Here is a 127,043-nt window from a genome sequence, read left to right as displayed (position 1 = left end):
CACCATAGAGATATTATATATGTACTATAGAGATATGATATATGTACTATAGAGATATTATATATGTACGAGAGAGATATTATATATGTACCATAAAGATATTATATATGCACCATAGAGATATTATATATGTACGAGAGAGATATTATATATGTACCATAGAGATATTATATATGTACCAGAGATTATATATGTACTATAGATATTATATATGTACTATAGAGATATTATATATGTACCATAGAGATATTATATATGTACTATAGAGATATTATATATGTACCATAAAGATATTATATATGCACCATAGAGATATTATATATGTACGAGAGAGATATTATATATGTACCATAGAGATATTATATATGCACCATAGAGATATTATATATGTACTATAGAGATATTATATATGTACCATAAAGATATTATATATGTACGAGAGAGATATTATATATGTACGAGAGATATTATATATGTACCATAGAGATATTATATATGTACTATAGAGATATTATATATGTACCATAAAGATATTATATATGCACCATAGAGATATTATATATGTACCATAGAGATATTATATATGTACTATAGAGATATTATATATGTACCATAGAGATATTATATATGTACTATAGAGATATTATATATGTACCATAGAGATATTATATATGTACCATAAAGATATTATATATGTACCATAGAGATATTATATATGCACCATAGAGATATTATATATGTACGAGAGAGATATTATATATGTACCATAGAGATATTATATATGCACCATAGAGATATTATATATGTACTATAGAGATATTATATATGTACCATAGAGATATTATATATGTACGAGAGAGATATTATATATGTACCATAGAGATATTATATATGTACTATAGAGATATGATATATGTACCATAGAGATATTATATATGTACCATAGAGATATTATATATGTACCATAGAGATATTATATATGTACCATATATAATATCTCTATAGTACATATATAATATCTCTATGGTACATATATAATATCTCTATGGTACATATATAATATCTCTATGGTACATATATAATATCTCTATGGTACATATATCATATCTCTATAGTACATATATAATATCTCTATGGTACATATATAATATCTCTCTCGTACATATATAATATCTCTATGTACCATAGAGATATTATATATGTACTATAGAGATATTATATATGTACCATAGAGATATTATATATGCCCCATAGAGATATTATATATGTACCATAGAGATATTATATATGTACCATAGAGATATTATATATGTACCATAGAGATATTATATATGTACCATAGAGATATTATATATGTACTATAGAGATATTATATATGTACCATAGAGATATTATATATGTACTATAGAGATATTATATATGTACCATAGAGATATTATATATGCCCCATAGAGATATTATATATGCCCCATAGAGATATTATATATGTACCATAGAGATATTATATATGTACCATAGAGATATTATATATGCCCCATAGAGATATTATATATGTACCATAGAGATATTATATATGTACCATAGAGATATTATATACGATTACGATTTCCTAGAGATGAATTCCCCCTCATCGTGACATTTGAATAAAAGATAATAAATATTTAAAGATTTGTATATTTTTCATGAAGACGGACCAAGGTGTCTACACGGGGTCTGCGCCTCCATTTTTGTGTGGCCAACGTAAAGTCATTGTCAGGGTCACCGTACAGCATATATTACTCCCGGTGTTCACATATAATATTCTGCTGTATATTATTTTGATACAATTCTTCTCTGTCTGTGGATTTGGGTTTTTGTTGCAGTTTTCCCTCAGTAATGTCTACACGGATGACGCCTGCTGGTTGGGGGAACCATAGATGGGAGTTTTTGTTGATTTTGTTGTTTTAATAATTGTTGCAGCTGTGTTTATTATGGGGATGTTTCCCTACGTTCTGATCATTTTTTAGTATATTCCAATGTTTTTTACAATACTTTTTAAAATACACTGTAACTATTATATGTGGTGATCATTGGGATGTTGATATTCATCTCCTTCCTGTCCTGGTTGTTGTTTCTAGAGATGAGTGAACTTACAGTAAACTTGATTCGTCACAAACTTTTCGGCTCGGCAGTTGATGTCTTTTGCTGCGTAAATTAGTTCAGCCTTCAGGTGCTCTGGTGGACTGGAAAAGGTGGATACATTCCTAGGAAAGAGTCTGCTAGGACTGTATCCACCTTTTCCAGCCCACCGGAGCACCGGAAAGCTGAACTAATTTATGCAGGAAAATTCATCAACTGCCGAGCCGAGAAGTTCGTGATGAATCAAATTTACTGTAAGTTCGCTCATCTCTAGTTGTTTCTTATGTTCTATTAGTTTGTATTCCTGTTTTTCTTTTTTTATAGTTTTTGGATTGCTCACGATTTTCCTCCCCTTCGGTGCAGAAACCACTATAAACCTGGACGCAGCATCATTTACTTTTCATGTAGCAACACTGACATCTGGAGGCCAAATAGCAGAATTGCACCCTGCTGATAATGCTGGTGTCATTGGGTGAAATATTTTGCCCACTTTATGCTGTTACTGTTAAATCTAATGTGTGACACCACAAGTCCCAGCAGCACGTCAAAGCTGTAGATAGATATATAACAGATTTGTAAATTACTTCTATATAAAAATCAGCTGCTGTATGCTCCACAGAAGGTTCTTTTCTCTTTGAATTTCCTTTCTGTCTGACCACAGTGCTCTCTATCCATTTTAGGAACTGTGCAAAGCAGAAGAGGTTCGCTATGGGGATTTGCTCCTACTCTGGACAGTTCTTATAATGGACAGAGGTGTCAGCAGAGAGCACTGTGGTCAGACAAAGGAAATTCGGAAAGAAAACAACTCCCTGTGGAGCATCCAGAAGCATATAATTACTAGAAGGATTAAGATTTTTTAATAGAAGTAATTTACAAATCTGTTTAACTTTCTGGCACCAGTTCATTTAAAAAAATAAAATAAAAATGTTTTCCAGCAGAGTTCCCCTCTAACCCCTTCCCGACACAGGAGGTACGGGTACGTCCTGGATCCTATTCCTTCCCATAACCCGGGGCGTCATAGCGGGCTATTAGCCCCCGGCACTGATTGCGGTGCCGCGCACTATTAACCCTTTAGACGCAGCGTTCTAAGTTGATCGCCGCATCTAAAGTGAAAGCTAATCAGTGCCTGTTAGCTCAATGGGCTGTTCGGGGACCGCCGCAGCGAAATCACGGTGTCCCGAACAGGAGGAGGGACCCTACCTTCCTCCTGTGTGTCCAATCGCCGAATGACTGCTCTGTGCCTGAGATCCAGTCAAGCAGCAGAAACACTGATCAATGCTATGCTATGGCATAACACTGATCAGTGTGAGAGATCAGTGTGTGCAGTGTTATAGTCCCCTATGGGATAACAATGTGAGATTAGTGTGTGATCATTGTTATCCCATAGGAGACTATAACACTGCAATGTAAAAGATCAGTGTGTGCAGTGTTATAGTCTCCTATGGGATAACAATGATCAGTATAAGAGATCAGTGTGTGCAGTGTTATAGTCTCCTATGGGATAACAATGATCAGTGTAAAAGATCAGTGTGTGCAGTGTTATAGTCTCCTATGGGAGCTATAACATTCCCAAAAAAAAAGATCAAAAAGTAAATAAAGATCATTTAACCCCTTCCCTAACAAAATTTTGAATACCCTCCCCCCCCTTTCCCAGTTTGAAAAACTGTTTAACCCCTTAAGGACGCAGGACGTAAATGTACGTCCTGGTGCGGTGGTACTTAACTCACCAGGACGTACATTTACGTCCTGTGCATAACCGCGGACATCGTAGCGATGCCCGTGTCATGCGCGGCTGATCCCAGCTGCTGATCGCAGCCAGGGACCCGCTGGCAATGGCCGACGCCCGCGATCTCACAAGCGTCTGCCATTAACCCCTCAGATGCCGGGATCAATACAGATCCTGGCATCTGCGGCAGTAAGCGATTTCAATGAATGATCGGATCGCCCGCAGCGCTGCTGCGGGGATCCGATCATTCAGAACACCGCATGGAGGTCCCCTCACCTTCCGGCATCTCCTGCTCTGGTCTGAGATCGAGCAGACCAGAGCAGAAGATAACCGATAACACTGATCTGTTCTATGTCCTATACATAGAACAGATCAGTATTAGCAATCATGGTATTGCTATGAATAGTCCCCTATGGGGACTATTCAAGTGTAAAAAAAAAATGTAAAAGTGAAAAATCCCCTCCCCAATAAAAAAGTAAAACGTCCGTTTTTTCCTATTTTACCCCCAAAAAGCGTAAAAAATAAATTTAGACATATTTGGTATCGCCGCGTGCGTAAATGTCCGAATTATTAAAATAAAATGTTAATGATCCCGTACGGTGAACGGCGTGAACGAAAAAAAAAAAAAAAGTCCAAAATTGCTACTTTAATACATTTTATTAAAAAAAAATTATAAAAAATGTATTACGTTTTTTATATGCAAATGTGGTATAAAAAAAAGTACAGATCATAGCGCAAAAAATGAGCCCTCATACCGCCGCTTATACGGAAAAATAAAAAAGTTAGAGGTCATCAAAATAAAGGGATTATAAACGTACTAATTTGGTTAAAAAGTTTGTGATTTTTTTAAAGCGCAACAATAATAGAAAAGTATGTAATAATGGGTATCATTTTAATCGTATTGACCCTCAGAATAAAGAGCACACGTCATTTTTACCATATTGTACGGCGTGAAAACGAAACCTTCCAAAATTATCAAAATTGCGTTTTTCTTTTTAATTTCCCCACAAAAATAGTGTTTTTTGGTTGCGCCATACATTTTATAATATAATGAGTGATGTCATTACAAAGGACAACTGGTCATGCAAAAAAACAAGCCCTCATACTAGTCTGTGGATGAAAATATAAAAGAGTTATGATTTTTAGAAGGCGAGGAGGAAAAAACGAAAATGTAAAAATTAAATTGTCTGAGTCTTTAAGGCCAAAATGGGCTGAGTCCTTAAGGGGTTAAATAAAAATAAACATATGTGGTATCGCCGCGTGTGGAAATGTCCGAATTATAAAAATATATCATTAATTAAACCCCATGGTCAATGGCGTACGCGCAAAAAAATTCCAAAGTCCAAAATAGCGTATTTTTGGTCACTTTTTATATAATGAAAAAATGAATAGAAAGCGATCAAAAAGTCCGATCAATACAAAAATGGTACCGCTAAAAACTTCAGATCGCAGCGCAAAAAATGAGCCCTCATACCGCCCCATACACAGAAAAATAAAAAAGTTATAGGGGTCAGAAGATGAGAATTTTAAACATATACATTTTCCTGCATGTAGTTATGATTTTTCCCTGAAGTACGACAATATCAAATCTATATAAGTCGGGGATCATTTTAATCGTATGGACCTACAGAATAATAATAAGGTGTCATTTTTAATGAAAAATGTACTGTGTAGAAACGGAAGAATCCAAAATGACAAAATTTTATGTTTTTTCTTCAATTTTGTTGCACAATTTTGTTGGATTTTTAGGTGGAAAATTGAAAGAGTTTATAAAGGTGGTGAGGAAAAAACTAAAGTGCAAAAATGGAAAAACCCCGGGACATGAAGGGGTTAAAGATTATTAAAAAAAAGGAGACATTTCACTGTCATTAGATTTTATTGATAAATTAACAACAACTTTCAATAGTCTGGAAAGTGTCGGCCCTGAGATTGCTGGATCACCAGACGTTCACTGATACATTGTTACAGATGTTGTGAATATTTCCCCTATCACTGATACATTGTTAAAGATGTTGTCAATATCATCCCTATCACTGATACATTGTTACATTTCTGCAGATGTTGTGAATATTTCCCCTATCACTGATACATTGTTACATTTCTGCAGATGTTGTGAATATCATCTATCACTGATACATTGTTACAGATGTTGTCAATATCATCCCTATCACTGATACATTGTTACATTTCTGCAGATGTTGTCAATATCATCTATCATTGATACAGATGTTGTGAATATCATCCCTATCATTGATACATTGTTACATTTCTGCAGATGTTGACAATATTATTTCTATCCCTGATACATTGTTCCAGATGTTGTGAATATCATCCCTATCACTGATACATTGTTACATTTCTGCAGATGTTGTAAATTTCTATCCCTGATACATTGTTCCAGATGTTCTGAATATCGTCTGTATTCCTGATACATTGTTACATATGGTGTCCATATTAGGACATCATCAGGCGTCAGACAAACCTCCGTGACGCCTCAGATGTCAGCCGAACAGCCGTTGATGTAAAGTTTTCCTCGATTCATAGAAAACTGGGAGCGCATGCGCAGCACTCCACTGACAGCGTAGGGCTAAAGTAGGCAGCATTAGGAGCGTAGTCCTGCACATGCTCAGTTGTCCGTACCACTCAGAGCGCATTTTCTGCTTTCCTCCGCTACGCAGTTAGCGTAGGGAGGCTGGAAAACTTTAACGGCTGTCTGGCTGACGTCTGAGGCACGACTGAGGTTTGTCTGACGCCTGATCATGTCCTAATATGGACACCATACAATTCACTTAAATGGAACTGAGCTGCAATACCACACACAACCTGAGGCCAAGAGTGGCGCTGTTTCCAAATGAAAACAACTATGTTTTGTTTTTTAACCCTGCATAACCCCTTTATTGATAAATTCATTTCTATGTCACAATGTAGAAAGTTTGCTTTCGCACAAATGTTACCCCTTTTATCCCACATTTAAGGAATATTATGGGCCAGGATTGGACCAGTTGATCGGAACCTGAAAGAGGAGACCAGAAATCCTATTACTTCACAGTGATGTCCTTCAAAGGAAGACCAGACCTGAAGATTCCTCCCATTTATCCCCCCACATGTCCATAAGAGAAGATGGCGGCATTGGCACCAGAGTCAGATAGGAGAATGTCTGGACATGGACGTCCTCTTCTCGCTCTACGTGTAGGTGAAAGACATCACATTGCATTGATAAGTCGCCAACAGGAGGAACCCCAACCCTTCCGAGAGACCTGACAGATCTCTTCCATTGGCGGTCCTTCCAGATCCGGGCCAGGCGTGTGGTGGAGATCTGTTCCGGGTCTCCCTTCACTTATAGAGCGCCATCCTCTTACTCTGATACATGTACATGTAGGCGTCACAGAAGAGGCGTTTGGCCACACCTTTCATCTCACGGGGGTTCTGGTTCACGAGGTCGCTGAGCGGAGCCGCCAGGTAGGTGGCCACCTCCGGGCAGAGGGTAACTCGAGGGATGTTGTATCCGTTTTCACTCCCTGTGGAAACAATAAAGATTAAGATACACACTTAAAGGGGTACTCCACCCCTAGACATTTTATCCCCTATCCAAAGGAAAGGGGATAAGATGTCTGATTATGGGGGTAGCCACTGGGGACATCCGTGATCTTGGCTGCGGCACCCCAGACATCCGGTGCATGGAGCGAATTTCGCTCGGTGCCGGATGACAGGCGATGCGGGGCGGAGGCTTGTGACGTCACGGCAATGCCCCGCTCGTGATGTCATCACGAGCGGGGCATTGCCGTGACGTCACAAGCCTCCGTTGCTGAACCTGACACTCTAAAAGAACGCCGGGTGCAGCAGGGAGATTGCGGGGGTCCTGCCGTTGGATAGGGGATAAGATGTCCTTTAAGGGGGGGGGGTATATGTTCTGGAACCCAACAAAGCTTGATGCTCCACGGAAAGAACACTGGCCCTGCTGGTATCTCCATCATACAGGCTACAGGATGTTCCTGAGTGACCGAAACCTTAATGACTTTTAGTGGAGCTCCCCTTTAAATGTGGAACCTGTAGGATGGTAAACCTTAGACGCTCACCGAATCGGTCGGCCATGCTATCAAAGAACATCCAGCTGCCTTTCTCCGTCCCGTACTTCACGAAGGAGACGTAGTGACTGGTCTCGATGCACAGCACAGCAAACAGCTCCAGCTTCTCCCTCGGGATCTTGTTTGGCGCCTTCAGGAAGGCGTCAGGGATCTGTAGCAGGACGGGTTTGTGGTCTTTCCTCTTGTGATGTGAATGGACCTTCAGGGCAGATATAGAAGCCCAGTGTTATATAGGTAAGACCCCTCACCTTAGACAACCCAAATTTACAGTTTCCTCCCTTCCCATTGAGAGGAGTTATCCCGTTATTACCCAGTTCTTCCTCCATATTAGAACATCTCGCTACTGCAGGGGCAGCACTACCAAAGGGCGCCAAGTTAGACATAGACAGTAATGGCTCTATGGAGTAAGAGCCCACTTTGTTGGCTTATGGGGGAACCCAATGGACTATATAGGACTCCATCATATATGCGGCACCTTACCTGTGTGCTGCACACCGCACAGTACTGCTTGAGGCCGTAGTCGGAGAGGATGATGTCATTAAAGCACTCGGCACATTCATGAGTTGCCAGGTTCCCGCATACCACACATTCCCGAGGACCTGACAACACAAAGAGGGGTCACCCCAGCTTATAGTCACTGTCACCCCATAACAACCTCTCCATGATATGTGGAATTGTCCTGCAAAATGGATCCCAAAGGAGCGGGACGTACAACAGTAGATAATCATGATGGAGCTAAGAGGGGAGATGTATAACTATTATATACTGATCCTATAGAGATTGCAGCAGTATACAAATAGAGCGGGAGGGGGTATAACTATTGTATATACTGATCCTATAGAGATAGCAGCAGTATACATATAGGAGGACATGTATCATTATTTGTGTATGGTAGAAGCATTTTACCCCTTTTCCCGAATTCTAAATTATGCACAGAAGAGATAAATTTATCAATCAAGCGCAATGAGCTTCATAAATTGCGGGTAAATATAGTAATCTCCTCAATCCACTCTTTGGAAAATAGAATCGATGATTTATAGCATCTTGCTACGTTAAATCCAAGATGGCTTATATTTGCGCAAAAAAAACAGCTCTTGCGGCAACATTTTTGGTGTAAAGGAAAAGTACGCAGTTAATAAATCCATGTGTACTATATATGTCACTCCAAGGTGCCCTGATTCAGCCACATCTGGAGGACATGCACTACCAAAACGTGCGCCAAAAAATGCGCAAAAAAAAAGGGCTTGCGCAAAATTTTGCGCAAAAAAATACACACAAAACAGGGCTAAAATCTTTGATACATGTCCCCCATAGAGCTGAGAAGAGGGATATAAGTACTATAATCTATAAAAAAAAAAAAAAGATTTTATATCAAGACAGGAGGATTCACATTAAGCAATAAATCTCACTTTACTTGCTCGAGCAGCAAAATAGTTAATGTAATAAATGGAGAGAAAAAATTTGAACAACAGATATACAGTTAAATAGGTGCAATCAAACATGCTATGTGTCCTATAACAGCCAATCATAGCTCAGTTCAGGTAACATAAGGTGATGTAATAGGAAATTCCTCCTGTTTCTTTCTGCTCCGCAGTTAAGTCAAGTCCACAGGTTGTTTTCTCCTTATTGTTTATTCTCCTTTCTTTCTCCTCATAATGTTTCTATATTTTTTTTCCCGCTGTTATGTCTGCATATTATGCTCTCCTTAAGTAATATATAATTTTTTTTTTCCATTATTCTTATACATTTGTTCCCGTTTTTTTTTTTTTTACGTTTACTCAATCTTATTCATTATATATTCCGGTATTTACATCTTCTCATTCCTGTTTATTTTCTCGTCGCTTACTTCTTTTCTCAGGTCCCGTTGCTGGTGCTCTGTTGTGCGCGCACGCTCCGTTGCTGGCTTCTGTGACATAATTCTTTTACTGCTATCTTGCGAGACCTGCCGAATGGTGATCAGTATCGGCTTCCCGCCTCTCCCCTCAGACGCAGCACCCATTCAGTTACCTCAGCCACTCAACGCTGTTCTCCAAGCTCCCCTCAGTATTATCTTACAGTACTTATTAGTACTATATTGTGTATTTATCAGCCTCCTTATTAATTTTAATAATACATTTATAATTTTTATATTAAAGGGGTAGTCTAGACATCGTATCCCCTATCAAAAGAACAGAGGACAAGATGTCTGATCACAGGGGTCCTGATCTCTCTGCTGCACCCGGCATTCATTCGTTTAGAGCATCGGGTGCAGCTTACTGATCAGCCTGGAAACTTTGGGTTTATTGGTGCTCTGAAAGGAATCTGGATCCCATTCTTGCACCTATCCCACATATCCTAAATGATCTTGCCGCCTCTTTTGATTAAGGTAAGGTAAGGCGTACCGTACCAGCATAATTTCAAAAACTAACCGGTTGTTAGTATGCGTTTTGATCAAAAAGTACAAAGCCCACTCGCCACGTCTAGACCACCTATTTAGAGTGGGTCCCTAACGTCCCTAGCATAAAATGGCGTAGCACTGGGTGGTGACCACCACCTCCGCGACACCAGTGCCCACAGGGGGAACGACCCACTGGCAGAGCGGCCCCAGTGCCACCCAAACAAGTCTATGGGTCGCACATTCCCGCAGACACGGCGCCACGGCAGCAACGGACGCCGCACAGCACCACACCAGTGTGAACAGGATGCTACAGCTCACTTACCATGCTCTGCCAGTGGGCCGTTCCCCCTGTGGGCACTGGTGTCGCGGCGGTGGTGGTCGCCGCCCAGTGCTACACCATTTTATGCTAGGGACATTAGGGAGCCACTCTAAATAGGTGGCCTTGACGTGGCGAGTGGGCTTGTACTTTTTGATCAAAACTTATATACTAACAACCTGTTAGTTTTTGAAATTATGCTGAGAAGCAATTAGATCATTATACAAGATTGTAGATGTGCACCCTGTCTGTTTTCTACCTGAATTCAGATTTGTAAATTACTTCTATTTAAAAAAATCTTAATTAGCTTATTAGCTGCTGAATACTACAGAGGAAATTATTTTCTTTTTGGAACACAGAGCTCTCTGCTGACATCACAAGCACAGTGCTCTCTGCTGCCATAGCAGCATATGTTTCCTATGGGGATTTTCTCGTGCTCTGGACAGTTCCTAAAATGGACAGCAGAGGTCAGCAGAGAGCACTGTGGTCATGACATCAGAGGAAATGCATTTCTTTTTTGGATTTCTCTGTAGTATACAGCCCCTAAAAAGTACTGGAAGGATTAAGATTTTTTAATAGAAGTGATTTACAAATCTGTTTAACTTTCTGGCACCAGTTGATTTAAAAAAAAAAGTTTTCCACGGGAGTACCCCTTTAAACCCATAAAGAAAACTACACACCACTCTTAGTAAATCAAGGCCATTGTCTTTTAAGTTAACTTCTCTTTTATGCCTAATTTCCATCAAGAGAGTTTCAGATGTCCGAGTCCTGGACATTTCTCGTAGACAGTTTACTCCTCAAGGCGTCTTGTTTTCCATCTCTAGACGTTTTGGGACAAACTGTTCCGAACGCTGGAGCCGGGAGCTCATGACATCATAGCCCTGCCCCCTCATGAGGGGGCAGGGCTATGACTTCACCAACTCCCGGCGCTGGCTCCAGCGTTCGGAACAATTTGTTCCTAACGCTGAGCTGCAGAGTACCCCTTTAAAGCGGCCAATTGGTCCTCTGACTCTACCTTTAAAACCTTTTATTTCAGACCTGATTCTCATGTTTTTATGTCTCTAACTCTTATTGTTATTATACTGCATATTATATTGTTAATAATTTTATTATCTAAGCTTTAAACTTGCATAATGGAAGCCTCCTGTCTTGATATAAAATTGAAGATAGTCCTACCCTTGGTGCCGGAAAATATAGATTTTATGAAAGACAAGAGACGAGCAATATCCCTCCCATATGCTTACCCAACCCTATCATATTGTTAATCTTTTTTAGCTTACAGAATTCTCATGGCCTTCAGATGACCTTCATGCTGGATTCCTGCTTCCAGTTTTCGATTCCTGTTTCTACCTTGATGTCTTTATCTTCCAGTTTCGTGTTGAAGATTTTGTTCCTGTTCTACATTGTTGACTCCTATGCACCAAGAAAGAGGAGGAATTTCCTATCACTTTGTTACCTGAACTGAGCTATGATTGGCTGTTAAAGGACACATAGCATGTTTGATTGCCCCTATTTAACTGTATACCTGTTGTTCAAGTTTTTTTCTCTCCATTTATTACATTAACTATTTTGTTGCTGGAGCAAGTAAAGACAGATTTACTGCATAATGCGAATCCTCCTGTCTTTCATAAGATGTATATTTTCCATCACTAAGGGTAGGAAACTCTTCAATTATGGGACATTATGTGAGGCATAGATTAAGATGATATATACAATACTGTACAATCTGCAGGTATCATGTTATAGAGCAGGAGGAGCTGAACAGATAATATATGCAATATAGTACAATCTGCAGGAATCATGTTATAGAGCAGGAGGAGCTGAGCAGATGATATATACAATACAGTACAATCTGCAGGTATCATGTTATAGAGCAGGAGGAGCTGAACAGATAATATATGCAATATAGTACAATCTGCAGGAATCATGTTAGAGCAGGAGGAGCTGAGCAGATGATATATACAATACAGTACAATCTGCAGGTATCATGTTATAGAGCAGGAGGAGCTGAGCAGATGATATATGCAATACAGTACAATCTGCAGGTATCATGTTATAGAGCAGGAGGAGCTGAACAGATGATATATACAATACAGTACAATCTGCAGGTAACATGTTATAGAGCAGGAGGAGCTGAGCAGATGATATATACAATACAGTACAATCTGCAGGTAACATGTTATAGAGCAGGAGGAGCTGAGCAGATCATGTATATAATACAGTACAATCTGCAGGCATCATGTTATAGAGCAGGAGGAGCTGAGCAGATAATATATACAATACAGTACAATATGCTGGTAACATGTTATAGAGCAGGAGGAGCTGAGCAGATGATATATACAATACAGTACAATCTGCAGGTAACATGTTATAGAGCAGGAGGAGCTGAGCAGATGATATATACAATACAGTACAATCTGCAGGTAACATGTTATAGAGCAGGAGGAGCTGAGCAGATCATGTATATAATACAGTACAATCTGCAGGTATAATGTTATAGAGCAGGAGGAGCTGAGCTGATGATATATACAATACAGTACAATCTGCACGTATCATGTAATAGAGAAGGAGGAGCTGAGCAGATGATATATACAATACAGTATAATCTGCAGGTATCATGTTATAGAGCAGAAGGAGCTGAGCAGATGATATATAAAATACAGTACAATCTGCACGTATCATGTTATAGAGAAGGAGGAGCTGAGCAGATTTATACAATGCAGTACAATCTGCAGGTATCATGTTATAGAGCAGGAGGAGCTGAGCAGATGATATATACAATACAGTACAATCTGCACGTATCATTTTATAGAGAAGGAGGAGCTGAGCAGATTTATACAATGCAGTACAATCTGCAGGTATCATGTTATAGAGCAGGAGGAGCTGAGCAGATGATATATACAATACAGTACAATCTGCAAGTATCATGTTAGAGCAGGAGGAGCTGAGCAGATGATATATACAATACAGTACAATCTGCAGGTATGTTATAGAGCAGGAGGAGCTGAGCAGATGATATATATACAATACAGTACAATCTGCAGGTATCATGTTATAGAGCAGGAGGAGCTGAGCAGATGATATATACAATACAGTGCAATCTGCAGGTAACATGTTCTAGAGCAGGAGGAGCTGAGCAGATGATATATACAATACAGTACAATCTGCAGATAACATGATATCGAGCAGGAGGAGCGGAGCAGATGATATATACAATACAGTACAATCTGCAGGTATCATGTTATAGAGCTAGAGGAGCTGAGAAGATGATATATACAATACAGTACAATCTGCATGTAACATGTTATAGAGCAGGAGGAGCTGAGCAGATGATATATACAATACAGTACAATCTGCAGGTAACATGTTATAGAGCAGGAGGAGCTGAGCAGATCATGTATATAATACAGTACAATCTGCAGGCATCATGTTATAGAGCAGGAGGAGCTGAGCAGATAATATATACAATACAGTACAATATGCAGGTAACATGTTATAGAGCAGGAGGAGCTGAGCAGATGATATATACAATACAGTACAATCTGCAGGTATAATGTTATAGAGCAGGAGGAACTGAGCTGATGATATATACAATACAGTACAATCTGCAGGTATCATGTTATAGAGCAGGAGGAGCTGAGCAGATCATGTATATAATACAGTACAATCTGCAGGCATCCTGTTATAGAGCAGGAGGAGCTGAGCAGATGATATATACAATACAGTACAATCTGCACGTATCATGTTATAGAGAAGGAGGCGCTGAGCAGATTTATACAATGCAGTACAATCTGCAGGTATCATGTTATAGAGCAGGAGGAGCTGAGCAGATGATATAGACAATACAGTACAATCTGCAGGTATCATGTTATAGAGCAGGAGGAGCTGAGCAGATGATATATACAATACAGTACAATCTGCAAGTATCATGTTAGAGCAGGAGGAGCTGAGCAGATGATATATACAATACAGTACAATCTGCAGGTATGTTATAGAGCAGGAGGAGCTGAGCAGATGATATATATACAATACAGTACAATCTGCAGGTATCATGTTATAGAGCAGGAGGAGCTGAGCAGATGATATATACAATACAGTGCAATCTGCAGGTAACATGTTCTAGAGCAGGAGGAGCTGAGCAGATGATATATACAATACAGTACAATCTGCAGATAACATGATATTGAGCAGGAGGAGCAGAGCAGATGATATATACAATACAGTACAATCTGCAGGTATCATGTTATAGAGCTAGAGGAGCTGAGAAGATGATATATACAATACAGTACAGTACAATCTGCAGGTAACATGTTATAGAGCTAGAGGAGCTGAGCAGATGATATATACAATACAGTACAGTACAATCTGCAGGTAACATGTTATAGAGCAGGAGGAGCTGAGCAGATGATATATACAATAAAGTACAATCTGCAGGTATCATGTTATAGAGCAGGAGGAGCTGAGCAGATGATATATACAGTACAGTACAATCTGCAGGTATCATGTTATAGAGCAGGAGGAGCTGAGCAGATGATTTATACAATACAGTACAATCTGCAGGTATCATGTTGTAGAGCAGGAGAAGCTGAGCAGATGATATATACAATACAGTACAATCTGCAGGTATCATGTTATAGAGCAGGAGGAGCTGAGCAAATTATATATATAATACAGTACAATCTGCAGGTAACATGTTATAGAGCTAGAGGAGCTGAGCAGATGATACATACAATACAGTACAATCTGCAGGTATCATGTTATAGAGCAGGAGGAGCTGAGCAGATGATATATACAATACAGTACAATCTGCAGGTATCATGTTATAGAGCAGGAGGAGCTGAGCAGATGATATATACAATACAGTACAATCTGCAGGTATCATGTTATAGAGCAGGAGGAGCTGAGCAGATGATATATACAATACAGTACAATCTGCAGGTATGTTATAGAGCAGGAGGAGCTGAGCAGATGATATATACAGTACAGTACAATCTGCAGGTATCATGTTATAGAGCAGGAGGAGCTGAGCAGATGATATATACAATACAGTACAATCTGCACGTATCATTTTATAGAGAAGGAGGAGCTGAGCAGATTTATACAATGCAGTACAATCTGCAGGTATCATGTTATAGAGCAGGAGGAGCTGAGCAGATGATATATACAATACAGTACAATCTGCAGGTATCATGTTATAGAGCAGGAGGAGCTGAGCAGATGATATATACAATACAGTACAATCAGCAGGTATCATTTTATAGAGCAGGAGGAGCTGAGCAGATGATATATACAATACAGTACAATCTGCAGGTATCATGTTATAGAGCAGGAGGAGCTGAGCAGATGATATATACAATACAGTACAATCTGCAGGTATCATGTTATAGAGCAGGAGGAGCTGAGCAGATGATATATACAATACAGTACAATTAGACAGTAACAGACCCCATAATTATAGTAGAGACTATAGAGAGGGCTGTTCAGGATTGGAGATGAGGGCCTCCAGATATAAAGTAATAAGGACAGGCCCTACCACCCAGCAACCCCCCACCTTGGGACTGAGTGGCACGAATACCCCCCCCCCCTCCCCTCCCCCCACACTCACTATCTGAGAGGAGATCGGTGACGTCCAGCTCCAGAGATGGGACAATCTTACTGAACATCTTATATTCCTTCCCGAATCGCGGCATCTGGATAATGAAGCAGGACGGGACCTGGGGGGAAGAGGAGACGCATCACAGACCATCTAGCCCCTCCCCCGCGGCTGATAACAGAGAACAATAGACTGGTCCTCACCTCGGCCAGCTTCAGCCTGGAGTGGTGGAAGGATTGCTCCAGGAGCTGCTGGACATTGGGCACCGTCATCTCCTGCTGCTTCTCGATGAAGATCTGATAACAGTAGCTCTCCTGCACCCGCTGATCCTCACACCTGCCAGGAGGAACAACCAGAGTCACCCAGAAACCTCATGTAAATGATACTGGACTTTGTGGTTTCATTCCTCGCCAGATTAAAGGCGCCGGCTCGAAGCGTTCAGAACATTAAATTCCGAACGCTGAGCAGTGGAGTGCCCCTTTAAGATCACTATTTGCATCTAATAAACAGAAGCATCACTGTCCACAGGGACCGAACACCTAATGACCTAATATTTCTTACAGCTGAGGGTTTGTTACAGTAGAATCTAGTTCAAAGCTTAACACATCCGCAGCACAAATCTCTTCCTGTCCATTGTTGTTTGTTACAATGTATCAGTGCAGGTGAAATGTATCGGTCTGGAGTCCAGGCTCTTCTCCTTGAGCATTAAACTTAAAGGGGTATTCCGGGCAAAAACATTTTATCCCCTATGCAAAGGATAGGGGATAAGATGTCTGATTGCGGGGACTGCGTCTCTAGTTTCAGAAACCTCCGGATTTCCGGGACTGGGAATGTGACGGCACGCCACACCCCCTCCCTTCGGAGGTTTCCGAAACTAGAGACGTAGTCCCTGCATAGAGAGATCGGGGGGGGGGGGGGTTCCAGCAGCGGGCCCCCACGATCAGATGTCTTATCCCCTATCCTTTGGATAAGGGATAAAATGTTTTGCCCGGAATACCCCTTTAAGTGTGAACAGAAAATATCAATTGATAAACAAAGTATATGAAAAAATAGCATTTTTTTTTATACATTCATGACAATTTGGAAAATCCCTGCAATCTCAGAGTTTTCAGAGGTACCCATAGAGTCAAAATAGCCCCACTGCTCACACAGCCAGGGCCTCCTCCTGGGCATCAGTCACATTGTTACCATTCTGGTATTGCATGGGGAGGAGGCATAAGACTACCAGAACTCACCCCCTTTTCCACAGATGCCCTGATAGTTGGCTCTATAGCTGCAACTTACTGAAGCTTTAAGAGAGGATCCGACCCCAGGATTCGGTGCATAATGAGGTTGAGGAACTCTTCTGGATCTGAGAAGAAATGTAAAAACTATTATAAGAGTTATATACACCGAATATTGGACTTGTATTATCTGCTGTACAATAGACTGTCTCTCCATGCTGTACATTCCTGTATTATCTCCTGCACAGTAGACTGTCTCTCCATGCTGTACATTCCTGTATTATCTCCTGTACAGTAGACTGTCTCTCCATGCTGTACATTCCTGTATTATCTCCTGTACAGTAGACTGTCTCTCCATGCTGTACATTCCTGTATTATCTCCTGTACAGTAGACTGTCTCTCCATGCTGTACACTCCTGTATTATCTGCTGTACAGTAGACTGTCTCTCCATGCTGTACATTCCTGTATTATCTCCTGTACAGTAGACTGTCTCTCCATGCTGTACATTCCTGTATTATCTGCTGTACAGTAGACTGTCTCTCCATGCTGTACATTCCTGTATTATCTGCTGTACAGTAGACTGTCTCTCCATGCTGTACATTCCTGTATTATCTGCTGTACAGTAGACTGTCTCTCCATGCTGTACATTCCTATATTATCTCCTGTACAGTAGACTGTCTCTCCATGCTGTACATTCCTGTATTATCTGCTGTACAGTAGACTGTCTCTCCATGCTGTACATTCCTGTATTATCTGCTGTACAGTAGACTGTCTCTTCATGCTGTACATTCCTGTATTATCTCCTGTACAGTAGACTGTCTCTCCATGCTGTACATTCCTGTATTATCTCCTGTACAGTAGACTGTCTCTCCATGCTGTACATTCCTGTATTATCTCCTGTACAGTAGACTGTCTCTCCATGCTGTACATTCCTGTATTATCTGCTGTACAGTAGACTGTCTCTCCGTGCTGTACATTCCTGTATTATCTGCTGTACAGTAGACTGTCTCTCCGTGCTGTACATTCCTGTATAATCTCCTGTACAGTAGACTGCCTCTCCATGCTGTACATTCCTGTATTATCTGCTGTACAGTAGACTGTCTCTCCATGCTGTACATTCCTGTATTATCTCCTGTACAGTAGACTGTCTCTCCATGCTGTACATTCCTGTATTATCTGCTGTACAGTAGACTGTCTCTCCATGCTGTACATTCCTGTATTATCTGCTGTACAGTAGACTGTCTCTCCATGCTGTACATTCCTGTATAATCTCCTGTACAGTAGACTGTCTCTCCATGCCGTACATTCCTGTATTATCTGCTGTACAGTAGACTGTCTCTCCATGCCGTACATTCCTGTATTATCTGCTGTACAGTAGACTGTCTCTCCATGCCGTACATTCCTGTATTATCTCCTGTACAGTAGACTGTCTCTCCATGCTGTACATTCCTGTATTATCTCCTGTACAGTAGACTGTCTCTCCATGCTGTACATTCCTGTATTATCTCCTGTACAGTAGACTGTCTCTCCATGCTGTACATTCCTGTATTATCTGCTGTACAGTAGACTGTCTCTCCATGCTGCACATTCCTGTATTATCTCCTGTACAGTAGACTCTCTCTCCATGCTGTACATTCCTGTATTATCTCCTGTACAGTAGACTGTCTCTCCATGCTGTACATTCCTGTATTATCTGCTGTACAGTAGACTGTCTCTCCATGCTGTACACTCCTGTATTATCTGCTGTACAGTAGACTGTCTCTCCATGCTGTACATTCCTGTATTATCTGCTGTACAGTTGACTGTCTCTTCATGCTGTACATTCCTGTATTATCTCCTGTACAGTAGACTGTCTCTCCATGCTGTACATTCCTGTATTATCTGCCGTACAGTAGACTGTCTCTCCATGCTGTACAGTCCTGTATTATCTCCTGTACAGTAGACTGTCTCTCCATGCTGTACATTCCTGTATTATCTGCTGTACAGTAGACTGTCTCTCCATGCTGTACATTCCTGTATTATCTCCTGTACAGTAGACTGTCTCTCCATGCTGTACATTCCTGTATTATCTCCTGTACAGTAGACTGTCTCTCCATGCTGTACATCCCTGTATTATCTGCTGTACAGTAGACTGCCTCTCTATGCTGTACATCCCTGTATTATCTCCTGTACAGTAGACTGTCTCTCCATGCTGTACATTCCTGTATTATCTCCTGTACAGTAGACTGTCTCTCCATGCTGTACATTCCTGTATTATCTGCTGTACAGTAGACTGTCTCTCCATGCTGTACATCCCTGTATTATCTGCTGTACAGTAGACTGTCTCTCCATGCTGTACATTCCTGTATTATCTGCTGTACAGTAGACTGCCTCTCCATGCTGTACATTCCTATATTATCTGTTGTATAGTAGACTGTCTCTCCATGCTGTACATTCCTGTATTATCTGCTGTACAGTAGACTGTCTCTCCATGCTGTACATTCCTGTATTATCTGCTGTACAGTGGACTGTCTCTCCATGCTATACATTCCTGTATTATCTCCTGTACAGTAGACTGTCTCTCCATGCTGTACATCCCTGTATTATCTGCTGTACAGTAGACTGTCTCTCCATGCTGTACATTCCTGTATTATCTGCTGTACAGTAGACTGCCTCTCCATGCTGTACATTCCTATATTATCTGTTGTATAGTAGACTGTCTCTCCATGCTGCACAGACTTGTATTATCTGTTATGCTGTTGCTGGATCTGTACTCCATGGTGACACAGCCGGTACGGCCTCTTCATACCTTTCTCGGAGGTGGTGAAGCTGGGGCACTGACTTTCCTCCATTAGTTGGCAGCGCAGGGTCATCACACTGTCCGCGGACACAAAGCCGTTCCTGTGAAGAATTAAATTTAAAGTTTATTACTTGGCCTATCAACTTAGGGAAAAAAGAAAGAAAATGGAATTAAAGTGGTACTCCGCTGCTAGACATGTTATCTCCTATCCAAAGGACAGGGGAAAAAGAAGTCTGATCGCTGGGGTCCCACTGGTGGGGCCCTCCGTGATCTCCCGCAGCACCTGGCGTTCTAAACAAATGCCAGGTTCCTGCGGCAATGGGTGTGACGTTACGGCCACGCCTCCTCGTGATGTCAGGTCATATCCCCTCCATTCATGTCTATTGGAGGGGGCGTGTCGGCCGACACTCCCCCTCCCATAGACATGAATGGAGGGGGTGTGGCATGATGGTGCAAGAGGGCGTGGCCGAGATGTCACAACCATAGCCCCCGGCTGCTGGAGCCACCGAAGCTTAACTTCTTTCATCTTTCTATGAGCCCCATTTGTTGCCCCTTATTTTTACTTTTTATTTTAAAAACATTGGAATAAATTAATAGTGTTGAGCGGCATAGGCCATATTCGAATTCGCGAATATTCGCGAATATATGGACGAATATTCGTCATATATTCGCGAATATTCGCATATTCGTTATACTCTCGTTTTATTTTCGCATATGCGAACATTCGCGAATGCGAAAATTGACATATGTGAATATTAGCACATACAAAATTAGTATACGCGAAAATTCGCATATGCGAAGATTAACATATGCTAATTTTCGCATATGCGAATTTACGCACGCCAGTCTCACATAGTAGCATTAGAGCCTTCTTTACACCACACAAGCTGAAAGCAGAGAGGGATGATCACTGTGATGTGTACTGTGAAGAAAAGAAAAAAAAAAAAAACGAATATTCGTAATTATGAATATATAGCGCTATATTCGCGAAATTCGCGAATTCGCGAATATGCGATATTCGCGAATAATATTCGAATTGCGAATATTCGTGAGCAACACTATAAATTAATTCAACATCAAAATTCTCACTCACCTGCGCAGGGGGTTGACTATTTCTTCCCTCAGGGTTTGTTGGATTTTGCCATCGGGGAGCGATGAAGGTTTAAAGAGCAGAGAATCCAACACAGAGCTACAGGAGAAGAGACTGTACAAAAAAAATTATAAAAAACAACAACAACAACAAAAATTAAGAATATATATATATATAAATGGAACTATTATTATTATTAGAGGGGCCAACGTTACCTAAGACCTGAAACACTGTATCAAATCGTTTCATCAAAGAGACTAAATTATATTGCTAGAAACTGTTATTCCTGCACTGGAAAGCAAGAAAATGCTGTATTGTGTGGTCATGCCCCGCCCCTGAAGAACAATTCACTAACTAAAGACCTCCTCCAAGTTACCTGAGAAGAGCAATATCTACATAGAAAGACCTGCTAACATTGTCTTTAAAATAATCATTTAATAGGCCTAAAAAGAAACCTTCATGAAGTTGTCAACATTATCAATGAGGAGCCCCTGTCTTACCAAGCCCCACCCACGAGTTACCAAAAACAATCCACATAGTAATAATTGCAAAGTAATGTCCTTGAAATAATGGTTTGGAAATGAAATAAGGAAATCATAGTTTTAATTTCCCAGGAATCCTCTCAATACTTGTCTTGTAGAACAGCCCCGCCCACGAGGAGCCATAAACAAGTCTGTTGTGGTCAGAAATACCTAAAGAGTGCAGCATCCATGTAGCAGGAATTGCAATGACCTTGAATACCCCTCATATCTCCTTCTAAAGTATCCACAGCCGCAGCGCCCTGCAGAGGAGGAACCTTCCCCGACAGGGGGTGACTGTCCTCTCTACCTGAAACAAAGAGGATTCCTGTAACACACATGTGAGTTATATTCTGATACAGTTGAAACCAGTTGAAAGTTTACATACATTTCATTATCATTAGGTAGCATTGCCCTTAATGGGGTACTCCGCCCCTAGACATCTTATCCCCTATCCAAAGGATAAAATGTTTGATCGCAGGGGTCCTGCCGCTGGGGACCCCCGGGATCTTGGCTGCAGCACCCCTCTGTCATTACTGCACAGAGCTAATTCGCTCCATGCATAATGACGGACGATACAGGGGCCGGAGCCCCTCGTGACGTCCCGTCTCCGCCCCCTCGAGATGTCCCGTCTCCGCCCCCTCGTGACATCACAGCCTGCCCCCTGACAGAACTGGTTTAACTGAGCCATGTTTGTAGGTCGCCTTGCCCGCACCTGCCTTTTTAGCTTTGCCCATACATTTTCAAAAGGAATGAGATCAGAGCTTTGTGATGGCCACTCCAAAACATTGACTTTGTTATCCTTAAAGGGGTACTCTGATGGAAAACTTATTATTATTATTTTTTTTTTTTAATCAACTGGTGCCAGAAAGTTAAACAGATTTGTAAATTACTTCTATTAAAGAATCATAATCCTTCCAGTACTTTTTAGTGGCTGTATACTACAGAGGAAATGCTTTTCTTTTTGGATTTCTCTTCTTTCACGAGCACAGTGCTCTCTGCTGACCTCTGCTGTCCATTTTAGGAACTGTCCAGAGCAGGAGAAAATCCCCATAGCAAATATATGCTGCTCTGGCCAGTTCGTAAAATGGACAGCAGAGAGCACTGTGGTCGTGACAGAAGAGAAATCCAAAAAGAAAAGCATTTCCTCTGTAGTATACAGCCCCTAAAAAGTACTGGAAGGATTATGATTTTTTTTTAATAGAAGTAATTTACAATTCCGCCAATTACGGTCATCGAGGCGGGGGGTCGGCATCTATCTGCATCATAGCTCAACTCTAAAGATAGAAGTAAGTCTACCTGCTACAGTATTTACCAAATCGACACAATCCTATGACATAGATATAGTATCTGGAGTATTTACTTAAAAACCGTTCCTTTATTTATTTTTTCTGCCTAGTGAACGAAACCAACACCAGCTCACTCCTCAATATCTTCTTATTTCATCCAGATACTAATAAACCAACTGCATTAGTAAGTTTGTTCCCATATGTGTGTTCCTTTTATGTGCGCCGATACACAAATACAATTTATTCTTGAGCTTATTCCTTTTATTTGGGCCCCAGCCAGGACCCTTATTGTTGTATCTTGGCTGCCTAAAAGGGAACCATCTCTGCGCCAGTGATTATATACTACATATTATTTTTGTTTGTTCCTGGCTAATCACAAGGCTGCGGGATGGACCTATGGGAAGATAGGAGAGCCCGCATTAATAATATTCAAAACTTTTTTTCAGTTTCCTAAGAATCAAAGCATAAATGAGAATATACAAAATAGAGACAGTATAGAAAAAGCTATATATGATCTAAAACGTTTAGAAAGATTCTTGATTTCGGAAATGAGGGATCTTTGGGAGATAGCAACCCTGGAAAAATATTTAAATTGGGATATTATCCCTAAGGGTCTAAAAATATCAAAAAATTTAACCAGCGACTTAGGTGACCCTGGAACTCTGGAGGAGTGGAACGCAATGATGCATGAATTTTCTAAACAGACCGTACTATTCATCATAGAAAAGAGGAAACACAACCTACTAACAGCTAAAAGTGAAATTAAAAGGATTTTTGAAAAATTACAACCCTTCAGATACCATCAAGAAATTATCTATCTCTCCAACAGCATCAAACAAAGGATAAAAACTAAGGAAAAAGAAATAATAAAAAAGAAACAAAAGCAAATTTGTTAGAGATGAAGTACCAGAAGAGTCACAAATCTTCCCACCAGGTCCCACCACGCCAATTAATATGGCACAACTACACACTATAGATGAAACCAACTTGCACATAGAGGAAGAAATCAACTTGGGGATCATTTCTATATGTCAAACCCCACAAATGCAGTCACAGTCCCCATGCAGAACCGAATTATCAGAACCTGCCCCACAGGAATTAATATCTATTACCAACAGATTTTCTATATTGGAAGAAAGGGAGGGGGTTGAGTCAGAGAATGGGGAAATTGAAAATGGATCAGTTATTGAAAATGAACCAGTAGTAAAACCTAAAACTACGAACAGGGATAATAGTAGGAAACACACAGGAAAAAAGGTTGTAGAAACTAACACTAATAAGAACAAAAGTACCCCTTTACGTAACCACCAAACATATAGGAAGAAAACAGATACTCAAAATAATCCAAAAGGAACACCTAAGGAAGATTTTTTTCGGAAACGAGGAGGAAAAAAAAACTATAAGAAGAGGGGGGAAGCTCACCAAAAAGAAGAAATCTATATTAGAAAGGAAAAACACTAATGTAAATAACCAGGACACCTCACCCCCCCAGAAAATATATAACCTCAGTGAATATATATTGAATAAGGATGAATCTAGCCTATTACAAAAGGGCTTGAAATTTGCCCCCTCAAATTCGTTTAACAAATTTGAAGCCTTTATTGGCATCAAAAAATTTATGCGTAACTTATCTCTAAAAAAATATTTCATTAGGAACCCTGTTAGTATGAATAAAGAAGTAGAACCATCGAAATTCCAACATACTAGCTTAAGCAACAAATCCTTATTTCATCCCTATACTGAATATTCAGAGTCATTTAGAGTTTTTGAAAATATGGTCACTCGCGACATTCGGCGGTATAGGGATAAAGGAAATAAAATATATAAATCCAACTTAACAAAAAAAGAACAAACAGCCATTAGAGCGTTACAAGATAATCACGACATCATAGTCCGACCGGCGGACAAAGGCGGTAGTATAGTTGTACAAAACATCCAAGATTACCATTCTGAAGCACTCCGCCTATTGCAGGATGAAACAACATACAAAAAACTCCCCAGTGACCCCACTTTGGAATACAGCAAAAAATTTGTGGGACTGGTACAAAAAGGGAAAAATAGTGGGATTATAAATAAAAAAGAAGCAGATTTTATTATGATAAAACACCCCCGTATTGCAGCCTTTTATCATATTCCCAAAATACATAAATCTGCCACCAAGCCCCCGGGACGCCCTATTATATCAGGGATTGACTGTCTTACATCCAACCTGTCGAAGTATGTGGACCTTCAGCTACAAAAATATGTGGTCCAACTTCCAACATACCTGAAGGACACGACCCATATTCTCCAGATACTCGGAGAGATAACTTGGAAACCAGAATATATCTTAGGGACCCTGGACGTTACGTCCTTATATACTATAATAGAACATGAAAAAGGGCGCCAAGCAGCCGAGAACTTTATGCACAGGGACACCTCCTTGCCCCAAGAACAAACCAAGTTCATCTGGGAGTGCATTTCATTTATACTCCAACATAATTACTTTTTATACCATGATGACTTTTATCTCCAGACGTGGGGCACCACCATGGGGACCAGATTTGCACCGGGATATTCTAACCTCTATATGGGGTTGTGGGAGGAATCCAATATCCTCCCAGCATCCGGCCTGGCGTCAAATCTGGTCCTCTGGAGGCGTTTTATCGATGACATCATTTTTATATGGAATGTTCCGGAAAACCTTTTAAATTAATTTTTAACTAATTTAAATAAAAACGAATTTTATCTTACCTTCACGCCCACTATTAGTCGGACAGAAATTAATTTTTTGGACCTAACAGTTTTTATAGAAGATAACGAATTGAGGACAAAAACTTTAAAAAAAAAACTACTGATAGCAATAGCTATATAGACTTGAGTAGTTGTCACCTCCCCAGCTGTCTTAGAAATATACCGAGAAGCCAGTTTATCAGATTGCGGAGAAATTGTACGGATGTGGTCGAATACAAAAAGGAAGCTGAGAGTCTACAAAATGATTTTATACAGAAGGGATATGAAAAGGAAATGTTACTTACAGTTGCTGAACAAGTAGAAAAAATGGATCGAAGCACTTTATTAACTAAAAAACGGAAGGAAATATCAATAGAAACTACCGAAAATATCAAAGTACCAATTATTACTACTTACAATAATCAGAGTTATCTATTCAAGAAAATGGTAAAAAAACATTGGGAAATTTTGAAAGGCAACAGAATTGTGGGACAATTGCTACCAAAACACCCCACTTTTATTTTAAAAAAAACATCCAACATAGGGAATAGGGTGGCACCGACTATCAAAAATAAGCCTTGTAAAGACCAGGTTACGTTCTTCCAGGAAAACGGGTTTTTTCCATGTCGGTCATATAAATGTTGCAAAAAACTGAATTAAAAAGAACTCCATTGCGTGAAGTGGAAAGTTGGGATGGCTCTTTTTTAGAAGCACTATAAAGTCGCACATAAATTGCAAATCTAAAGATGTCATTTATGGCATTCAATGCCCATGTGGCAAAATGTATGTGGGACGGACAAAACGCATTTTGTCCACTCGAATTGGAGAACATATTTACAACATAGAGAGGAAATTTTTGGGCCATCCACTCTCTTGTGGAGAAGCACAATGCGTCTTTTGCACAATCCTCATTTTTTGGACTAGAAAAAGTAAAAAAACATTGGCGAGGTGGAAATCACGTGGCAAACATGTCAAGAACGGAGAGCCGCTGGATTTTTAATCTAAACACAATATCCCCATACGGTTTAAATATCGATCTGGAATTATTTGCCTTTTTATGATATATACCGTATAATTTTTTTTGATAAGTGTCCCATTTAAAAATCAAATACTTTTAAATATTATAAATTTTTTTTTTTTTAAACTTAATAAATTAAAAGTAATATCCCTTATGCTAGCCCGGTTATGTGTCAGAGTGGCAATATTGATATATAGGACATTTTTACCCCCCATTCTTAACCGATTAGTTTGTTGATTCAGCAACAAATTTTCTAGATAGGAACATGTTCACATTGTGCATTCTTTGCTTGCGTTTTTTATGCGTTTTGTATAGCCAAGGTCCGGAAGTATTGCGTATATGAATGTGCAAATACTAGATTTGGAGTCTGAGACATATATTGATTAACACACTATCCATAAAGATTAGATATGGTGCATACACCCCACTAGAAATTGGCAATCAGGAAAGTATGGTTGCCAGAGAGGCGAACATGAATACTGGGCCGGCCCGGACTAACATCTATAGTTTGCATAAATACCAGGAGCCAGTAGTGACTTTTCATCTCTGACGAAGGTCAGCGTACTGACCAAAACGCGTTAGATGATTCTTTGGCTCCTGCGCCTTGCTGTAGCTGCAATCGTGACGTCACGTTCAGTAATCAGATCTCCTTGCAAACTATCACAGCGTGGTCGCACCGGTGAGACGCTCACGGCCGGAGCAGATCTCCCGGCGCCTTCACCCGCTGTCTATCTGGACTGCCTGTCATACTGTCCCTCTGGGGGCTCCTGGAAGGACTGTGCTGCAGTACCCACAATATACCTTTGGACGAATAACGCCCCGTGGATTGTATCGTGCACACTGGTATCTTTCACCGCAACTCAGGACAAACAACGCTCCGTGGATCTATCTATGCAAACCAGCTTTCAGACCACAGGTACCTTCAACCACTCATAGTGCCTATTACATGGTACCATATATAGATTTACACTTTACTATTACTGTGTACATGTAAGCAGATTGTATTATACTCGAATCACTCAATCACGATTATCTTACAAATATATGTAGTGAGTGAGACAGAAGTTTTCCGCCAATTACGGTCATCGAGGTGGGGGGGTCGGCATCTATCTGCATCATAGCTCAACTCTAAAGATAGAAGTAAGTCTATCTGCTGCAGTATTTACCAAATCGACACAATCCTATGACATAGATATAGTATCTGGAGTATTTACTTAAAAACCGTTCCTTTATTTATTTTTTCTGCCTAGTGAACGAAACCAACACCAGCTCACTCCTCAATATCTTCTTATTTCATCCAGACACTAATAAACCAACTGCATTAGTAAGTTTGTTCCCATATGTGTGTTCCTTTTATGTGCGCCGATACACAAATACAATTTATTCTTAATTTCCAAATCTGTTGTAACCTTCTGGCGCCAGTTGATTTAAAAAAAAAAAAAATACGTTTTCCACCGGAGTACCCCTTTAAGGCACTTTGTAACAAGTTTGGCAGTATACTTCAGGTCCATTTGGAAGAGCCATTTCTTCCCAAGCTTTACCATTCCTGGCTGATGTCTTGAGATGTTGCTCCAGTGTTGCCACATAATCTTCTTTTCTCATGATGCCATCTATTTTGTGAAGTGCACCAGTCTCCCCCCACAACATCATCATACTGCCCCCGTGGGTCACAGTTGGGATGGTGTTTTGTGGCTTCCAAGATTCTCCCTTTTTCCTCCAAAAGTAACGATTTTAGACCACAGGACTTGTCTCCAAAAATGTAGGTCTCTGTTCCTGTGTGCATTTGCAAACATTAAAGGGGTACTCCGCTGCTCAGCGTTTGGAACCGACTGTTCCGAACACTAGAGCCGAAAGCTTGTGATGTCATAGCCCCGCCCACTCCTGACATCATGCCCTACCCCCTCAACGCAAGTCTATGGGAGGGGGCATGACAGCCGTCACGCCCCCTCCCATACACTTGCATTGATGGGGCGGGGTGTGATGTCATGAGGGGAGGGGTTATGACATCACGAGCTGCCGGCTCCAGCATTCGGAATAGTTTGTTCCAAATGCTGAGCAGCGGAGTACCCCAGAGTATCTGACTTTTATATGTTTCCTTTGGAGTAAAGGCTTCTTCCTGGCAGAGTGGCCTTTCAGCCCATGTTGATACAGGACTCGTTTCACTGTGGATAATGACACAATCTTACCAGCTTCCGCCAGCATCTTCCGCCAGCATCAAGGACTTTTGCTTTTGCTCTTGGGTTGATATGCACATGTCGGACCAAAGCACATTTATCTCTGAGACACAGAACCTGTCTCCTTCCTGAGCGATATGATGGCAGGACATTCCCATCTTGTTTGTACTTGCGCATAATTGTTTGTACAGATGAACCAGGCACCTGCAGGTATCTGGAAATTGCATTTAAAGGGGTACTCCGGTGGAATTTTTTTGTTTTTTGTAAATCAACTGGTGCCAGAAAGTTAAACAGATTTGTAAATTACTTCTATTAAAAAATCTTAATCCTTCCAGTACTTATCAGCTGCTGTTATGATCCAAAGGAAGTTCTTTTCTTTTTGAATTTCCTTTCAGTCTGACAACAGTGCTCTCTGCTGACACCTCTGTCCATTTTAGGAACTGTCCAGAGCAGGAGGTTTGCTATGGGGATTTGCTCCTACTCTGGACAGTTCCTGAAATGAACAGAGGTGTCAGCAGAGAGCACTGTGGTCAGGAGGAAAGGAAACTCAGAAAGAAAACAACTTCCTGTGAAGCATACAGCAGCTGATAAGTACTGGAAGGATTAAGATTTTTTTAATAGAAGTAATTTAAAAATCTGTTTAACTTTCTGGTAACAGTTGATTTAAAAAAAATAAAATAAAATAAATAAATAAAAATAAAATAAAAAATATTATATATATATACAGTATATATGTTTTCCAGTGGAGTACCCCTTTAAAATACATCCACAGGTGTGTCTCTAATTAACTCAGATGTTGCTAATGAACCTATCCGTAGCTTCCAAAGACATGACATCATCATATGGGCTGACCCAAAGTTTTTAAAGGCATAGTAATCCTAGTGTATGTAAACTTTTGACTTTGCAGTGGAAAACTTGTATTTTTTTTTTTAAATCAACTAATGCTTGAAAGTTAAACAGATTTGTAAATTACTTCTATTAAAATATCTTAATCCTTCCAGTACTTATTAGCAGCTGTATACTAATTCTTTTATTTTTGGATTTCTTTTCTGTCACGACCACAGTGCTCTCTCCATGTCCGGAACTGTCCAGAGCAGGAGAAAATCCCCATAGCAAACATATGCTGCTGTGGACAGTTCCTAAAATGGACAGAGGTGTCAGCAGAGAGCACTGCGGTCGTGACAGAAAAAAAAAATCCCCCCAAAAAAGAATTTCCTCTGTAGCATACAGCGGCTAATAAGTACTGGAAGGATTAAGAATTTTTAATAGAACTAATTTACAAATCTGTTTAACTTTCTGGCACCAGTTGATTTAAAAAAAAAAAAAAGTTTTCCACCGGAGTACCCCTCTAAAGAATTCTCTCTTTTTCTCATTATTCTGGCATTTGGCAAATAAATAATTTTGGGAATCCTAATTGACCTAAAATGGGTAAGGTTTATTCAGATTTTATGTCAGATAGTGAGAAAAACATCATATGTGTCTTTTTCTATAGTGTATGTAAACTTTTGGTTTCAACTGTATATACTCTACATCTGTCCTGATATTCCAGTCCTCGGGGGAGGGATACACTCACTGTGTTTCGGGCTCTCCAGGCTCTTTGGCGATCCATCTCTACTGGACAGGAAGCGGGTGTCCGGCTGACAAGCTTTTAACTTCACGAAAATTCCTCGTTTCGGGGGGCAGAAAAAATACCGTTGACCGCACCAGCTGCCGTCGGTGCAACCTTTATCTTCTTCCTGTTGGACCAAGAAAAACATTAGTATTTGGGAAAGGTTGTATGTGACAAGTGATGTGTAAGGTCCCCAGCAGCACAAAATATTTTAAGGGGTACTCTGCCCCAGATAATTTATCCCCTATCCAAAGGATAGGGGATAAGATGTCTGATCACGGGGTCCGGCCAGTGGGACCCCGCAATCTCCAGGCCGGCACCCCAGCATTCTGAACATTATATTCAGAATGCTAGCTTCCGAGTGGCCGTGGTCATGATGTCATGCCACACCCCCTCCATTCATGTCTATAGAGGGGGCGTGGCATGATGTGACATCACGACCTGAAGATCGCGGCAGGGGTCCCAGCAGCTGGACCCCCCCCCCCCCCAGCAATCAGACATCTTATCCCCTATCATTTGGATAGGGGATAAGAGGTCTAGGAGCGGAGTACCCCTTTAAAGAGAAGAGTTTAGAGATCACATGAGAAGAAGCAAGGGTCCTGCAGCACAGAATATTTCAGGAGAGGAGTGTGCAGATCATGTGGAGGTCACAGGGTGAGAGTTATATAGTGGAGGAGCAGGGTCCACAGCAGTACAGAATATTTCAGGAGAGGAGTGTGCAGATCATGTGGAGGTCACAGGGTGAGAGTTATATAGTGGAGGAGCAGGGTCCACAGCAGTACAGAGTATTTCAGGAGAGGAGTGTGCAGATCATGTGGAGGTCACAGGGTGAGCGTTATATAGTGGAGGAGCAGGGTCCACAGCAGTACAGAGTATTTCAGGAGAGGAGTTTGCTGATCATGTGGAGGTCACAGGGTGAGAGTTATATAGTAGAGGAGCAGGGTCCACAGCACTACAGAATATTTCAGGAGAGTAGTTTGCTGATCATGCGGAGGTCACAGGGTGAAAGTTATATAGTGGAAGAGCAGGGTCCACAGCACTACATAGTATTTCAGGAGAGGAGTTTGCTGATCATGTGGAGGTCACAGGGTGAGAGTTATATAGTAGAGGAGCAGGGTACATAGCAGTACAGAGTATTTAAGGAGAGGAGTGTGCAGATCATGTGGAGGTCACAGGGTGAGAGTTATATAGTGGAGGAGCAGGGTCCACAGCAGCACAGAGTATTTTTGGAGAGGTGTCTTGTGGGTGTCAGTGACCCATCCTGTATTGGTGAACTCACCAGCTCCACCCCGACCATGACGTCCTCCTTCTGCGGCAGATATCCCAACCATCGGATGATCCCGAAGGTCAGCTCCCCCTCCTTATACTGGATCTGCACCAGCGAGTCCACCTCCAGGTACCTCTCCTTGAAGAGGACTTTCTCCTGCTCCTCCCTACTGGCAGACTTCCCATCATGCCCCGGGCTCTGATCTACCAGCAAAAGAGGAAAGAAGCTGCCGATGTGCGATGTTAATGGAAAAAACCTCAATCATACCCACAAAATATTGTATTCTTATTACTTCTAAGACCTCTGCTTGCTGTCAGTGGATGGAGGTTGGAAGCTGAAACCTGTTCTGATCATGCCGGACACTGATACAGCTCTGATACATTGTAACAAACCATGCACCTCAAAGATATTTTTTATTCCCTGAGAGCAAGCAGAGCTCCTGTAAATAAACAAGGATTGCAGAAGAATATTACATTGTTGCAGAACATATAATTACACAAGTATAAAGAGGCTGTGTGGGTTAGAAAAACATAGCTGCTTCCTTTCAGAAACAGCGCCACAACTGTTCACAGGTTGAGTTTGGTATTGCAGGTCACTTCAATAGAGCTAAGCTGCAATACCATCCGTTTACAGGAGTGGCGTTCTGTTTAATATAAATCAGCCATGTTCTTTTTAAGCCTGTGGCACGCCGCCCCTAGACATTTTATCCACTATCACAAGGGTGTTCATTTAGAGCGTTGGGTGTGATGTCACGGCCACGCCCCCTCAATGCAAGTCTATAGGAGGGGGCGTGGCAGCCTTGAGGGGGTGTGGTTGTGACATCATGAGCCTCCGCCCCGCATCGCCAGTCATCCGGCACGGAGCGAAGTTGTCTGGGGTGCCACAGCCGAGATTGCGGGGGTCAACAGCGATGGGACTCCTGCGATCAGACATCTTATGCCCTATCCTTTGGGTTGGGGAAAAGATGTCTAGGGGCAGAGTACCCCTTTAAAGGTTGGCGTTTCCATTTAAACCAGTATGAAAAGTGGCATTAATATGACAGTACAGTCGGGCAGCTGCAGGGAATTCATCCTCCCCGTAGATTCCCTGTCGTCCTGTAAAGTCAGGACCTTCGGTGTGTGATGTACCTGGAGACGCGATGTCCTCTTTCACTATGGAGTCCAGGGGAACCTTCAACAACTCGCTCGATGGGATTCCCTCCTGCCAAGTAAGACACAGGGGGGCGCCATCACTTAAGGTGCAAAAACATCAGACCCTCCTACTCCCGAACTATTACCAGTCACATAGGGTAAAATGAAAAAGAGAACCACCACCTCCAGCAGGACAAGAGAACCACCACCTCCATCAGGACAAGAGAACCACCACCTCCAGCAGGACGAGAGAACCACCACCTCCATCTGGACAAGAGAACCACCACCTCCATCAGGACAAGAGAACCACCACCTCCATCAGGACAAGAGAACCACCACCTCCATCAGGACAAGAGAACCACCACCTCCATCAGGACAAGAGAACCACCACCTCCATCAGGACAAGAGAACCACCACCTCCAGCAGGACAAGAGAACCACCACCTCCAGCAGGACAAGAGAACCACCACCTCCATCAGGACAGGAGAACCATCACCTCCATCAGGACAAGAGAACCATCACCTCCATCAGGACAAGAGAACCACCACCTCCATCAGGACAAGAGAACCACCACCTCCATCAGGACAAGAGAACCACCACCTCCAGCAGGACAAGAGAACCACCACCTCCAGCAGGACAAGAGAACCACCACCTCCATCAGGACAAGAGAACCACCACCTCCATCAGGACAAGAGAACCACCACCTCCATCAGGACAAGAGAACCACCACCTCCATCAGGACAAGAGAACCACCACCTCCATCAGGACAAGAGAACCACCACCTCCATCAGGACAAGAGAACCACCACCTCCATCAGGACAAGAGAACCACCACCTCCATCAGGACAAGAGAACCACCACCTCCATCAGGACAAGAGAACCACCACCTCCATCAGGACAAGAGAACCACCACCTCCATCAGGACAAGAGAACCACCACCTCCATCAGGACAAGAGAACCACCACCTCCATCAGGAGAAGAGAACCACCACCTCCATCAGGACAAGAGAACCACCACCTCCATCAGGAGAAGAGAACCATCACCTCCATCAGGACAAGAGAACCACCACCTTCATCAGGACAAGAGAACCCCCACCTCCAGCAGAACAACAAGAGAACCACCACCTCCATCAGGACAAGAGAACCACCACCTCCAGTGGTATAATAAGCACCAATTTTAAGCCACATTTATACAGAACTTAAAACACAATACACCTGCCAAATAATGATAACACTGCACCTCAGCCTAAGTTCGTACCCATCCCCCAACGGTAGCCCTCAATGATGCAACACTTCTCCTTCCAGCACAAAACCAACCTCTCCAACCAAAGCCAACCCTAAACCTAACCATCCAAAGACAATCCCAAATCTACACCTCCCCAGCACAAAGCCAACCCTAATCCTAACCATGTAAAAGCCAACCCCAAAACTACACCTCCCCAGCACAAAGACAACCTCTCCAACCAAAGCCAACCCTAGCTCTACTCTTGCCCACCATAAAACCAACCCTAGCCCTTCTGTTGCCCACCACAATGCCAACCTTAACCTTATTCCCCCCCTGGTCCAAAGTCAATCTTAACCCTACTCCTTGCCAACCAAAAGCCAGCCATAACTCAATGGCCCCTGCGATAACTTTCTGGCAAACTGAAATTAGTGCTCACACTAACTTTTGGACAATTCTGTCTTCAATGGACATGGAAGTGTGGATGGGGCCTCTATTGTGTCCACAGATAAGTATTAATACACCGTAATCCTTGGACACCTTCATGACTTTCTTACCAGTACGACTTCTACGAAACCTGTGGCTGCCTGATTGCTGGAGAAAACAACGATTCCTCGCTTTAGAGAGTCCTCGACAAAGAAGGCAACCTTATCCCCGGCATTAACTGAACCAGTCTGTAGATATGATGATCCCGAATCATCTGATGGAGGGGCCCCGGAGAAGAGGACCTTATTGAAAGGTAAGAGGAGGCCGCTGTTCTTCTTACATTTGAAGAATGTCACCCCCTTATAAGATCCGTCCATGTTACCACGACCTTCACCTTCACCCTGTGGAAGAAATATATGGAAACAAAAACTTCAGGTTATTTTATGGAATAAAAAGTGTAAAAAAGTTTACATTACTAAAGTATAAGCTTTGCCTAGTTCTATTAGTCCACTAACAAAGTCCTAATCCTACGACTCAAGTCTAAAGTGAACCCTCGCCCTACCCATCCAAACCTAATGCCAACCCCAAATCTTCACCTCAATCTAAAGCCAAGCACAACTCTACACCTCAACCTAAAGTCAGCCCCAACTCTACTTCCTCAACCTAAAGCTAAACTCTACTTCTCAACCTAAAGCCAAGCCCAACTCTACTTCCCAACCTATAGCCAACCCCAACATTTCACCACAACCTTAAGTCAGCCCCAACTCTACTTCCTCAATCTAAAGCCAATCTCAACTCTACTCCCCAACCCAAAGCCAAGCCCTACTCTACTTCCCACCTAAGACCAACTCTTTTCTTCAACCTAAAGTCAACCCCAACTCTGCTCCCCAACCTAAAGCCAAGCCCAACTCTACTCCCCAACCTATAGCCAACCCCAACATTTCACAACCTAAAGTCAGCCCCAACTCTACTTCCTCAATCTAAAGCCAATCTCAACTCTACTACCCAAAGCCAAGCCCTACTCTACTCCCCACCTAAGACCAACTCTTTTCTTCAACCTAAAGTCAACCCCAACTCTGCTCCCCAACCTAAAGCCAAGCCCAACTCTACTCCCCAACCTAAAGCCAAGCCCAACTCTACTACCCAACCAAAAGCCAAGCCCAACTCTACTCCCCAACCAAAGCCCAACTCTACTCCCCAACCTAAAGCTAATACCAACTTTACTTCCCAACCTAAAGCCAAGCCCAACTCTACTCCCCAACCAAAAGCTAATACCAACTTTACTTCCCAACCTAAAGCCAAGCCCAACTCTACTCCCCAGCCAAAAGCCAAGCCCAACTCTACTCCCCAACCAAAAGCGAATACCAACTTTACTTCCCAACCTAAGGCCAGGCCCAACTCTACTCCCCAATCTAAAGTTAAGCTCAACTCTACTCCCCAACCTAAAGCCAAGCCAAACTCTACTCCCCAACCTAAAGCTAAGCCCAACTCTACTCCCCAACCTAAAGGCAAGCCCAACTCTACTCCCCAACCAAAAGCTAATACCAACTTTACTTCTCAACCTAAAGCCAAGCCCAACTCTACTCCCCAACCTAAAGCTAAGTCCAACTCTACTCCCCAACCTAAGACCAACTCTCTTCCTCAAGACAAAGTCATCCCCAACTCTACTTCCCATCCTAAGGTCAACACTAGCTTTACTCCCAAACCTAAAGCTAAGCCGAACTCTACTTCCCAACCTAAGGCTAAGCCCAACTTCATAGTAACTAATTCACATATTATGATAGAATCAATTATAGAAATCACAAGGTAATAATCCGTACCAATTACCCACCTCCAACTCCACTCCGAAGTACACGGGGGGCAGTAGGGTGCTGGAGTCCAGGGTGTTGCCCAAATGATGAATCAATGCAGGGAACAACTTCTGTTCATGCTCCACCAGGACCCTCTGCCCAACCTCGGCCTGGACAGCTTGCTCCAGAAGACCCCTCTCCAGGAAGCAGCTGAGCCGTTCGGTGGGGTTGTGGATGGCCAGGAGAAGGGCCGCTTGTCTCTGACTTAGTGGCTGCAGATTGTTGACGTCTACGTCTATCAGGACATTGTCCTCAATGACAGTGACGCTGAGGGACTGGGCCGGGGTCTGGTCCCCTGTCACACTCTGGATATAGGACTCCTCACTCATACAGCACAGTCTACCGGGCTCCACTGCCCGGGCGCCCACCGGGACCCTCTCCATCAAGATGAAGTACATGAGGAAGTCCTCTACCTCTCTGCTGACCTGGGCCATGGTGGAGGAGACCCGACTGCTCAGTCTTCACCTGCACAGAAAACGTTCATGTGTCACTAATAGATCTATGTCAGTAATTCCCATAATCCCAGCAATGCTGCCATAATCCCCAACCGGCTCCACGGTAATCTCCGGGGCCAGCGTCCATACAGGATGAGAAGATAAGACCTGTGTGACCCTATAGTGGGAGGGGCCCGAACCCACGTCACCTGATCAGTAACAGCTTCTTATGTGCCTCACTGTGTTATCTGTGGTGTTACATAGGACTGCAGGTCACATCTATACATTATCTGTACTCAGAGAGTTATCACTGTTATCTGTGGTGTTACATAGGACTGCAGGTCACATCTACTACATTATCTGTACTCAGAGAGTTATCACTGTTATCTGTGGTGTTACATAGGACTGCAGGTCACATCTACTACATTATCTGTACTCAGAGTTATCACTGTGTTATCTGTGGTGTTACATAGGACTGCAGGTCACATCCATACATTATCTGTACTCAGAGAGTTATCACTGTTATCTGTGGTGTTACATAGGACTGCAGGTCACATATATACATTATCTGTACTCAGAGAGTTATCACTGTTATCTGTGGTGTTACATAGGACTGCAGGTCACATCTACTACATTATCTGTACTCAGAGAGTTATCACTGTGTTATCTGTGGTGTTACATAGGACTGCAGGTCACATCTACTACATTGTCTGTACTCAGAGAGTTATCACTGTGTTATCTGTGGTGTTACATAGGACTGCAGGTCACATCTACTACATTATCTGTACTCAGAGAGTTATCACTGTGTTATCTGTAGTGTTACATAGGACTGCAGGTCACATCTATACATTATCTGTACTCAGAGAGTTATCACTGTGTTATCTGTGGTGTTACATAGGACTGCAGGTCACATCTATACATTATCTGTACTGAGAGAGTTATCACTGTTATCTGTGGTGTTACATAGGACTGCAGGTCACATCTACATTATCTGTACTCAGAGAGTTATCACTGTGTTATCTGTGGTGTTACATAGGACTGCAGGTCACATCTATACATTATCTGTACCCAGAGAGTTATCACTGTGTTATCTGTGGTGTTACATAGGACTGCAGGTCACATCTATACATTATCTGTACTCAGAGAGTTATCACTGTTATCTGTGGTGTTACATAGGACTGCAGGTCGCATCTATACATTATCTGTACTCAGAGAGTTATCACTGTGTTATCTGTGGTGTTACATAGGACTGCAGGTCACATCTATACATTATCTGTACTCATAGAGTTATCACTGTTATCTGTGGTGTTACATAGGACTGCAGGTCACATCTATACATTATCTGTACTCAGAGAGTTATCACTGTTATCTGTGGTGTTACATAGGACTGCAGGTCACATCTATACATTATATGTACTCAGAGAGTTATCACTGTGTTATCTGTGGTGTTACATAGGACTGCAGGTCCCATCTATACATTATCTGTACTCAGAGAGTTATCACTGTTATCTGTGGTGTTACATAGGACTGCAGGTCACATCTATACATTATCTGTACTCAGAGAGTTATCACTGTGTTATCTGTGGTGTTACATAGGACTGCAGGTCACATCTATACATTATCTGTACTCAGAGAGTTATCACTGTGTTATCTGTGGTGTTACATAGGACTGCAGGTCACATCTATACATTATCTGTACTCAGAGAGTTATCACTGTGTTATCTGTGGTGTTACATAGGACTGCAGGTCACATTTATACATTATCTGTACTCAGAGAGTTATCACTGTGTTATCTGTGGTGTTACATAGGACTGCAGGTCACATCTATACATTATCTGTACTCAGAGAGTTATCAGTGTGTTATCTGTGGTGTTACATAGGACTGCAGGTCACATCTATACATTATCTGTACTCAGAGAGTTAACACTGTTATCTGTGGTGTTACATAGGACTGCAGGTCCCATCTATACATTATCTGTACTCAGAGAGTTATCACTGTTATCTGTGGTGTTACATAGGACTGCAGGTCACATCTATACAGTATCTGTACTCAGAGAGTTATCACGGTGTTATCTGTGGTGTTACATAGGACTGCAGGTCACATCTATACATTATCTGTACTCAGAGAGTTATCACTGTGTTATCTGTGGTGTTACATAGGACTGCAGGTCACATCTATACATTATCTGTACTCAGAGAGTTATCACCGTGTTATCTGTGGTGTTACATAGGACTGCAGGTCACATCTATACATTATCTGTACTCAGAGAGTTATCACTGTGTTATCTGTGGTGTTACATAGGACTGCAGGTCACATCTATACATTATCTGTACTCAGAGAGTTATCACTGTTATCTGTGGTGTTACATAGGACTGCAGGTTACATCTATACATTATCTGTACTCAGAGAGTTATCACTGTTATCTGTGGTGTTACATAGGACTGCAGGTCACATCTATATATTATATGTACTCAGAGAGTTATCACTGTGTTATCTGTGGTGTTACATAGGACTGCAGGTCCCATCTATACATTATCTGTACTCAGAGAGTTATCACTGTTATCTGTGGTGTTACATAGGACTGCAGGTCACATCTATACATTATCTGTACTCAGAGAGTTATCACTGTGTTATCTGTGGTGTTACATAGGACTGCAGGTCACATCTATACATTATCTGTACTCAGAGAGTTATCACTGTGTTATTTGTGGTGTTACATAGGACTGCAGGTCACATCTATACATTATCTGTACTCAGAGAGTTATCACTGTTATCTGTGGTGTTACATAGGACTGCAGGTCACATCTATACATTATCTGTACTCAGAGAGTTATCACTGTGTTATCTGTGGTGTTACATAGGACTGCAGGTCACATCTATACATTATCTGTACTCAGAGAGTTATCACTGTTATCTGTGGTGTTACATAGGACTGCAGGTCACATCTATACATTATCTGTACTCAGAGAGTTATCACTGTTATCTGTGGTGTTACATAGGACTGCAGGTCACATCTATACATTATCTGTACTCAGGGAGTTATCACTGTTATCTGTGGTGTTACATAGGACTGCAGGTCACATGTATACATTATCTGTACTCAGAGAGTTATCACTGTGTTATCTGTGGTGTTACATAGGACTGCAGGTCACATCTATACATTATCTGTACTCAGAGAGTTATCACTGTGTTTTCTGTGGTGTTACATAGGACTGCAGGTCACATCTATACATTATCTGTACTCAGAGAGTTATCACTGTTATCTGTGGTGTTACATAGGACTGCAGGTCACATCTATACATTATCTGTACTCAGAGAGTTATCACTGTGTTATCTGTGGTGTTACATAGGACTGCAGGTCACATCTATACATTATCTGTACTCAGAGAGATATCACTGTTATCTGTGGTGTTACATAGGACTGCAGGTCACATCTATACATTATCTGTACTCAGAGAGTTATCACTGTTATCTGTGGTGTTACATAGGACTGCAGGTCACATCTATACATTATCTGTACTCAGAGAGATATCACTGTGTTATCTGTGGTGTTACATAGGACTGCAGGTCACATCTACTACATTATCTATACTCAGAGAGTTATCACTTTTATCTGTGGTGTTACATAGGACTGCAGGTCACATCTATACATTATCTGTACTCAGAGAGATATCACTGTTATCTGTGGTGTTACATAGGACTGCAGGTCACATCTATACATTATCTGTACTCAGAGAGATATCACTGTGTTATCTGTGGTGTTACATAGGACTGCAGGTCACATCTATACATTATCTGTACTCAGAGAGTTATCAATGTTATCTGTGATGTTACATAGGACTGCAGGTCACATCTATACATTATCTGTACTCAGAGAGTTATCGCTGTTATCTGTGGTGTTACATAGGACTGCAGGTCACATCTATACATTATCTGTACTCAGAGAGTTATCACTGTTATCTGTGGTGTTACATAGGACTGCAGGTCACATCTACTACATTATCTGTACTCAGAGAGTTATCACTGTGTTATCTGTAGTGTTACATAGGACTGCAGGTCACATCTATACATTATCTGTACTCAGAGAGTTATCACTGTGTTATCTGTGGTGTTACATAGGACTGCAGGTCACATCTATACATTATCTGTACTGAGAGAGTTATCGCTGTTATCTGTGGTGTTACATAGGACTGCAGGTCACATCTATACATTATCTGTACTCAGAGAGTTATCACTGTTATCTGTGGTGTTACATAGGACTGCAGGTCACATCTATACATTATCTGTACTCAGAGAGTTATCACTGTGTTATCTGTGGTGTTACATAGGACTGCAGGTCACATCTATACATTATCTGTACTCAGAGAGATATCACTGTGTTATCTGTGGTGTTACATAGGACTGCAGGTCACATCTATACATTATCTGTACTCAGAGAGTTATCACTGTTATCTGAGGTGTTACATAGGACTGCAGGTCACAACTATACATTATCTGTACTCAGAGAGTTATCACTGTGTTATCTGTGGTGTTACATAGGACTGCAGGTCACATCTATACATTATCTGTACTCAGAGAGTTATCACTGTTATCTGTGGTGTTACATAGGACTGCAGGTCACATCTACTACATTATCTGTACTCAGAGAGTTATCACTGTTATCTGTGGTGTTACATAGGACTGCAGGTCACATCTATACATTATCTGTACTCAGAGTTATCACTGTTATCTGTGGTGTTACATAGGACTGCAGGTCACATCTATACATTATCTGTACTCAGAGAGTTATCACTGTGTTATCTGTGGTGTTACATAGGACTGCAGGTCACATCTATACATTATCTGTACTCATAGAGTTATCACTGTTATCTGTGGTGTTACATAGGACTGCAGGTCCCATCTATACATTATCTGTACTCAGAGAGTTATCACTGTTATCTGTGGTGTTACATAGGACTGCAGGTCACATCTATACAGTATCTGTACTCAGAGAGTTATCACTGTGTTATCTGTGGTGTTACATAGGACTGCAGGTCACATCTATACATTATCTGTACTCAGAGAGTTATCACTGTGTTATCTGTGGTGTTACATGGGACTGCAGGTCACATCTATACATTATCTGTACTCAGAGAGTTATCACTGTGTTATCTGTGGTGTTACATAGGACTGCAGGTCACATCTATACATTATCTGTACTCAGAGAGTTATCAGTGTGTTATCTGTGGTGTTACATAGGACTGCAGGTCACATCTATACATTATCTGTACTCAGAGAGTTATCATTGTTATCTGTGGTGTTACATAGGACTGCAGGTCACATCTATACATTATATGTACTCAGAGAGTTATCACTGTGTTATCTGTGGTGTTACATAGGACTGCAGGTCCCATCTATACATTATCTGTACTCAGAGAGTTATCACTGTTATCTGTGGTGTTACATAGGACTGCAGGTCACATCTATACATTATCTGTACTCAGAGAGTTATCACGGTGTTATCTGTGGTGTTACATAGGACTGCAGGTCACATCTATACATTATCTGTACTCAGAGAGTTATCACTGTGTTATCTGTGGTGTTACATAGGACTGCAGGTCACATCTATACATTATCTGTACTCAGAGAGTTATCACTGTGTTATCTGTGGTGTTACATAGGACTGCAGGTCACATCTATACATTATCTGTACTCAGAGAGTTATCACTGTTATCTGTGGTGTTACATAGGACTGCAGGTCACATCTATACATTATCTGTACTCAGAGAGTTATCACTGTTATCTGTGGTGTTACATAGGACTGCAGGTTACATCTATACATTATCTGTACTCAGAGAGTTATCACTGTGTTATCTGTGGTGTTACATAGGACTGCAGGTCACATCTATACATTATCTGTACTCAGAGAGTTATCACTGTTATCTGTGGTGTTACATAGGACTGCAGGTCACATCTATACATTATCTGTACTCAGAGAGTTATCACTGTTATCTGTGGTGTTACATAGGACTGCAGGTCACATCTATACATTATCTGTACTCAGAGAGTTATCACTGTTATCTGTGGTGTTACATAGGACTGCAGGTCACATCTATACATTATCTGTACTCAGAGAGTTATCACTGTTATCTGTGGTGTTACATAGGACTGCAGGTCACATCTATACATTATCTGTACTCAGGGAGTGATCACTGTTATCTGTGGTGTTACATAGGACTGCAGGTTACATCTATACATTATCTGTACTCAGAGTTATCACTGTTATCTGTGGTGTTACATAGGACTGCAGGTCACATGTATACATTATCTGTACTCAGAGAGTTATCACTGTGTTATCTGTGGTGTTACATAGGACTGCAGGTCACATCTATACATTATCTGTACTCAGAGAGTTATCACTGTTATCTGTGGTGTTACATAGGACTGCAGGTCACATCTATACATTATCTGTACTCAGAGAGTTATCACTGTGTTATCTGTGGTGTTACATAGGACTGCAGGTCACATCTATACATTATCTGTACTCAGAGAGTTATCACTGTTATCTGTGGTGTTACATAGGACTGCAGGTCACATCTATACATTATCTGTACTCAGAGAGTTATCACTGTTATCTGTGGTGTTACATAGGACTGCAGGTCACATCTATACATTATCTGTACTCAGAGAGTTATCACCGTTATCTGTGGTGTTACATAGGACTGCAGGTCACATCTATACATTATCTGTACTCAGAGAGTTATCACTGTGTTATCTGTGGTGTTACATAGGACTGCAGGTCACATCTATACATTATCTGTACTCAGAGAGTTTTTACTGTTATCTGTGGTGTTACATAGGACTGCAGGTCACATCTATACATTATCTGTACTCAGAGAGTTATCACCGTTATCTGTGGTGTTACATAGGACTGCAGGTCACATCTATACATTATATGTACTCAGAGAGTTATCACTGTTATCTGTGGTGTTACATAGGACTGCAGGTCACATCTATACATTATATGTACTCAGAGAGTTATCACTGTTATCTGTGGTGTTACATAGGACTGCAGGTCACATCTATACATTATATGTACTCAGAGAGTTATCACTGTTATCTGTGGTGTTACATAGGACTGCAGGTCACATCTATACATTATCTGTACTCAGAGAGTTATCACTGTGTTATCTGTGGTGTTACATAGGACTGCAGGTCACATCTATACATTATCTGTACTCAGAGAGTAATCACTGTTATCTGTGGTGTTACATAGGACTGCAGGTCACATCTATACATTATCTGTACTCAGAGAGTTATCACCGTTATCTGTGGTGTTACATAGGACTGCAGGTCACATCTATACATTATCTGTACTCAGAGAGTTATCACCGTTATCTGTGGTGTTACATAGGACTGCAGGTCACATCTATACATTATATGTACTCAGAGAGTTATCACTGTTATCTGTGGTGTTACATAGGACTGCAGGTCACATCTATACATTATCTGTACTCAGAGAGATATCACTGTTATCTGTGGTGTTACATAGGACTGCAGGTCACATCTATACATTATATGTACTCAGAGAGTTATCACCGTTATCTGTGGTGTTACATAGGACTGCAGGTCACATCTATACATTATCTGTACTCAGAGAGTTATCACTGTTATCTGTGGTGTTACATAGGACTGCAGGTCACATCTATACATTATATGTACTCAGAGAGTTATCACTGTTATCTGTGGTGTTACATAGGACTGCAGGTCACATCTATACATTATATGTACTCAGAGAGTTATCACTGTGTTATCTGTGGTGTTACATAGGACTGCAGGTGACATCTATACATTATCTGTACTCAGAGAGTTATCACCGTTATCTGTGGTGTTACATAGGACTGCAGGTCACATCTATACATTATCTGTACTCAGAGAGTTATCACTGTTATCTGTGGTGTTACATAGGACTGCAGGTCACATCTATACATTATCTGTACTCAGAGAGATATCACTGTTATCTGTGGTGTTACATAGGACTGCAGGTCACATCTATACATTATATGTACTCAGAGAGTTATCACCGTTATCTGTGGTGTTACATAGGACTGCAGGTCACATCTATACATTATATGTACTCAGAGAGTTATCACTGTGTTATCTGTGGTGTTACATAGGACTGCAGGTGACATCTATACATTATCTGTACTCAGAGAGTTATCACTGTGTTATCTGTGGTGTTACATAGGACTGCAGGTCACATCTATACATTATCTGTACTCAGAGAGTTATCACTGTGTTATCTGTGGTGTTACATAGGACTGCAGGTCACATCTATACATTATCTGTACTCAGAGAGTTATCACCGTTATCTGTGGTGTTACAAGACTTCCTGTATCATTTGTACATATACCAGTGTTTCCCAATTAGGGTGACTCCAGCTGTTGTAAAACTACATCCCCCAGCATGCCCAGACAGCCTAAGGCTGTCTGGGCATGCTGGGAGTTGTAGTTTTGCAACAGCTGGAGGCACCCTGGTTGTGAAACACTGGTATATGTACAAATGATAGTTGAGCTCTGCTACATGTTGCAGTTTGCAGCCCTGGGGAATCCCCCACCCTCTCTCTCTCTTTCTATTGGTTGATAGCAGTCGCTGCCCCTCCCCCTTATCTCTTCAATATTGTGGTTTTGTTTTGTTACTTTGTATCTAATTTATTCCTAAGAATAATAACAATAAATAATAAACATTGTATACACTGTAACAGATCACAGCATTTCACTTCTTCCCATTTTCTAACAATCAGCAACTTAAGAACTACAATTCTTACCATGTACCTCAAGGAGAACTACAAGTCTCAGCCTTCCCCAGCAGTCTCCAGTATTGTCAGCAGACAGAGGCTCCTATAGATCGGGGGTCCTGACAGATCAGCAGGTGGAGGAGACCCCCCCAGCTCCGGAAGTAACTGATCACAGAGCAGGTCCGGGGAGGAGGAAAAGGGGCGGAGCCTGGGGTAGGTACTTCCCTGTATGTGATACTGTGTCACTGCACAACCAGCTCTGCTATACTACAGCCCAGTGTTATACTGTGTCACTACACAACCAGCTCTGCTATACTACAGCCCAGTGTTATACTGTGTCACTACACAACCAGCTCTGCTATACTACAGCCCAGTGTTATACTGTGTCACTACACAACCAGCTCTGCTATACTACAGCCCAGTGTTATACTGTGTCACTGCACTGCACACTACACAACCAGCTCTGCTATACTACAGCCCAGTGTTATACTGTGTCACTTCACAACCAGCTCTGCTATACTACAGCCCAGTGTTATACTGTGTCACTACACAACCAGCTCTGCTATACTATAGCCCAGTGTTATACTGTGTCACTGCACTGCACACTACACAGCCAGCTCTGCTATACTACAGCCCAGTGTTATACTGTGTCCCTACACAACCAGCTCTGCTATACTACAGCCCAGTGTTATACTGTGTCACTGCACAACCAGCTCTGCTATACTACAGCCCAGTGTTATACTGTGTCACTGCACTGCACACTACACAGCCAGCTCTGCTATACTACAGCCCAGTGTTATACTGTGTCCCTACACAACCAGCTCTGCTATACTACAGCCCAGTGTTATACTGTGTCACTGCACAACCAGCTCTGCTATACTACAGCCCAGTGTTATACTGTGTCCCTACACAACCAGCTCTGCTATACTACAGCCCAGTGTTATACTGTGTCACTGCACAACCAGCTCTGCTATACTACAGCCCAGTGTTATACTGTGTCACTACACAACCAGCTCTGCTATACTACAGCCCAGTGTTATACTGTGTCACTACACAACCAGCTCTGCTATACTACAGCCCAGTGTTATACTGTGTCACTACACAACCAGCTCTGCTATACTATAGCCCAGTGTTATACTGTGTCACTGCACTGCACACTACACAACCAGCTCTGCTATACTGCAGCCCAGTGTTATACTGTGTCACTGCACTGCACACTACACAGCCAGCTCTGCTATACTACAGCCCAGTGTTATACTGTGTCACTGCACTGCACACTACACAACCAGCTCTGCTATACTACAGTCCAGTGTTATACTATGTCACTACACAACCAGCTCTGCTATACTACAGCCCAGTGTTATACTGTGTCACTGCACTGCACACTACACAGCCAGCTCTGCTATACTACAGCCCAGTGTTATACTATGTCACTGCACTGCACACTACACAACCAGCACTGCTATACTACAGCCCAGTGTTATAGTGTCTCACTGCACTGCACACTACACAGCCAGCTCTGCTATACTACAGCCCAGTGTTATACTGTGTCACTGCACTGCACACTTCACAACCAGCTCTGCTATACTACAGCCCAGTGTTATACTGTGTCACTGCACTGCACACTACACAGCCAGCTCTGCTATACTACAGCCCAGTGTTATACAATGTCACTGCACTGCACACTACACAACCAGCTCTGCTATACTACAGCCCAGTGTTATACTATGTCACTGCACTGCACACTACACAGCCAGCTCTGCTATACTACAGCCCAGTGTTATACTGTGTCACTACACTGCACACTACACAGCCAGCTCTGCTATACTACAGCCCAGTGTTATACTATGTCAATGCACTGCACACTACACAGCCAGTTCTGCTATACTACAGCCCAGTGTTATACTGTGTCACTGCACTGCACACTACACAACCAGCTCTGCTATACTACAGCCCAGTGTTATACTATGTCACTGCACTGCACACTACAAAGCCAGCTCTGCTATACTACAGCCCAGTGTTATACTGTGTCACTGCACTGCACACTACACAGCCAGCTCTGCTATACTACAGCCCAGTGTTATACTGTGTCACTGCACTGCCCACTACACAGCCAGCTCTGCTATACTACAGTCCAGTGTTATACTATGTCACTGCACTGCCCACTACACAGCCAGCTCTGCTATACTACAGTCCAGTGTTATACTGTGTCACTGCACTGCACACTACACAGCCAGCTCTGCTATACTACAGCCCAGTGTTATACTGTGTCACTGCACTGCCCACTACACAGCCAGCTCTGCTATACTACAGCCCAGTGTTATACTGTGTCACTGCACTGCACACTACACAGTCAGCTCTGCTATACTACAGCCCAGTGTTATACTGTGTCACTGCACTGCACACTACACAACCAGCTCTGCTATACTACAGCCCAGTGTTATACTGTGTCACTGCACTGCACACTACACAGCCAGCTCTGCTATACTACAGCCCAGTGTTATAGTGTCTCACTGCACTGCTCACTACACAGCCAGCTCTGCTATACTACACCCAGTGTTATTCTGTGTCACTGCACTGCACACTACACAGCCAGCTCTGCTATACTCCATCCCTGTGTTATATTGTGTCACTGCACTGCACACTACACAGCCAGCTCTGCTATACTACAGCCCAGTGTTATACTGTGTCACTGCACTGCACACTACACAGTCAGCTCTGCTATACTACAGCCCAGTTTTATACTGTGTCACTGCACTGCACACTACACAACCAGCTCTGCTATACTACAGCCCAGTGTTATACTGTGTCACTGCACTGCACACTACACAGCCAGTTCTGCTATACTACAGCCCAGTGTTATAGTGTCTCACTGCACTGCTCACTACACAGCCAGCTCTGCTATACTACACCCAGTGTTATTCTGTGTCACTGCACTGCACACTACACAGCCAGCTCTGCTATACTCCATCCCTGTGTTATATTGTGTCACTGCACTGCACACTACACAGCCAGCTCTGCTATACTACAGCCCACTGTTATACTGTGTCACTGCACTGCACACTACACAGCCAGCTCTGCTATACTACAGCCCAGTGTTATACTGTGTCACTGCACTGCACACTACACAACCAACTCTGCTATACTACAGCCCAGTGTTATACTGTGTCACTGCACTGCCCACTACACAACCAGCCCTGCTATACTACAGTCCAGTGCTATACTGTGTCACTGCACTGCCCATTACACAGCCAGCTCTGCTATACTACAGCCCAGTGTTATACTGTGTCACTGCACTGCCCACTACACAGCCAGCTCTACTATACTACAGCCCAGTGTTATACTGTGTCACTGCACTGCACACTACACAGCCAGCTCTGCTATACTACAGCCCAGTGTTAAACTATGTCACTGCACTGCCCACTACACAGCCAGCTCTGCTATACTACAGTCCAGTGTTATACTGTGTCACTGCACTGTGCACTACACAGCCAGCTCTGCTATACTACAGTCCAGTGTTATACTGTGTCACTGCACTGTGCACTACACAGCCAGCTCTGCTATACTACAGTCCAGTGTTATACTGTGTCACTGCACTGTGCACTACACAGCCAGCTCTGCTATACTACAGTCCAGTGTTATACTGTGTCACTGCACTGCACACTACACAACCAACTCTGCTATACTACAGCCCAGTGTTATACTGTGTCACTGCACTGCCCACTACACAACCAGCCCTGCTATACTACAGTCCAGTGCTATACTGTGTCACTGCACTGTGCACTACACAGCCAGCCCTGCTATACTACAGTCCAGTGTTATACTGTGTCACTGCACTGTGCACTACACAGCCAGCTCTGCTATACTACAGTCCAGTGTTATACTGTGTCACTGCACTGTGCACTACACAGCCAGCCCTGCTATACTACAGTCCAGTGTTATACTGTGTCACTGCACTGTGCACTACACAGCCAGCTCTGCTATACTACACCCAGTGTTATACTGTGTCACTGCACTACACTGCTCAGTTGTGGTGTTCACGGATGGCATTAACTGATCAGACCTGGCAATTACTGATCAGGTGTGGCGTTCACTGATCAGGGGTGGCGTTCACTGATCAAGCATGGCATTAACTGATCAGACCTGGCAATTACTGATCAGGTGTGGCGTTCACTGATCAGGTGTTGGGTTCACTGATCAGGCATTGCGTTCACTGCTCAGTTGTGGTGTTCACGGATCAGGCGTGGCATTCACTGATCAGGCGTTGGGTTCACTGCTCAGGTGTGGTGTTCACGGATCAGGCGTGGCGTTCACTGATCAGGCGTTGGGTTCACTGATCAGGCCACTTATCAGGCATTGCGTTCACTGCTCAGGTGTGGTGTTCACGGATCAGGCGTGGCATTCACTCATCAGGCGTTGGGTTCACTGCTCAGGTGTGGTGTTCACGGATCAGGTGTGGCGTTCACTGATCAGGCTTGGCGTTCACTGATCAGGCATTGCATTCAATGATCAGGCGTTGCGTTCACTGATCATGTTTGGCATTCACTGACAGCAAGAAGAAATCCTAATTATGGGGATGATTTGAAAAAGACAACAGGAAAAAGTTACTGACATTTTGTTATTAATATAATTTAGAAGGTGCGGTCCCCGGGGTGTAAGGATCGTAAGGAATGATGGAGGGGGCTCGTCCGGGATCAGAGATGTGTAAGTATATTCCGCCTTTAACTATGTATTCAGCCTTAAGACAGAGGGGAGCTGTCTACAATATGGGGGCACAGAGGGAACCAATCTACAATGAGGGGGCACAGAGGTGACCTATCTACAATCTGGGGAAAGAGAGGTGACCCATCTACAATATGTGGGCACAGAGAGGAGGAATCTACAATATGGGGGCACAGAGAGGAGGAATCTACAACATGGGGGCACAGAGAGGAGGAATCTACAATATGGGGGCACAGAAGTGACACATCTACAATATGGGGGCACAGAAGTGACACATCTACAATATGGGGGGCACAGAGAGGATGCATCTACAATATGGGGGCACAGAGAGGATGAATCTACAATATGGGGGCACATAAGGGACACATCTAGAATATGGGGGGCGCAGAGAGGATTAATCTACAATATGGGGGCACAGAGAGGAAGAATCTACAAAATGGGGGCACAGAGGTGACACATCTACAATATGGGGGGAACAGAGAGGATGAATCTACAATATGGGGGCACCGAAGTGACACATCTACAATATGGGGGCACAGAGAGGACCAATCTACAATATGGGGGCACAGAGAGGACCAATCTACAATATGGGGGCAGAGAGGGGACCAGTGAAAAATTTACCCTTGGACATGCGCTACCGTTGAACTGAGGGATCCTATCTATGATATTGGGGCACAAAGGAGGCTTTTTTGTGCACTATCGATGGCGAAAAGGAACTGGAAAGGGGAGGAGTCTAAGATATTCTGCAAAGAAAAGTTATGGCTGGAAGAAGTAATTGTGGTAGTCAGGGGCGGACTGACAACACTCAGGGCCCCCGGACCAAAAAAGTAAGGGCCCCCTGCGATGCTCTTCTGCTGGTCACACTTCTGCCCCTATTCTACCCAAATCCCTCCACCAGCTCTACACACAAAATAAACTAAATTTTATATATAAGAAACACTTTAAGTTAGTGAGAAAATATTTACCTCCCCACAATAACTGGATAATACCGTCAAACTGTACTGAATAAAACCACCATACACAGACCAGCATACTATACAGGATCTGTACACAATATAAATGATGATATACAGGACCAGCTGTACACAGGATCTGTATACCATATAAGTGATTACAGTTACATCAAGGGACTCACAATTACATATTTTCTGATCAGCGGTGTCCTCTTTCCGGATCAGACCACCACGTCGATCTCCTAACATCTGAAGGACAAACATGTCAGACTGCATTTTCCAGTGACCCCACCCCCCCTCCTCCTCTACACAATATTTCCATCTATAAGCCCCTAACTGTTATAATGCCCTCCTTGGTGTCCTGCACAGTAAAAGGGCAGGTAGGTGGGTAGCCAGGTAAATAGTTTGTATGTAGCAAGATGTGTAGGTAGGTAGTTAGGCAGCCAGGTATGTAGGTAATTAGTTAGGCATTCATAGAGAGCTGAAGTTTATTGGTTACAAAAAGTGGCGTTTCGGCTCCATATGAGCCTTTATCCAGCAATGCTTGATAAAGGCTCATATGGAGCCGAAACATTGCTTTTTGTAACCAATAAACTTCAGCTCTATTTTCACTGACTGGAGCCTCCAGACTGGTGCTGTGGCCTTTGTATCTCTCTATGGTTGTTTGCTGGATTGGCAGTCCAGGTGACCACGGGCACAGTGGATCGGTCCAGTGCTGTTCTCCACCTGCCTTCTGTAGTTAGGCATCCAGGTACAAAGTTAGGTAGCCAAGGAGTTAGTCAAGTAGGTAGCCAGGACCCCCTTCACCCAGTGGCGGATCCAGAGTCGGGTCTCAGGAGGGACATTAGGAAAAACACCCATGTCTTATTAGTTTAGTAGTTTGGCCCCATATTAGCTAGGCAGGAACATAGTAGATAATCCCTCACATGAGGTGTAGGCAGCAGAGTTCTCTCACATTAGGTGTAGGCAGCAGAGTTCCCCCCATAGTGGGTGTAGGCAGAAGAGTTACCCCACAGTAGGTGTAGGCAGCAGAGTTCCCCACAGTAGGTGTAGGCATCAGAGTTCCCTCACAGTGGGTGTAGGCAGCAGAGTTCCCTCCACATTAGGTGTAGGCATCAGAGTTCCCCTCACAGTAGGTGTAGGCAGCAGGGTCCCCCCACAGTAGGTGTAGGCAGCAGGGTCCCCCCACAGTATGTGTAGGCAGCAGAGTTTTTCCCCCTCCCCCAGTAGGTGTAGACAGCAGAGTTTGAATCCCACCAAGTAGGTGTAGGCAGCAGAGTTAGAGTTCTCCCCCCAGTAGGTGTAGACAGCAGAGTTAGAGTCCCCCCCCCCCAAGTAGGTGTAGATAGCAGAGCTAAAATCTCCCCCCCCCCCCCCCCAAGTAGGTGTAGACAGCAGAGTTAGAGGCAGGTGTAGGCAGCAGAGTTATCCCCCTTCCCAGGTTGAAAAAAAAATTATGCTCACCTGTATGTGTCCCACGCAGCAATCTTCTCCTCCGGAGCACAGCAGGGGCCCGCATCTTCCTTCCTCCACAGTTCAGGCGCCGATGAGTGATGTCATCGGCACCTTCGCTGCTTGGGGGCGGAGGTCACGTCTCCTCTGTGTAAGTCGCAGATGCGGCTCACACAGAGGGGACAATTTCTCCTGTATGTGCGTGTGCCACACATAAAGGAGAAGGCAGCATGTACCTGTACCTGGCTGGGCCCTCGGATGACGTCAGTCCGCCCCTGGTGGTGGTCTGGGCTAAATGGCGAAGGAAAGGAAAGAAACAAGTTCAAGGAGACGTCACCTGTGGTCACTTCATGTAACTGCAGTGCACTATTATCACATTGTCACTGTATGGGGGGGGGGGGGGGGGATTTATCTGTGTATAGTGTGTTTTATTTACTTTATTTATTTTATTTTATGGTGATTATAGTGTGTAGTGGTATTATTGGTAATATTGTTTCAGTATACAGGATTTGGTCAGTAACAGTATGATGGTAATCTATATGGTGATAATATTCTTGATTGTATACTGGAATTATTGGTAATATTGTTCTCAGTATACAGGATTTGGTCGGTAACAGTAGGATGGTAATATGTATGGTGATAATATTCCTCCTTGTATAATGGTATTATTGGTAATATTTGTCTTAGTATATAGGATTAGGTCAGTAACAGTATGATGGTAATATGTATGGTAATAATATTCCTTCTTGTATACTGGTAATATTGGTCTTAGTATACAGGATTAGGTCAGTAACAGTATGATGGTAATCTATATGGTGATAATATTCTTGATTGTATACTGGATATCACGCACCTGAATGCGGGCTGTCACAAAACTGGATGTGGATCCTCTACCTGTGTGGCTGATGACTCGGACCGTATCAGGGAGCAGAGTCTAAGGTGCCGCTGGTCTTCACCAGAGCCTGCCGCAAAGCAGGATGGATTTGCTGTGGCAGGCGACACCCTGGTCACTACCCCCAACACGGCTCGACCACACAAGCAACTGGGCAAGGCGAGGTACCAGAGGATGAGGCAGAGGCGTAGTCAAATTAGCGGAAGGTCTAGGCAGGCGACAAAGGTTCAGAGTAAAAAAACATAGCAGGAAGGTCAGGAAACACGGGTACACAAAACAAGCAGTGAGAACACTTTCTCTTACAATAAGCACTGAAGATCCGGCAGGGGGTGTGGGAGGTAATATTGGTCTCAGTATACAGGATTTGGTCAGTAACAGCATGATGATAATATGTATGGTGAAAATATTCTTGATCGTATACTGGTATTATTGGTAATATTGGTCTCAGTATACAGGATTTGGTCGGTAACACTATGATGGTAATATGTATGGTGATGATATTCCTTCTTATATACTGGTATAATTGGTAATATTAATCTCCTATATCAGTACATTGTTTTAGAATCCCATTACAAGATAGAGGATAGATGTAAGTTACCTAGATATAAAGAGATGATAGATCAGTGTACAATATATTGTATACACCTTCTCTATTTATAGGATTGTTCCTGTTGTTTCTCTGTAATTAGTCACATGACATGTCTTTGTAATCTTATAATGGTCACCCAGGAGTCTGCTTTCTATCCCAGTGGTGACAATAGAAGTAACTGTCCTGTATGTTTCCACCCACTGGATAAATGATCTGTATGAGCCAACACAAAATAGATGGTTTGGGCTGGAAAATGATGTAATGACAGGGTGCGGCTGGAACACGAGGGGTGTAATGTAATGGAGACATAGGACATAAACCGTACAGTAAACAGGAAAGATACAGCCAGTCATTCCTTCCAGACCAGCAGATTGTCCGGACTATTGGATATTATCCATCTGATCTCAGAGCTGCTTTATGGGGTTCAGGTCCAGCTGCAGCATCTCTATGGGGATCAGGTCCGGCTGCAGCATCTATATGGGGATAAGGTCCAGCTGCAGCATCTCTATGGGGATCAGGTCCAGCTGCAGCATCTCTATGGGTATCAGGTCCAGCTGCAGCATCTCTATGGGGATCAGGTCCGGCTGCAGCATCTCTATGGGGATCAGGTCCGGCTGCAGCATCTATATGGGGATCAGGTCCAGCTGCAGCATCTCTATGGGTATCAGGTCCAGCTGCAGCATCTCTATGGGGATCAGGTCCGGCTGCAGCATCTCTATGGGGATCAGGTCCGGCTGCAGCATCTATATGGGGATCAGGTCCAGCTGCAGCATCTCTATGGGTATCAGGTCCGGCTGCAGCATCTCTATGGGGATCAGGTCCGGCTGCAGCATCTCTATGGGGATCAGGTCCGGCTGCAGCATCTCTATGGGGTTCAGGTCTAGCTGCAGCATCTCTATGGGTATCAGGTCCAGCTGCAGCATCTCTATGGGGATCAGGTCCGGCTGCAGCATCTCTATGGGGATCAGGTCCGGCTGCAGCATCTATATGGGGATCAGGTCCAGCTGCAGCATCTTTATGGGTATCAGGTCCAGCTGCAGCATCTCTATGGGGTTCAGGTCCAGCTGCAGCATCTCTATGGGGTTCAGGTCCAGCTTCAGCATCTCTATGGGGTCCAGGTCCAGCTGCAGCATCTCTATGGTTAATCAGGTCCAGCTGCAGCATCTCTATGGTTAATCAGGTCCAGCTGCAGCATCTCTTTGGGTATCAGGTCCAGCTGCAGCATCTCTATGGGGTTCAGGTCCAGCTGCAGCATCTCTATGGGTTCAGGTTCAGCTGCAGCATCTCTATGGGGTTCAGGTCCAGCTGCAGCATCTCTTTGGATATCAGGTCCGACTGCAGCATCTTTATTGGGATCAGGTCCGGCTGCAGCATCTCTATGGAGATCAGGTTCAGCTGCAGCATCTCTATGGGGTTCAGGTCGAGCTGCAGCATCTCTATGTGGATCAGGTCCAGCTGCAGCATCTCTATGGGTATTAGTTCCGGCTGCAGCATCTCTATGGGTATCAGGTCCGGCTGCAGCATCTCTATGGGTATTAGTTCTGGCTGCAGCATCTCTATGGGTATTAGTTCCGGCTGCAGCATCTCTATGGGTATTAGGTCCAGCTGCAGCATCTCTATGTGGTTCAGGTCCGGCTACAGCATCTCTATGGGGTTCAGGTCCGGCTACAGCATCTCTATGGGGTTCAGGTCCGGCTGCAAAATCTCTATGGGTATCAGGTCCGGCTGCAACTTCTCCATGGGTATTACGTCCGGCTTCAGCATCTTTATGGGGTTCAGGTCCGGCTGCAGCATCACTATGGGGTTCAGGTCCGGCTGCAGCATCACTATGGGGTTCAGGTCCGACTGCAGCATCACTATGGGTATCAGGTCCGGCTGCAACATCTCCATGGGTATTACGTCCGGGTTCAGCATCTTTATGGGGTTCCGTTCGGGCTGCAGCATCACTATGGGGTTCAGATCCGGTTGCAGCATCACTATGGGTATCAGGTCCGGCTGCAGCATCACTATGGGGTTCAGGTCCGGTTGCAGCATCACTATGGGTATCAGGTCCGGCTGCAGCATCACTATGGGGTTCAGGTCCGGTTGCAGCATCTCTATGGGGTTAAGGTCTGGCTGCAGCATCTTTATGGGGTTCATGTAAGGATCCAGTGCAGAATCTTTCTGTTGTGCTTCAAGCATTCTTACGATTAAGGGGGTGGTCCCAGCAGACTCATTCTTCCCGATCCTTTTCTCCTATTGATTGTTGATGACTTTAGATCTCCCCATTAATGATATTTCTGGCTCTCTCATTACCTATAATGCCAGAATAAGGTGTAAATAGGAGATTTACTAATATAGTATTATGTGCAGATGTTCCATTATGGCCGACCACACCTGTGTTACATCTCTGCTCTGGGTTGACAGGGAAATCATCGTTTGGAGAGAATACAATGGAAAATATATTTTGGGAGATTTAATTTTTACATCTCACCATTCAAGTCATCAGGGTTGTGCACAGATATTATGGGGAGCAGGGGCTGAAGTGAAGAAAAGGTGTAATGGCTAACTGGGGTGATGTGTCTGGAATAAGGTTTGTGACACCAGGGTAGTATTAACCTCCACACTCCAAGGGTAGTAGCTTCCTGGGCCAAGCGCTAGGGTAATAAGAACACAGATGCAGGGTTACGGAAACTACTAATTTTTACACAAGAACTTGCAAAAATTTGTTTTGGACTGAATTTATTCGCGACTAATCACTATTACAAACGGCTATTTCTGGCCTACAGAGAGCCTCAATAGGGCTCCAGAACACTTTGAATTGACCTAACACGCATAGGGAGTGTGCTGTGTTAGTGAAATAATACTGCTATTCAGTATGACATGCAGATTACCGGCATCGCTATTGCAATCACTGCCACAGAGCGTCTGGATGTGGCAGATTTTTTATGTAATTTTTATTTAAAGGGGTATTCCAGGCCAAAACTTTTTTTTATATATCAACTGGCTCTGGAAAGTTAAACAGATTTGTAAATTACTTCTATTAAAAAATCTTAATCCTTCCAATAGTTATTAGCTTCTGAAGTTGAGTTGTTGTTTTCTGTCTAACTGCTCTCTGATGACTCCCGTCCCGGGATTTGACATCATCATTGAGCAGTTAGACAGAAAACTTCAGAAGCTAATAACTATCGGAAGGATTAAGATTTTTTAATAGAAGCAATTTACAAATTTGTTTAACTTTCTGGAGCCAGTTGATATATATAAAAAAAGGTTTTGCATGGAATACCCCTTTAAGGTCAAAACAGGCTATTGAGTAAAGGGGTTAAAAGATGAATTTTTAATTTAAATTTAAGCTAGCGCAACCATAATTTTTTTTAGATAATGTCCCAGGCCAAGCAACATCAGTATACCATATAGTGGCTGAATGACACAGCGTGGAGGTGTTGGCAGCATGAGGAGACCATATAGTGGCTGAATGACACAGCCTGGAGGTGTTGGCAGCATGAGGAGACCATATAGTGGCTGAATGACACAGCGTGGAGGTGTTGGCAGCATGAGGAGACCATATAGTGGCTGAATGACACAGCCTGGAGGTGTTGGCAGCATGAGGAGACCATATAGTGGCTGAATGGCACAGCGTGGAGGTGTTGGCAGCATGAGGAGACCATATAGTGGCTGAATGACACAGCGTGGAGGTGTTGGCAGCATGAGGAGACCATATAGTGGCTGAATGACACAGCGTGGAGGTGTTGGCAGCATGAGGAGACCATATAGCGGCTGAATGACACAGCGTGGAGGTGTTGGCAGCATGAGGAGACCATATAGTGACTGAATGACACAGCGTGGAGGTGTTGGCAGCATGAGGAGACCATATAGTGGCTGAATGACACAGCCTGGAGTTGGCGGCAGCATGAGTAGAATATATAGTGTCTGAATGGCACAGCCTGGAGGTGGCTGAGGCATGAAGAGACCATATAGTGGCTGAATGAGACAGCCTGGAGGTGGCAGCAGTAGCATCAGGAGTCCTGAAAGTGACCCGGTGGTGGGGGGGTGGGTGGTAATACCAGTACCTGGTGACGAAGGTGGGTGAAAAAAGGTCTGATGTGGAGGAATGTCTGTAACTAGGGTGAAGCACCTTAAATCTGTTTGGCACTATCCACACTTGGCACCATGGTCAATCTACTCTGAGGCATCTGGCATTGGTGGGTGGAAATCCTGGCTGATCCATCCCTGATTCATCTTCACAAAGGTCAGTCTCTCCACATTTTTCGTGGACAGATGAGTTCTCCTTGGGGTGACTATGGGACACGATGGAGGATGAGGAGGCGGAGTCTCCTGGGTGAATGTGGTTCCTGCACAGCCACAACTCTAACTTGGACAGGTCACGTTGCTTCCTTCTCCACGCTCTCAGGCCATTGGTCCTGCAAGCGTGGAGAAGGAAGCAGCGTGACCTGTCCAAGTTAGGGTTGTGGCTGTGCAGGAACCACATTCACCCAGTGAGACGTAAAAGACATGTATCGTCCCTAACCATAGTTACAGCTCCACACCTTGGCGCTGCCGTGCACTTTGGTAGACTTTGGTTGAGTGGGGTGGTGTGTGCTCATATCAGTACCCGGTGACGAAGGTGGATGAAAAAAGGAGAACTTGGCATCAGATGTGCGGCATCAGGCGGGTGGCAGGATCAGAATAGTAGCTGAGGCAGGTAGGCAGAAGAAAACGGTCTCTTTTGTCAAAGTGTTAGTGTGCGCAAGAAAGTATTGAGGATATGCATTATGTAAAACTTAACTTTTAACATTATTCTTATCATAAAATACATAGACCCAAATTATTATTTTTTAAATCAAACAAAAGGAAAGGTGCAAAAAACATCATGTTCCACCTGCACCACCAAGTATTGATGTGATGCAAAGACCTCTAAAAGGTGGAAGGGAACAACGTATGGTCCATTGTAACCGGTGGGGTAAACACTTCCCCTGTAAGGCCCTACTTTCGCATTATTAATTTCCTTCTTGGCAAGTGTTACTCGCCCTAAAAAGGATGGCCCCACACAGGAACCTGTCCCTATTTTCCCCTTCAAACACTGCCATTTCCCAGGGTGTTTAGGTGTAAATAGGGATTGGTTCCTGTGTAAGGCCGGCCTTCATAAGACGAGTAACACTTTCCTCGAAAAGGTGGAAAAGAACAACGTATGGTCCATTGTAACCGGTGGGGTAAACACTTCCCTGTAAGGCCCTACTCTCGCATTATTAATTCCCTTCTTGGCAAGTGTAACTCGCCATCTCCTATTGATAAACAGATGCACCAAACACTGAGTATATCAGCAAAATACAAAAAATCTTTATTTCACATATAACAGATAAAAGTTGGCTTAAAAGTTAATACATATAAGTACACAAAACAGCATCAGTACAGACAAGATATAGGTAGGGAGGCACAAGGGAGAGTATAACAATACAAAAGTAAACTGGTCACAATAAGCAGCAGCAATACTGGATAGAGTACCAGAAGTATATACAGTGACCCCTCGACCTACGATGGCCCCGACATACGATCATTTCAACATACAATGCTTTTTTATGTCGGGGCCATCGCATAAACGGCTATCCGGCAGCGCTGACTGCTTCAGCTGCCGCTGGATAGCCGTTTACGGTGCCCCGTGAGCACTGGTGATGGTCACTTACCTGTCCTCGGGGTTCCGGCGCGTCCTCTTCGGGATCCCCTGCATCGTCGGCGCTCTCCATTGTCGTCATCATGTCTCTGCGCACGCCGTCCCATCATCCAATAGGAGCGGCGTGCGCAGCGACGTGATGGCGGCAACGGAGAGCGTGGTTGCCGGGGAAGCAGAGGCCTTTCCGGAGCGTCGGGGACACGGCGACAGCGATGGACGGCGACATCTCGGGCAGCGGTGACGGTCCGGAGCGCAGGGGACAGGTGAGTACAACTTTCTCTAACAGTGGTCTACAACCTGCGGACCTCCAGATGTTGCAAAACTACAACACCCAGCATGCCCGGACAGCCAACGGCTGTCCGGGCATGCTGGGTGTTGTAGTTTTGCAACATCTGGAGGTCCGCAGGTTGTAGACCACTGTCCTATACTTTACGTTGCACGGATCCCTCAACATCTGATGGTTTCAACAAACGATGGTCCATTTGGAGCGGATTACCATCGTATGTTGAGGGACCGCTGTTAAAAATGATAAAAGCAAGCAGAATACAAACAGTGATAACACAAGTGCCAAATCCTACCTATACCTGACCCCAACGACCGTTTCGCGGTATACTCGGCTTCCTCAGGGGGCGTGGCTAACCTAGTATCTCGGTCCCCTTTATATATGGGTTCCCCACCAATAGAGTACCTCTCCGTATGAGTGACATACATGTGGCCCAATGATATAGTTGGAAAGCATAGCCTCTCCCTCACCTGAATTAAAGGGGTACTACCATGCTGACCACTTATCCCCTATCCAAAGGATAGGGGATAAGTTGCCTGATCGCGCAGGGTCCCGCCGCTGGGGGGGGGGGACCCCCGCGATCTCGCACGCAGCACCCCGCTCTCATCAGGCACCAGAGCGAACATCACCAGAGGGATAGCGAAGATAATGTGAATAAAAAGAAAGAAAAGAGACAGACTAAGAATAATAGAACTGAATAAATGGCTACATAAAAAATAAAGCATAGAAAGTAAAAGTGAATAGACAAAATATAAACCACGTATAAAAGTAATAAGGAATAGGTGAAATAAAATACATATGGTGAAGAAAAATGATAGTGATGAAGGAAAAAAGAAAAGAAAAAGCAGGAAAGAAAAAGAATAATAATAAAAAAAATTTATTAAAGACTTGAAAAATTGTTTTTGAAAAATGTCACACATGGAAAGTGTATTGAGACTAAAATGTGCAGATTAAATGTAAAAAATGGTGGGTGGGAATATCAAGTGATATAATAATATAATATTTATATGTGTAAAAAAGAGGGAGTCACATCAAGCAAAATAAACATAAACAATATAGTAGTGATGTGTAGATGCTTGACTATGTACAGGACAGGGATAAAAAGGAAGAATGTGAAAGGGAATAAAATGAGATGCATAAATAGTGTAGAAATCTACTAATGTCAAGTGGAACATAATAAGTAAATTATATAACAAGGGGGGAAATAGATAATAAATAAATATAAGATTGAAACAAAGGAAATAATAATGAAAGAAGGTGTGAAAATCCTAAGTGTGTATGAACTTACCAAATCATAGATCACTTACGTGTGTGAGACTGGAGTGAAATAGTAATTACCGTATTTTTCGCCGTATAAGACGCACTTTTTCTTCCCCAAAACTGGGGGGGAAAAGTCGGTGCGTCTTATACGGCAAATACACCCCCTATCGCGGCGGTCCCTGCGTCCATCAACGGTCGGGACCCGCGGCTAATACAGGATATGATCGATCGCGGTGATGCCCTGTATTAACCCTTCAGATGTGGCGATCAAAGCTGACCGCCGTGTCTGAAGGGAAAGTGACACTAACCCGGCTGTTCAGCGATTTCACCGCGGCGGTCCCGAACATCCCGACTGAATAGCCGGGTTAGTGCTTACAGGACATCGGGAGGGACCTTACCTGCCTCCTCGGTGTCTTCTCCGTTCAGGGATCCCCTGTATGGCCGGCGCTCTCCTTCCTCGTCATCACGTCGTCGCGTACATGCGTCGGCGTGCGTAACGACGTGATGACGGCGACGGAAAGCGAGGATACCCGGCCGGCATCAGAGACGTTCCGGAGCGAAGGGGACACGGCGACAGCGATGGAGCGACATCCAGGGCAGCGGTGACGGGTCCGGAGCGGTGGGGACACGTGAGTATTACCTCCTATGCAGTGGTCTTCGATCTGCGGACCTCCAGATGTTGCAAAACTACAACTCCCAGCATGCCCGGACAGCCAACGGCTGTCCGGGCATGCTGGGAGTTGTAGTTTTGCAACATCTGGAGGTCCGCAGGTTGAAGACCACTATTGGGTTAAAAATCTTTCTTTTTTTAGATTTTGCACCTATAAATTGGGTGGGTCTTATACGCCGGTGCGTCCTATAGGGCGAAAAATACAGTAGGTAAAGAAGAATAAGACATATTAATTCAAATACACATCTAAAAATTAAATTTCATTTTTATTCAAAATAATCAAAAAGGGCGGCCCCACACAGGGACCTCTCCCTATTTCCCCCTACAAACACTGCCATTTCCCAGGGTTTTTAGTTGGAAATAGAGGGAGTTTCTTGTGTGGTGCCACAACTGGTTACACTGGACCATACGTTGTTCCCTTCCAACTTTTTGAGTCTTTGCATCAAAGCAATACTTGGTGGTGTAGGTGGCACATGGTGTTTTCTGCACACCTTTCCTTTTGTTAGATTTCCAAAAAATGTTGGTCCATATATTTTATCCTAAGAATACAATACTTACTTGTGGTCTAATGCGGAGGAATTTCTATAACTGGGGACCAGCACCTTAATTATGTTTTGCAGTATCCATGGCAGCATAATGAGAGAGCCTGGAGGTAGTAGCATCAGCATGATGAGACCATATGGTGGCACAATGACAGAGCCTGGAGGTAGTAGCATCAGCATGAGGAGACCATAGAGCAGCACAATGATAGAGCTTGGAGGTGGTAGCATCAGCATGAGGAGACCATAGAGCAGCACAAGGACAGAGCCTGGAGGTGGTAGCATCAGCATGAGGAGACCATAGAGCAGCACAAGGCGAGAGCCTGGAGGTAGCAGCATCAGCATGAGGAGACCATAGAGCAGCACAAGGAGAGAGCCTGGAGGTAGCAGCATCAACATGAGGAGTCTGAGGAACCCACCGACTGTTGACTGGGGGTGTCGGATGTCACTTGTGATGAAGTGGATGACAGAGTGGACCGAGCAATCACAGCTTCTCGGTTGCTTGTCGAAACACGACTACTAGCTGATACCGGGAGCTCAGACCTCTCGCTGCGACTCCTGCTGCCACACATTCCTATTCTGCTGCGACCTCTGCCTGCGCCTGATGAATTTAGGCCTCTGCCACTCCTCTGTGCACGTCCTGGCACTTCTCTGCCTGACATATGTGATGTCCCAGTACGGGATACAGTACTTAGTCCCTGTCAGTCTGAGTCCCTCTGTGTACTAGGGGCTCTCCTGCAGCATCTCCCCCATTGTGTTATATGTATTATGTACAAAGGATCTTTGAATTAATCACATGATAATGTGGCCACATGTTCAATTCACTTCTTTGTTACCCAGAGAGCACCAGCTAACCAGGAGACCTGCAGCTTGACCTATGGGCTCCTTGCTCAGCCCCCTTTATAAGAGGGGGAGCCATTAGAATCTGTCTCTTGTGTTCTTGTGATTTATTCTCTGCTGAGGTCAAGTCCAGTCCAGACATCTCAGGGTCAGTGTCCAGCACATCTGGAGGCCTCAACCTAAATTGCAGCCACATGTCAGTCAAGTCATCTCTGTCTGCTGTCACTATCTTCAGTAAAGTTAAGTCTATTATAGTCAGCGTGGCGGTCCTAAAGTCTGTCAAAGTCACTGGAGGTCCCCTGTGTTACTGGTCGCCTCTTTGGGATCCTGGCCGAGCTGTAAAGACTGTTACCATCTGTCTACCTCAGTAAAAGCTACCGTTAACCCTGACCTGGTCTTGGACTATTATTACCCTGCCTAACCTAGGCATAGCGGAGCTACCTTCGGTGGTTTCTTAGGAAAACCACACCCTGGCATCACAAATATTTAGGGGTTAATAACATCAGCCCCTTACACCTCATAGCATTCCTGTGGCACACCACACATACTTAGTGCATATATGAGGGGAGTACAATACGCTTCACTACGCTTAAAACAGTATTTGTGTGTACTTTTGGCAGGTGTGTACTTTTGGCTGTCCTTTCACAGTATCTAGGCCCTTGACAGATTAACAGGTACAAAATAGTACACTACTTAGATGCTGGTATGAGGTCAGAAAAATGTGCTACAATAAGCTCAAATAAGTATTTGTGCGCAACACCAGCAGTACACAACAGTGCTGCAGCACACAGTCACTGTGTACAAAACCCCAAATTGCACTTTCTCTCTCAAAGACTATTAGGAATGGACTGCTGGGTATTATACCGTCTACAGACTAGTATAACCAGCAGACTATTTGTTGTGGAACAAAGACACAGAGTTGTGCTGAAAAATTATTTCTCCATCCTCTGCTAAGGTTTATAAAGTTGAGGCAACTTGTTGAAACGTATGAGGTAACAAACAGCTCTCTGCCCCTCACTGTAATACAATGCTGAAGAAAGTGACTGGGAGGTTAATGGCTGCAGTAAAAATAATTTTCTGTGAAAAAAACCACTGCTCTCTGTCCACCAGAACATTGATGTGACTAGGAGGTGAAACACTGCTGGAAAAAGCTTTTCTGTGTAACACTCATACAGTTTGTCCGTCCTCTCTCTCTACAGTGTAATGATGAAGTGACTGGCCGGAATATGGCTGCCGATTATATAGGGCTGTGACATCACAGGGGTGACTGGCTGCTCATAGGCTGCATGTGATTCAGGGTCATCCCGCCTACCCTTGTTCCCGCCTTCCCAGAGTTGCTTGCCCTATGTCCCCACATGTGGATCCGCCATTGTAGATGCCCTGGAGCCCAGACCGTACTAAATGGAGTTTAATGAAGCGATTTGCGCGATAGAATCGTGGTGATATTCAAATTCATTGCAAATTAAATATTCATGAAATTCGTAACAAGTTTGGATTCATCAGATTCGATTTGCTCATCTCTAGTCTTCAGCATAAGCCTGCGCCGCTGTGCTACAGTACAGGAGCAGAATGTCCTCCTTCTGCCGGACTCCCTGCTCCCGTATAATACCGAGTGGCGATGTATACATTGTATGGAACCCTCTCATTTTACTTCCTGTCAATGACAAAGGACACCTAAAGGATTACGCTGCAGATCCGCTACTGAATGACCGCTTTATGCTGCCTTTACAGGTGCCTGCTCGGAGCCGCAATATGCCGCTATGAGCAGACACACTGCGATGTGCGAGTCACTGCGCGCATGCACAGTATACTCGCTCATCATGGCTGCTCTCTGCCTAGGTCAGGAGCAGGGGGAGGGCCGCAATGTGTGCGAGTATATCGCAGCAGTGTCTGCTCGTCTAAAGGCATCCTGTAGGGGTCCTTCAATGGCGGATCTGCAGCATAATATACGCTGTGGATCTGCTCGTCTGAACCTACTCTTAGGAGGGAAACCAAAAGGTCAGGGTCTCAAGACCCCTTTCTAGTCAACCTGTACTCGCCCCTGCATATCCTATTGTGGGGAAAACCTGTGTCCTTATGTCCTCTTGGGGAATATGAACATTACAGTAGGGGGGTCCCATCCAAAACAAGAGAGAATGCAAAAACTCCAGCAAAAACTCCCCAGAGTAGATCAGTGCATCACATCAACCTGTGTTTCCCAACCAGAGTTCCTCCAGCTGTTGCGAAACTACTTCTCCCAGAAAGCCCAGACAGCAGAAGGCTACAATTATTACTGATCAGGGATCTCTTAAAGAGGTACTCCAGTCCTAAGACATCTTATCCCCCTATCCAAAGGATGGGAGATAAGATGTCTGACTGTGGGGGTCCCACTGCTGGGGACCCCCGCAATCTTGCATTCGGCACCCACCTCTTTGAGCTGCATGCCACGCTGCCAGCTCACAAACTGCCGGGTGCCGAACACTTGGCCAGTGTATCGTGAAGTCACGACTCCGACCCGTGTGACGTCACACCCCACCCCGGATATGCAAGTCTATGGGAGGGGTAGTTTCCACCAGAGTGCCCCTTTAAGGTTGAGAATTTTAACAGCAAGTAAATAGGAAAGTGTCTTATAATTACATAAGGAACAATATATTAAAAGTTTAGTTTGCTGACAGGTACCCTTTAAGTGCGATTTACGCTGAAGGATGCTATAGAGAACAGTTGCTTCTCAGCACTTTGGGACTTGTAGTCCTCCACGACTTATAGCTCAGACTGGTCTAAACTTGACTTGGACAGACTAACTGGGCGTTGACTTAGCTAAAGATTGACTTGATTTGGAAGCTGACAATCACTAACTCTGCAACTTCACTTGAACAATTCAATGTAAGGGCTTACCTTCAAGGTGAATTTGTATGGACCGGAGCTGCCAGAGGCTTTCACTCCCTTTCACTTTCACAAGATACAAATACATTATTTAATGGCAATACACTAAAGTACATTATGACATATATATATATATATATATATATATATATATATATATATTTCATGTAAACCTGAGCTGTGGGCGGGAATGTAAAGTGACATCCACCAGACAGGGCAGGTGGACAAGTGTGTTCGGCACCGGGACACCACACACACACCCTTGGTATCATCTCACCTGTACAATAAATTTATAGCATCATTTATGAGCAGTGTATGCCCATTGTGCTGTATGTAGCCACTATAGGGGCATTATACTGTGTGTGGGCACTATAGGTGTATTATACTGTGAACTGTGCCCCTACCCCAATGAACTGTGCCCTAATCCCCAATAAACTGTCCCCCTACCCCCCAATGAACTGTCCCCCTACCCCCAATGAACTGTGCCCTAATCCACAATGAACTGTCCCCCTACCCCCGATGAACTGTGCCCTAATCACCAGTGAACTGTCTCCCTACCCCCGATGAACTGTGCCCTAATCCCCAATGAACTGTCCCCCTACCCCCGATGAACTGTGCCCTAATCCCCAATGAACTGTCCCCCTACCCCTGATGAACTGTGCCCTAATCACCAGTGAACTGTTCCCCTACCCCCGATGAACTGTGCCCTAATCCCCAATGAACTGTCTCCCTACCCCCGATGAACTGTGCCCTAATCCCCAATGAACTGTCCCCCTACCCCCGATGAACTGTGCCCTAATCCCCAATGAACTGTCCCCCTACCCCCGATGAACTGTGCCCTAATCCCCAATGAACTGTCCCCCTACCCCCGATGAACTGTGCCCTAATCCCCAATGAACTGTCCCCCTACCCCTGATGAACTGTGCCCTAATCACCAGTGAACTGTTCCCCTACCCCCGATGAACTGTGCCCTAATCCCCAATGAACTGTCCCCCTACCCCCGATGAACTGTGCCCTAATCCCCAATGAACTGTCTCCCTACCCCCGATGAACTGTGCCCTAATCCCCAATGAACTGTCCCCCTACCCCTGATGAACTGTGCCCTAATCCCCAATGAACTGTCCCCCTACCCCTGATGAACTGTGCCCTAATCCCCAATGAACTGTCCCCCTACCCCCGATGAACTGTGCCCTAATCCCCAATGAACTGTCCCCCTACCCCCGATGAACTGTGCCCTAATCACCAGTGAACTGTCCCCCTACCCCCGATGAACTGTCCACCAAATGAATTGTGGTACTGTGTATCCTAGATGAACTGTGCTAAGAATACTCACCTTTCCTGGATCCCACACTTCTCAGACAGAGCAGCAATGCATCATAGAGAAAGCGCTGGGCAGCCGGGCAGGGAGCCAAGTGTTCCCTTACTCCAGCCGGCATCTTCTCTGGACACTTCCATAAGCCAGCAGGTGGTGGAGGTCCTGGGGCATGTGGTGCTGGTGCCCATCATGGGCCATGGATCTCCAGGTGGAACCATCTTTCCGCGACTAGGCCCTGAGGTGTCCAGCAACTCGGTCAGTACTTGGGCCCACCTGAGGATCCCCCCGTCCTCCAGTAGGCCATTCTGACTCTGCATAATACAAAAATAACACTGCTATACATTTCCCACACAATGCTGCCATATATGTCCATATACCACCATACAATGTCGAAACAGTGAAGGGGTGTTTGGTATAGTCCTTGGTAGTCTAGGGAAGTAAACATTTGGCCAGGGCCCCCCAATAGCTGGTCCCCAGGAGTGAGCAATTGCCAAAAATCCTTCTGGGCCTTTCTGGTGGTTACACCGCTCCCCAATCTGGCTCTTCATAACCTGGATCTGGTTTGGTCTATGTCCAATGAGTCTATCCTGATGGGCCTCCCTAACCATGAGCAGGTAGGGTCGCCACCTTTCTTGCCAAAAAATACCGGCCATGCTAATTTGCATCATTTATATATGCGCGACATCACAGAATACACATATGCGGGGGAAATTTTGTCCTATTTTGAGCCCCTATAACTTTTTTGTTTATCCTTATAAGGGCCTGTATGAGGGTATTTTTTTTATATTTTTTTTTGCGGCCCAATCTGTAATTTTTAACGGTTCCATTTTTGTTTCGATGTGACTTTCTGATCACTTATTTTTTATTAAATTTGGGAGATACAGTTAGTTACTAACTACAACTCCCAGCATTCCCTGATACAGTCCGTAGCTCAGCAGCTGCGCCAAACGAAAACTACAACTCCCAGCATGGTGGACTATATAGTAGTATAGGTCAGTGTTTCCCAACCAGGGGTGCCTCCAGCTGTTGCAAAACTACAACTCCCAGCATGTTGAACTATATAGTAGTATATAGTATAGGTCAATGTTTCCCAACCAGGGGTGCCTCCAGCTGTTGCAAAACTACAACTCCCAGCATGCCCGGACAGCCAACGGCTGTCCGGGTATGCTGGGAGTTGTAGTTTTGCAACAGCTGGAGGCGCTCTGGTTGGGGAACACTGGTATAGGTTATAGTGCAGTATTCTGGGAGTTGTAGGATTGGTTGGATAAATACCGGCCATTGCATTGCTGGTATTTTTAATATAAAAATACCGGCAGGGTGGCCAAAATACCGGATAGGTGGCAACCCTATTAGCAGAGGATGGTGTGGTGAGCCATGGGGTGTGATGAGGTGAGGTGTATGGGGCAGATGTTTTAGCCCAGGGGCAGGGGTTATTAACCCCCAAATGTTTGTGACGCCAGGGCGTGGTTTTCCCAGTAACACCCAAACGGTAGTACTACTATACCAAAGTTAGGGTGGGCAAAAATAGTCCAAGACCAGATAAGGGTTAACTGTAGCTTTACTGAGGTAGACAGATGGAAATAGTCTTTACAGCTCGGCCAGGATCCCAGAGAGGTGACCAGTAACACAGAAGGACCTTGCAGCTTTCTGGGACTTGTAGTGACTTTAACAGACTTTAGGACAGCCAAGCTGATTATAATAGACTTGACTATAGACTTGACTTGACTGTAGGTAGTGACAGTAGACATAGATGACTTGACTTACTGACATGTGGCTGTAGGTAGTGACAGTAGACTTAGATGACTTGACTTACTGACATGTGGCTGTAGGTAGTGACAGCAGACATAGATGACTTGACTTACTGACATGTGGCTGTAGGTAGTGACAGTAGACATAGATGACTTGACTTACTGACATGTGGCTGTAGGTAGTGACAGCAGACATAGATGACTTGACTTACTGACATGTGGCTGTATGTAGTGACAGTAGACATAGATGACTTGACTTACTGACATGTGGCTGTAGGTAGGATTGAGGCCTCCAGATGTGCTGGACACTGGCTCTGAGATGTTTTGGTCTTTACTGTTCCTCAGTAGGAGAGATAAGAGAGAGATTGTAATGGCCGCCCCTCTTATAAAGGGGGGCTGAGCCAGAAGCCCATAGGTCAAGCTGAAGGTCACCTGGTTAGCTGGTGCTCTCTGGGTAACAAACACATCATGTGACCAACTCAAAGGTCATCATTTATACATAACACCATACATAATATATGTGACTATGGGGGAGACACAGCATGAGGGCCCCTAGGACACAGAGGGACTCAACCTTACAGGGCCAAAGTACTGTACAGGACCATTCCCCGTACCGGGACATCACAATGGGTCAACCATGGGTTTGCACTGCTGGTGCCTCTTGTTTATTTCCAGCTTCTTCTTGGCCCCAGGTCCACACGGCAGCCGCTCGGTGTTCCCAATCGTCCTCATCAATCACAGTGATGTCTTCTTCGGTGACGCCAACATCTTCTGTTTGTATTTTTCCAGGATTTCAGCTGCAGAAGACACAGTAGCGGAGAACTCGTTGTTCCTGTCATAGACCCAGCAGCTATGGGGTTGTGTAATGATAATATATATCTTCCTGGAGGTATATAAACCGCCCCAGGCCTGGGATCTGCAGGATCCCATAAGACAGTCAGGATGAAGCTGAGCTTAGGGCTGGTAGTCGCTGCGGCCGTGTGCGTGGAGATCGGTAAGAGATTTATATGTATGGAAGTGAACGGGAAGCGATAGAATCCTACCGGTTACATTGTATCACCCAGAGGAACCCAGTTATACTTCAGATTTTAGTGATTATTTGCACTTTAGCATCAGAGGAAAGAGGGTTGTATATTACTAACAACAAAGCAGTGATATCAAAGGGTCTAGGGGTCTTCCCGGGCAGTGGATCAATGGGTCCAGGGGTCCTCAAGGGCAGTGGATCACTGGGTGCAGGAGTCCTCAAGGGCAGTGGATCAATGGGTCCAGGAGTCCTCAAGGGCAGTGGATCACTGGGTGCAGGGGTTCTCCAGGGAAGTGGATTAATGGGCCTGGAGGGGGGGGGGGGGGGGTAGTCTTCTTTCACGACAGTGGATCAGTGAGCACAGGGGTCCTTCAGATCAGTGGATCAAGGGCTTAAAGGGGTATTCCAGGCCAAAACTTTTTTTTATATTTCAACTGGCTCCGGATTACTTCTATTAAAAAATCTTAATCCTTCCAATAGTTATTAGTTTCTGAAGTTGAGTTGTTGTTTTCTGTCTAACTGCTCTCTGATGACTCACGTCCCGGGAGCTGTGCAGTTCCTGTGGGGGATATTCTCCCATCATGCACAGCTCCGGGACTTGACATCATCATTGAGCAGTTAGATAGAAAACTTCAGAAGCTAATAACTATTGGAAGGATCAAGATTTTTTAATAGAAGTAATTTACAAATCTGTTTAACTTTCCGGAGCCAGTTGATATATATATATATATATATATATATATATATATATATATATAAAGGTTTTGCCTGGAATACCCCTTTAAGGGGCTTCCAGGGCAGTGGAACAATGTGATGGGGGTCCTCCAGGCCAGTGGATTTATGGGCCCGGGGGAAGGGGTGGGGGCATGGAAACTCAGTTATACTCCATATTTTAGTGATTATTTATTTAGATTATATAAGTGGTTGTTTAGATTTAGAATCAGAGGAAGGATGATTGTAAACTACTGCAGTGGTCATTTCCATAACAACAAAGCAGTGATATCAAAGGGTCTAGGGGTCTTCCCAGGCAGTGGATCAATGGGCCCAGGGGTCCTTCTGGGCAGTGGGCTCTATATGTCCTACCTCTTTAAGTGAAGGGTCCTAATCATGGGATATATTGGAGGCTTTCTGTACTGTACTGCAATATATATATTTACAGTATATATATATATATATATATATATATATATATATATATATATAAAAATACATATATATATATATATACATATATACATGAACGTGTGTGTGTATATGTTCCAGCATCACTTTCAAACCGCTAAAGAGATTAACATGAAACTTGGCACAGGTTACTTATATGTGTGGTAGTGGGGTGTGATGAGGGCAGATGTTGTTACCCTAGGGGCAGATGGCATCAACCCCTTGTATTCGTGATGCCAGGGCTTGGTTTATCCTCAATACCACCCAAAGGTATATCTCTAGATCCTGGGCTAGGCGCGGGGGCAATAGAGACTATGACGCCAAGTTACGGACAACGGCAGCTTTACTGAGGGTAGACAAATGGTAAAGTCTATACAGTTCAGCCAGGGCCCAAGGAGGTGACCAGTGACACAGAGGCTTGCTGGGACTTGTAGTAGGACTGGACAATTGAATGCAGACCACACTGACTTGACAGATGACAGGGACTGACTTGACTCATAAAGCTGTGACTTTATCTTACTTGACTTGATGGCGGCTGCAGGACTGGACTTTGAGGTCTCCAACACTCTGGACACACACACTAGACAAGACTGCACTGGACCTCAGCAGAAGAGAGAGAAGCTCCACCCAGGACTTATATGGAGGAGACTAGCAGGGAGCCCATAGGTCACTCTTGGAATCACCTGGTCACTGATAACTCCTGGGTAACAATCACATAACATATCACATGGTATATAACTCTTAAAGCAACATTACATTTTATAACACTTTACATGGTAAAACATATTTACAATAGGGAAACAAGGGCAGGGGGCCACTGAAGGAGGCTGCCCGACAGGACAGCAGGAGCACGGGGTAACACCTACCTTACTGGGCCACCACAAACTCCCCCTCTTAATTAAAGTCGTCCTCGATGCCAAGTCCTGGAGGGTGGAGAAATGAAGTGGCCACTGAGGCCTAGTGACAGTTCCTGGAGCATTTATGCACAATGTCCTTCTCAGGTCTGGATTACAAAACAAGATAAGGATAAGTCCATGGGGCATGGTGAATGTCCATACATGCTCTTTAAACATATGGGGTTAATTTGACTTTGTAACTGCTTTCTGAAGACACTCAAGACAACAATATTCATCATTATACATAGATTCACGGATTGGGCTGCCAGAGGCTATCTACCCAATGCTGGAGACTGAGTTGGTACTCTAGAGACTGGCATATAGGTCGGAGCCAATGGTGAAAAGACTGGGACTGGTGTGGAGACAAGTGTTGGTTGAACCGGCCCCGGGGTTGGTGAGACACAGAAGATCGCAGGCTGAGTTGAAGAAAACATGGGGAAATCCATGGTTGAGTGGATTCCCTTGCCTGGGACATATTCTTTCACAGGTCTGACAGCTGGAGGAGGTGGTGCTGGGAGCACTGGTAGATCTTCTTTCAGACACAACTTGATTCAGTTTCGGTGAACAACTTGTGGCTTAAACCCAGACTTTTGTACTTCGTATACATCAGAGTCCGGATGGAGTATGGCCCTCACCGTGTACAGTTCTGTCTCCCAGATAGAGTCTAACTTGTGGGTCCTTGGAAACTTCCACAGCCAGACTTTATCGCCCAAATGAAGTGGTTTGGCAGAAGCATGATGGTTATAATCCTCCGGTTGTCTCTGCTGGGCCTCGCCTATCTTCTTGCTGATAATTTCTTTGGCCTCTTGGATTCTTCTCTGGTGGTCAGAGACCCACTCCAGGGAGGCTTGTGGAGAGTTGTTGAAATGTTCGGTCTTTAGGCAGCTGTCCATGGTGCCCCATCATCAAGTACAAAGGTGTGTACCCCATAGAACAGTGGGCTGTGTTATTATAGGCCTCCAATAGTTCAGGCAGCAGTTGGGGCCACTCTTTTTGTCTTGACACAGAGGCGGCTTGCAACATGTAAATAAAGACTTGGTTGATGCGCTCACAGAGCCCGTTCCCCTGGGGGTGATAAGTCTGGAGTTTCTTGCAGGCATGGAATTGACACAGCTCTTTGAAGAGTTGGGCCTCAAAGTTTTTTCCCGGTCCGTTAGGGCAGACACCCAAGGGTTTGCACCTAATTGGAGTAGAAAATCTGGGCCGTTGTCTTGGCTGTACGATCTTTGTCAAGTACAACGACAACCCATTTAGAGTAGTGATCCATCATGGTGAGAGCATAAGTGTATCCAGACCGGGTAGGAGACAACTTGACATGGTCTAGCACAACCAACTGGTTAGGCATTTCACTCTAGATGGAATGGAGGGGTGCTCTTGCGTCCTTGTGCATATTCTTGGTGACGTTACAGACAGCACATTCATTGCACTATTTCTCAATGTCCCTCCACATTCCGATCCAATAGAATCTTCGCCTGACAGAAGGTTCGGTCTTGTGGACTCCAAAGTGTCCCGACTGATCATGGTATGCATTGAGGACCATCGCCGCATCTCTTCGGGGAATCAGAATCTGATGAAGTCAATCATTAGAAACTGGATCCAAAGAATTTCGGCACTACAGCCCTTTCTGCACAAACAGTCGCTTCCTCTGTCGCCACAGACGTTTCAGCTCATAATCACACTGGGCCCAGCGTAGACAGGTTGGTACCTTTTTCGCCAGAAGGCAGTCCAACAGATCCCCCATGACTTGACTTTCATCTTGAAGAGTCTTCCAGGTTTACAGGTCTTCTTTAATCTTTTCAGACCTGGGTTCATGGTCCATCAGGGCGGTCACAACATTCTGGTTCACGAACAGTTGATAAAATTGGGGCATCTCCACGTCTTCCCACACATTTTCGACAGGTGGTTCTTCGCCGGGGGTCATCCGAGACACCACATCGGCATTGACATTCGACTTGCTGTTCTATACTTGATGGTGAAACTGTAATTGGCTAATCTTGAAGCCCAACGTTGTTCAATGGCACCCAACTTGGCGATGTTCAGGTGGGCCAATGGGTTATTATCCGTGTAGACAGCAAATGGCATGGCAGCCAAGTAGTCTTTGAACTTTTCGGTCACGGCCCATACCAGGGCAAGAAGTTCTAATTTGCAGCTACTCGCTCTTGCCTTTCCTGGACTTGGGTCAGGACAGCTCCCAGACCTTTGAAACTGGCATCAGTATATACCCGGAACGGCTGACTATAGTCTGGGTACGCTAGGATGGGTGGTTCTATCAGCAGACGTTTAGGAGCTCGGAACGCTATCTCTTGCTCTTCGGCCCATTCAACAGGCAGGTCCCATTGTAGTTCCCCTTCGCCATATTAAGAGAGCTGTGAGGGGTTCTGCAATCTGGGCAAAGTGGGGAATGAAGCGGCGTTAGAAGCTGACCAATCCCAGGAAGCTCCTGACATCTTTCACCGTGCGCGGGTTTGGCCAGTTCTTGACAACTTCCACCTTTTCAGGATTAGGCTGGACTCCTTTGGCGCTGACAACATGACCCAGATAGTGTACCTGAGGTTTAAGCAAGTGACACTTTGACTGCTTAATTTTCAGTCCATGCTTGATCAGGACTTGGAAGACGTCTGACAGATGACTGAGGTGTTCCTGGTAGGACTTTAAATACACAATTTTATTTTTATTTTATTTATTTATATAGCGCCTACAGATTCCGCAGTGCCACAGTCCTTGGGTTGGCTGCTTACTTCTCCACCCTGCACTTAACCAGCGGATATTGCACTCACAGTCCTTGGGTTGACATCGTCGAGGTACAATAGGACACTTGGAAAATTTAGATGGCCCAGGCACCTTTCCATCAAATGCTGGAACGTTGCAGGGGCATTACATAGCCCAAACGGCAAACTTTGAAACTCGAACCGTCCCATGGGTGTCACGAAGGCCGTCTTCTCCCGGTATTCCATGGCCATGGGCATTTGCCAATATCCGCTGGTTAAGTGCAGGGTGGAGAAGTAAACAGCCAACCCAAGGACTGTGAGTGACTCCCCGATCCTTGGCATAGGATAAGTGTCCTTATGTGTGTGACATTGTTCAGTTTCCTTTAGTCGACACAGAAGCGGATGGTTCCATCTTTTTTCTTGACCAGGACAAGTGGCACCACCCAGGGACTCGGACTTTCTTGGATGTCGTCTGCCTCATTCATGTTGACCAGCATCTTCTTGACAGTCTGATACATGCCTGGCACGACCAGGCGGTGTCTTTCCTTGATAGGTGGGCTGTCGCCTGTGAGGATTCGGTGTTGGATCATGGATGTATGACAGAATTCTATGGGGTGTTTGCCAAAAGCTTCATGGTACCTTTTGGCGACATTGATGACTCCCTTGACTTGGTCCCTTGGGGTAGTGTTGTCTCCAACTTGGAGTTGCGCCCACCAGGGCTTGGGAGGACTAGTACTGGATCCTTCAGCCACTTGGGCTGCACGCTGTTGGGCCACCATACGTTCCGTTAAGATGTCCTTCTACTCCATGAGATACAACTTGTTCTACTGGGGTGTATTTGGGTAACACAGTAGCAGCATCAGACAAGTTGCCTAACCGGACTGGAACTCTCCCGTTGGTAACAGTGACAAGGCTTCTCGCAGGTCGGACAAGAGGGTGATCTTCGAGTTGCAGAGGCTCCAGCAGGTCTTAAAAGTCTCTATTCTTGACTCCAGGACGTGCACAACACCAGATGATAGTCTCTGTGTTGGGTTGTAAGGTCACCTTGCTTGTTTCTACTTCCTCTTTGCTTGTAGAACTTTTAAGTGGTGCTGCGCAGCCCGCGGCCTGAAGGGGACATATGGGGAAGAGAGGCATGCAAGGCATCTACTATTTCAACAAAACAGTTTTTCATAGTGTTCATCCCCAATATAAACTCAGCAGACCCCTAATCTGTCACATTAGTTGTAATCACTCCCTGCCCGATAAGTACATGCTTTCCCAACTGAATGGTTGGCTCCCAGTATCCATGTCTGGGGACTGTTTGCCTATTACCCGCAACTACTCTGAAGTTAACATCCTAGGTTCATACAGTAAACTAGCATTCCAATGCTGATAGAAAACATTTTTAGGTATTGTAGACACTTGTGACCCTGTATCTATCAACGCCCCCAATGGTACACCTTCTACAGGTGCAATCTCCTGGTGAATGCGTCAGTCTGGCTGGTAAGCCACACCCTCCCGGCATGCCATGTCCCTTCTAACAAAGACACACCCACATTTCAAGCCACACCCTTTTATTTTTAGCTTACAAATATCTTTACCGCAACGCAGCCCCACCTGAGGATGGGATATGAGGATTAGAAATGAGGATTAGCTATGGGGACCGGATATGAGGATGGAATATGAGGTCAGGATATGAGGACGGGATATGAGGACGGGATGTGAGGATGGAATATGAGGACGGGATATGAGGACGGGATATGAGGTCGGGATATGAGGTCGGGATGTAAGGACGGGATATGAGGTCGGGATATGAGGTCAGGATATGAGGTCGGGATGTGAGGTCGGGATATGAAGACAGCATATGAGAATGGGATATGAGGACGGGATATGAGGAGATAAGATATCTGAATGAGGTCCCCCCACAATTTCCTGAATCACCCCTTTAACCACTAAACAACGCAGGATGTACATTTATGTCCTGTACATGACTGCGAGCATCGGAACGATGCTCGGGTCATGTGCAACAGGTCCAGGCTGCTAATAGCAGCCAGGAACCCTCCGGTAATGGCCGGCATCCGCAATCGCGCAGATGTCCGCCAATAACCCCTCAGATGCCGTGATCAATACAGATCACGGCATCTGCTGCATGGCGGCACTTAATGTGGATAATCGGATCGCCCGCATCGCTGCCGCAGGGATCCGATTTTCCATAATGTCGGAGGGAGGTCCCCTCACCTGCCTCCATCCGTCTCCTGGGGTCTTCTGCTTTGGTCTGAGATCGAGCAGACCAGAGCAGTAGATAGCCGATAATACTGATCAGTGCTATGCCCTATGCATAGTACTGAGCAATATTAGCAATCAACTGATTGCTATAGATAGTCCCCTATGGGGACATAAAAAGTGTAAAAATAAAAGTTAAAAAAAAGTTAAAAAAATTAGAAAAATCCCCTCCCCCCAATAAAAATGTAAATTGTCCCTTTTTCCCCATTTTACCCTCAAAAAGTGTAAACATTTTTTTTAATAAACATATTTGGTATCGTCGTGTGCATAAATATCTGAACTATTAAAATATAATGTTAATGATCCCGTACGGTGAACGTTGTGAACGTAAAAAAAAAAAATAATTCAACATTGCTGCTTTTTTTTATAACATTTTATTCCCCCAAAAATTAGAAAAATGTATTAAAAGTTTTACATATGCAAAAAAAAATTTTTTTTGATTGCGCCATACATTTTATGGTAAAATTAGTGATGTCATTATGCAGGACAACTGGTCGCGCAAAAAAACAAGCCCTCTGTCACGATTCGGCTGGCTGGAGGTGGATCCTCTGTGCCAGAGAGGGATTGGCGTGGACCGTGCTGGTGGACCGGTTCTAAGTTGCTACTGGTATTCACCAGAGCCCGTCGCAAAGCGGGATGGTCTTGCAGCGGCGGTAGCAACCAGGTCGTATCCACCAGCAACGGCTCAACCTCTCTGACTGCTGAAGATAGGCGCGGTACAAGGGAGTAGACAAGAGCAAGGTCGGACGTAGCAGAAGGTCAGGGCAGGCAGCAAGGATCGTAGTCAGGAGCAACGGCAGGAGGTCTGGAACACAGGCTAGGAACACACAAGGAAACGCTTTCACTGGCACAATGGCAACAAGATCCGGCGAGGGAGTGCAGGGGAAGTGAGGTATAAATAGGGAGTGCACAGGTGAACACACTAATTAAGCCAGCTGCGCCAATCAGTGGCGCAGTGGCCCTTTAAATTGCAGAGATCCGGCGCGCGCGCGCCCTAAGGAGCGGGGCCGCGCGCGCCGGGACAAGACCGACGGAGAGCGAGTCAGGTACGGGAGCCGGGATGCGCATCGCGAGCGGGCGCCTCCCGCATCGCGAATCGCATCCCGGCTGAGAGGGGTATTGCAGCGCACCTGGTCAGCAGGTCTGACCGGGGCGCTGCAAATGCGAGGATGTTGCGAGCGCTCCGGGGAGGAGCGGGGACCCGGAGCGGTCGGCGTAACAGTACCCCCCCCCCCTTGGGTCTCCCCCTCTTCTTGGAGCCTGAGAACCTGAGGATAAGACTTTTGTCTAGGATGTTGTCCTCAGGTTCCCAGGATCTCTCTTCTGGACCACAGCCTTCCCAATCCACCAAGAAATTTTTTTTCCCTCTGACCGTCTTGGAGGCCAGAATCTCCTTCACGGAGAAGATGTCAGAAGAACCGGAAACAGGAGTGGGAGAAACAAGTTTGGGAGAGAAGCGGTTAATGATGAGTGGTTTAAGGAGAGAGACATGGAAGGCATTGGGAATACGAAGAGAAGGAGGAAGAAGGAGTTTGTAAGAGACAGGGTTAATCTGGCACAAGACTTTGAAAGGACCAAGATAGCGTGGTCCCAGTTTGTAACTGGGGACACGAAAGCGGACATATTTAGCGGAGAGCCATACCTTGTCTCCGGGAGCAAAAATGGGGGGAGTTCTTCTTTTCTTATCGGCAAACCTTTTCATGCGGGATGAAGCCTGTAAAAGAGAATTTTGGGTTTCTTTCCATATGGTGGAAAGATCACGAGTCACTTCATCCACAGCGGGCAAACCAGAGGGCAAGGGAGTAGGGAGGGGGGGAAGAGGGTGACGGCCGTACACCACGAAAAATGGGGACTTAGCAGAAGATTCGGAGACTCTGAAGTTGTATGAGAATTCGGCCCATGGTAGAAGATCTGCCCAGTCATCCTGGCGGGAGGAAACAAAATGCCGTAAATAGTCACCCAGGACCTGGTTAATTCTTTCTACTTGCCCATTGGATTGGGGATGATAAGAAGAAGAGAAGTTTAATTTAATCTTGAGCTGTTTACAGAGGGCCCTCCAGAATTTAGACACGAATTGGACGCCTCTATCCGAGACGATATGCGTGGGCAATCCATGAAGGCGAAAAATGTGTACAAAAAATTGCTTTGCCAACTGAGGCGCTGAAGGAAGACCAGGAAGAGGAATAAAATGTGCCATCTTGGAAAATCGATCAACGACCACCCAAACAACTGTGTTGCCACGGGATGAGGGCAAGTCTGTAATAAAGTCCATACCAATCTGTGACCAAGGCTGTTCGGGAACGGGCAGAGGATGAAGGAGACCAGCAGGCTTCTGGCGAGGAGTCTTATCTCGGGCACAGACAGTACAGGCCCGCACAAAATCAACAACATCCGTCTCCAGAGTCGGCCACCAATAAAAATGAGAGATGAGTTGCAAGGATTTTTTGATGCCCGCATGGCCTGCGAGATGGGAGGAGTGTCCCCATTTGAGAATCCCGAGACGCTGGCGTGGAGAAACGAAGGTCTTCCCTGGAGGAGTTTGCCTGATGGAAGCTGGAGAAGTGGAGATCAGACAGTCCGGAGGAATGATGTGTTGCGGAGAGACTTCTACTTCAGAGGCATCAGAAGAACGAGAGAGGGCATCGGCCCTAATGTTCTTGTCGGCAGGGCGAAAATGAATTTCAAAGTTAAAACGGGCAAAGAACAACGACCACCTGGCCTGGCGAGGGTTCAGCCGTTGGGCAGACTGGAGATAGGAGAGATTCTTGTGATCGGTGTATATGATAACTGGAAATTTTGATCCCTCCAGCAGATGCCTCCATTCCTCAAGCGCCAATTTAATGGCCAGTAGTTCTCGATCCCCGATGGAGTAGTTTCTCTCCGCCGGAGAGAAGGTCCTAGAAAAAAAAACACAAGTAACAGCATGCCCGGAAGAATTTTTTTGTAGAAGGACCGCTCCAGCTCCCACTGAGGAGGCATCTACCTCCAATAAAAAGGGTTTAGATGGGTCAGGTCTGGAGAGCACGGGAGCAGAAGAAAAGGCAGACTTGAGATGTTTAAATGCGTCTTCCGCTTGGGGAGACCAGGACTTGGGATTGGCATTTTTCTTGGTTAAAGCCACGATAGGAGCCACAATAGTGGAAAAGTGTGGAATAAATTGTCTGTAATAATTGGCGAACCCCAAAAAACGTTGGATAGCACGGAGTCCGGAGGGGCGTGGCCAATCTAAGACGGCAGAGAGTTTATCTGGGTCCATTTGTAGTCCCTGGCCAGAGACCAAGTATCCTAGGAAAGGAAGAGATTGACATTCAAACAGACATTTCTCCATTTTGGCATAAAGTTGATTGTCCCGAAGTCTCTGAAGAACCATGCGGACATGCTGGCGGTGTTCTTCTAAGTTGGCAGAAAAAATCTAAATATCGTCCAGATATACAACAACACAGGAATATAAGAGATCACAAAAAATTTCATTAACAAAGTCTTGGAAGACGGCAGGGGCGTTGCACAGGCCAAAGGGCATGACCAGATACTCAAAGTGTCCATCTCTAGTGTTAAATGCAGTCTTCCATTCGTCCCCCTCCCTGATGCGGATGAGATTATAAGCCCCCCTTAAGTCCAGTTTGGTAAAGATGTGGGCACCTTGAAGGCGATCAAAGAGTTCCGAGATAAGAGGTAAGGGGTAGCGGTTTTTTACCGTGATTTTATTAAGTCCGCGGTAGTCAATGCAAGGGCGTAGGGAGCCATCTTTTTTGGACACAAAAAAAAATCCAGCTCCGGCAGGAGAGGAGGATTTGCGGATAAAGCCCTTTTTTAAATTCTCCTGGATGTACTCTGACATGGCAAGAGTCTCTGGAGCAGACAGAGGATAGATTCTGCCCCGGGGTGGAGTAGTACCCGGGAGGAGGTCAATAGGACAGTCATAAGGCCTGTGAGGGGGTAACGTCTCAGCTTGCTTCTTGCAAAAGACGTCAGCATAGTCCATATAAGCCTTAGGAAGACCGGATACAGGGGGAACCACAGGGTCACGGCAGGGAGTACTGGGAACCGGTTTAAGACAGTCCTTGAGACAAGAAGTACCCCAGTTCTTGATTTCTCCTGTGGACCAATCAAGGGTTGGGGAATGGCGTTGAAGCCACGGTAATCCAAGAAGAATTTCAGAAGTGCAGTTGGAGAGGACCAAAAATTCAATTTTTTCGTGATGAGGTCCGATGCACATTAGGAGAGGTTCCGTGCGGTAACGCACGGTACAGTCCAATCTTTCATTGTTAACAGAATTGATGTAGAGGGGTCTGGCGAGACTGGTCACTGGGATGTTGAACCTGTTGATGAGAGAGGCCAAAATAAAATTTCCTGCAGATCCGGAATCCAAGAAGGCCATAGCAGAGAAGGAGAAGGTAGAAGAAGATATCCGCAGAGGCACAGTAAGGCGTGGAGAAGCAGAGTTGACATCAAAAACTGTCTCACCTTTGTGCGGAATCAGCGGACGTCTTTCCAGGCGGGGAGGACGGATAGGACAATCCTTCAAGAAGTGTTCGGTACCGGTACAGTACAGGCACAGATTCTCCATGCGGCGTCGTGTCCTCTCTTGAGGTGTCAAGCGAGACCGGTCAACTTGCATAGCCTCCACGGCGGGAGGCACAGGAACGGATTGCAGAGGACCAGAGGAGAGAGGAGCCGGGGAGAGAAACCGCCTTGTGCGAACAAAGTCCATATCCTGGCGGAGCTCCTGACGCCTTTCGGAAAAACGCATGTCAATGCGGGTGGCCAGATGAATAAGTTCATGCAGGTTAGCAGGAATTTCTCGTGCGGCCAGCACATCTTTAATGTTGCTGGATAGGCCTTTTTTAAAGGTCGCGCAGAGGGCCTCATTATTCCAGGATAATTCGGAGGCAAGAGTACGGAATTGGATGGCGTACTCGCCAACAGAAGAATTACCCTGGACCAGGTTCAGCAGGGCAGTCTCAGCAGAAGAGGCTCGGGCAGGTTCCTCAAAGACACTTTGAATCTCCGTGAAGAAGGAGTGTACAGAGGCAGTGACAGGGTCATTGTGGTCCCAGAGCGGTGTGGCCCATGACAGAGCTTTCCCAGACAGAAGGCTGACTACGAAAGCCACCTTAGACCTTTCAGTAGGAAACTGGTCCGACATCATCTCCAAGTGCAGGGAACATTGTGAAAGAAAGCCACGGCAAAACTTAGAGTCCCCATCAAATTTATCCGGCAAGGATAATCGTAGGCCGGAGGCGGCCACTCGCTGCGGAGAAGGTGCAGGAGCTGGCGGAGGAGATTGTTGCTGAAGCTGTGGTAGTAGCTGCTGTAGCATCACGGTCAGTTGAGACAGCTGGGCGACCACCGTGGTGAGGTCGGCGACAACTGGCAGTGGGACTTCAGCGGGATCCATGGCCGGATCTACTGTCACGATTCGGCTGGCTGGAGGTGGATCCTCTGTGCCAGAGAGGGATTGGCGTGGACCGTGTTGGTGGATCGGTTCTAAGTTGCTACTGGTATTCACCAGAGCCCGCCGCAAAGCGGGATGGTCTTGCAGCGGCGGTAGCAACCAGGTCGTATCCACCAGCAACGGCTCAACCTCTCTGACTGCTGAAGATAGGCGCGGTACAAGGGAGTAGACAAGAGCAAGGTCGGACGTAGCAGAAGGTCAGGGCAGGCAGCAAGGATCGTAGTCAGGGGCAACGGCAGGAGGTCTGGAACACAGGCTAGGAACACACAAGGAAACGCTTTCACTGGCACAATGGCAACAAGATCCGGCGAGGGAGTGCAGGGGAAGTGAGGTATAAATAGGGAGTGCACAGGTGAACACACTAATTAAGCCAGCTGCGCCAATCAGTGGCGCAGTGGCCCTTTAAATTGCAGAGACCCGGAGCGCGTGCGCCCTAAGGAGCGGGGCCGCGCGCGCCGGGACAAGACCGACGGAGAGCGAGTCAGGTACGGGAGCCGGGATGCGCATCGCGAGCGGGCGCCTCCCTCATCGCGAATCGCATCCCGGCTGGAGGCGGTATCGCAGCGCACCCGGTCAGCAGGTCTGACCGGGGCGCTGAAAATGCGAGGATGTTGCGAGCGCTCCGGGGAGGAGCGGGGACCCGGAGCGCTTGGCGTAACACCCTCATACTAGTTTGTGGATGAAAACATAAAAGAGTTATGATTTTTAGAAGGCGAGGAGGAAATAACGAAAACGTAAAAACTAAATTGTCTGAGTCCTTAAGGCCCAAATGGGCTGACTCCTTAAGTGGGTTAATACCACTGAATAACATGGATTGGATTATCTGGTGACGATTGCGCCTGTTGGAGGAGATATTTGGAGAAAGTGAAGAGCAGACCAGTAAGATCACATAGGACATCACAGCTATGTATGGGGCTCCGCAGACCGGTCAGATCACACAGGACATCACAGCTGTGTATGGGGCCCCGCAGACCGGTCAGAGCACACAGGACATCACAGCTGTGTATGGGGCCCCGCAGACCGGTCAGATCACACAGGACATCACAGCTGTGTATGGGGCCCTGCAGACCGGTCAGATCACACAGGACATCACAGCTGTGTATGGGGCCCTGCAGACCGGTCAGATCACACAGGACATCACAGCTGTGTATGGGGCCCCACAGACCGGTCAGATCACACAGGACATCATAGCTATGTATGGGGCCCGCAGACCGGTCAGATCACACAGGACATCACAGCTGTGTTTGGGGCCATGCAGACCGGTCAGATCATACAGGACATCACAGCTATGTATGGTGCTCTGCAGACCGGTCAGATCACACAGGACATCACAGCTGTGTATGGGGCCCCGCAGACCAGTCAGCTCACACAGGACATCACAGCTGTGTATGGGGCCCGCAGACCGGTCAGATCACACAGGACATCACAGCTGTATATGGGGCCCGCAGACCGGTCAGATCACACAGGACATCACAGCTGTGTATGGGGCCCCGCAGACCGGTCAGATCACAGAGGACATCATAGCTATGTATGGGGCCCCGCAGACCGGTCAGATCACACAGGTCATCACAGCTGTGTATGGGGCCCCGCAGACCGGTCAGATCACACAGGACATCACAGCTGTGTATGAGGCCCCGCAGACCGGTCAGATCACACAGGACTTCACAGCTGTGTATGGGGCCCCGCAGACCGGTCAGATCACACAGGACATCACAGCTGTGTATGGGACCCTGCAGACCGGTCAGATCACACAGGACATCACAACTGTGTATGGGGCCCCTCAGACCGGTCAGATCATACAGGACATCACAGCTGTGTATGGGGCCCCGCAGACCGGTCAGATCACACAGGACATCACAGCTGTGTATGGGACCCTGCAGACCGGTCAGATCACACAGGACATCACAGCTTGTATGGGGCCCTGCAGACCGGTCAGATCACACAGGACATCACAGCTGTATATGGGCCCCGCAGACCGGTCAGATCACACAGGACATCACAGCTGTATATGGGGCCCGCAGACCGGTCAGATCACACAGGACATCACAGCTGTGTATGGGGCCCCGCAAACCGGTCAGATCACAGAGGACATCATAGCTATGTATGGGGCCCGCAGACCGGTCAGATCACACAGGACATCACAGCTGTGTATGGGGCCCCGCAGACCGGTCAGATCACACAGGACATCACAGCTGTGTATGAGGCCCCGCAGACCGGTCAGATCACACAGGACATCACAGCTGTGTATGGGGCCCCGCAGACCGGTCAGATCACACAGGACATCACAGCTGTGTATGGGACCCTGCAGACCGGTCAGATCACACAGGACATCACAGCTTGTATGGGGCCCTGCAGACCGGTCAGATCACACAGGACATCACAGCTGTATATGGGCCCCGCAGACCGGTCAGATCACACAGGACATCACAACTGTGTATGGGGCCCCTCAGACCGGTCAGATCATACAGGACATCACAGCTGTGTATGGGGCCCCGCAGACCGGTCAGATCACACAGGACATCACAGCTGTGTATGGGACCCTGCAGACCGGTCAGATCACACAGGACATCACAGCTTGTATGGGGCCCTGCAGACCGGTCAGATCACACAGGACATCACAGCTGTATATGGGCCCCGCAGACCGGTCAGATCACACAGGACATCACAGCTGTATATGGGGCCCGCAGACCGGTCAGATCACACAGGACATCACAGCTGTGTATGGGGCCCCGCAAACCGGTCAGATCACAGAGGACATCATAGCTATGTATGGGGCCCGCAGACCGGTCAGATCACACAGGACATCACAGCTGTGTATGGGGCCCCGCAGACCGGTCAGATCACACAGGACATCACAGCTGTGTATGAGGCCCCGCAGACCGGTCAGATCACACAGGACATCACAGCTGTGTATGGGGCCCCGCAGACCGGTCAGATCACACAGGACATCACAGCTGTGTATGGGACCCTGCAGACCGGTCAGATCACACAGGACATCACAGCTTGTATGGGGCCCTGCAGACCGGTCAGATCACACAGGACATCACAGCTGTATATGGGCCCCGCAGACCGGTCAGATCACACAGGACATCACAGCTGTATATGGGGCCCGCAGACCGGTCAGATCACACAGGACATCACAGCTGTGTATGGGGCCCCGCAAACCGGTCAGATCACAGAGGACATCATAGCTATGTATGGGGCCCGCAGACCGGTCAGATCACACAGGACATCACAGCTGTGTATGGGGCCCCGCAGACCGGTCAGATCACACAGGACATCACAGCTGTGTATGAGGCCCTGCAGACCGGTCAGATCACACAGGACATCACAGCTGTGTATGGGGCCCCGCAGACCGGTCAGATCCCACAGGACATCACAGCTGTGTATGGGGCCCCGCAGACCAGTCAGATCACACAGGACATCACAGCTGTGTATGGGGCCCCGCAGACCGGTCAGATCCCACAGGACATCACAGCTGTGTATGGGGCCCCGCAGACCAGTCAGATCACACAGGACATCACAGCTATGTATGGGGCTCCGCAGACCGGTCAGATCACACAGGACATCACAGCTATGTATGGGGCTCCGCAGACCGGTCAGATCACACAGGACATCACAGCTGTGTATGGGGCCCCACAGACCGGACAGATCATACAGGACATCACAGCTGTGTATGGGGCCCCGCAGACCGGTCAGATCACACAGGACATCACAGCTGTGTATGGGGCCCCGCAGACCCATCAGACCCCACGTGAAAGTGACCCCCGAAAGTGTCTACAATGGGCTTCAGAACTAGAGCAATGGAAGAAGGCGCCGAGTCTGATGGATGAGGTTCTCCATCATGAAGACGAGCGGGTGCGTCACTTACCTGGGGAAGAGATGGCACCAGATGCTTTATGGGAAGAAGACAAGCCAGCAGGGGCCGTGTGATGGACAATGTTCTGCTGGAAACCTTGTGTCCTGGCATCATGTGGAGGTGACTGTGACACCTACCTGACCATTCTACACACCAAGTTTCCCCCTTCATGGTAACGGGACCCCCTAATGACAGTGGCCTCTATCAGCAGGACCCCCTAATGACAGTGGCCTCTATCAGCAGGACCCCCTAATGACACTGGCCTCTATCAGCAGGACCCCCTAATGACAGTGGCCTCTATCAGCAGGACCCCCTAATGACAGTGGCCTCTATCAGCAGGACCCCATAATGACAGTGGCCTCTATCAGCAGGACCCCCTAATGACAGTGGCCTCTATCAGCAGGACCCCCTAATGACAGTGGCCTCTATCAGCAGGACCCCCTAATGACAGTGGCCTCTATCATCAGGACCCCCTAATGACAGTGGCCTCTATCAGCAGGACCCCCTGATGACAGTGGCCTCTATCAGCAGGACCCCCTAATGACAGTGGCCTCTATCAGCAGGACCCCCTAATGACAGTGGCCTCTATCAGCAGGACCCCCTAATGACAGTGGCCTCTATCATCAGGACCCCCTAATGACAGTGGCCTCTATCAGCAGGACCCCCTGATGACAGTGGCCTCTATCAGCAGGACCCCCTAATGACAGTGGCCTCTATCAGCAGGACCCCCTAATGACAGTGGCCTCTATCAGCAGGACCCCCTAATGACAGTGGCCTCTATCAGCAGGACCCCCTAATGGCAGTGGCCTCTATCAGCAGGACCCCCTAATGACAGTGGCCTCTATCAGCAGGACCCCCTAATGACAGTGGCCTCTATCAGCAGGACCCCCTAATGACAGTGGCCTCTATCAGCAGGACCCCCTAATGGCAGCTGTCTCATTTAGCAGGACCCCCTAATGGCAGCTGTCTCTTTTAGCTGGACCCCCTAATGGCAGCTGTCTCTTTTAGCTGGACCCCCTAATGGCAGCTGTCTCTTTTAGCTGGACCCCCTAATTGCAGCTGTCTCTTTTAATGGGACCCCGGCCACACTGCAGATATCGGTCAGGAATGAGAAACATGACCAAAAGTTCAAGATGGTGACTCGGCCTCCAGATTCCCCAGATCTCATTCGATCCATCATCTGTGGGATGTGCTGGAGAAATAAGTCACTGTGTGCAGTCTCTTCCTCCTGTGCAGTCACTGTGTAGTCTCTTCTTTCTTTGTAGTATCTATATGCAGTCTCTTCCTCCTGTGCAGTCACTGTATACAGTCATTGTGTGCCGTCTCTTCCTCCTATGCAGTCTCTCTGTGTAGTCTCTTCCTTCTGTGCAGCCTCTCTGTGTAGTCTCTTCCTCCTGTGCAGTCTCTCTGTGCAGTCTCTTCCTACTTTGCATCCACTATGTGCAGTCTCTTCCTCAAATGCAGTTACTATGTATACTGTGCAGTCTTTTCCACTTATGCAGTCACTCTGTGCAGTCATCTTCTCCAGCGCAGTCACTATGTTCAGTGTTTTCTTCTTATGTAGTCTTTTCTTCCTGCGCAATCACTGTGTGCAGTCTCTTCTTCCTGTGTAGTCCCTGTGCGCAGTCTCTTCTTCCTGTTCAGTCACTGTGCGCAGTCTCTTCTTCCTGTGCGGTCACTGTGTGCAGTCTCTTTTTCCTGTGCAGTAACTGTGTGCAGTCTCTTCTTCCTGTGCAGTAACTGTGTGCAGTCTCTTCTTCCTGTGCAGTCACTCTGTGCAGTAATTTCTCCAGTGCAGTCACTCTGTGCAGTCATCTTCTCCAGTGCAGTCTCTATCTGCAGTCTTTTCTTCTTGTGCAGTCTCTTCTTCCTGTGCAGTAACTGTGTGCAGTCTCTTCTTCCTGTGCAGTAACTGTGTGCAGTCTCTTCTTCCTGTGCAGTCACTATGTGCAGTCTCTTCTTCCTGTGCAGTCACTATGTGCAGTCATTTCTCCAGTGCAGTCACTATGTGCAGTCTTTCCTTCCTGTGCAGTCTCCTTGTAATGTGTAGTCACAACGGGGGAGATTTATCACGACCCGTCCAGAGGAAAAGTTGCTGAGTTGCCCATAGCAACCAATCAGATTGCTACTTTTATTTTTCACAGGCCTTTTCAAAAATGAAAGAAGCGATCTGATTGGTTGCTATGGGCAACTCAGCAACTTTTCCTCTGGACAGGTTTCTCCCCCTATGTGCAGTCTCTTCCTCTGTGCAGTCTCTTGCTCTTATGCAATAACTTTGTGCAGTCTTTTCTTTCTGTGTAGTCACTATGTGCAGTTTTTTCTACTATGCAGTCTTTGTGTGCAGTCTCTTCCTCCAGTGCAGTCACCATGTGCAGTCTCTTCCTCCAATGCAGTCCGTGTGTGCAGTCTCTTCCTCCTGTGCAGTCACGGTGTGCAGTCTCTTCCTCCAATGCAGTCATTGTGTGCAGTCTCTTCCTACGGTGCAGTCACAGTGTGCAGTCTCTTCCTCCGGTGCAGTCACAGTGTGCTATCTCTTCCTCCGGTGCAGTCATGGTGTGCAGATTCTTCCTACGGTGCAGTCATGGTGTGCAGTCTCTTCCTCCGGTGCAGTCTTTGTGTGCAGTCTCTTCCTCCGGTGCAGCCACGGTGTGCAGTCTCTTCCTCCGGTGCAGTCATGGTGTGCAGTCTCTTCCTCCAATGCAGTCCTTGTGTCAGTCCTCAATCTGTATTCCATGTTTCAGCGTTTTAATCCCTTAAGGATGCAGGATGAACATGTACGTCCTGCGCCCACCCCCGCAGTTTGAATCACGCTACCTGGTGGGTCTCGGCTGCTGTCTGGAGCCAGAACCCATGGCTAATGGTGGACATCGCCGATCTTTGGCTTAACCCTTTAGACGCCACAAGCAAAGTTGATCACATCTAAATGTGGAAAATTAGCTTCCCGGCTAGCTCAGCGAGCTGATCAGGATTCCGTCACGGGATCCCAATCAGCTTAGAGGTCAGCAGGAGGTCTCTTACCTGCCTCCTTGCTCCTTTAGTGCAGAAAGCCATGGCAGGCTGTACTAATGGAGCGCCGATAACACTGATCAGTGCTGTACTATGGAGTAATATTGTTCAGTGTAAACAAACATAAACATATGGGGTGTCGTCACGTGCATAAAAGTCTAAACTATTCAATTATAACATTAAAGGGGTATTCCAGGCCAAAACTTTTTTTTATATATCAACTGGCTCCGGAAAGTTAAACAGATTTGTAAATTACTGCTATAAAAAAAATCTTAATCCTTCCAATAGTTATTAGCTTCTGAAGTTGAGTTGTTGTTTTCTGTCTAACTGCTTTCTGATGACTCATGTCCCGGGAGCTATGCAGTTCCTTTGGGGATATTCTCCCATCATGCACAGCTCCCGGGATGTGACATCATCATTGAGCAGTTAGACAGAAAACTTCAGAAGCTAATAACTATTGGAAGGATTAAGATTTTTCAAAAACAATAGTATCTAAGTAACATCTGTACATCGAAAATATACATCAAAGATCATTCAGTATAAAAACCGAAATACCTCGTGTTCAAAAGTACATTCAGATGAGATGAAGCACAGATTAAAACTTTTCATGTTAAAAAAATAAATAAAAAAATAAAAAGATTTTTAATAGAAATAATTTACAAATCTGTTTAACTTTCCGGAGCCAGTTGATATATATATATATATATATATATATATATATATGTATATATATATATATATATATATATATATATATATATATATATAAAAAGGTTTTGTCTGGAATACCCCTTTAAGTAAACCGCATGGTTAATGGTGTAAAAGTAAACAAATACCCCAAAAAATCCAGAATAACATATTTTCGGTCACTTTGTATACCAAAAAGTCCCCTCAAAACAAAAAGGGTACCAATAAAAACTGCAGATCGCTAAACTAACGATCGCTCAAAACTACCGATGTGTAGAAACAAAAGTCCCCTAAATTTACTGAATGGCGTGTGGGGGTTGTTTTTTTTATTTTTTTTACTTTTTTTTTTTGCCCCACAAATTTTTTTGCTTGTTTTGTTTTGTTTTGCAATAAATGTTGTGGTTAAATGAGTGATGTAATTACAATGTACACTTAGTGGCACAAAAAGCAAGCCTCATATGGGTCTGTAGGTTCATATGGGTCTGTAATTGAAAGCGTTAAAAGGGGTACTCCGGCCCTATGACATATTATCCCCTATCCATACGCCCCCTCCCATAGACTTGCATTGAGGGGGTGGGGCATCATGTCATACGGGGGCGGAGTCGTGACGTCATGATACTCGGTCCCCGTGGTTGGGAGACATAAGACTTGGAGCCTCCAGCGCTTCCTGCAGTGCTCACAGGTGGGTGCTGCATGCTAGATTGCAGGGGTCCTCAGCAGCGGGACCCCCGCAATCAGACATCTTATCCCTTATCCTTTGGATGAGGGGATAAGATGTCTTGGGGCCGGAGTACCCCTTTAAGATTATTGAAGGTGAGGTGGAAAAAAACGAACATGCAAAAATGAAAAATACCTGTATCCTTAAGGGGTTAATATTCAAGGGTCCAGAATATAACTTGAGATAAAGTGTATTGCACAGATATTTATGAGACCCATGAATCACATTGTTGGCTCCTGACCACATATAATCATTGCACTGCAGACACCTGATCTAGTATAATATAGTCCTTAGAGCTCCCTCTACTGTAGACAATGATCATTACACGTTATGTACGACAGTGTTAGGATCGGGTCTCCCATAGTTACTGCCCAAAGGAGAACTGGTTCTGGGTGTGTATCTGGCCGGCTGCCCTGTTTTCGCTAGGCGGCACCAGCTGAGTAAGAGCGCTATAATAGCAGGTTATCCAAGAGGGAGCGGTAAATGAGCCATAAATAGAGATTTCTCTGGTCACATGACTCAGGAGATGGCAGGAATGGTTTATATACTGCGGCTGTCAGAAAGATACAAACTGAAGTAAGAAATCTGCGTGAAACTATCAGTAATTCTATCCTTGTGTCCTGATCCAGAGCAGTAAGTGACTCCAGAATAAAGCTGAGTGAACAGGAAGAGACAAGGGCTTTTTCCGAGCATTACAAACATGATCCCTTTTTAGGAGTTGTAACAGAACTGGTGACAATGTATCAAAATATGGAAGAAAGAGTAAAAAGTGAAGAGATAGCTTTTGTTAACATCGAAAAGTTGAACAAATGATCAGAAAGTCTCCCTTTTTGGGTGTAGGTATAGGTTTTAAGGCTGGAAAGTGAATAAGATGCCATGGAGTGTTCCAAAAATTATCCCTTTTTTGGAATAGAAACAGGATTTGTGTCCCAAAATAGTGAAGAAGAAGAAATAGCTTTTGTATGAAAAGTCAAAAAAATTATCCTCTTTATTGGGGAGCATGGGTTGTGCATGTGTAGGCTTGGCAGGTAGAAGTGGCAGCAAGGGTAATGGTGGACTAGTGGTAGTTGTAGCAGACAGCAGAGAGCAGGCAGTGGTGGACAGGTGGGAGTTGTAGTAGCCTGCGGACAGAAGGCAGTGGTGGACAGGAGGGTTGTAGTAGCCAGTGGACAGCAGGCAGTGGTGGACAGGTCGGTACAGTAGTAGCCAGCGGACAGCAGGCAGTGGTGAACAGGAGGAGTCGTAGTAGCCAGTGGACAGCAGGCAGTGGTGGACAGGAGGAGATGTAGTAGCCAGCGGACAGCAGGCAGTGGTGGACAGGTGGGAGTTGTAGTAGCCAGCGGACAGCAGGCAGTGGTGAACAGGAGGAGTTATAGTAGCCAGCGGGCAGCAGGCAGTGGTGGACAGGTCGGTACTGTAGTAGCAAGCAGAAAGCAGGCAGTGGTGAACAGGAGGAGTTGTAGTAGCCAGAAGACAGCAGGCAGTGGTGGACTGGTAGGAGTTATAGTTGCCAGTGGACAGCATAGGAATGCATTAACCTAATTGTTCAGGTGGTGGTTTACATCCCTTTTGAGGAGCATCTTTGTGTATACTATTAAAATCTTATATAGTGACATAAAGGTTAAAAACTCGGTGTCACAGTTCCAGGTGTATCCATATATAGGGGATAACCCCTCTATTAGTAGCATATAGGGAACTGCATCCTCCCTTATTACTGGAACACTGTGACACAACTTAAAACCACTGAAATTAGTTAATGTCACAAATGTCTCGATATTCACGAACTGGGAGAATAGGGGAGTCATCAGGGATCTAGGCTTTAGGTTCATGTAAGGGGCTTCAAAACCCGCAGCTACCCCTTTGATATGGATTTAATCACATAGCCTGGTAAGTATCCTACACCCGTCCAGATTCGGTATCATTTTCCAATAATAGTTCATGGAGTACGCGTTCAGCCTCCTCATCACGCCGTAATTGTGCTCTCAAGTCCGTGTCATTTTGTAAATGCCATTTTCTTAGAGCCAGTACACAAAGATTTACATCTTTAATGCAGTTAAAACAATCAAACTTTGGAACTGGAGTAAATGAAAGAACCTTTGAAAGAATGAAAGAAGGGCTATCTCACCCTCATCAAGTATACGTAATGATAGATTGAATATCTCCCTCTCCTTCCTCATCTTTCCTATTGAACACAGTTTCAGTAGATATTGTGTCAACATCATCCAGTGTTGTCGGGCCTTGTGCTTGTCCCTGTCCTGGCCCCAAAAAAGAAGGCAAATTCACGGTTAGACCCGATATTGGAGTACTTGTTACCACAGAAAATTTTTAGATTTGATGCCTTGATACATTCCCTGTCTTGTATTCATAACAGAATTGATGTTCCTAGTAGATGGTATAAAGGGTAAACCACCAGAGGATTGAGATGGAGAGGCCCTCGTGCCCCACTGCTCCTCGATCTTGGCTTGTTGGACCAGTAAATGTAGGTGGGACAGAATTTTGTTGATACGTTGTTCTTTTCGGTTGCTGCGACCGATTCCTAAATGTCTTGGTTTTACGTTCATGTGTAGTACGTGATGTGTTCGTATCCGACTGAAAACCCTCAGTCCCCGATGTATCTGTCTCAGATTTATCAGTATACTGTGCTGAATATCTGATCTGGGTGTTGGGTCTACGACCACGCTAGGTATAAACCTGTCCAGTCGAAAAATCGGTAACTTCACGTACATATTTCTTATATTTTTCTCTTAAATTTCGTTTTTGAATGATTCCAGATGTTTCTGTCACATTATTTCTAGATTATTATACTCTGCATGTGTAGAGAAAGGCTGAATTTCTTTTGAAGCGGAGAGTAAAACACTATACCAGAGGTTTAGGCAACAAGGGTACCCAAGGAAGTATATAAAGAAAGCATATCAACGTGCTGGGACCACAGACAGAGGTACCATGTTCTCCGAATCAACATCTATAGGAGAATCTGAACGTATACGATGTATAGGGAGCAATAATGGTTCTACACATAAAATCATGAGAATTTTGCGCAAGCATTGGCCCCTTTTATCAAGTGATAGAGATCTTGGACCTCTAACTGGCAAAAGCCCGAGCGTTACATTTAGGAGGGGACCAACTAGTCCATAGCCATCTAGATACCCCAGCAACAAGAGATACGTGGCTTATGAGCGGTACTGTTGGGTCCTTCCAGTGCGGACACTGTTCTTTTGGTCCTTTTGTGATTGAAACAAAACGTTTTCCCAACCCCATAGATTCTCGGACGTGTGACATCAGACAGTTAGTTAACTGTAGTAGAAGAAATGTGAGATTTATTGCAATGTGCACATGTCCGAGGATCTATGTGGGGAAAATAACACAAGAACTGAGAAGACGTATTTCTCAGCATTTAAAGGGGTACTCCGCTGCTCAGCATTTGGAACAAATTGTTCCGAACGCTGAAGCCGGCGCCGGGAGCTAGTGGTGTCATAGCCCCACCCCGTCATGATGTCACGCCCCGCCCCCTCAATGAAAGTCTATGGGAGGGGGCGTGACATCCGTCACGCCCCCTCCCATAGACTTGCATTGAGGGGGCGGGGTGGGATGTCATGAGGGGCTGGGCTATGATGTCACAAGCTCCCGGCTAGTGTTGGGCGCGAATATTTGCATTTCAAATTTTTATCGCGAATAACGCAAATTTGCAAATATATTCGCTATATATTCGAAATGATGAATATTCACTTTTTTTCCGCGTATGCGCATATTCCTTCTTTTCACTTGTGGGCCAATTAGAATGATGTGAATACACTTGTCAGAGGTTATCAACAACATCCCAAGCAACCAATAGGAAATTTGCCCACCCCCTCACTGTTTTCTTCCTCGAATACGCGAATATTTGTCTATATATATGCGAAATATTGCGAATTCGAATATGGCCAATGCCGCTCATCACTACTCCCGGCGCCGGTTCCAGCATTCGGAACAGTTTGTTCCAAACGCTGATCAGCGGAATACCCCTTTAAGCTGTATCCGCACCAAGAAGGACACTCCGGTCTCCCGTCATGTGCAATTACAGCACAATAGCAATATTGCAGAGAATACATTTGCGGGTCTTTGTCACCTGTGTATAGGCCCTAGACGTGGTGACATAGATAGGAACCTTTTGAAAGATGAAGCGAGGTGGATCCACCTTTTGGGCCTTAATGAAGGCTTTTCCTCTGCTGCCTTTCTTAAATAAGCAAAATAATTATGGTTAACAGTAGTACTTTATTAGTTATGTGACTTTGTTAATCTCTCGTGGAAAACTTATTATTATTTTTTTTTTAATCAACTGGTGCCAGAAAGTTAAACAGATTTGTAAATTTATTCTATTCAAATGTTTTAATCCTTCCGATAATTATGAGCAGCTGAAGTTGAGTTGTTCTTTTCTGTCTTCTGTCTGACATCTCTGCTTGTCTCGGGAACTGCACAGAGTAGAAGAGGTTTGCTATGGGGATTTGCTTCTACTCTGGACAGTTCCCGAGACAGGTGTCGTCAGAGAGCACTTAGACAGAAAAGAACAACTCAACTTCAGCAGCTCATAAGTACTGAAAGGATGAAGATTTTTTTAATAGAAGTAATTTACAAATCTGGAAAACCCCTTTAATACTAGCAGTATTGGATATGTTATGTACTCCAATATAGAAATACTGGTTTCATCATTTATATCTAAATATAAGCAGCATTTTCATAAATAATACCCAGAATTGTAGATGACGTGATATGATGGAGGGGATGCAGGCGCAATGCAGAGACTCGATTGGGTCCTGAGTTTGTGTGAGCGCAAGCGCAGTAACAGTTCCCCAAATCACTGAGATTAAAGGGATACTCCGGTGGAAAACTTTATTTTTTAAAGCAACTGGTGCCAGAAAGTTAAACAGATTTGTAAATTACTTCTATTAAAAAATCTTAATCCTTCCAGTACTTATTAGCTGCTGAATATTACAGAGGAAATTATTTTCTTTTTAGAACACAGAGCTCTCTGCTGACATCATGACCACAGAGCTCTCTGCTGACATCATGGCCACAGAGCTCGCTGCTGACATCATGACCACAGTGCTCGCTGCTGACATCTCTGTCCATTTTAAGAACTGTCTAGAGTAGGAGAAAATCCCCATAGCAAACATATGCTGCTCTGGACAGTTCCTAAAACGGACAGAGATGTCAGCAGAGAGCACTGTGGTCATGATGTCAGCAGAGAGCACTGTGTTCCAAAAAGAAAATAATTTCCTCTGTAGTATTCAGCAGCTAATAAGTACTGGAAGGATTAAGATTTTTTTTTAATAGAAGTAATTTACAAATCTGTTTAACTTTCTGGCACCAGTTCATTAAAAAAAAAAAAAAAGTTTTCCACCGGAGTACCCCTTTAAAGATTGTGCAAAAGTGCAGGATAAGTTCTCCGCACCATCTGACATTACAGAACGCGCGCATGTGCAAGTAAGGATGAGGTCACGACCTGATTATGTGACCTGATCATATGATCGGAGAGCGCACGTAACAGCTGCGCAGGAGGATGTGGTCAGCAATGAGGTAAGAGTCTGACAGGTAACATGGAGATATTCTATTGGTTGATTTCCTGACCGGTGAATGTGAACTAGGTGTGGGATTGGCCTTTCTCTTAAATCATTGTGGATTGGCCGTTGAATTGGCGCACTATGATGACAGCCCCATACCTAGCTTATATAAGGTTGGGATAACCACGAGGAGAGGTGTTTGCCTATTTATCCTCCTATTATCCTATTTATTATTGCACCAAAATTAGTAGAGGGGGGCAAATTTTAATGGTTTTAAGTTGTATCACAGTGTTCCAGTTCCCTACACGCTACTAATAGAGGGGTTATCCCCTATATATGAATACACCTGGAACTGTGACACCGAGTTTTTAACCTTTATGGCGGAGATTTATCAAAACCTGTCCAGAGGAAAAGTTCCTGAGTTGCCCATAGCAGCCAATCAGATCGCTTCTTTCATTTTTCAGAGACCTTTTCAAAAATGAAAGAAGCGATCTGATTGGTTGCTATGGGCAGCTCAGCAACTTTTCCAGTAGACAGGTTTTGATAAATCTCTCCCTATGTCACTTTACAGTGGCCCCTCAACATACGGTGGTAATATGTTCCAAATGAACCATCGTTTGTTGAAACCATCGTATGTTGAGGGATCCGTGCAATGTAAAGTATAGGAAGCTGTACTCGTCTGTCCCCGCCGCTCTGGACCCGCTGCCCTGGATGTCGCCCTCCATCGCTGCCACCGCGTCCCCATGGTGTCCCCGACGCTCCTGACGTCTCTGCTTCCCCAGGATCCTCGCTTTCCGCTCTCCGTCGCCGTCATCACGTCACTACGCACGCCGCTCCTACTGGATGATGGGACGGCGTGCGCGCGACGTGATGACAACGAAGGAGAGCGCCGGCAATGGAGGGGATCGTGAAGAGGACGCTCCGGAGCCCCGAGGAAAGGTAGGAGACCATCACCGGAGCACATGGGGCACCGTAAACGGCTATCCGGTGGCAGCTGAAGCAGTCTGCGCTGCCGGATAGCCGTTTATGCGATGGCCCCGACATACAAAAGCATCATATGTTGATGCTGCCTTCAACATGCGATGGCCTCTGAGAGTGATTGTATGCTGAAATGATCGTATGTCGGGGCCATCGTAGGTCGGGGGGTATAAGATTTTAATAGTATACACAATAAAAGTTACATTTTAAGGGAGTTTTCCCATAAGGGATCTTGTGCCTTAGTGCCCTGGGTTTTGGTATATTCCAATGGTAAGATGCCACCGCCGCTGCTGCTCATGCCTCTTGCAGGGGTAATACTGGCAGAGGGAGTGGAGCGTTGACTTGGGCAGAGCGGAGACTGCACCCTGTTTGGCAGGAATTTGATGCTGGAAAACTATGGCAATCTGGCTGTGTAGCTTCTCATTATAAAAAGCTAATTTAGCCTCTAATTTCCCCCATTTTGGCTTTATACCGAGGGTCTGAGAGTTTGGCTATCCAGTACTCTTCTTTTTTCTTAAAGGGGTACTCCGCCCCTAGACATCTTATTCCCTATCCATCGGCTGTAGTACCCCAGACATTCGGTGCTCCATGCCGGATGACTGGCGATGCCATGGCCATGCCCTGCTATTGATGTCACGCCCTCTCAATGCAAGTCTATCGGAGGGGGTGTGACGTCCATCACGCCCTCTTCCATAAACTTGCATTGAGAGGGCATGGCCGTGACATCACTAGCAGGGCGTGGCCATGACGTCACGAGCCTCTGCCTTCTTCATCCAACTCCTGCTCACGAAGAACATCCAGCCAAACTGCAGTCAAACAGATGTAAACCTTCCTCCATCCCTCCTTCCTCAATCCCCACCATAAGCATTTGCTCTAAAAGGAATATCAGCGGCATTACATCACTAATTCCACTGTTGTCCTTGCTGACAAATATTGTTCCCTTTTCGAAAGGCCTGAGCACGTGACAGGTGTCTCTGATTAGCTACCAATGCCTGAGATGAAAGTCAAACTGGCTCCAAAAATTGCATAAAGTTGCCCACCTTCTCTGCCACATAACTGTGCAAAGCAGGAAAGGATTTTTTGGCAAAATAATGGCTGCTAAACAGTTGGGAGGGATCTGAAGGAGCAGCAGCAGCAGGGGCAAGATTTTCTCACATTGTAGGGGGTCTCCACTGTCCAAGCTGGCCTTCTGATGCCACTCTATGTATCTACAAATAAACAAAGTTCCTATACTCACACCCTGGCCATGGCTTCATTATTATTTAAAATAAGAAAAATCATGTATGGTTCCTCCATTTTTTCATTATTATCCAGATACCAACCAATTAGCAACAACCTGATGTTAACGAGGTGGTGAGGACCAATGTTATTGGCCCACCCCAGCCTAAGTAATGTCAAATTGTTGCTGCAAAAATGGCTCTTTGGGTCTGTTGGTAGCAGCTCTTCCTGGTACCCCTGTGGAGGTAGGTAACAGGGTAATAATTCCAGGTTAGTGCTGTTAGCGCTGTTTTTGTGGCTTACACTAATCCTCGGCATAGCAATGGACTCTGCCTCTAAAAAGGCTTGTACCACTTAGCCTGTAAAGTTATAAAAAAACACGACACATATTAAAACAATTTATTACAAAAAACACTCCCCTACAAGTTCTCGTTAAAAATTTTAAGTTAGATAAAAAAATTTTAAAAAAAAATGTAAATCATCAACTTAGTCCAACAAATCCGAAGTAGTCCATCAGATACACGTGTCTGAAACATCAAAAAAAGAAAAACACAGAAAATGGCCATAAAGTGCATAAAGCAGTGTGTTCCCAAATATGGAGCCTCCTCCTGTTACTAAACTACAAACCCCATTATTCCCGGATAGCCTTTGGGAATATTTGAAAAGACAGGCCTTGCTGTAGCTCCAGGATAAAGAGGGAGGGGGGCATGGTTGGGTTTAGTAAGAAAAGGGGCCACTAATGACACTGGGGAAGTTGACTGATATGACTATGGCTTGAAGGAAAACGACTGCTATGACCATGAAGGAAAGGGATAGGCACCAATATATCTACTGGGGGAAAGAAGACCATTTTTAAAGGGGTACTCCGCCCTAGACAGGATCTTATCCCCTATTTGATCTCGGCTGCGGCACCTCAAATATCCGGTGCACGGAGCGAAGTTCGCTCCGTGCCAGATGACTGGTGATGTGGGACGGAGGCTCGTGAGGTCACGGCCATGTCCAGCTCGCGACGTCACGGCCACGCCCCCTCAATGAAAGTCTATGGGAGGGGGCGTGACGGCCGTCACGCCCCCTCCCATAGACTTGCATTGAGGGGGCATGGTTGTGGCGTCACGAGCGGGCTTGGCAGTGATGTCACAAGCCTCTCGCACTTCACCCGACACTCTAAACGAATGTAGGGTGCAGCAGGGAGATCGCGGGGGTCCCGCCGCTGGATAGTTGATAAGATGTCTAGGGGGGGAGTACCCCTATAAGACCAATGGGAAAGGTAAATTTGGGCACTGGGGGGATGTAAATAATGGTATTAGTGCACTGCAGACCCTATGGTGATGTTGTGTCTTGTCGTTTGCAGCTCAGGGGTTGTTGTGTTTCACCTGCAATACTCCGACTACCAGCAGCGCCTGTAACCAACCGACCAACTGCTCCGCCTTGTCCTCCAAATTTGCTTTCTGCAAAACCAACCTGGTGTCACCGGATGTGGGTAAGAGTCCGCGGACAACTCTCTATGGTACTTCAGACCCCTGGGGGTTTATATGGAGCTCGGTTAAGTAACGTTGTCCGGTGTTTCCTACAATCCCACAGGTTTCCCGTTCACCGGATCTGAGCAGGTGTACAGACAGTGCGCAGAGAAGTGTGACCCCACGGGGCAGAACTGGCTGGGGGTGACCCGGAAAGTCCTGTGCTGCAACTTAGACCTATGCAACCGCAACGGAATTAAAGACGGCTCCAGCAGCTCCGCCGCAGATGCAGGAACAATGCAGGAATGCAGCCATAACACCGCCACAACGTCCGCACTGAACCTCTTAACCACCATAGTGCTTGTATTATCTGCTGTGAATTATTCAATATAGTAAATGCCTAAAACTGACTCCGTCCAATGTCCTGTCATATCTTACCGCACAGTAACATCATCACCTAACAGAATAACCACACATCTCTCTTACCTAGAGGGGACAATATTATAGTGTATTCTTATACATAGGGGACAGTATTATAGTAGTTATATTCTTGTATATAGGGGACAGTATTATAGTAGTTATATTCTTGTATATAGGAGCAGTATTATAGTAGTTATATTCTTGTATATAGGAGGCAGTATTATAGTAGATATATTCTTGTATATAGGGAGCAGTATTATAGTAGTTATATTCTTGTATATAGAAGTATTATAGTAGTTATATGCTTGTATATAGGAGGCAGTATTATAGTAGTTATATTCTTGTATATAGGAGGCAGTATTATAGTAGTTATATTCTTGTATATAGGAGCAGTATTATAGTAGTTATATTCTTGTATATAGGGGCAGTATTATAGTAGTTATATTCTTGTATATAGAAGTATTATAGTAGTTATATGCTTGTATATAGGAGGCAGTATTATAGTAGTCATATTCTTGTATATAGGAGCAGTATTATAGTAGTTATATTCTTGTATATAGGAGGCAGTATTATAGTAGTTATATTCTTGTATATAGGAGCAGTATTATAGTAGTTATATTCTTGTATATAGGAGCAATATTATAGTAGTTATATTCTTGTATATAGGAGCAATATTATAGTAGTTATATTCTTGTATATAGGAGCAGTATTATAGTAGTAATATTCTTGTATATAGGGGCAGTATAATAGTAGTTATATTCTTGTATATAGAAGTATTATAGTAGTTATATGCTTGTATATAGGAGGCAGTATTATAGTAGTTATATTCTTGTATATAGCAGGCAGTATTATAGTAGATATATTCTTGTATATAGGGAGCAGTATTATAGTAGTTATATTCTTGTATATAGAAGTATTATAGTAGTTATATGCTTTTATATAGGAGGCAGTATTATAGTAGTTATATTCTTGTATTGTCAGGATCCAAATACTGTGAGGATACTGGTGGTGGATCCTCTGTGTCAGTGGGGTGATGACTTGGGCCGTACCAGGGGTACGGAGTCTAAGGGGTTACTGGTTTTCACCAGAGTCCACCGCAAAGCGGAATGGACTTGCAGCGGCAGGTAACCCCCAGGTCGTTTCACCCGATAGCGACTCAACCCCAACTGACGGCTGAGATAGGCGCGGTACAAGGGATTAGACAAGAGCAAGGTCGGACGTAGCAGAAGGTCAGGGCAGGCAGCAAGGATCGTAGTCAGGGGCAACGGCAGAGGGTCTGGAACACTGGCTTGGGACATACAAGGAAACGCTTTCACTGGCACAAGGCAACAAGATCAATATTCAATATTGGGAAGGGGAAGTGAGATTATTTAGAGAGGGCACAGGTGTGAGCACTAATTCGGGCAGGCGCCAATCAGTGGCGCACTGGCCCTTTAAATCGCAGAGATCCCACGCGCGCCCTAGGGAGCGGGGCCGCGTGCGCCGGGACTGAGCCGTCGGGGAACAGGACGGGTGAGGAGACCGAGATGCTACGCGGGTCGCATCCCCGCCGGTAACATTAATGCAGCGCTCCCTGTCAGCGGGTCTGACCGGGGCGCTGCAAGAAGGTGAACGCCGCGAGACCCCCCTTGGGTCTCCCCCTCTTTTTGGAACCAAAAAACTTGCGAATGAGCTCCTTGTCGAGAGAAGCAGTTAAGAACAAGAGGTTTGAGAAGAGAAACATGAAAAGAGTTAGGAATACGGAGGGAAGGGGGAAGAAGGAGTTTGTAGAAGACAGGATTGATTTCACTCTTGATTTTAAAAGGTCCAAGATAACGTGGTCCCAGCTGGGAACACGGAAGCGGATATACTTGGCAGAGAGCCACACTTTGTCCCCAGGAGCGAAGACAGGAGGAGTTCTTCTCTTTTTATCGGCATGTCTCTTCATACGAGACGAGGCCAGTAGGAGCGACTTTTGAGTTTCCTTCCAGATGATGGAGAAGTCCCGAGTAACTTCATCAACGGCAGGCAATCTAGAAGAAGTGGGAATGGGAAGGGGGGAGCGGCAGAGGGTGACGGCCATACACCACAAAGAACGGGGATTTGGCGGAGGATTCAGAGTTTTTGAAATTGTACGAGAATTCAGCCCAGGGTAGAAGGTCGACCCAATCGTCTTGGTGGGAGGAAACAAAATGTCGCAAATAGTCACCAAGGATCTGGTTAACTCTCTCTACTTGCCCATTGGATTGGGGATGATAGGAGGACGAGAAATTTAATTTGATTTTTAATTGATTACAGAGAGCTCTCCAAAATTTCGATATAAATTGGACGCCTTTATCCGAGACGATATGCGTGGGTAGCCCGTGAAGGCGAAAAATATGCATAAAAAATTGCTTCGCCAACTGTGGCGCAGAAGGAAGACCTGGAAGCGGAATGAAATGTGCCATCTTGGAGAAACAATCAACGACCACCCAGATGACGGTGTTGCCATGGGATACAGGCAGATCCGTAATAAAATCCATGGAAATTTGAGACCATGGATGCTCAGGAACAGGTAAAGGAAGGAGGAGTCCAGCAGGCTTCTGGCGAGGGGTCTTGTCTCGGGCACAAACTGTACAGGCCCGAATGAAATCAGCGACATCACCCTCCAGCGTAGGCCACCAATATAAACGAGAAATAAGTTGGATGGACTTCTTGACGCCAGTGTGGCCAGCGAGGTGCGAGGAGTGTCCCCACTTGAGGATCTTGAGGTGCTGGCTTGGAGGGACAAAGGTCTTTCCAGGAGGAGTTTGTCTAATAGAAGCTGGAGCAGAGGAGACCAGGCACTCAGGAGGTACTATGTGTTGTAGAGGGGCTTCAGATTTGGTAGCATCAGAGGAATGTGAAAGGGCGTCAGCCCTGACGTTTTTGTCAGCAGGATGTAAGTGAATCTCGAAGTTAAAGCGGGCAAAAAACAACGACCACCTAGCCTGGCGAGGGTTCAGACGTTGGGCAGACTGGAGGTACGAGAGATTCTTGTGATCTTTGTAGATGACAATGGGGTGTTTGGAACCTTCCAGTAGATGCCTCCATTCTTCGAGAGCTAGCTTGATGGCCAGAAGTTCACAATCACCAATGGAATAATTTTTTCCGCCAGAGAGAAGGTTTTAGAAAAGAAACCACAAGTAATATTATGTCCGGTAGAGTTTTTCTGAAGGAGTACGGCTCCGGCTCTGACTGAGGAGGCATCCACTTCCAGCAAGAAAGGTTTCGATGGATCAGGTCTAGACAGTACTGGAGCAGAAGCGAAGGCAGTTTTGAGGCGATTGAAGGCCTCATCCGCTTGAGGAGGCCAGGACTTAGGGTTGGCATTCTTCCTGGTCAGGGCCACAATAGGGGCCACAATGGTGGAAAAATGAGGAATAAACTGTCGGTAGTAGTGTGCAAATCCTAAGAAGCGTTGGATAGCACGGAGTCCAGAAGGGCGTGGCCAATCTAAAACCGCTGACAGTTTGTCTGGGTCCATTGGAAGTCCTGGCCAGAGACTAGGTAACCTAGGAAGGGAAGAGATTGGCATTCAAAGAGACATTTCTCCATTTTGGCATACAGTTGATTTTCGGGGAGTCTCTGGAGCACTAAGCGGACATGACGACGGTGTTCCTCTAGACTAGAGGAGAAAATCAAGATGTCGTCCAGGTAAACCACAACACAGGTATATAACAAGTCCCGAAATATTTCATTAACGAAGTCCTGGAAGACTGCAGGGGCGTTGCAGAGCCCAAAGGGCATAACAAGATATTCGAAGTGTCCATCTCTGGTATTAAATGTGGTTTTCCACTCATCACCTTTCCTGATGCGAATGAGATTATATGCGCCTCTTAAGTCCAATTTAGTGAAGATGTTGGCGCCACGAAGGCGGTCAAAGAGTTCCGAGATTAGAGGCAGGGGATAGCGGTTTTTAATGGTGATTTTATTTAAACTGCGGTAATCAATACATGGCCGTAGGGTACCGTCTTTTTTCGAAACAAAGAAGAACCCCGCTCTGGCAGGGGATGAGGACTTGCGGATGAATCCCCTCTTTAAATTTTCCTGGATGTAGTCAGACATGGCTTGAGTCTCAGGGGCGGACAGAGGATAGATCCTGCCCCGGAGTGGAGTAGTACCAGGAAGGAGGTCAATAGGGCAGTCATAAGGCCTATGAGGTGGCAAAGTCTCTGCTTGTTTTTTACAGAAAACTTCGGCATAGTCCCAATAGGCCTTGGGAAGACCTGGTATAGATGGAGCCACAGGTGTTTGACTGACGGGAGCAGACGTGAGGCATTGTTTGAGACAAGAAGAATCCCAGCTCTTGATCTCCCCGGTGGTCCAGTCAAGGGTAGGAGAGTGACGTTGGAGCCATGGCAAGCCGAGGAGAATTTCAGAGGTGCAGTTGGGTAGGACAAGAAATTCGCGTTTCGGGGGAGCCACCCCCTTCTTCAGATCAGAATACATGCAGTAAGATATACAGAGTTTAAATATGTACAAAATGGGTGCCAACCACATAAGTGGGAGGAGCCAAACATGTTTGTGTCACATGATACAATAACAAAAAATAAAAAATAAATCCAAGAAAAACATCCAGTACACATTTAACAGTTATATCAGACCATTGTAAACATAAACATCCAGAAACCATCTTAATAATGCGGTTGAAAAATGTGAAAAAAGCATACAGAACGTGAGTCTCCGGTGGAAGCATCCGGACCGTCAAAGGTAAACATCAGGCCCATGCTGGATGCGCCGATGCTGACACCAGATGTAAACATCCGGACTATGCCGCGATCCGGATGCTGTCACAGCCGGCACCCACTTACACACACGGATATTGTTGGTAAACAAATATTACGGTAACGGGCGTTTGGACGGACGTCACATGACCAAGAGCAGCCAATAAATATTTAGGCCACGGACGCGTTGCTATGAGACGATCGTCACGTGACTAGAATAAATCAATAGGCGTTCTGGTCACGTGACGATCGTCTCATAGCAATGCGTCCGTGGCCTATATATTTATTAGCTGATCTTGGTCATTTGATGTCCGGGCAAACTACCGTGACCGTAATATTTGTTTACAAACAATATCCGTGTGTAAGTGGGTGCCGGCTCTGACAGCATCCGGATCGCAGCGTAGTCCAGATGTTTACATCTGGTGTCAGCATCGGTGCATCCAGCATGGGCCGGATGTTTACCTTTGACGGTCCGGATGCTGCCACCGGAGACTCACGTTCTGTATGCTTTTTTCACATTTTTCAACCGCATTATTAAGATGGTTTCTGGATGTTTATGTTTACAATGGTCTGATATAACTGTCAAATGTGTACTGGATGTTTTTCTTGGATTTATTTTTTATTTTTTGTTATTGTATCATGTGACACAAACATGTTTAGCTCCTCCCACTTAAGTGGTTGGCGCCCATTTTGTACATATTTAAACTCTGTATATCTTACTGCATGTATTCTGATCTGAAGAAGGGGGTGACTCCCCCGAAACGTGTAATCACCTTTATTGTTTTATGAATTGCAATAAACCTCCCAGTGTTTTGTACTACTGCTACATCTCTGGCTCTGGTTTAATTCCATTGGAGTCTGCAGCGCCTCTAGAGGTCCTTTTTCATCTTCCATACTACAAGTTCCATCAGGATTGGTCTTCCTCCTTTTCCTGTGACCTCCGGCTTAGCAGCGGTTCCAGCACTCCTTGAATTTTGGTAACCCCATTGTGGGTTGTTACGCAAGTCTTTACTTGCTCTCAGGTGAGCAGCCACTACCTAGGGGTCATTTATTTTGACCACAAATTGCTGTATAATTTCTTTCCCATACGGTATCACACGAGGCGCCTCCCTCTGGTCTCCCTTTTTATTCTTTCTACGAGACTGGTCACTGGGATGTTGAACCTATTAACGAAAGAGGCCAAAATAAAATTTCCTGCAGAACCGGGATCCAAGAAGGCCACAGCTGAGAAGGAGGAGTTAGCAGAAGGAGAAATCCGCACAGGCACAGTAAGACGTGGAGAAGCAGAATTCTCACCTTTGTGCGGAATCGGAGTGCGTTTTTCCTGACGCGGAGGGTGGATAGGACAGTCTTTTAGGAAGTGTTCGGTACTAGCAAAGTACAGGCATAGATTCTCGTTACGACGGCGAGTCCTCTCTTGTAGGGTCAGGCGGGACCGGTCCACTTGCATAGCCTCCACAGCAGAAGGCACAGGAACAGATTGCAGTGGACTTGAGAAGAGAGGAGCCGGGGAGAGAAATTGCCTGGTGCGAACAAAGTCCATATTCTGGCGGAGCTCCTGGCGTCTTTCAGAGAAACGCATGTCAATGCGGGTGGCCAAATGGATAAGTTCATGCAGGTTAGCAGGAATTTCTCGTGCGGCCAGTATATCCTTGATGTTGCGGGATAGGCCTTTCTTGAAGGTCGCGCAGAGGGCCTCATTGTTCCAGGATAATTCAGAAGCGAGAGTACGAAATTGGATGGCGTATTCGCCCACAGAAGAACTTCATTGGACAAGGTTTAACAAAGCAGTCTCGGCAGAGGAGGCCCGGGCTGGTTCCTCGAAGACACTACGAACCTCAGCGAAGAAGGACTGGACAGTGTCAGTGACAGGATCATTGCGGTCCCAGAGCGGTGTGGCCCATGACAAGGCCTTTCCAGACAGGAGACTAACCACGAAACCCTTAGACCGTTCTGTGGGAAATTGGTCCGACATCATCTCCAGGTGTAGGGAACATTGAGACAGGAAACAACGGCATAGTTTAGAGTCCCCATCAAATTTGTCCGGCAGGGACGAGCGGAGGCTGGGAGCGGCCACTCGCTGCGGAGGAGGTGCAGGAGCTGGCGGAGGAGATGGTTGCTGAAGCTGTGGCAGGAGTTGTTGCAGCATGACAGTAAGTTGGGTCAGCTGTTGTCCTTGTTGCGCTATCTGTTGAGATTGCTGGGCGACCACCGTGGTAAGGTCATCGACAACTGGCAGCGGGACCTCAGCGGGATCCATGGCCGGATCTACTGTCAGGATCCGGATACAGTGAGGATACTGGTGGTGGATCCTCTGTGTCAGTGGGGTGATGACGTGGGCCGTACCAGGGGAACGGAGTCTAAGGGGTAACTGGTTTTCACCAGAGCCCGCCGCAAAGCGGGATGGACTTGCAGCGGCAGGTGACCCCCAGGTCGTTCCACCCGATAGCGACTCAACCCCAACTGACGGCTGAGACAGGCGCGGTACAAGGGATTAGACAAGAGCAAAGTAGGATGTAGCAGAAGTTCAGGGCAGGCAGCAAGGATCGTAGTCAGGGGAAACGGCAGAGGATCTGGAACACTGGCTTAGGACATACAAGGAAACGCTTTCAGTGGCACAAGGCAACAAGATCCGGCAATACTGGGAAGGGGAAGTGAGGTTATATAGAGAGGGCACAGGTGTGAGCACTAATTGGGCCAGGAGCCAATCAGTGGCGCACTGGCCCTTTAAATCGCAGAGAGCCCGCAAGCGCGCGCCCTAGGGAGCGGGGCCGCATGCCGGGACTGAGCCATCGGGGAACAGGACGGGTGAGGAGACCGGGATGCGAGCCGCGAGCAGGCGCGTCCCGCTACGCAGGTCGCATCCCCGCCGGTAACATTAATGCAGCGTTCCCGGTCAGCGGGTCTGACCAGGGCGCTGCAAGAAGGTGAACGCCGCGAGCGCTCCGGGGAGGAGCAGGGACCCGGAACGCTCGGCGTAACATGTATATAGGAGCAGTATTATAGTAGTTATATTCTTGTATATAGGAGGCAGTATTATAGTAGTTATATTCTTGTATATAGGAGGCAGTATTATAGTAGTTATATTCTTGTATATAGGAGCAGTATTATAGTAGTTATATTCTTGTATATAGGAGCAGTATTATAGTAGTTATATTCTTGTGTATAGGAGCAGTATTATAGTAGTTATATTCTTGTATATAGGAGCAGTATTATAGTAGTTATATTCTTGTATATAGGAGCAGTATTATAGTAGTTATATTCTTGTATATAGGGGCAGTATTATAGTAGTTATATTCTTGTATATAGGAGCAGTATTATAGTAGTTATATTCTTGTATATAGGAGCAGTATTATAGTAGTTATATTCTTGTATATAGGAGGCAGTATTATAGCAGTTATATTCCTGTATATAGGAACAGTATTATAGTAGTTATATTCTTGTATATAGGGGCAGTATTATAGTAGTTATATTCTTGTATACAGGAGCAGTACTACAATAGTTATATTTTTGTATATATATATATAGTATTATTGTAATTACCGTATTTATCGGCGTATAATATAATTTTTAGCCTAAAGTCTGTGTGCGTGTTATACGCCGATACACCCCCAGGAAAGGCAGGGGGAGAGAGGCCGTCGCTGCCCGCTTCTCTCCCCCTGCCTTTCCTGGGGTCTAGAGCGCTGCTGTCGGCCCTTCTCACCCCCTGGCTATCGGCGCCGCTGCCCGTTCTGTCCCCCTGACTATCGGTGCCGGCGTCGATAGCCAGGGGGAGAGAAGCGGCGCCAACAGCCAGGGGGAGAGAAGGGGCAGCAGCACCCATTGCCGGCGCCGCTGCCCCGTTGCCTCTCCCATCCCCGGTGGCATAATTACCTGTTGCCGGGGTCGGGTCCGCGCTGCTGCAGGCCTCCGGCGTGCGTCCCCTGCGTCGTTGCTATGCACGGCGCGGCGCATGACGTCAGTGCATAGCAACGACGCAGGGGACGCGCGCCAGAGGCCTGCAGCAGTGCGGACCCGACCCAGGTAATTATGCCACCGGGGATGGGGGGAGGCAATGGGTGCAGCTGCCCCTTCTCTCCCCCTGGCTGTCGGCGCCGCTTCTCTCCCCCTGGCTATAGGCGCCGGCACCGATAGTCAGCGGGACAGAACGGGCAGCGGCGCCGATAGCCAGGGGGAGAGAAGGGCCGGCAGCAGGGCTCTAGACCCCAGGAAAGGCAGGGGGAGAAAAGTGGGCAGCAACAGCATTTCTCCCCCTGCCTTTCCTGGGGGTATATCGGGGTATACACGCGCAAACACGCACCCTCATTTTACCATGAATATTTGGGTAAAAAACTTTTTTTACCCAAATATCCTTGGTAAAATGAGGGTGCGTGTTATAGGCCGGTGCATGGTATACCCCGATAAATACGGTATATTCTTGTATATAGTAGGCAGTATTATAGTAGTTATATTCTTGTATATAGGAGCAGTATTATAGTAGTTATATTCTTGTATATAGGAGGCAGTATTATAGTAGTTATATTCTTGTATACAGGAGCAGTATTATAGTAGTTATATTCTTGTATATAGGGGCAGTATTATATTAGTTATATTCTTGTATATAGGGGCAGTATTATAGTAGTTATATTCTTGTATATAGGAGCAGTATTATAGTAGTTATATTCTTTTATATAGGGGCAGTATTATAGTAGTTACATTCTTGTATATAGGAGCAGTATTATAGTAGTTATATTCTTGTATACAGGAGGCAGTATTATGGTAGTTATATTCTTGTATACAGGAGCAGTATTATAATAGTTATATTCTTGTATACAGGAGCAGTATTATAGTAGTTATATTCTTGTATATAGGAGCAGTATTATAGTAGTTATATTCTTGTATATAGGAGCAGTATTATAGTAGTTATATTCTTGTATATAGGAGCAGTATTATAGTAGTTATATTCTTGTATATAGGAGCAGTATTATAGTAGTTATATTCTTGTATATAGGAGCAGTATTATAGTAGTTATATTCTTGTATATAGGAGCAGTATTATAGTAGTTATATTCTTGTATATAGGAGCAGTATTATAGTAGTTATATTCTTGTATATAGGAGCAGTATTATAGTAGTTATATTCTTGTATATAGGAGCAGTATTATAGTAGTTATATTCTTGTATATAGGAGCAGTATTATAGTAGTTATATTCTTTTATATAGGAGCAGTATTATAGTAGTTATATTCTTGTATATAGGAGCAGTATTATAGTAGTTATATTCTTGTATATAGGAGCAGTATTATAGTAGTTATATTCTTGTATATAGGAGCAGTATTATAGTAGTTATATCGCAATGACTCAAGCAAGAGTGGATAGTCGGCACCTCAACCCCAGATACAACTCCTCCCTTAGTATTAAGCAACAAGGTGCGTGCAAACAGGTTCCTGGATTTGTCTGAAACAGTTCCGTAAAGTGCTGGCAGGCACTGTACTCTGAGTGGTTCTGAGTCCCTTGAAACTACAGCATTCACAAATATGTGCAAAGAAGAAAAAGAGGGACAAGAATATAATATATAATACTGCCTCCTATATACAAGAATATAACTACTATAATACTGCCTCCTATATACAAGAATATAACTACTATAATACTGCTCCTATATACAAGAATATAACTACTATAATATGTGCAAAGAAGAAAAAGAGGGACGTCACTCACCAGGATACGGTGCAATATTCTTTATTTCAACGGTGCAGAGACATGGAGCACGGACACTTGTAGGTAGGACTAGCTCATCAGTGGAAAGCTGGGTAACAGCTGTTGCGCGTGCGTATCACGCTTCTTCAGAAAGCGCGTGATACGCACGCGCAACAGCTGTTACCCAGCTTTCCACTGATGAGCTAGTCCTACCTACAAGCGTCCGTGCTCCATGTCTCTGCACCATTGAAATAAAGAATATTGCACCGTATCCTGGTGAGTGACGTCCCTCTTTTTCTTCTTTGCACATATTATAGTAGTTATATTCTTGTATATAGGAGCAGTATTATAGTAGTTATATTCTTGTATATAGGAGGCAGTATTATAGTAGTTATATTCTTGTATATAGGAGGCAGTATTATAGTAGTTATATTCTTGTATATAGGAGCAGTATTATAGTAGTTATATTCTTGTATATAGGAGCAGTATTATAGTAGTTATATTCTTGTATATAAAAGGCAGTATTAGAGGAGGTATTCTAATATACGATAAAGGGTAAGTGTCTGATCTGGGGGGTCCAATAGCTGGGACCGATCTCCAGCCCCCACCTCCTGCTCAGCCAATCACCGAGCACAGCTACGTCCCAGCTTGGCCAGTAATTGGCTGAACAGGCCATTACTATCGGGACTTGTCCATCTCGGAAGGTTGGGACCAGAGCATTCAGCATGGGGCGAAGGACTATGTTCTAGAGATTGTGAAGGGTTCCAGAGGTCGGACCCGCTGCAATCAGACACTTATCCCCCAACCCTATGTTTTAATAACCAGATAACCTCTTTAACCTCTTAAGGACTCAGGGTGTACCTGTACGCCCTGAGCCCGGTCCCGGTGTGAAAAACGGGGTTGCGCCGTGACCCCGCATCACACCGGGTCGGTCCCGGCTGCTAACGATAGCTGGGACCCTGGGCTAACAGCGTGCGGCACCGATCGCTGTTAACCCTTCAGATGCGGCGATCAAAGTTGACCGCCGAATCTGAAAACGAAAGTAAACGCTTCCCGGCAGCTCAGTCGGGCTGATCGGGACATCGCGATAAAATCGCGATGTTCCGATCAGCTGGGAAGCAGGCGGAGGTCTCCTTACCTGTCTCCGTGGCGTCCGATTGTCAATTGATTGCTCCAAGCCTGAGCTACAAGCTTGAGGAATCTAGCCCCTATCTGACTGATCCGAGCAAAGCTATGGCTTTGCAGAGATCAGCATATGAGATCAGTGTGTGCAGTGTTATTGGTCCCTATGGGATAACAATGATCAGTTTAAGAGATCAGTGTGTGCAGTGTTATAGCCCCTATGGGATAACAATGATCAGTGTGTGCAGTGTTATTGGTCCCTATGGGAGCTATAACACTGCAAAAAAAAGTGGAAAAAAAAGTTAACAAAGGTCATTTAACCCCTTCCCTAATAAAAGTTTGAATCACCCCATTTTCCCATAAAAAATAAAAACTGTGTAAATAAAAATAAAAATAACATATGGTATCACCACGTGCGTAAATGTCCGAACTATAAAATTATATCATTAATTAAACCGCTTGGTCAATGGCGTAGGCGCAAAAAAAATTCAAAGTCCAAAATAGTGTATTTTTGGTCACTTTTTATATCATAAAAAAATGAATAAAAAGCGATCAAAATGAGCCCTCATACCGCCCCATACGCGGAAAGAAAAAAAAGTTACAGGGGTCAGAAGATGACAACTTTAAACGTATACATTTTCCTGCATGTAGTTATGATTTTTTTTCAGAAGTGCGACAAAATCCAACCTATATAAGTAGGGGATCATTTTAACCGTATGGACCTACAGAATAATGATAAGGTGTCATTTTGACCAAAGAATGTACTGCGTAGAAACGGAAGCCCCCAAAATTTACAAAATGAAATTTTTTCTTCGATTTTGTCGCACAATGATTTTTCTTTTTCGTTTCGCCTTGGATTTTTTTGTAAAATGACTAATGTCACTGAAAAGTAGAATTTGTGGCATAAAAAATAAACCATCATATGGATTTTTAGGTGCTAAATTGAAAGGGTTCTGATTTTTAGAAGGTGATGAGGAAAAAATGAAAATGCAAAAACGGAAAAACGCTGAGTCCTTAATGGGGATCAACCGATTATCGGTATGGCTAATATTATCAGCCGATAATCACGATTTTGGGCATTATCAGTATCGGCAATTACCTTGCCGATAAGCCGATAATGCCCCGCCCCCCCCCGCACCGCCCCCACCTCACCACGACCTCCACCCCCCCGACCCGCCGCACCGCAACCGCCCCCCCCCCCCCCCCCCGACCCACCGCACCCCCGACCGTAGTGCTAGGCGGTATACCGGTATGAACCGGATACCGTTTTTTTTTCTCCCACGGTATGGATTTTCGCCCATACCGCTATACCGGTCGGGCCCCTCCCTCCGAGTCAATAAAAAAAAAATTAAACTTACCCGTAATGGGGGTGGTCCGGGCCATCCATCCTTCCTGTAGTGTCTGGCGGCATTCCGGGTGGAGGGTGAACCGGTCCGGGCTGTCCTTCTCCGGGGTTCCTCTTCTCCACTCCGGGCAGGCTCCGGCCTAGTACGCTGCATAGATGTCTGATGTCACGGCGTAGCGGCGTCTATGCAGTGTTACTAGGCCGGAGCCTGCCCGGAGTGGAGAAGAGGAACCCCGGAGAAGGACAGCCCGGACCGGTTCACCCTCCACCCGGAATGCCGCCGGACACTACAGGAAGGATGGATGGCCCGGACCACCCTCCCTGGACGGTCCCTGCAGCAACTGGGAAGGTGAGTCAGGGTTCTGGGATGGACAGGAGTCTGTATAATATACTATACCTACAGTAGGCCCTCCAGCTTTTGCAAAACTACAATTCCCAGCATGCCCGGACAGCCAACGGCTGTCCGGGAATGCTGGGAGTAGTGGTTTTGCAACAGTTGGAGGCACCCCTAGGTGCGGTGGTGGGGGGAGCGGTGGTGGTGATAGGTCTCAGGACCCCCGGACAGGCAGGGGGAGAGAAGCGGGTGGTGACGGCGGCCTATGGGACCGCAAAAGCCACTGCAGTGCATTGATTTAAAGCGCCCGCTTTAAATCAATGATCTGCAGGGGTGTCGCGGGGGGATAAATAGCCGATAACTTATACCGGAATATCGGTATAAGATATCGGCTACGGCCCTAACCTCCCCAGATTATCGGTATCGGCCCTAAAAAAACGATATCGGTCGATCCCTAGTCCTTATGGGGTTAAGCCTGACTGTTATATAAGGGAGTTCTATGTTTCTGTGCATTTCTATCGTCCTCACTCTGATTGGGCTCCTGGCTCCACCTTCATGTCTGGTATCTTGTGGTCCGACTCCAGGGTCTGATCTTTCCCTACGTTCATGGCTTCATTCTTGTCTTGTGTCCTGGCCTGGTGTATCCTGGGACTGTCCTGGTTGTGATCCACAGTCATCTATTGTTGTCCACAGAAAAGCACAAACATTTTTGCAGGGGTCAAGGATGAGAACCAGATTATCCCTTAAAATCTGACGCTCAGTCTATCCAGAGGCAAATGGACTTTGGCCCTCAAGAATCCACATCTCTGGTACACGGTCCTAACAAACTCCATGTTCATCCTGAAGGAGGGGTCTCCAAAGGGCTCAGAAAACCCTTTAAAGGGTTACCTTTCATCAAAAAAAAACTTTTGATATATTATAGATTAATGTATGCAGAATAACTTTCCAATAGTATGTAATAAAAAAATATGCTTCTTTCTATTTCATTTTCCACTTTGAAAAAATGACCACTAGGGGTCTCCCTACCAGTCCTTTTTTTTTTTTTTTTTTTATAGATTTCAGACTCATGCAGGAGTCCTAAATCTCAGACTGCAGCCGGGACACAGACAAGCTCAACATTGCTCCCTGGCAGTGAGATGTGCTGAGTTTGTCTGTGCCCCGGCTGCAGTCTGAGATTTAGGACTCCAGTATGAGTCTGAAATCTATAAAAAAAAAAAAGGACTGTTAGGGAGACCCCTAGTGGTCTTTTTTTCAAAGTGGAAAATTAAATAGAAAGAAGCATATTTTTTAATAACATGATATTGGAAAGTTATTCTGCATACATTAATCTATAATATATCAAAAGTTTTTATTTGATGAAATGTAAAGTGGAGGATTTTGGATCACTTACAGTAATGAGGGCTTTTCATGATGGTTTACAATGTGTCATTCCCCGTGCAGGTCCTACCTGCGTGATCGGCTCTGGCCTGACACATCTGGGGAAGGTCTCATCATTCACTCCCTTTGCCATCAATTTATAATCCATGACACTTTTTACAAGCTTTCTAACCCGTCATTAGGAGAGTATTGCTTGTGTAATAACCTCTATGTAATAATGTCCTAATTGCTCCAAGATAAACTCCAAACTTTTACAGAAATCAATTTAGGTCACAGAAGACTAAGGGCATAGAGAAGGTCAAAAACCTCATACGAGGGACCCTGGGCAAGAACTCTCTGCCAAATGGAGTAAAACTGTCCCAAAAGTCCCCTGAACAAGTCTGCAATGTCCTTATCACATCCTCATCTCAATATGGACTTTACCACTATTTACCGTATTTTTCGCCCTATAAGACGCACCGGCGTATAAGACGCACCCAATTTATAGGTGCAAAATCTAAAAAAAATAAAGATTTTGAACCCAATAGTGGTCTTCAACCTGTGGACCTCCAGATGTTGCAAAACTACAACTCCCAGCATGCTGGGAGTTGTAGTTTTGCAACATCTGGAGGTCCGCAGGTTGAAGACCACTGCATAGGAGGTAATACTCACGTGTCCTCGCCGCTCCGGACCCGTCACCGCTGCCCTGGATGTCGGTCCATCGCTGTCGCCGTGTCCCCGTCGCTCCGGAACGTCTCTGCTGCCGGCCGGGTATCCTCGCTCTCCGTCGCCGTCATCACGTCGTTACGCACGCCGACGCACGTACGTGATGACGAGGAAGGAGAGCGCCGGCCATACAGGGGATCCCTGAACGGAGAAGACTACGAGGAGGCAGGTAAGGTCCCTCCAGGTGTCCTGTAAGCACTAACCCGGCTATTCAGTCGGGCTGTTCGGGACCGCCGCGGTGAAATCGCTGAACAGCCGGGTTAGTGTCACTTTCCCTTCAGACGCGGCGGTCAGCTTTGATCGCCGTGTCTGAAGGGTTAATACAGGGCATCACCGCGATCGGTGATGTCCTGTATTAGCCGCTGGTCCCGGTCGTTGATGAACGCAGGGACCGCCGCTATAGGGGTGTATTCGCCGTATAAGACACACCGACTTTTCCCCCCCAGTTTTGGGGAAGAAAAAGTGCGTCTTATACAGCGAAAAATACGGTACATGACTATGAAGGCCACTCTGTGAAATGTGGACAGTCACCCACTGCCGATCCAGCTTATGGTCAGACGTTTCAGCTGGAAAGTGCAATATAACCTGTTGCCATCCACATAAATGCACTGGGTCTACTAGAAGAGGACTAACTTTTAGAGCATTCTGGCCTATAGAGGGTCACTCTGCCAATTTGGACGTCCATAAGAATAGGGGCAATTTAATGAGATAACCTGAATGTCCAGGGCTGTTTCTGACTAGCGACTAGGGACAATGTAGGTCTTTCCTGGAGGCTCTACTCATTGAGGGCTTCAAGATGGTAGATCATGGATTGTACGGAATTGGTAAAAACTTGACTGATTTGCACCAGAAAGAGAAGACCATTTGTCCATGGGTTGTGTCTGGTTGTGTGGCTCAGCTCCGTTAAAGTAAATTGTCTTTACCGGCAACATCCAACTCAATCCATGGCCAAGTGTTCTGTTGTTTTTTTGGTAATTTATTGTCCCGTATGATTAACTATAAGTCAACAAAATCAACTGTAAATGATGGCGTGTAATGAGATAGACGGATGTTAAATGTTCTGGTTGAGAAATAAACTGAAGGCAAAGAAAATTACGTCATCCATAAACCGAAACCAAGAAAGCACTTTTTGGAAATATAGAAGTCGGTACAAATTGGTCCACTTCCTAACAAGAGGTTGATGTTCTGTTCTAAACCTCCTTCTATGATAAAGAATTGATTTACAGGGCAGTTTTTTCCTATAGTTAGAAAACCGGTCACCAGCTGCCACCCCAAAGGAATACTGGTAGGACGTCGTCTATATACCCGACCATCCACAGAAGCTGCCTAAAACCTTCAACATGTTGTCTCAAGGAGATAAAAATGTATTTAGTCGAGACACATGGAATCCAATAGTTCACTGTGGTGATCAAACAGTGTACCAGGAGGGCCTTATGGGGCAGAGGAGCCTCTGAGATCAATGTGTTACTTCTTTACCGCAGCTACAATGACAAATCCTACTACAAATAACAGGTATAAAGTATATATCTCTGGCAATTTTTATTGCATATCTCAAAGATCAAGGAAGGGCCCCATGGCTGCTCTGTTATTTCACAGGTTATTACAGGTTATATCCTCCATTATTACACGATATCTAGCAATTATTAGAAAGTTACGTCCTATAATCACATAGATCAGAGGAAATATTTGTTATTACTTATTTTATTGGATTGTGTCATATTAATGTAGACCAATGTTTATAATCTAATGAGGGGGAACCGGCCGAGCGTAGGCGTCAATAGTGAATGATGGGTATAAAACACAGAGACCGCCAAGGAGGACAACAGAGCGAGGATCCGGGAAACATGAGAGGGACTACTGTCATCTACCTGCTGGCTGCCGCCATGTACACTGGGACTATAGGTAAAATGGAAAAAATTTCTCATTATCTATCTCATATCTATCTATATATCTCATATCTATCTATCTGTCTATCTATCTCATATCTATCTCATATATATCTCATATCTATCTATCTAAATATCCAATAAGAACAGCACCTCCAGAAATGTAAAGAAAAAAAGAAATTGGGGTGCCCGCATATTCTGAACCTCGGTCCACTGGTTCCTCAATGCATACAAAAATATAGAAGCAGTACACCACAGGTAGATTTCAAAGGAACGGTGAATTTATTCCATGATGTGAGAGACTACGTTTCTCCAGCCTCACGCTGGCTTTCTCAAGAAAGCCAGCATGAGGCTGGAGAAACATAGTCTCTCACATCATGGAATAAATTCACCGTTCCTTTGAAATCTACCTGTGGTGTACTGCTTCTATATTTTTGTATCTATCTATCTATCTCATATCTATCTATCCATCTATCTCATATCTATCTATCTATCTATCTCATATCTATCTATCTATCTATCTATCTCATATCTATCTATCTATCTATCTATCTCATATCTATCTATCTATCTATCTAGCTGTCTATCTATTTAACTCATATCCATCTCATATCTATCTCATATCTATCTATGTCATATCTATCTATTTCATATCCATCTATCTATCTCATATCTATCTATCTCATATCCAGGGCCGTTTGAAGGAATTTGGGGGCCCCAAGCAAAATGGACATGAGGAACCCCCCCCCCCCCCCTTGATGTTCACGCTCTAGGGCCAGCGTAAGGATGTAGTAACGCTGGCCCTTGAATTCTGGGAGCGCAACTTGAGCAAACGTCGTTACGAGGCCCCCACATTAGGCTGGCAGTGTTCCCCCACATTAGGTGCAGCAGAGTTCCCCCCACATTAGGTGCAGCAGAGTTCCCCCCTCATTAGGTGCAACATAGTTCTCCCCACATTAGGTGCAGTATAGCTCCCCCACATTAGGCTGGCAGTGTCCCCCCACATTAGGCTGGCAGTGTCCCCCCCCCCCACATTAGACAGACAGTGTTCCCCCACATTAGTTAAGCAGTGTTCCCCCACATTAGGCTGGCAGTGTTCCCCCCACATTAGGCTGGCAGTGTTCCCCCACATTAGGCTGGCAGTGCCCCCCCCCCCCCCACATTAGACAGGCAGTGTTCCCCTACATTAGGCTGGCAGTGTTCCCCCCACATTAGGCTGGCAGTGTTCCCCCACATTAGGCTGGCAGTGTTCCCCCACATTAGGCTGGCCGTGTTCCCCCACATTAGGCAGGCAGTGTTCCCACACATTAGGCAGGCAGTGTTCCCCAACATTAGGCAGGCAGTGTTCCCCCACATTAGGCTGGCAGTGTTCCCCCCACATTAGGCTGGCAGTGTTCCCCCACATTAGGCAGGCAGTGTTCCCCCACATTATGCAGGCAGTGTTCCCCAACATTAGGCAGACAGTGTTCCCTCACATTAGGCTGGCAGTGTTCCCCAACATTAGGCTGGCAGTGTTCCCCCCACATTAGGCTGGCAGTGTTCCCCCACATTAGGCTGGCCGTGTTCCCCCACATTAGGCAGGCAGTGTTCCCCCCACATTAGTCTGGCAGTGTTCCCCCCACATTAGGCAGGCAGTGTTCCCCCCACATTAGGCTGGCAGTGTTCCCCCACATTAGGCTGGCAGTGTTCCCCCACATTAGGCTGGCCGTGTTCCCCTACATTAGGCAGGCAGTGTTCCCCCACATTAGGCTGGCAGTGTTCCCCCACATTAGGCTGGCAGTGTTCCCCCCACATTAGGCAGGCAGTGTTCCCCCCACATTAGGCTGGCAGTGTTCCCCCACATTAGGCTGGCAGTGTTCCCCCACATTAGGCAGGCAGTGTTTCACCTACATTAGGCAGGCCATGTTCCCCAACATTAGGCAGACAGTGTTCCCTCACATTAGGCTGGCAGTGTTCCCCAACATTAGGCTGGCAGTGTTCCCCCCACATTAGGCTGGCAGTGTTCCCCCACATTAGGCTGGCCGTGTTCCCCCACATTAGGCAGGCAGTGTTCCCCCCACATTAGTCTGGCAGTGTTCCCCCCACATTAGGCAGGCAGTGTTCCCCCCACATTAGGCTGGCAGTGTTCCCCCACATTAGGCTGGCAGTGTTCCCCCACATTAGGCTGGCCGTGTTCCCCTACATTAGGCAGGCAGTGTTCCCCCACATTAGGCTGGCAGTGTTCCCCCACATTAGGCTGGCAGTGTTCCCCCCACATTAGGCAGGCAGTGTTCCCCCCACATTAGGCTGGCAGTGTTCCCCCACATTAGGCTGGCAGTGTTCCCCCACATTAGGCAGGCAGTGTTTCACCTACATTAGGCAGGCCATGTTCCCCAACATTAGGCTGGCAGTGTTCCCCCACATTAGGCAGGCAGTGTTCCCCCACATTAGGCAGGCAGTGTTTCACCTGCCTGATGAAGCTGGTTGTCCAGCGAAACGCGTTGCATGCCGGGAAATAAAGAACATTTTGCACCTAAAGTTGTGAGCGCCGGTTTGATTCCTGTGCTGTTCCTTGGAGGGATTCGCTTGTGAATGCTTTACTTGTGTTGCCAGGAACGGCTGCCTAACTTTACCAGTCAAGGGTCATCTTTAAGCTTACACCATAGTTGTACTTGGTCTTAGTACAACTCACTTCGGTGAGCACTGAGCAGTATTATTTATATTTTTCACAACATTGTATTATGACGTTATCACACTAGGAGCACTTTCCCTCTTGTCTATTGTTGCTGTTTAAGTTCCCCCACATTAGGCAGGCAGTGTTCCCCCACATTAGGCAGGCAGAGTTCCCCCACATTAGGCAGGCAGTGTTCCCCCACATTAGGCAGGCAGAGTTCCCCCACATTAGGCAGGCAGTGTTCCCCCACATTAGGCAGGCAGTGTTCCCCCACATTAGGCAGGCCATGTTTCCCTACATTAGCCAGGCAGTGTTCCCCCACATTAGGCAGGCAGAGTTCCCCCACATTAGGCAGGCCATGTTCCCCTACATTAGGCAGGCAGTGTTCCCCTACATTAGGCAGGCAGTGTTCCCCCACATTAGGCAGGTCGTGTTCCCCTACATTAGGCTGGCAGTGTTCCCCCACATTAGGCTGGCAGTGTTCCCCCACATTAGGCAGGCCGTGTTCCCCTACATTAGGCAGGCAGTGTTCCCCCACATTAGGCAGGCAGTGTTCCCCCACATTAGGAAGGCAGTGTTCCCCTACATTAGGCAGACAGTGTTCCCTCACATTAGGCAGGCAGTGTTCCCCAACATTAGGCTGGCAGTGTTCCACTACATTAGGCTGGCAGTGTTCCCCCACATTAGGAAGGCAGTGTTCCCCTACATTAGGCAGGCAGTGTTCCCCCACATTAGGCAGGCAGTGTTCCCCCACATTAGGAAGGCAGTGTTCCCCTACATTAGGCAGACAGTGTTCCCTCACATTAGGCAGGCAGTGTTCCCCCACATTAGGCAGGCAGTGTTCCACTACATTAGGCAGACAGTGTTCCCTCACATTAGGCAGGCAGTGTTCCCCCACATTAGGCAGACAGTATTCCCTCACATTAGACAGGCAGTGTTCCCCCACATTAGGCAGACAGTGTTCCCTCACATTAGACAGGCCGTGTTCCCCAACATTAGGCTGGCAGTGTTCCCCCACATTAGGTTGGCAGTGTTCCCCCACATTAGGTTGGCAGTGTTCCCCTACATTAGGCAGGCAGTGTTCCCCTACATTAGGCAGGCAGTGTTCCCCTACATTAGGCAGGCCATGTTTCCCTACATTAGGCAGGCAGTGTTCCCCCACATTAGGCTGGCAGTAATCCCCCACATTAGGGTGGCAGTGTTCCCCCCACATTAGGCTGGCAGTGTTACCCCACATTAGGCAGGCAGTGTTCCCCCACATTAGGCAGGCAGTGTTCCCCCACATTAGGCAGGCAGTGTTCCCCCACATTAGGCAGGCAGTGTTCCCCCACATTAGGCAGGCAGTGTTCCCCCACATTAGGCAGGCAGTGTTCCCCCACATTAGGCAGGCAGTGTTCCCCCACATTAGGCAGGCAGTGTTCCCCCACATTAGGCAGGCAGTGTTCCCCCACATTAGGCAGGCAGTGTTCCCCCACATTAGGCAGGCACTGTTCCCCACAGACATACAGCCTCCAGCTATATACAGTGTATGGCTGGAGGCTGTATATCTGTGTACTGCCCACTTCAGGTCTCCGACCCCCGCTCCTCCGGTCCGGCCTTATCATTAGTTCCCGGGAGTGGAGAAGAGATGGTCGGAACACCGAAGATGGTCACTTACCAAGCTGCCAGCGCGCTTCTTCCTTCTCCTCGATGCTCCGGTCTTCTGCGCCTCCATTGCTATGGACGCACATGTCAGTGACGTCCCTGCGTGCGCTGAATCCCGGCGGCACCTGCGTTTTTAAACTTAACCCGGGGCCGCTGAGAGTTAACGGGGGCATCCCTGTGTCACAGGGATGTCCTTAATAGTGATGGGGGGAATTGCCCCGTCGCTACAGGATGGGCAAGCACGGGCTCTGCTCGGGGCCCCAAGCAATTGCATGGTTTGCCTGTGCTGTAGCTACTAGCCTGCTCATATCTATCTTTCTATCTATCTCATATCTATCTATCTATCTATCTCATATCTATCTATCTATCTCATATCTCTCTATCTATCTATCTATCTATTTCATATCTATCTATCTATCTCATATCTATCTATCTATCTATCTATCTATCTATCTCATATCTATCTATCTATCTATCTCATATCTATCTATCTATCTCATATCTCTCTATCTATCTATCTATCTATCTCATATCTATCTATCTCATATCTATCTCATATCTATCTATCTATCTCATATCTATCTATCTCTTATCTATCTATCTCATATCTATCTATCTATCTCATATCTATCTATTTCATATCTATATATCTATCTCATATCTATCTATCTATCTCATATCTATCTATCTATCTCATATCTATCTATCTATCTCATATCTATCTATCTATCTATCTCATATCTATCTATCTATCTCATATCTCTCTATCTATCTATCTATCTATCTATCTCATATCTATCTATCTCATATCTATCTCATATCTATCTATCTCATATCTATCTATCTCTTATCTATCTATCTCATATCTATCTATCTATCTCATATCTATCTATTTCATATCTATATATCTATCTCATATCTATCTCTTATCAATCTATCTCAAATCTATCTATCTATCTCATATCTATCTATTTCATATCAATATATTTATCTCATATCTATCTATCTATCTATCTATCTCATATCTATCTTTCTTTCTATCTGTCTCATATCTATCTATCTCATATCTATCTATCTATCTATCTATCTCATATCTATCTATCTATCTCAAATCTATCTATCTATCTATCTATCTCATATCTATCTATTTCATATCTATATATTTATCTCATATCTATCTATCTATCTCATATCTATCTTTCTATCTCATATCTTTCTTTCTATCTATCTCATATCTATCTATCTCATATCTATCTATCTATTTCCTATCTATATATCTATCTCATATCTATCTAACGCATATGTGTCTATGGAACATTTTTTAAGGAGGATGTATTAAAGGGGTACTCCCGTGGAATTTAATTTAATTTTTTTTTTAAATCAACTGGTGCCAGAAAGTTAAACAGATTTGTAAATGACTTCTATTAAAAAATCTTTATCCTTCCAGTATTCATTAGTGGCTGTATTACAGAGGAAATGCTTTTCTTTTTGGATTTCTCTTCTGTCACGACCACAGTGCTCTCTGCTGACCTCTGCTGTCCATTTTCTGTCCAGAGTAGCATATGTTTGCTATGGGTTTTCTTCTGCTCTGGACAGTTCCTAAAATGGACAGCAGAGGTCAGCAGAGAGCACTGTGGTCGTGACAGAAGAGAAATCCAAAAAGAAAAGCATTTCCTCTGTAATACAGCCACTAATGAGTACTGGAAGGATAAAGATTTTTTAATAGAAGTAATTTACAAATCTGTTTAACTTTCTAGCACCAGTGGATTGAAAAAAATAAAAAAGTTTCCCACCAGAGTTCCCCTTTAACCCCTTAGGGAAATAAACAATTTAAAATGTTGCCTTTTTGTTTTTTCCTCCATGTCCTATAATGGCAATGACTCCTATATTTTTCCATCTACAGACCCATTTGATGGCTTGTTTTTTGTGGGACCAATTGCACCTATTACTTTTACCATAAAATGTACAGCACAACTGAAATCTTTTTTATGGGGAGAAAGTAGATTTAAAAAAAAGACAATTTTTGAGGGTTTTCGTGTTGATGCCGGGCATCTTACAGAAAACCCGACATATTCCCTTTATGCTGTGGGTGAATATGATTACAATGATACCCAAGTTATGTAGGGTTAATTTTATTACTTTAAAACCCAGTCAGTATACAGGGTTACTCCGCCCCTAGACATCTTATCCCCTATCACAGCACTCGGGTTCATTTCCAATGCTGGGTGTGGCACCGGGGGCTCGTGACGTCACAGCCACGCCCCCTCAATGCAAGTCTAGAGGAGGGGGCGTGACAGCTATAGACATGCATTGAGGGGGCGTGGTGTGACATCACAAAGGGGGCGTGGCCGTGATGTCACGAGCCACCAACACCACCCCCAGCGTTCTAAATGAACACCCGATGCTGCACATAGTACACAGGAGTCCCAGCAGCTGGACCCCCGCGATCAGACATTTTTGGATAGGGAATAAGATGTCTAGGGGCAGAGTACCCCTTTAAAATCCTCCTCCTCTTCTGACCCCTATACTTCCTCTTTTTCCATATACGCGGCATTGAGGGTCATTCTTTGCGTCGTGATCTTTTATATTTATTTGCACCATTTTTGCTGGGAGTTCTTCGCTTTTTATACATTATTTTCTGATACATGATGCGACCAAAAATCGGCAGAAACAGATGGTTCTTATTCCCTGCAAGAACATTGGACACATATCGGTGAAATCCTCTGAACCGCGAGCGCTGCCGAGGAAAACGTATCCTGAGGAGTCCGTCATTTCATAGATTTACTGTCCCCATTTATTACTATTTTTCTTTTGTGTTTTTTCTTGGTAAATAATAAACAATAATAAATTACTTTAAATAAATGTTGAAGTTGTTTCTAATGACTGTTGTCTGTCCGCAGCTCATGGTCTGAAATGTTACTACTGCCCGACCCCGACTACGTCCCTGCACTGTACAACAACGCACAACTGTACAGAGGGGGAGAACTGGTGCTTCACTACTGTCTATGGACCTGCAGGTAATGATAATACGTTATACTACTGATCATGTATTATACTCCAGAGCTGTACTCACTATTCTGCTGGTGAGGTCACTGTGTACATACATTACATTACTTATCCTGTACTGATCCTGAGTTATATACTGTATTATACTCCAGAGCTGTACTCACTATTCTGCTGGTGAGGTCACTGTGTACATACATTACATTACTTATCCTGTACTGATCCTGAGTTATATCCTGTATTATACTCCAGAGCTGTGCTCACTATTCTGCTGTTGAGGTCACTGTGTACATACATTACATTACTTATCCTGTACTGATCCTGAGTTATATCCTGTATTATACTCCAGAGCTGTACTCACTATTCTGCTGGTGAGGTCACTGTGTACATACATTACATTACTTATCCTGTACTGATCCTGAGTTATATCCTGTATTATACTCCAGAGCTGTGCTCACTATTCTGCTGTTGAGGTCACTGTGTACATACATTACATTACTTATCCTGTACTGATCCTGAGTTATATCCTGTATTATACTCCAGAGCTGTACTCACTATTCTGCTGGTGAGGTCACTGTGTACATACATTACATTACTTATCCTGTACTGATCCTGAGTTATATCCTGTATTATACTCCAGAGCTGTACTCACTATTTTGCTGGGGAGGTCACTGTGTACATACATTACATTACTTATCCTGTACTGATCCTGAGTTATATCCTGTATTATACCCCAGAGCTGTACTCACTATTCTGCTGGTGAGGCCACTGTGTACATACATTACATTGCGATTGAATTATTATGTCCATTTATCTGTATTTTGCATTCTCTGCTTTGGGTCCTGTTCAGACATTGTTTGTGTCTGAACAGCTTATCTGGTTATTCTCCCTGGGATGGGAAGAGTTAACCTTCCTGACTTCAGCACTGGGAGAGGATATATAAGCATCTTCAGGTAGGCTCCTTATTAGCTCTGTGTTCAGGTCATGTTGGCATGATGTTTACTATGTCTGTCTGTGCACATATCCAGAGTTTAACCATGGTTTCTTGTCCTGTGTGATAAAGATTTTCGCTTGCTTTGTTTTAGTACATTTGTCGGGTTTTAGTATTGTGTAAGTTTGTTCTGCATTTGCTTTGTGTTGCCTTAGTCCGTGTTCATACTGTGCGTTTGTCAGTCCTGTTTTGACCTTGCTTGAGCCTTGATCTCCTAGGATAGAGTGCTTTTCTGAGCCTTGTGCTAATCCGTCTATCTAGGAGTGAGTGAGTCTTGTGCCTGTACCTGTGTTTGCTTGTTTTAAGGATTTTTGTTTTCTCCTAGGCCAGTATCCTGATCCCACAGTGGAGAGTTCTCACTCTCTAGGAGCCTATTGGGCTTTAGTATTGATGTCCCTCCATGCTTGGAGTGGGGTGTCCTGTGTGTTCCTTGTTGCTGTGAGTCCAGTGTGAACAGAGCTCTTGATTTCCTGACTCTTTTTAGTGTTCTGACATTCAGTTAATCTGTTCATCCCCTGCATCTCCTTGTTTTGTCTGCTGTATACTTTTCCCCATATCTAGTCTTGTTCCTTTATTCATATCTGCCATAAATCTTGATTCCGGTTTCTGAAATGTACGTTTTTCTGTCTTGTTTGTATTTATATATCTGTTTGTTGGTTCTGTTAGGTGCCAGGCTTGTTTCCCGTCTTTG

The 127,043-nt window shown here is 45.1% G+C and overlaps 2 protein-coding genes across 3 annotated transcripts; one reads left to right on the top strand and one right to left on the bottom strand.

Annotated features, from left to right (window-relative positions):
- Nucleotides 1-5,709: 5,709 nt before the first annotated feature.
- Nucleotides 5,710-45,890, bottom strand: LOC130274490 (ubiquitin carboxyl-terminal hydrolase CYLD-like). 2 transcript variants are annotated; one of them, XM_056522892.1, is made up of 15 exons: nt 45,762-45,890; nt 36,502-36,985; nt 34,802-35,071; nt 33,023-33,095; nt 31,908-32,098; nt 30,593-30,755; nt 22,001-22,136; nt 21,312-21,422; nt 20,228-20,319; nt 17,500-17,566; nt 16,419-16,551; nt 16,228-16,336; nt 8,410-8,528; nt 7,921-8,128; nt 5,710-7,362 (listed from the first exon to the last, which is right to left on the bottom strand). In XM_056522892.1, exons 2-15 carry the CDS (start codon nt 36,952-36,954, stop codon nt 7,178-7,180), a joined length of 2,310 nt encoding a protein of 769 aa, XP_056378867.1. In that variant the 5' UTR covers nt 36,955-36,985; nt 45,762-45,890; the 3' UTR covers nt 5,710-7,177. The 2 variants fall into 2 exon arrangements, with proteins under 2 accessions (XP_056378867.1, XP_056378868.1); XM_056522893.1 differs by having other exon boundaries at nt 45,769-45,882.
- Nucleotides 45,891-45,912: 22 nt separating this feature from the next.
- On the top strand, nt 45,913-100,876 carry LOC130274491 (ly6/PLAUR domain-containing protein 2-like). The gene is made up of 4 exons (XM_056522895.1): nt 45,913-45,944; nt 50,367-50,435; nt 100,367-100,495; nt 100,597-100,876. Exons 2-4 carry the CDS (start codon nt 50,402-50,404, stop codon nt 100,863-100,865), a joined length of 432 nt encoding a protein of 143 aa, XP_056378870.1. The 5' UTR covers nt 45,913-45,944; nt 50,367-50,401; the 3' UTR covers nt 100,866-100,876.
- The last annotated feature ends 26,167 nt before the right edge of the window (nt 100,877-127,043 follow it).

Source organism: Hyla sarda, chromosome 5, assembly GCF_029499605.1.
Source record: "Hyla sarda isolate aHylSar1 chromosome 5, aHylSar1.hap1, whole genome shotgun sequence".
Taxonomy (NCBI): Eukaryota; Metazoa; Chordata; class Amphibia; order Anura; family Hylidae; genus Hyla; species Hyla sarda.
The sequence above is the reverse complement of the archived record's forward strand: the minus strand, read 5'-3'. Positions and strand labels throughout refer to the sequence as shown.

What these genes read in the sequence shown, in the direction of transcription:
- LOC130274491 (XM_056522895.1), top strand. Translation starts at nt 50,402, where the DNA reads ATGATGGAGGGGGCTCGTCCGGGATCAGAGATGT. An exon ending in TCGTCCGGGATCAGAGATGT is followed by an intron (nt 50,436 to 100,366) that starts GTAAGTATATTC and finishes TGTCGTTTGCAG; the next exon opens with CTCAGGGGTTGTTGTGTTTC. An exon ending in CCTGGTGTCACCGGATGTGG is followed by an intron (nt 100,496 to 100,596) that starts GTAAGAGTCCGC and finishes ACAATCCCACAG; the next exon opens with GTTTCCCGTTCACCGGATCT.
- LOC130274490 (XM_056522892.1), bottom strand. Translation starts at nt 36,954, where the DNA reads ATGGCCCAGGTCAGCAGAGAGGTAGAGGACTTCCTCATGTACTTCATC. An exon ending in TCATGGTCGGGGTGGAGCTG is followed by an intron (nt 30,756 to 31,907) that starts GTGAGTTCACCA and finishes TTGGTCCAACAG; the next exon opens with GAAGAAGATAAAGGTTGCAC. An exon ending in ATGGATGCTGCACTCTTTAG is followed by an intron (nt 21,423 to 22,000) that starts GTATTTCTGACC and finishes TTTTTTGTACAG; the next exon opens with TCTCTTCTCCTGTAGCTCTG.